This window comes from Hordeum vulgare, chromosome 3H, assembly GCF_904849725.1.
Source record: "Hordeum vulgare subsp. vulgare chromosome 3H, MorexV3_pseudomolecules_assembly, whole genome shotgun sequence".
Classification (NCBI taxonomy): Eukaryota; Viridiplantae; Streptophyta; class Magnoliopsida; order Poales; family Poaceae; genus Hordeum; species Hordeum vulgare.
Window position 1 is genome coordinate 470,355,907 of NC_058520.1, and position 144,179 is coordinate 470,500,085.

The following is a 144,179-nucleotide window of genomic DNA, read 5'->3' on the forward strand; positions in this document are numbered from 1 at the left end:
CTCTTCTTTTCAGTACATGTACTTGTAACGATATCCATTCTTGCAAACGACGAGATGCGCTTCTATCCCTGACGAGGCCCTCGTGCCAAATTGAGGATAGGATCGCATCTTGGGCGTGACAAGTTGGTATCAGAGCAATACCGACCTAGGAGCCCCCTTGATTGATCAAACTTGGCCGAGTCGAGTCTATTGAAAAAATTATTTGAGTCTTAGTGATATATCGGAGAGTAGGATTCTTTTTTCTCCTCTTCTATGCTGTGGTGAGGAATCTTGACGTACTAATTTAATTCTGCTCCTCTTCTCACTCAAATTTTTTTAGGATCATGCGGATATTTTTGGAATTTATATGATGCCGATGTGACGGAGTTCTGTCTTGGTGCCTCCTGTCTGACTTGATTTCTTCCGGGGAGTTGAGCTCCAGGGGATTCTCGAGCACATCGTTATCATTCAGGTTTCTTAGTATCTCAGGACGAAGGATGTTCGTAATTGCTTCAATACTATTAGTGGCGAGATAACCTCGATGTCCCCAGTAATGGTGCAGATTGTTCGGGAGTACTGCCATACTGTGTATCGTTGTGATCACAAGGGTCTGTAGTAGATGAAGGTCCGAGATTCTGGTTGTGTGTTGACGGATGTGATACACTGGACGGGTTAGTATAGGAGTTGAGTGATATATTACTCCTTGTATCCGTGTACCAGATTGCATGACCAGAAATTTCGGGAATTCCTAGGTGGGAATTCAAGTAGTTACTTATAGGACAATCTTCCAACAAATGCATGATGTTAGGTTGGGGTTCGACATCTAGTGGATTCGTTTGTTGACGGTCGTCTTACAACGGTTCTCGTTGAGTCTTAAAGAGTCCTTCTAGCTTGCTACGACTCGGGGATGCTTCGTATGTCGTGTGCACTGCCTTCCATTTGATGGCTACTGTAAGATCGAGCCCATGCGATCCTGTCCACGAAAATATCAAACGGAAATCTCTCTCATGAGTTTGTTCTGGCTTGTTTTGTAAGCCACACCCTTTGTTTTGTTGGAATATGGTAATTCAAGTTGCTTCGATGTCAAGTGGTGAATTCATATCCTTCCAAGAGGTGTTCTCATATTTTTATGGGAATGCAAATTCTTTTGCTCAAATCAATTCTGTTGTTAATTCTTGTCAACCGGAGTTGTTGTGTCGATTTTTTTCCAACCGGTGTGCTTCTCTTCAAGTTATTCAATCCTCTCCAATATTTGCAAGATCATTCTCTCATTTCTTCCAGAGCTCATCTCATCTGTGCAAAGTTGTCTTTGTTTTTCCCGCCCTCCCGCCCTTTTTCTTCAGTGATTCATTTTTATCCAAGTGCCTTTCTTTTCATCAGTGCTTCCGTTATCTTTTTTTATCATATCGGGTGATTCTTGTGAAGATTCTCAGGAGCTTCGTGTTCATCGTTATTCAGTATTGTTATTTTTCCGGTGAATTTAATTCAGTTGTCCGTGTTCATCATATCCTTTTCATCCTTGTAAATTCTTTCCCATGTTGAAGATTCTTATCAGCCTATCCTGTTATTCATTCATCTCTTTTCTATCTGGTGTGTTGAAGATATCTCAGAGTTTCTTGTTTCAGATCTTTCATTATTTCAAGGTTCTCAAACTCATCTAGTTTTCCGTATACCGGTGCAATATCTCTCTTTCTAAGAAATCCTTTCAACGGTGGTTTCTTTGAGTGGGCCCATAACCCACAGGTTTTTCCCAGGATTTTATATGTCTTGTCTAATTTTTCGGAAATCTCTAAATCTTTTCAACTATGACGTAAGTATGATTTCCATCAGTCATATTACTTCTTCAAGATCTATTTGAATTAATTCTCATATTTGGCTCAACCTTTCATTCTTCTTTATTCCGGAGTGTCTCATTAATTCTTGGTGGTGTTCTCCTCTTCATTCTCAGCTTGGAAGTCTGAAGGAGTGTTTCTCTCAAATCTTGGTCCATTCTGTTGGAGAGTCGTCATTTTAGCTTTGTGCCATCATCTTAATTGTTGTCAATCATGAGTATCCCTTTCTGGCTATCCCGTGCATTTCTGAGTTGTTTTCATTCTCAATCCTCCGAAGGCCATCATTTCAGAAGATTCTTCGTCCTCAGCTTTCAGGTTTCATCCTCAATTATTCTCAATTGTTGTCTCTTCGTTCGTCTCTCAATTATTCTAGTGTCTTGTTTAAATTTTTCTCTCAGGTGGATCATGATCTCTTCATTCTCATGTCTCTCCATTAATTCTTGGTATTTCCATTCAATTGTGAATTCTTACCAGTGCTTCCTTCAACAATGCTTCATGTCGTGCATATATATATCTCTCTTCAAATTTCTTTCAAGACTAACAAGTCGTATGCTAAATCCTTGCGTGTCATCAATTTAATTCGATGAAGGATGAGCATAACATAATTCTTATTCTTGTTGCATCAAAGTGATCCCAATTCTTCTTCCGGACCGGCTCATCATATCAATTCTTATCCCATGTGCTTATCTTTCTTTTCCGGAGTTCCAAGTTTTCTCAAGTATATCTTCGTGAAGCTTCATCGAAGTCTTTGCAAGGCTTCATTCTTATTCTTTCATCCTTCATATCTTGCATCATCCTTTTGATACCGAGGCTCGTCAGGGTGGTTCTTCAAGGATGTGTTTTTTCTCAAAGTGTTCTTCAAGATTTCTGTTGGAGTACTGATGACCCACAAGTATAGGGGATCAATCGTAGTCCTTTCGATAAATAAGAGTGTCGAACCCAACGAGGAGCAGAAGGATCTGACAAGTGGTTTTCAGCACAGAAAAATCTGCAGGCACTGAAACTGTCGGTAACAAGTGATTGTGTGGTGAGATGAATCGTAGCAGGCAACAAGTAAAAAAAGTAGCAACGGTGCAGCAAAGTGGCCCAATCCCTTTTTTAGCAAGGGACAAGCTTGGACAAAGTCTTATAGGAGGAAAAACGCTCCCGAGGACACACGAGAATTTCTGTCATGCTAGTTTTCATCATGTTCATATGATTCACGTTCGTTACTTTGATAGTTTGATATGTGGGTGGACCGGCGCTTGGTTACTGCCCTTACTTGGGCAAGCATACCACTTATGATTAACCCCTCTCGCAATCATCCTAAACTACGAAAGACGAATTAAGACAAAGTCTAACCATATCATTAAACTAGTGCATCCAAATCAGCCCCTTACGAAGCAACGCATAAACTAGGGTTTAAGCTTCTGTCACTCTAGCAACTCATCATCTACTTACTACTTCCCAATGCCTTCCTCGAGGCCCAAATAATGGTGAAGTGTTATGTAGTCTACGTTCACATAACACCACTAGAGGAAAAACAACATACAACATATCAAAATACCAAACGAATACCAAATTCACATGACTACTATTAGCATGACTTATCCCATGTCCTCAGGAACAGAAGTAACTACTCACAAAGCATAATCATACTCATGATCCGAAGGGTAATGAGTAGCATCAAGGATCTGAACATAAACTGTTCCACCAAATAATCCAACTAGCGTCAACTACAAAGAGTAATCAACACTACTAGGAACCTTACAAGTACCAATCAGAGTGGCGAGACGGAGATTGGTTACAAGAGATGAACTAGGGTTTGGAGATGAGATGGTGCTGATGAAGATGTTGATAGTGAAGAGTCCCATCCGATGAGAGGAGTGTTGGTGATGACGATGGCGACGATTTCCCCCTCCGGGAGGGAAGTTTCCCCGGCCGGATCGTCTTGCCGGAGCTCTAGATTGGTTCTGCTCAAGTTCCGCCTCGTGGCGGCGGCGAAACCACGAAAAAGCTCCTCCTTGATTTTTTCCTGGACGATACCCTCCATATAGCAAAAGAGGGGAGGAAGTGGGCCAGTGGGCTGCCCACAAGCCCTCATGGTGCGGCCTGGGGGGTGGCCGCACCGTGCAGGCTTGTGGGCACCCCCTGGTGCCCCTCTGGCACTTATTCGGCCCAGTATTTTTGATAAATTGGGAAAACAATCCCCGTTGATTTTCACGGTGTTTGGAGTTGCACAGAATAGGTATCTCAACTTTGCTCCACTTTCAGGCCAAAATTCCAGTTGCTGGTATTCTCCCTCTTCATGTAAACCTTGCAAAATAAGAGAGAAAAGGCATAAGAATTGTAGCGTGAAGTGAAATAACAGCCAAAGAAGCGATAAATATCAACATGAAAACATGATGCAAAATGGACGTATCAACTCCCCCAAGCTTAGACCTCGCTTGTCCTCAATCGAAAGCCTAGCTCAAGAAATATGTCCACATGTTTAGGGAGAGATGTGTCGACAAAACAAGATACGAACATGCATGCATCATGATCATGATCAGAACAACAATACCAACATATAATCTCTCATACTAAAGTGATAATTCCTTCACAAAGTAAAGCATGGATCAAGAACTTTACCGAGAAGTAACAACCGATAGCCTTTAGTCATTGAAGCAATTGCAATATATCACGATATCAGAAAGAGTCAAATAAGAGCTTGTAAATAAAATCCACATACTCAATCATTCTTTCGTTCTCTACAATTGCTACAACTCACGTGGTACTCATGATGTCAAAGTTTCAGCTGGTCCCAGAGAAGATAGGGGCTTATAGTTTTGCCTCCCAACTGCTTACCTCAAGGGTAAAGTCAACAATAATAATTCATGAATGCCTACCTCCAAGTTGAAATATGAATATAGATCTTTCCCAAGCATATGACGTTAGCCAAGACAAAGGCAAAATAAGGAATTGGTGAAGATCACCATGACTCTTTCAAGGGTAAAAAGTAAAGGTACAAGACAGGCCCTTCGCAGAGGGAAGCAGAGGTTGGCATGCGCTTTTGAGGTTTGGATGCGTGTCCTCTTAGTGCGGAGGAACGTCACTTTGTATTGCCCCCTGTGATAAAGAACTTTATTATGCAGTCTGTCGCTTTTATGTCTTCCTCGTCACAGGTTTGTACAAAGCTTATTTTCCACACACTAATAGATCATACATATTAGAGAGCAATTTTTATTGCTTGCACCGATGACAACTTACTTGAGGGATCTTATTCAATCCATAGGTAGGTATGGTGGACACTCATGGCAAAACTGGGTTTGAAGGTTTATGGATGCACAAGTAGTATCTCTACTTGGTGCGGGAGTTTTGGCTAATATGAGGTCGAAGCAATCGTCACATCCTAAGACACTCTTTATTATATGGGTCATGAGCAAGAATACATCGGGGGTGACACAAAGAAAAACTCATGACTAAAACACTAAGTCTTTTAAACTACTAGAGAAAAAGAAAACTAAAAAGGAAAACTAAAACAAAGGTAAAGGCAAAAGATGTGATGGTGATACAATACCGGGGCAACTCCCCCAAGCTTGGCCAAAGCCAAGGGGGTTGCCCATACCAATGCTCAGTTATCTTCCTTTGGTGGTGATGGTGGTGTTGTTGCAACATGAGTTTGATCCTCCGTCTTCCAAGGCATAGGAGCTCCATCATGGAAAGATGAACGAATCTCCAGAATCCTCAAATCTGCAGCCAACCGGATTGATTTAAATCTATACTCATACTGACAGTTTTGGTTCTGCAGGTCATAGATCTGGCCCTGGAGTTGATCAATCCTGTCATAGAGCCTGGAGAGATGCTTCCCAATGTCAGTGTCATCAATCCTGTGCTTGTTGGTGAACTCCGTGATCATCATGTGGTTGGCGTTGAGTCCACGCTCCACCATCCCTTGGCACTTGAAGACTTGTTGCTCCATTGCTTCGAGCCTCGTCTCCATGCTTCCGGTCTTCTTAGGCCCCTCAACATCACGGATGTGCAACATCCCCTCACGCATCTCGATAGATTGAGGGTGTTGTAGCACTCCCGTGAGGTAGGGATTGATGACCTTCTCGAAGATCTTGTCCTTCGGAGCATTTGGGGAAGTCATGGCGATCTAGATCTGCAACCGAAACAGGCTCAAAATGAAAAACAGAGGAAATCTGCGTGATGTAGGGGTCACACCAAACGGAAGTATATATAATGATTTTTTTCAGACCAGAAGGAGTCCCCTGCACGAAAATGGAGTCCGGGAGGCGCACGAGGTGGCCACAAGCCCTCACGGTGCGGTCAGGGGGTGGGCCCGCACCGTGCAGGCTTGTCGCCTCCTCGCGCACTTTCTGGACTGCTTCCATTTTCTGTATTTTTTTCAAATATTCCAAAACGGAGAACAAATCCTATTGGGAAAGTTTTGGACTCTGTTTTCTTACTGAATCACATACCTCTTCGTTTTCGGAGTCTCAAACAGGCTGATAAATGTCCCTTAGGTATTCTTCCGGAGTTATGGTATTGATGATATTGCTTTCAACATTTATGGGAGTACCTGAGATATAATGCTTGATTCTTTGCCCATTTACCACTCTCGGACAATTACCTTTCGTGTTGTTGATCTTGATAGCACCGAAACGATATACTTCCTCAACAACATAGGGACCTTCCCGTTTAGAGAGAAGCTTGCCTGCAAAGAATCTTAAACGAGAGTTATATAGCAAGACATAATTACCTACATTGAACTCACACTTTTGTATCCTCTTATCATGCCAGCTCTTAACCTTCTCTTTGAACAACTTGGCATTCTCATATGCTTGAGTTCTCCACTCATCAAGCGAGGTAATATCAAATAACCTCTTCTCACCAGAAAGTTTGAAATCAAAGTTGAGCTCTTTGATTACCCAATAAGCTTTATGCTCTAGATCAAGAGGTAAATGACATGCTTTACCGTAGACCATTTTGTACGGAGACATGCCCATGGGATTCTTATAGGCAGTTCTATAAGCCCACGGTGCATCATCGAGCTTCTTAGACCAATTCTTTCTAGACCTGTTGACAGTCTTTTGCAGAATTAGTTTAATCTCTCTGTTGCTTAGCTCTACTTTACCACTGGACTGAGGATGGTAGGGAGATGCAATTCTAAGGTTGACATCATACTTAGCAAGCGTTTTACGGAAAGCACCATCAATGAAGTGTGAACCACCGTCGGTCATTAGATATCTAGGGACTCTAAATCTTGGGAAGATAACTTCTTTCAGCATCATGATAGCGGTGTTGTGATCAGCACTACTAGTGGGGATAGCTTCTACCCACTTAGTGACGCAATCAACAGCAACTAAGATGTGAGTATACCCATTTGATTTTGGAAAAGGTCCCATATAATCAAAGCCCCAAACATCACATGGTTCAATGACAAGTGAATAGTTCATAGGCATTTCCTGACATTTGCTAATATTACCTATTCTTTTACATTCGTCACAAGACAAGACAAACTTACGGGCATCCTTGAAGAGAATGGGCCAATAGAAACCTGATTGCAATACTTTGTGTGCAGTTCTATCTCCCGCATGGTGTCCTCCGTAGGCCTCGGAGTGACACTTCTGTAGGATCTGTCCCTGTTCATGTTCAGGTACACAACGTCTAATAACACCATCTACTCCTTCCTTATAAAGGTGAGGATCATCCCAAAAGTAGTGTCTCAAGTCAAAGAAGAATTTCTTCTTTTGCTGGTACGTGAAACTAGGTGGTATAAATTTGGCAACGATATAGTTTGCAAAATCAGCATACCACGGTGCACTACGTGAAGCATTGATGCCACTCAATTGCTCATCGAGAAAGCTGTCATCAATAGGTTGTGTGTAATCAAGAACGTTCTCCAACCTAGACAAGTTATCTGCTACTGGGTTATCAGCACCCTTTCTGTCGACAACATGCAAATCAGATTCTTGTAGCAAGAGAACCCATCTAATAAGCCTAGGTTTAGCGTCCTTCTTCTCCATGAGGTACTTAATAGCAGCATGGTCAGTGTGAATTGTGACTTTGGAATCAACTATGTAAGACGTGAACTTTTCACACACAAAGACGACTGCTAAAAATTCCTTCTCCGTAGTAGCATAGTTTCTCTGGGCACTGTCTAGAGTTCTACTAGCGTAGTGAATAACATTCAACTTCTTATCGACTCTTTGCCCTAGAACAACACCAACAGCATAATCACTAGCGTCACACATGATCTCAAAAGGCAAGTTCCAATAAGGTGGTTGAACAATAGGTGCAATTATCAAAGCCCTCTTAAGTATTTCGAAGGCTTCCTCACAATCATCGTCAAAAACAAAAGGAATATCCTTTTGCAAGAGATTGGTAAGAGGCCTACAAATCTTAGAGAAGTTTTTAATGAACCTTCTATAGAAACCAGCATGACCAAGGAAACTTCTTATATCTCTGATATCTGTGGGGTATGGCATTTTCTCGATTGCATCAACCTTAGCTTTATCAACTTCAATACCTCTTTCAGAAATTTTGTGTCCTAAGACGATGCCTTCATTAACCATAAAGTGGCACTTCTCCCAATTCAAGACAAGATTGGTGTCTTTACATCTCTGTAAGACTCGATCAAGGTTGCTGAGGCAATCATCAAAGGAAGACCCGTAAACGGAAAAGTCATCCATGAAAACCTGAACAATCTTTTCACAAAAGTCGAAGAATATAGCCATCATACATCTTTGAAAGGTGGAAGGTGCATTACATAAGCCAAAAGGCATACGTCTACAAGCAAAGGTACCGAAAGGGCAGGTGGAAGTGGTTTTCTCCTGATCAGATTGTGCAACTGGTATTTGGGAGAAACCAGAATAACCGTCTAGAAAGCAGAAGTGTGTGTGTTTGGATAGTCTTTCTAGCATTTGGTCGATAAAAGGCAGAGGGTAATGATCTTTCTTAGTGGCTTTATTCAACTTCCTAAAATCAATCACCATCCTATAGCCAGTAATAATCCTCTGTGGGATTAATTCATCCTTATCATTAGGGACAACGGTAATGCCTCCCTTCTTAGGAACGCAATGCACCAGACTCACCCAATCGCTATGAGCAACACGATAGATAATACCCGCTTCCAGGAGCTTTAGTATTTCTTTTCTTAATACTTCTTTCATCTTAGGGTTTAATCTCCTTTGATGATCAGCAACTAGTTTGAATTCAGGATCATTTTTAATCTTGTGCTGGCATAGGGTAGGACTAATGCCGTTAAGATCATCAAGAGTATATCCAATAGTAGCACGGTGCTTCCTCAGAGTCTTTAGTAACTTCTTTTCTTCATGCTCCGAGAGGCTAGCACTAATTATAACATGATATATCTCCTTTTCATCAAGATAGGCATACTTAAGAGTATCACGCAACTGTTTGAGCTCGAACACAGGAGCACCCTTTAGTGGGGGTGGAACCCCAAGTAGTTCAACAGGCAGATTATTCTTAAGGATAGGATATTGTTCTAAGACAACTCTATCTATCTCATTCCTTTCATCCATATGCATATCATTTTCATGCTCAAGCAAGTATTGGTCTAAGGGATCAGTAGGAGGTACGGCAATATAGGCTAAGGCAATAGTTTCATCCCTACCAGGCAACTCTTTTTCATGAGGTTGTCTACCGAACTTGGAGAAATTGAACTCATGACACCTTCAAAGCCAACAGTGACAGTTTGCTTCTCACAGTCAATATGAGCATTGACGGTATTGAGGAAAGTTCTGCCAAATATGATGGGACAAAAGCTATCTTGTGCAGTAGCAAGAACGAGGAAATCAGCAGGATACTTTGTTTTACCACACAAGACGTCAACATCCCTAAGAATTCCCATTGGGTAGATAGTATCCCTATTGGCAAGCTGAATAGTGACATCAATAGGCTCTATCTCAACAGGTGCAATCCCGTCTTTGATTTCATCGTATAAGGATTGAGGTATTGCACTAACACTAGCACCCACGTCACATAAACGATGATAACAATGATCTCCTATCTTAACAGATACCACATGCATGCCAACAACAGGCCTATGTCTGTCTCTAGCGTGAGGTTTAGAAATTCTAGCAGCATCTTCACAGAAGTGAATATTATGTCCCTCAACTTCTTCAGACAGAAGATCTTTGATGATAGCAATGCTAGGTTCAACTCTAATTTGCTCAGGGGGTGTAGGTGTTCTAATATAGCCTCTACGTATCACAGTTGAAGCTTTAGAATGATCCTTTATCCTAACAGGGAAAGGTGGTTTCTCAATGTAAGCACTGGGAACCACAGGATCATTATAGGCAATGACTTTCTCTTCAACTGGAGTGGGTTTAACTACATTGACTTCTAAAGGAGGATGATATTTAAACCACTTCTCTTTGGGGAGATCAATATGAGCAGCAAAGGATTCACAGAATGAAGCTACTATCTCAGAGTCAAGTCCATACTTAGCGCTAAAGTCACAAAAAGTATTTGTCTCAACAAAGGATTTAACGCAATCAAACATGAAATTCATACCTGACTCCTTACCTTCTTCAAGCTCCCAATCTTCAGAGTTGCATTTAATTCTCTCCAATAAATTCCACTTGAAGTCAATATCTCTCTTCATAAAAGAACCAGTACAAGAAGTGTCAAGCATGGTGCGATCATCATGAGAAAGCCGAGCATAGAAGTTCTGAATGATAATTTCTCTCGAGAGCTCATGATTGGGGCATGAATATAGCATTGATTTAAGCCTCCCCCAAGATTGAGCGATGCTTTCTCTGTCACAAGGCCAAAAATTATAAATATAATTCCGATCACGATGTACTAAATGCATAGGATAAAACTTTTGATGATATTCCAATTTCAACCGATTGTAGTCCCATGATCCAGTATCATCACATAGCCTATACCATGCCAACGCATTATACTTCAAAGATAAAGGAATGACCTTCTTCTTGACCGCATCCTCGGGCACACCAGCAAGCTTAAATAAACCACAAACTTCATCTACATAGATTAGATGCAAGTCTGGATGTGATGTTCCATCTCCTGTAAAAGGATTAGCCAGCAGTTTCTGAAGCATACCCAAAGGAACTTCAAAGCAAATATTTTCAGTAGGTGCAGCAACTTGAGGAGCAACTCTTTGTGCTTCCGTTCGAGGTGAAGATACCCCGAACAAGCCCCTCAAAGGATTAGTATCTATAGTGACAAGTGACAATAAATTTTCGCACACTATATGAATGTTTCCTTACCAAGTTCCACTTACCAAAGGCGCTTCACTCCCCGGCAACGGCTCCAAAAAAGAGTCTTGATGACCCACAAGTATAGGGGATCAATCGTAGTCCTTTCATAAGTAAGAGTGTCGAACCCAACGAGGAGCAAAGGGATCTGACAAGTGGTTTTCAGCAAGGAAAAATCTGCAGGCACTGAAACTGTCGGTAACAAGTGATTGTGTGGTGAGATGAATCATAGCAAGCAACAAGTAACAAAAGTAGCAACGGTGCAGCAAAGTGGCCCAATACCTTTTGTAGCAAGGTACAAGCCTGGACAAAGTCTTATAGGAGGAAAAACGCTCCCGAGGACACACAGGAATTTCTGTCATGCTAGTTTTCATCATGTTCATATGATTCACGTTCGTTACTTTGATAGTTTGATATGTGGGTCGACCGGCGCTTGGGTACTGCCCTTACTTGGACAAGCATACCACTTATGATTAACCCCTCTCGCAAGCATCCGCAACTACGAAAGAAGAATTAAGACGAAGTCTAACCATAGCATTAAACTAGTGGATCCAAATCAGCCCCTTACGAAGCAACGCATAAACTAGGGTTTAAGCTTCTGTCACTCTAGCAACCCATCATCTACTTACTACTTCCCAATGCCTTCCTCTAGGCCCAAATAATGGTGAAGTGCTATGTAGTCGACGTTCACATAACACCACTAGAGGAAAAACAACATACAACATATCAAAATACCGAAGGAATACCAAATTCACATGACTAATATTAGCATGACTTATCCCATGTCCTCAGGAAAAAAAGTAACTACTCACAAAGCATAATTATACTCATGATCAGAGGGGTAATGAGTAGCATCAAGGATCTGAACATAAACTGTTCCACCAAATAATCCAACAAGCGTCAACTACAAAGAGTAATCAACACTACTAGCAACCTTACAAGTACCAATCGGAGTCGCGAGACGGAGATTGGTTACAAGAGATGAACTAGGGTTTGGAGATGAGATGGTGCTGATGAAGATGTTGATGGTGACGAGTCCCCTCCGATGAGAGGAGTGTTGGTGATGACGATGGCGATGATTTCCCCCTCCGGGAGGGAAGTTTCCCCGGGAGGATCGTCCTACCGAAGCTCTGGATTGGTTCTGCTCAAGTTCCGCCTCGTGGCGGCGGCGAAACCACGAAAAAGCTCCTCCTTGATTTTTTCCTGGACGAAACCCTCCATATAGAAAAAGAGGGGAACAAGTGGGCCAGTAGGTCGCCCACAAGCCCTCATGGCGCGGCCTGGGGGTGGCTGCACCGTGCAGGCTTGTGGGCACCCCCTGGTGCCCCTCTGGCACTTCTTCGGCACAATATTTTTTTGTTAAATTGGGAAAAAAAATCCCCGTTGGTTTTCATGGCGTTTGGAGTTGCGCAGAATAGGTATCTCAACTTTGCTCCACTTTCAGGCCAGAATTCCAGTTGCTGGTATTCTCCCCCTTCATGTAAACGTTGCAAAATAAGAGAGAAAAGGCATAAGAATTGTACGATGAAGTGAAATAACAGCCAAAGAAGCGATAAATATCAACATGAAAACATGATGCAAAATGGACGTATCAAGTACCTCAAGTATTCTTTCTCTTGCATTTCCAGTGCGTTTGTTCTTCCTTTATCCTTTGAGGTGGTCTTTGTTGGGTAACGTAGCATTAATTCAAAATTTTCCTACGCATATTCAGATCTTCCTATGGAGAGACCAGCAACGAGAGAGGGGTAAGAGCATCTTCATACCTTTGAAGATCTCTAAGCGGAAGCGTTGCTAGAACGCGGTTGATGGAGTCGTACTCGCATCGATTCCGATCTAGTGCCGAACTACGACACCTCCGCGTTCAACACACGTGCAACCCGGTGATGTCTCCCGCACCTTGATCCAACAAGGAGGAGGGAGAGGTTGGGGAAGAACTCCAGCAGCACGACGACATGGTGTCGATGGAGAGACGAGGTCTCCCGGCAGGGCTTCGCCAATCATCGGCACAGAGGAGGAGGAAGAAGGGCAGGGCTGCGCCGAGAGAGAGGCAAAAGTCTTATCTCCAATGGCCAAAAGTGCCCACTATATATAGGGGGAGGGAGGGGCTGCACCCCCTTGAGGGTTTCCCTCTCCTGAGGGGGGGGGGGCAGCCCTAGATGGGGCTGGTGCGGCGGCCAAGGGGGGGAGGAGGGGTGTGGCGCACCCCTGGTGGGCCTTAGGCCCACCTGGCTTAGGGTTTGCCCCCCTTTTCTCTCCCCCATGCATTGGGCTGAGTGGGGAGGCACACCAGCCCACCTAGGGGCTGGTTCCCTTCCCCACTTGGCCCACCGTACCTCCTGGGGTCGTTGTCCCCCTTCGGTGGACCCCCGGGGCCACCTCCGGTGGTCCCGGTACGTTACCGGTGATGCCCGAAACACTTCCGGTGTCCGAAACCATCCGTCCTATATATCAATCTTTACCTCCGGACCATTCCGGAGCTCCTCGTGACGTCCGGGATCTCATCCGGGACTCCGAACAACTTTCGGTAACCTCGTATAACAATTCCCTATAACCCTAGTGTCACCGAACCTTAAGTGTGTAGACCCTACGGGTTCGGGAGACAGGCACACATGACCGAGACACCTCTCCGGCCAATAACCATCAGCGGGGTCTAGATAGTGGCTCCCACTTGCTCCACGATGATCTCTTCGGATGAACCACAATGTCAAGGATTCAATTAATCCCGTATACGATTCCCTTTGTCTGTCGGTATAGAACTTGCCCGAGATTCGATCGTCGGTATACATATACCTTGTTCAATCTCGTTACCGGTAAGTCTCTTTACTCGTTCTGTAGCACATCATCGTGTGACTAACTCCTTAGTCACATTGAGCTCATGATGATGTTCTACCGAGTGGGCCCAGAGATACCTCTCCGTCACACGGAGTGACAAATCCCGATCTCGATTCGTACCAACCCAACAAACACTTTCGGAGGTACCCGTAGTGCACCTTTATAGTCACCCAGTTACATTGTGACGTTTGATACACCCATAGCACTCCTACGGTATTCGGGAGTTGCACAATCTCACGGTCGAAGGAAAAGATACTTGACATTAGAAAAGCTTTAGCATACGAACAATACGATCTAGTGCTATGCTTAGGATTGGGTCTTGTCCATCACATCATTCTCCCAATGATGTGATCCCGTTATCAATGACATCTAATGCCCATGATCAGGAAACCATGATCATCTATTGACTAACGAGCTAGCCAACTAGAGGCTTGCTAGGGACACATTGTGATCTATTTATTCACACATGTATTACTGTTTCCTGTTAATACAATTATAGCATGAACAATAGACGATTATCATGAACAAGGAAATAAGATAATAACCATTTTATTATTGCCTCTAGGGCATATTTCCAACAGTCTCCCACTTGCACTAGAGTCAATAATCTAGTTACATTGTGATGTATCGAACACCCATAGCATTATGGTGTTGATCATGTTTTGCTCGTGGAAGAGTTTTTGTCAACGGGTCTGCAATATTCAGATCCGTGTGTACTTTACAAGTATCTATCACTCCACTCTGGACATGGTCCTGGATGGAGTTGTAGCGGCGTTTGATGTGCTTCGTCTTCCAGTGAAACCTGGGCTCCTTGGCTATGGCAATGGCCCAGTGTTATCATAGAAGAGTGTCATTGGACCCGACGCGCTTGGAACCACTCCAAGGTCGGTGATGAGCTCCTTCATCCAAATTCCTTCATGAGCTGCTTCTGAAGCAGCTATGTACTCCGCTTCACATGTAGATGCTGCCACGACTTCTTGCTTGCTGCTGCACCAGCTCACTGCCCCACCATTCAACACATATACGTATCCGCTTTGTGACTTAGAGTCATCCGGATCTGTGTCGAAGCTAGCGTCAACGTAACCCTTTACGACGAGCTCTTCGTCACCTCCATAAACGAGAAACATTTCCTTAGTCCTTTTCACGTACTTAAGGATATTCTTGACCGCTATCCAGTGTTCCATACCGGGATCACTTTCGTACCTCCCTACCAAGCTTATGGCAAGGTTTATATCAGGTCTGGTACACAGCACGGCATACATTAGAGAGCCCACGGCTAATGCGTAGGGGACATAACTCATCTTCTCTCTATCTGCTGCCATGGTCGGCGACTGAGTCTTACTCAATCTCACACCTTGCAAAACTGGCAAGAAACCTTTCTTTGAGTTTTCCATATTGAACTTCTTCAATATCTTGTCAAGGTATGTACTTTGCGAAAGACCTATGAGGCGTCTTGATCTATCTCTATAGATCTTGATGCCTAATATGTATGCAGCTTCTCCAAGGTCCTTCATTGAAAAAGTTTTGTTCAAATAGGCCTTTATGCTCTCCAACATCTCCATATTATTCCCATCAATAATATGTCATCCACATACAGTATGAGGAAAGCTATAGAGCTCCCACTCACTTTCTTGTACAGACAGGCTTCTCCGTAAACCTGTATGAACCCAAACGCTTTAATCACCTCATTAAAGCGAATGTTCCAACTCCGAGATGCTTGCACCAACCCATAGATGGAGCGCTGGAGCTTGCACACTTTGTTAGCACCCTTAGGGTCGACAAAACCTTCTGGTTGCATCATATACAACTCTTCCTTAAGGTTCCCGTTCAGGAACGCTGTTTTGACGTCCATTTGCCAAATTTCATAATCATAAAAGGCGGGAATTGCTAACATGATTCGGAATGATTTCAGCTTCGCTACGGGAGAGAAAGTCTCTTCGTAGTCAACTCCTTGAATTTTTCAGAAACCCTTTGCGACAAGTCGAGCTTTGTAAACGGTTACATTACCGTTTGCATCAGTCTTCTTCTTGAAGATTCATTTATTTTCTATGGCTCGCCGGTCATCGGGCAAGTCCACCAAAGTCCATACTTTGTTCTCATACATGGATCCTATCTCGGATTTCATAGCCTCAAGCCATTTGTTGGAATCCGGGCCCGCCATCGCTTCTTCATAGTTCGAAGGTTCACCGTTGTCTAACAACATGATTTCCATCACAGGGTTGCCGTACCACTCTGGTGCGGAGCGTGCCCTTGTGGACCTTCGCGGTTCAGTAGTAACTTGATCCGAAGCTTCATGATCATCTTCATTAACTTCCTCTTCAGTTGGTGTAGGCGCCACAGGAACAACTTCCCGCGCTGCACTACTATCCTGTTCGAGAGGGGGTGTAATTACCTCATCAAGTTCTACCTTCCTCCCACTTACTTCTTTCGAGAGAAACTCTTTCTCTAGAAAGGATCTGTTCTTGGCAACAAAGGTTTTACCTTCGGATCTAAGATAGAAGGTATACCCAATAGTTTCCTTAGGGTACCCTATGAACACGCATTTCTCCGCTTTAGGTTCGAGCTTTTCTGGTTGAAGTTTCTTCACATAAGCATCGCAGCCCCAAACTTTAAGAAACGACAACTTAGGTTTCTTGCCAAACCATAGTTCATATGGTGTCGTCTCAACGAATTTAGACGGTGCCCTATTTAAAGTGAATGCTGCAGTTTCTAATGCGTATCCCCAAAATGATAGCGGTAGGTCGGTAAGAGACATCATAGATCGTACCATATCTAATAAAGTGCGATTATGACGTTCAGACACTCTGTTGCGTTGCGGTGTGCCACGCGGCGTCAGTTGTGAAACGATTCCACACTTCCTTAGGTGTGTGCCAAACTCGTGACTCAAATATTCCCCTCCACGATCAGATCGCAACCATTTAATTTTTCTGTCACGTTGATTCTCAACCTCACTCTGAAATTCCTTGAACTTTTCAAACGTCTCAGATTTGTGCTTCATTAAGTATATATATCCATACCTACTCAAATCATCGGTGAGAGTGAGAACATAACGATAGGCACCGCGAGCTTCAACGTTCATTGGACCACACACATCAGTATGTATTATTTCCAATAAGTTGGTTGCTCTCTCCATTAGTCCTGAGAATGGAGTCTTAGTCATCTTGCCCATGAGGCATGGTTCGCATGTGTCAAATGATTCGAAGTCAAGAGACTCTAATAGTCCATCAGTATGGAGCTTCTTCATGCGCTTAATGCCGATATGACCAAGGCGGCAGTGCCACAAGTATGTGGGACTATCATTATCAACTTTACATCTTTTGGTACTCACACTATGAATATGCGTAACATCACGATCGAGATTCATCAAGAATAAACCATTCACCAGCGGAGCATGACCATAAAACATATCACTCATATAAATAGAACAACCATTATTCTCTGACTTAAACGAGTAGCCGTCTCGCATTAAGCAAGACCCTGATACAATATTCATGCTCAAAGCTGGTACTAAATAAAAATTATTAAGGTTTAAAACTAATCCCGACGGTAGATGTAGAGGTAGCGTGCCGACGGCGATCACATCCACTTTGGAACCATTCCCCACGCGCATCGTCACCTCGTCCTTGGCCAGTCTCCGCTTATTCCGCAGTTCCTGCTTTGAGTTGCAAATGTGAGCAACAACACCGGTATCAAATACCTAGGAGCTACTACGAGCGCTGGTAAGGTACACATCAATAACATGTATATCACATATACCTTTAACGTTGCTGGCCTTCTTGTCCGCTAAGTATTTGGGGTAGTTCTGCTTCCAGTGACCTTTTCCCTTGTAATAGAAGCACTCAGTCTCAGGCTTGGGTCCATTCTTTTTCTTCTTCCCGGCATCTGGCTTACCGGGCGCGGCAACAACTTTGCTGTCTTTCTTGAAGTTCTTCTTACCCTTGCCTTTCTTGAAACTAGTGGTCTTGTTGACCATCAACACTTGATGCTCTTTCTTGATTTCTACTTCCGCAGACTTGAGCATTGAGTACAACTCGGGAATGGTCTTTTCCATCCCTTGCATGTTGTAGTTAAGCACAAAGCCTTTGTAGCTTGGTGGGAGAGACTACAGGATTCTGTCGATTATAGCATCATCCGGAAGTTCGACTCCAAGTGAAGTTAGACGATCGTGTAACCCAGACATTTTGAGTATGTGCTCACTGACAGAACTGTTCTCCTCCATCTTACAGCTAAAGAACTTGTCGGAGACTTCATATCTCTCGACACGGGCATGAGCTTGAAAAACTAGCTTCGGCTCCTGGAACATCTCATATGCTCCGTGTTTCTCAAAACGCCTTCGGAGCCCAGTTTCTAAACTGTATAACGTGCCACACCTAACTAGAGAGTAGTCATCACTCCACGTTTGCCAGACGTTCAGAATTTCCTGGGCTGCTGCGGGAGCGAGAGGGTGACCTAGCGGCGCATCAAGAACCTAGTCCGCATAGTTGCTACCATCATCTTTCAACTTGTTTTTCTCTAGGAATGCGTTGAGATTGAGGTTGACGTTGGCCATCTACAATATTTATAAAGACAACTTTTAGACTAAGTTCATGACAATTAAGTTCATTTAATCAAATTAAGTATGAACTCCCACTTAAATCGACATCCCTCTAGTCATCTAAGTGATACATGATCCATGTTGACTAACCCGTGTCCGATCATCACGTGAGACGGACTAGTCACCATGGTGAGCAACTTCATGCTAATTGTATTCAACCATACGACTCATGTTCGACCTTTCGGTCTCTTGTATTCGAGTTTATGTCTGTACATGCTAAGCTCGTCGAGTCAACCTAGGTGTTTTGCGTGTGTAAATCTGGCTTACACCCGTTGTATGCAAACGTTAGAATCTATCACACCCGATCATCACGTGGTGCTTCGAGACAACGAACCTTCGCAACGGTGCACACTTAGGGGAATACGTCCTCGAAATTTTAAGAGGGATCATCTTATTATGCTACCGTCGTTCTAAGCAATAAGATGTAAAACATGATAAACATCACAATGCAATCATATAGTGACATGATATGGCCATTATCATCTTTGCTCTTTCGATCTCCATCTTTAGGCATCGCATGATCATCATCGTCACCGGCGTGACACCATGATCTCCATCATCATGATCTCCATCATCGTGTCTCCGTGAAGTCGTCACGCCAACTACTACTATCACTACTACTATAGCTAACCGTTAGCAATGAAGTAAAAGTAGTAAGCACATGGCGTTGCATCTCATACAATAAATTAAGACAACTCCTATGGCTCCTGATGGTTGACATACTCATCGACATGCAAGTCGTGAAACCTATTACAATAACATGATCATCTCATACATCATACATGAAACATCACAACTTTGGCCATATCACATCACATGTCAAACCCTGCAAAAACAAGTTAGACGTCCTCTAATTGTTGTTGCAAGTTTTACGTGGCTGATTTGGGTTTCTAGCAAGAACGTCTTCTTACCTACGTGACAACCACAATGATGATATGCCAAAGCTATTTACCCTTCATACGGACCCTTTTCATCAAATCCAATCCGACTAGAGTAGGAGAGACAGACACCCGCTAGACACCTTTATGCACGGTGTGCATGTCTATCGGTGGAACCAGTCTCACGTAAGCGTGTACGTGTAAAGTCGGTCCGGGCCGCTTAATCCCACAATACCGCCGGAAAAGAATAATACGAGTAGCGGCAAGCAAATTGACAAATCATCGCCCACAACTTTTGTGTTCTACTCGTGCATAGAATCTACGCATAGAAAACCTGGCTCGGATGACACTGTTGGGTAACGTAGCATAAATTCAAAATTTTCCTACGCATATTCAGATCGTCCTATCGAGAGACGAGCAACGAGAGAGGGGTAAGAGCATCTTCATACCTTTGAAGATCGCTAAGCGGAAGTGTTGCTAGAACGCGGTTGATGGAGTCGTACTCGCAGCGATTCCGATCTAGTGCCGAACTACGACACCTCCGCGTTCAACACACGTGCAGCCCGGTGACGTCTCCCGCACCTTGATCCAGCAAGGAGGAGGGAGATGTTGGGGAAGAACTCCAGCAGCACGACGGCGTGGTGTCGATGGAGAGACGAGGTCTCCCGGCAGGGCTTCGCCAAGAACCGGCAGAGAGGAGGAGGAAGAAGGTCAGGGCTGCGCCGAGAGAGAGGCAAAAGTCTGATCTCCAATGGCCAAAAGTGCCCACTATATATAGGGGGAGGGAGGGGTTGCGCCCCCTTGAGGGTTTCCCTCTCCTAGGGGGGGGGCAGCCCTAGATGGGGCTGGTGCGGCGGCCAAGGTGGGGAGGAGGGGTGTGGCGCACCCCTAGTGGGCCTTAGGCCCACCTAGCTTAGGGTTTGCCCCCCTTTTCTCTCCCCCACGCATTGGGCTGAGTTGGGAGGCACACCAGCCCACCTAGGGGCTGGTTCCCTTCCCCACTTGGCCCACATTACCTCCCGGGGTCGTTGCCCCCATTCGGTGGACCCCCGGGGCCACCTCCGGTGGTCCCGGTACGTTACTGGTGATGCCCGAAACACTTTCGGTGTCCGAAACCATCCGTCCTATATATCAATCCTTACCTCCAGACCATTCCAGAGCTCCTCGTGACGTCCGGGATCTCATCCGGGACTCCGAACAACTTTTGGTAACCTCGTATAACAATTCCCTATAACCCTAGCGTCACCGAACCTTAAGTGTGTAGACCCTACGGGTTCGGGAGACAGGCAGACATGACCGAGACACCTCTCCGGCCAATTACCATCAGCGGGGTCTTGATACCCATGGTGGCTCCCACTTTCTCCACGATGATCTCATCGGATGAACCACAATGTCAAGGATTTAATTAATCCCGTATACGATTCCCTTTGTCTGTCGGTATAGAACTTGACCGAGATTCGCTCGTCGGTATACCTATACCTTGTTCAATCTCGTTACCGGTAAGTCTCTTTACTCGTTCCGTAGCACGTCATCGTGTGACTAACTCCTTAGTCACACTGAGCTCATGATGATGTTCTACCGAGTGGACCAAGAGATACCTCTCCGTCACACGGAGTGACAAATCCCGATCTCGATTCGTACCAACCCAACAGACACTTTCAGAGGTACCCGTAGTGCACCTTTATAGTCACCCAGTTACGTTGTGACGTTTGATACACCCAAAGCACTCCTACGGTATCCGGGAATTGCACAATCTCACGGTCGAAGGAAAATATACTTGACATTAGAAAAGCTTTAGCATACGAACAATACGATCTAGTGCTATGCTTAGGATTGGGTCGTGTCCATCACATCATTCTCCCAATGATGTGATCCCGTTATCAATGACATCTAATGCCCATGATCAGGAAACCATGATCATCTATTGACTAACGAGCTAGCCAACTAGAGGCTTGCTAGGGACACATTGTGATCTATTTATTCACACATGTATTATTGTTTCCTGTTAATACAATTATAGCATGAACAATAGACGATTATCATGAACAATAGACGATTATCATGAACAAGGAAATATGATAATAACCATTTTATTATTGCCTCTAGGGCATATTTCCAACAGTCTTATAGCATTCTTCTTAGTGTAGGAGCCTCGAAGAGTTTTCCTTTCAAGAACGAGATAATTAAGACCACCTACTCTATGATCATGAGAGGTTTTCAACTCATGATTTCCACATTGGTGCTATCTTGGTTTAGTTTTCACCTAAAGCTTTTCCTATGGAATGTTGCTATTATGGTGATTTTCATCGATCCAAGTTATCAATGTTTCCTCTTGGTGTAAGAAGTTTTGATATCCTTGCTCTCAAACTATCCTTGTTTCTTTTAGTGGTTGGTTGTTGATACGTCTCCATTGTATCTACTTTTCCAAACTCTTTTGCCCTTGTTTTGGACTCTAATTTGCATGATTTGAATGGAACTAACCCAGACTGACGCTGTTTTCAGCAGAATTGCCACGGTGTTATTTTTGTGCAGGAATGAAACTTCTCGGAACGTCCTGAAAATTTACGGAGAATATTTCTAGAAAATATGGAAAATACCTGCGCAAAGATCCACCGGAGAGGATGGGCCAGTGGACCACAAGCCCTGTTGCCGCACCCCCTGGCCGCGGCAACCAAGCTTGTGGGGGCCACGTGGGTCTGCCACCCCCAACTCCAGCTCTATAAATTCACTTTCGTCCAAAAAAAATCAGAAAGAAGATTTCATCGCGTTTGCAATACGGAGGCGGCGCCACATCCTGTTCTTCATCTGGAGGGCAGATCTCGAGTCCGTTTTGGGCTCCGGAGAGGGGAAATCGTCGCCATCATCATCATCAACCTTCTTCTCTCTCCAATTCCATGAAGATCTTCATCGTTCGTGAGTAATCTATTCGTAGGCTCGCTGGGCGGTGATGAGTAGGATGAGATCTATCATGTAATCAAGTTAGTTTTGACGGAGATTGATCCCTAGTATCCACTATGTTCTGAGATTGATGTTGCTACTACTTTGCCATGCTTAATGCTTGTCACTAGGGCCTGAGTGCCATGATTTTAGATCTGAAATTATTATGTTGTCACCAATATATGTGTGTTTTAGATCCGATCTTGCAAGTTGTAGTTACCTACTATGTGTTATGACCCGGCAACCCCGGAGTGACAATAACCGGAACCACTCCCGGTGATGACCATAGTTTGAGGAGTTCATGTGTTCACCAAGTGCTAATGCGTTGTTCGGGTTCTCTATGAAAAGGAGAACCTTAATATCCCATAGTATCCTTTTGGACCCCGCTGCCACGGGAGGGATGGACAATAGATGTCATGCAAGTTCTTTTCCCTAAGCATGTAAGACGACACACGGAATGCATGCCTATATCACATTGACGAACGAGATCTAGCCACATATCTCTCCGTGTTATAACTGTTGCATGATGAATGTCATCCAAACGAATCACCGAACCATTGCCTACGAGTTAGTCCCACTTCTGTTACTTGTTATGCTCTACTGCTGTTACTACTGTTGTTGCTGCTGTTACTTGTTTTGCTCTGCTGCTGTTACTACTGTTGCTGCTGTTGTTACTTGTTTTGCTCTGCTGCTATTACTACTGTTGCTGCTGTTGTTACTTGCTCTGCTCTGCTGCTACTTGCTAGTGCTGTTACTTGCTACCGCTGCTACCTGCTACAATACTTTTTCTCTCGACGTTGATGGGAAAGAATATTTCCCGTCCATGGTCAACTTCTGGCGCCATTGATACGACAGTTAGGAATAGTCTGCCTTGTCAACAGATCGTTTTTGACACCATTGTTATCATACTACTTTGCTACTGATACTTTGCTTGCAGATACTAATCTTTCAGGTGTTGTTGAATCTGACACATTCAGCTGCTAATACTTGAGAATATTCTTTCACTTCCCGACGGGCGAACCAACAAATTTGGGTTGAATACTGTACCCTCGAAAACTGTCGCGAACCCACGTGCTGGTGGGCCATTGCAAGACAATTGCTAATTGTTGAGCAACTGGGAGCAGTTCTGGCTCTGTTACCACGGAGGCATCAAGTCAGGAACACGTCAAGAACATTTTTCTAGTGTCATTGCCGGGGACTGCTAGTAGCACTTTTCTAGCGCTGTTGCCGGGGAAGGATAGCTATATTCTCTGAGTCACTTGGGATTTATATCTGCTGATCACTATGAAGAATCTGAAAGATCCAAGAACCAAAGTCTTGCCCTCAACTACGCGGGCAGGTAAGGAACTGCCATCTAGCTCTGCACTTGATTCACCTTCAGTTATGAGTAAGTTTGCGACACCACCTCCTGCTAGAAATCTTGATATGTCGCATGTGCTTGATGATGCTTATTATGCTACTATGCCTGATACTGCTAGAGATGCTATGCTTGATACTGCTTTGCCTGATAATGCTAGAGATGCTATTTTGCCTGATGATGCTATGCTTGATACTGCTTTGCCCGATGATGCTAGAGATGCTATTTTGCCTGATGATGATATGCTTGATACAGCTAGAGATACTACTTTGCCTGATATGCCACTAGGGGTATTCCTTGATGCTCATATTGCTAGAGTTACTGCCAATGCTCATGATGCTTCTGAAACTGCCGATACTATTGAGATAGAACCTGCTTTTGCTCCTGCTAGATCCAGCTCTCCTAGATATGAATTGCCTGATATACCTGAGGGTCATGTTATGGAGGGAGAGATAGCTGAGGATTTTCTTGCGTGTAAGGATGCCTATGACGCTGAGAAATTACTTCTCAAGTGGAAGGAAAAATCTCTGAAAGCTAGGATGAAATACGACCCAAAGTTTGCCACTTCACCTATCTTTATCACCGATAAGGATTATGAATTCTCTGTTGATCCTGAGATAATCTCTATAGTCGAATCTGATCCTTTCCACGGTTATGAGTCTGAGACGGTCGTAGCCCATCTTACCAAACTACACGATATAGCCACCCTTTTCACTAGTGAGGAGAAGATCCGCTACTACTATATCCTTAAGCTGTTTCCTTTCTCTCTAAAGGATGACGTTAAAGCCTGGTTCACTTCTCTTGCTCCTGGATGTGTGAGTAGTCCCCAGGATATGGTCTATTACTTCTGTGAGAAATATTTCCCTGCCCATAAGAAACAAGCTGCCTTGCAGGAAATATACAACTTTGCTCAACTCAAAGAAGAGAATCTCCCACAAGCTTGGGGGAGGCTCATCCAGCTACAGAATGCTTTGCCTGATCACCCTCTTAAGAAGAACGAGATACTTGATATCTTCTATAACGGACTTACCGATGCTTCTAGAGACCACCTAGATAGTTGTGCCGGTTGTGTTTTTAGGGAACGAACTATAAAACAAGCTGAGACTCTACTGAATAACATCTTGATCAACGATAATGCTTGGACTATTCCCGAACCGGTATTCTATTCCTCAGTCCCGAAGATATGCAGGAAGCCAAGAAATCTATGCAAGAGAAAGGCATTAGATATGAAGATGTCAAAAATCTACCACCTATCGAAGAGATCCATGGTCTCGATAACCCGATACAGGTAGTAGAAGTAAATTCTCTGCGTAGGTTTGATGAGAGTGATATTCCTTTTGACAAACCTGCTAGTTATGCTTTGATGAATTTGACAACTTTGTTGCCAAACAATAGAGTTTCAATGATTATGTTAGCAGACATTTGGAACAAAGTACTCGTATGCTTAGTCATTTAAGTGCTTGTGTAGACAGAAATGTCAATGATCTGAAGCTTCTGAGTAAACATGCCTCTATGATTACTACTCAGGTAGAACAAGTACTTAAAGCTCAGAATGACTTGCTTAATGAATTAAATGACAACTCTGTCAGAGTCGTTACTAGAGGAGGCAAAATGACTCAGGAACCTTTGTATCCTGAAGGCCATCCTAAGAGAATTGATCAAGATTCTCAAGGAATTAATGTAGATACACCCAGTCATCCTAAGGAGAAGAAGAAGGATGATAGAAACCTACATGTTAGTTCACCAAATACTGTCACACCTGAAGAACCAAATGATATTTTTGCGTGTGATGCAGAAACACAATCTGGTGATGAACATGAACCTGGTGACAATATGGACAACGATGTTCATAATGATGCTCAACCTAGCAATGATAAGGATGTGGAGATTGAACCTACGGTTAACCCTGATAACCCACAACCTAAGAGATACGATAAGAATGACTTCACTGCTAGGAAGCATGGTAAAGAAAGGGAGCCATGGGTTCAGAGACCTATGCCCTTTCCTCCTAAGCCATCCAAGAAAAAGGATGATGAGGATTTTGAGCGCTTTATTGAAATGATAAGACCCGTATTTCTGCAGATGCGGTTAGTTGATATGCTCAAAATGTCTCCATATGCCAAGTACATGAAAGATATCGTGACCAATAAACGGAAGATACCAGATATTGAGATCTCCACCATGCTTGCCAATTACACTTTCAAAGGTGGAACTCCTAAGAAACTTGGTGATCCCGGAGTGCCCACTATACCTTGCTCCATTAAAGGAAACTACGTAAGAACTGCCTTATGTGACCTTGGAGCCGATGTTAGTGTTATGCCACTATCTCTTTATCGTAGACTTGAACTGGATAAGTTGACACCCACTGAAATCTCTCTGCAAATGGCCGACAAATCAATTTCTTACCCTGTCGGCATTTGCGAGGATGTGCCTGTTGTGGTTGCTAACACCACTATCTTAACACACTTTGTTATCTTGGATATTCCTAAGGACGATGCCATGGCTGTCATCCTCGGAAGACCCTTTTTAAACACTGCAGGGGCTGTTATAGATTGCAACAAAGGCAATGTCACTTTCCATGTCAACGATAATGAGCATACCGTGCACTTTCCGAAGAAACGATATAAAGTACATTGCATCAATGCTATCGAGAAAACTTCATCAATTCTTATTGGGAGCTTTGAATGCCCTATTCCTCGTGTCAAGATGAAGTATGATTTGCTTGTTGGGGAGATGCATATCCCCATTGAGGTGACTTAGTGGCTATTCGATAATTCTCCGTTCTCTTTTGCGATTCGGAAAAGTTTTGTCATGAGGATTTGATCAACCCCATTGACAGATTTCTTTCGATGACCATGAAATGGATGAACCAAAGAGTCACATACCTCTGTTTTAAGCTTTCACTTTCTCTTGCTTAGAAGAAAAATGATAGATTTAGTTTAGTTTTTCCTGTTTTCTGTTTTAGCGTCCCAGAGAAAAGTACCCCGTAAATAGAAGTTCTCCGATGGTCCTGAAAATCTAATATGATTTTTTCTGGAATATTTGAAAAATCCTGGGACTGAGCTGGCCTAGGGGCCACACCAGTGGGCCACAAGCCCTGTCACCGCGGCCACCCACCCTGGCCGCGGCAAGCAAGCTTGTGGGGCCCACAGGGACCCCCTCCACTCATTCCAGCTCCCATCCTCTTCTTCTTCCTCCAGAAAAAATCGTTTCGCAGATCAAAACCGTGTTCTTGCTCATTTGGCTGTGATTTCCGATCTGCTTGCTCAAAGTACCATTCTTCGAACCGTTTTGGGGAAATTACTCCTTGGTAAGTGACTCCTCCATTGGTCCAATTAGTTTTTTCTCTAGCGCTTTATCCTTCGCGTATTCTTGCTACCTTGGTGACCTTGAAATGTTGATTTTAGTTGGTCCCAAGTAGTTTGAGCGCGTGATACGGTCTCTAGGCACTAGTAGGAGTAGTTGCTACAAGTTGGGTTAATCTTTATTCACTTTTCTTTCAAAGTCTCTAAAAATTTCAGAATTTTTCAGAGCTAGAAAAGGAAAAAGATGAGGAGGTTCTTGAGAGGCTCTTCAAGCCGTAACCCCAAGGAGGATGAGAAGAACCACCCCAAGTACGTGGTTCCTCGAGTCACAGAAGTTCGAGCGTGCGAGTGGCCAAGTGATGAATTTTTGCGTGCCGCCGGGCTTTATGAAGACTTTTATTACTTGGTGGAGAACGCAGGTCTTACCGCGTTCGTTGAAGATAAGTGCTCACAATACCTCCTCCTCACCAATATTTTCGTTCAAAGCTTGAACTTTTATCCGAGGAAGAATCCTCCATGGTTGAGTTCATGTTGAACGATATCCCCCGGTGCATGACACTACAGGATTTTTGCAATGCATGCAAATTACCTTATGTTGGGGATATTCATGATCCTCGTCCACGGGACTTGGAAGATTTCATAGGTACTATTGCTGTTGGAGAGGAGAGAGGAGTGTCTCGCGCTAGAATTGCTAGAATACATTATCATGTGCTTCGGTACTTCTCATTATTTGTGGGAAAATGTTTGATTGGCCGTGGGGAGGCTGGATCACTTAGCTCTCCAGACCTTGCGGTTTTGCGCGAAGGCCTTTATAGCACTAAGACTTATAGCTTAGGTGCTATAGTAGCTCAACGGTTAAACACAAACCGTTCCAAAGGTGTCGTCTATGGAGGTATCTATGCTACTCGTCTTGCTAGACACTTTGAGATACCTATTAGACTTCGCGAGGAAGAAGAGATGCTTCTTCATGAGAAATATCTGGATTATGACAACATGGTTCGCCATGATTTTCTGGATAGAGATGCCAGTAGACGGATGATTTATAACCTAGTATTTAGTCATGGTACTTGAGAGACTATTACTTTGCTTGCTCCTTCTTTGTTCGATCTTCATGTAGGCAGGTACACTATTATGACCTCGGACATCTACGCAAATTGGGGCTTAGCCCAACCACAGGTGCCCGTGCCCGAGCCGCCAGTCGAGTACGAAACGCCAGTTTATCAATGGGTGCCAGAGGAGCTCACACAGCAGTGGCATCCACAGTCCGCTCCGGAGTATCCCGGAGCTGGTTATTTCCCGCCTTGGGAGTAGACCAAGCTAGGCCAAAAGCCTAAGCTTGGGGGAGTACGTGTTCTCACCGACCTTACATTCATGCTTATGCTTTCACTTTGTTAGTCGGTGTTTACACTTTGCCATTGTATTGTCCATGCTAGTTTATTCTTGTTTTCTTGTTTTCTTGTTTTGTGTCCTTTTGATAAAACCCAAAAATATTTTCCTTTCTTCTTTTGCTTGTTGGGAGCTTTCCCGTGTAAATAGTTTTCTTTTCCTCTTGATCAAGGTAGAAGATATTGGTTACAATGTTTAGTGGCTCTTGCATGCATACCTGTTTAGCTTTCAAAAAGCCATATTACTTTGTCTTCTCCTTTGTGTTTGCCTGCAGATTCAGCTTAGTCCAATGCTCGAGCACTCTTATTATTGTTCACATCATTCGATCGTGCAAGTGAAAGACAATAATAATGATATATGATGAAGTGACTGAGACTGGAAAAGCTGGTATGAACTCTATCTATTTTGTTTTTGTAAATATGACTAGCTTGTCATCCCAGATTCAGCCTTGTTGTGAGAGAACCATGTTTGCAATGACAACTTAGAGATCATAGTTTCTGATGCCATGCTTATTTATCTAGGAGCTTATAATGGTTTGTCTTGAATGCCAACATAGATTTTGAGATGACTATGATGTAGTATGATAGGATGGTATCCTCCTTTGAATGATTCAAGTGGCTTGAGTTGGCGCATGTTCATGCATGTAGTTGAAACAAAATCAACATAGCCTCTATGATGTTCGTGTTCATGGTGATTTATATCCTTTTCATGCTTGCACTCCATGTTAGTCAAACTCATTGCATCTTGATGACTATTGTCGCTCTCTAGTTGGTCGTTTCCAAGTCTTTTGCTAGCCTTCACTTGTACTAAGCGGAATACTTCTTGTGCATCCACTTCCATAAACCCAATTTTTTTTCCATGAGAGTCCACCATACCTACCTATTTGCGGTATCTACCTGCCGTTCCAAGTAAATTTGCATGTGCCATTCTCTAAACCTTCAAGAAATAATCTGTTTTGCATGCCCGAACCGCTCATGTGGTGACAGGGGGCTATTGGTATCTTCCATGTTAGGCGTGTTATCCTCGACATGTGTTTATTCACTGTCATTCACGAGAAAGGGGCTGGTAATTGGAATACCCAGTTCCATGCTTAAATCGAAAACATAACTGTAAAACAAGACTCCCCCGGATTGATGTTAGTATGGACGGTACCCGAGGATTCGGCTAGCCGTGGAGTGTGATTGATTGATGGTGGGGGAGTTAAAACTTTACTTTTCTGTTTGGGAACTGCCTATAGAATGAGTAGCATGGAAGATATTGAGAACTCTTGGTCATTGCATTGACAATGAAAGCGTGCCACCCAAAACTATTATCTCTGTTTTCAAAGCTTGAGCTCTGGCACCTCTGCAAATCAATGCTTCCCTCTGCGAAGGGCCTGTCTATTTATTTTCCTATTGAGTCATCCTCTTCTTATATAAGCACCAATTAGAGAGCACCTCTGTCATTTTTATGCTTTGCTTTTGATTGATATTGAGTATGACTATGACTGGATCTTCGTTGCTATGAATTACAATGTTTAGTTAGCCCTTGATCTTTGAAAGTGCTCTGCATTTATGTTTTGCGGTCTCAGAAAGAGCTAGCGAGATACCACCTATTTGTATTGCTTCATGCTTGTTTTGATTGAATTGTTGGTATCTGAAACTCATTATTATTTGCTCGCTAGCTGACTATGCCATTGATATTAGTTTATCGTGAGACCTATGTGTCACTTGCTTATGCGTCTGACTTGTGATCTTGTTGAAATTTTGGTTACGAGTTAGACATAGTTGCAACAACAAGATCAAACAGAGTTGCTTGAGGACAAGCAAGGTTTTAATCTTGAGGGAGTTGATACGTCTCTTACAGTTTCTCAACTGAGTTGCTTGAGGACAAGCAAGGTTTTAAGATTGGGGGAGTTGATACGTCTCCATCGTATCTACTTTTCCAAACTCTTTTGCCCTTGTTTTCGACTCTAATTTGCATGATTTGAATGGAACTAACCCGGACTGACGCTATTTTCAGTAGAATTGCCATGGTCTTGTTTTTGTGTAGAAATGAAATTTCTCGGAACGTCCTGCAAATTTATGGAGAATATTTCTGGAAAATATGAAAAATACCTACGCAAAGATCCACCGGAGGGGATGGGCCAGTGGGCCACATGCCGTGTTGCCACGGCCTCCCCCCTGGCCGCGGCAACCAAGCTTGTGGGGCCCATGTGGGTCTGCTGTGCCCAACTCCAGCTCTATAAATTCACTTTCGTCCAGAAAAAAATCAGAAGAGAAGATTTCATCGCGTTTGCAATACGGAGGCGCCGCCACATCCTGTTCTTCATCTGGAGGACAGATCTGGAGTCCGTTTTGGGCTCCAGAGAGGGGAAATCGTCACCATCGTTATCATCAACCTTCTTCCCTCTCCAATTCCATGAAGCTCTTCATCGTTCGTGAGTAATCTATTTGTAGGCTCGTTGGGCGGTGATGAGTAGGATGAGATCTATCATGTAATCGAGTTAGTTTTGACGGGGATTGTTCCCTAGTATCCACTATGTTCTGAGATTGATGTTGCTACTACTTTGCCATGCTTAATGCTTGTCACTAGGGCCCGAGTGCCATGATTTCAGATCTGAAATTATTATGTTGTCACCAATATATGTGTGTTTTAGATCCGATCTTGCATGTTGTAGTTACCTACTATGTGTTATGACCCGGCAACCCCGGAGTGACAATAACCGGAACCACTCGCGGTGATAACCATAGTTTGAGGAGTTCATGTGTTCACTAAGTGCTAATGCGTTGTTCCGGTTCTTTATTAAAAGGAGAACCTTAATATCCCGTAGTATCCTTTTGGACCCCGCTGCCACAGGAGGGATGGACAATAGATGTCATGCAAGTTCTTTTCTCTAAGCACGTATGTGGACACACGGAATGCATGGCTACATCACATTGACGAACGGGAGCTAGCCACATATCTCTCCGTGTTATAACTGTTGCATGATGAATGTCATCCAAACGAATCACCGACCCGTTGCCTACGAGTTTGTCCCACTGTTGTTACTTGTTTCGCTCTGCTACTGTTACTACTGTTGCTGCTCCTGTTACTTGTTTTGCTCTGCTGCTGTTACTACTGTTGCTGCTACTGTTACTTGCTCTGCTCTGCTACTACTTGCTACTGTTGTTACTTGCTACTGCTGCTACCTGCTAGAATACTTTTTCTCTCGACGTTGACGGGAAAGAATATTTCCCGTCCACGGTCAACTTCTGGCGCCATTGATACGACAGTTAGGAATAGTCTGCCTTGTCAAGAGATCGTTTCTGACACCATTGTTATCATACTACTTTGCTACTAATACTTTGCTTGCAGATACTAATCTTTCAAGTGTGGTTGAATCTGACACATTCAACTGCTAATACTTGAGAATATTCTTTCACTTCCTGACGGGTGAACCAACAAATTTGGGTTGAATACTCTACCCTCGAAAACTGCCACGAACCCACGCGTTGGTGGGCCATTGCAAGACAATTGCTAATTGTTGAGCAACTGGGAGCAGTTCTGGCTCTGTTGCCATGGAGTAATCAAGTCAGGAACACGTCAACAACATTTTTCTAGTGTCGTTGCCGGGGACTGCTAGCAGTTGTCACCTCATAAATGTGTAGATGATTTTCACAAGTCTACTACAAGCTTGTTCTTTTTGTTGCTTTTTCCAACAATTACGTCAATTCTTCTTGTCCGGAGGCTCTTCAATTCTATTGTGATAGTAGTTTTCATTCTCTTATTCATTCTTTGATCCCCAATGATCTAGTTTTATTCCCTTGTTTCGGAGGCATTGTGATGTTGCTCTTTTGCGTCAATCATGTTGTTCTATCAAGATCATGGTGTTCCAGTGTTATATTTAGTTGTTTGTTATGAATCTTGTCTAATTCTCCCATCTTATCAAATTTTTGGCCCCTTTTCCTACCGAAGTGCTGCCGAAATTTTCCGCGAATTCTTGCTTGTTTCTCATATCATTCCTCACCGCTTTGCACCTTCAAGGATCGTTGGTTTCACTCGTTTGTCTAAGAAGCAACTAAGTTTTACCTTTTGCTTTCTCTTCCTCTTCCCCTTTCATTCTTGGATCTCGGGTCAAGATCCTCTTATAGTATAGGAGAGTTGTGACAGCCCGATTTCGACGTTCCAGAAGATCCCCCCTTTATTCCGTTTCCGTCGTGTGATTATTTTTATTCTTTGCATCATTCACATTGCATAGTCACTCCAGTAACGTCATTATTTTTTGTCGAACTTGCATCCGTCCGTAGTTGTCATTTCTTCTTGTTATCTCCGTTGACCGTTTCGAGATCAAGACCTTCATTTTTTATGGTTGGCTCATGACTTGCATGCTACATGAGGTGTGCTTTATTTTATATTTTATTTTGCATTATGCATCATCTCCATCATCTTGTGTTTTTTCCCTTTTCGTTGAAGTCGTGGTGCACCAACTTCCTCTCTTTGTTTTAAACTCTAGTTGTGTCTATTTAATAAATACAATAGGAAAACCTATCTAAGATTTGAGAGAGAGGCCCACCCAGCAAGGAGTCCAAGCCCACCGCCACGTTTCTCCTTCCTCATGTCACCTCCTTGTACGAACCCATGGAGAACCGTATGATCACCTAGGGAGCCCGTGCAACCCTAGCCTCCTCCATTCCTTCCTCGCGCCGCCATCTCTCTTCCTGGCCCTCTGGTTCTTCTCCTTCCTCAAGAAAATAGAGACTGAGAGAAACAGTCGGTGTCCATTGTCGGTCCCACGCCCGGGGGTCATCTTCGGCGCCTTCTGCACGGAGCCTCAGTCATCGACCCATTCTGGGTGGGAACCAGACAGCCCCGCCTCCACGTCGACGATCCCGTCTTCATCTTCCTCGTGGACCCGGAGCTGCATCCGTCGTCTTCTTCCTCGGGTTTTTGCCGCCACTGGTGGCCAGCGCCTCGCTTCTTCCTCTCTGACGGCTCCCATGGAGCTCCCTGCAGCCTGGCGCGCTATCTGAAGCCGGACCCCAGTGGAGAATCCCCAGACCTCTGCCTCGATCCCGTCAGACCCTGCCGATGCAGCTTATTCAGTTTGTCAGGAACGACCGACACACGCTCGCCCACGTTGACCGCAAGCAGGAGCCGGCTCCGGATCGTTTCGCCAAGGCATCTCCAGAGTCCTCCTCTAGCCTCGACTCTTCTTCCTTCCCTCTCCATTCTTCCTTCTCTTCTCCGTATCTGTGTAATCCCCCTGCCTCTCTCTGTATCTCAGCAGGGTGCCCGCCATGATGCCTGAAGGAACTCCACCGCCCATGGCCTCGTCCTCGGTCGGGAGCCAAACCGGACCGAGCCCCACGTCAAGATCCGTGCCTGCTCAAGGTCAGCTCGGCCCTCCTCTGCTCCTTCTCGCCGTGGCCACGACCTACGATTCCCCTCTGTTACAGCCCCTCCGATCTGAAGTTCGTGCATTCTTTTCCCTAGATCCGTTCTGGAGTAACGTTACTACTTAGCAGGCATACCTGCTAGCATTTCAAATTAGCAAGCACAGCCGAGCTGGCTAGCACCACCCGGTTCCATCCCAGAGATCTGGGGTTCGAATCCCAGCTTGCCCATGTATTTTTATGCTACTTTCTGTTGACCTGCACAATGGCGTAATTCATCTAGTCTAAAACACTGAATTATATCAGGCTCAGTGTGTAGCCGAGCTGGCTAGTGCACTTAGTCTCCACCCAAGGGATCCTGGATTGAAGTCCCACGTAGACTTTTTTTTCTCTTTTTTTTGCACTCACACACACACTTAGATTCCTCGGCAGCTGCACTATATTGCAATTCGACCTATGTTCCCTTTTTTCCTCCTGAGATTTCATCTTTAGCCTAGACATGCATGTTTGTATGAGTTGTGATGTTGTCCGTTTTGTAGATGCCACGCTTGTTGCACGTTGTCCCTCTTTCGTCGTGCCCTCGAGACATGGGAACCAGGTAACTGGGATCACCCCATCACCATTTGGCATGACCCGCACGCGCTCCCTATTTGTTGGCACCGGTATCTCCTTGAGTCTTCAGGACCGGAACGTTGTCGTGGCATCGTTTCCGTTTTGCCGCCATGGTTCCCTTTCGTTCGCCATGGCGACACATGCTTCTTTTTCTTCTTGCCAGTGATGTTATTACTCGCATGCATGAAGCATTCATGGCATAATTTCCTGTGTTGCATGTCTCTTGTAACCGTAGCTCCGTTCTATGTTCCCTGAGTTAATCGGCTAGGATGACATGTAGAATCACCTGCTTCACCCCTTGCCATTCTAACAACAATTTCATATTGCGTGTAGATAAACGAGAGTGAACTAAATAATTAAACGTGGAGTTTCGTCGATATGCAACTCGTTGAATATCGAGCTTCACTTAATTTGTAGTGTTTGTGTGAGGTGAATTGTCATGCCATGCCTTGCATTATTGATCTGGACATGCATCATATTAGGGTGTGCATCATGTCGTGCATTTGCCATGGTGAATATTTGTGTTGATGCTTGTTTCCGGTTTCCTCCGTCTCGATAGAGTTCTGCAAGCGTGTTGGATTGTGAGGACCTGTTCGACTACGTTGGTTTGCCGACTTCACGGAGTTGTTCTTCTTCCAAGCGGGATCTCAGGCAAGATGACCATTTCCCCAGATACCATTACTATCATTGCCATGCTAGCTTTATCGCTTCTATCGATTATGTCTAGTTGCCTACCACCTGTTAAATATTACCCTCTCAACAATGGCATGAAAACCTTCAACCTATTCACAACCTAGCAAACCACTAATTGGCTATGTTACCGCTTGCTTTACCATGTGTTAGCGTTGCTAGTTGCAGGTGCAGTTGCTTCCATGTGATAACACGGGTTCCTTGTTATATCACCCTATTATATGCTATTTAACTTAATGCACCTATATACTTGGTAAAAGGTGAAAGGCTCGGCCTTTCTAGCCTGGTGTTTTGTTCCCCCTTTGCCCGCTTAGTTTCGGCTACCGGTGTTATGTTCCATAATTGAGCGCTCCTAACACGATCGGGGTTGTTATGGGGACCCCCTTGATAATTCATTTTAGATTAAAACTGGTGTGGCAAGGCCCAACTTTGGTTTTACATTTGCCTAATAACCTAATAAAATTGCATAGGGACCCGCCAGCACCCGTGGATAATTAATCAACCCCCCGGGCCAGTGCTCCGCATGAGTGTTGGTCCAAAACAGTCTGCCTACGGGGCCACCGCGAGGAAACTCGAGGTTTGGCACTCGTAGCTAGTTCGATCCATCGTGTCCTGAGAACGAGATACACGGATCCTATCGGGATCGTCGGCACGTCGGGCGGCCTTGCTGGATTTGTTTTACCTTTGATGAAATATCTTGTGCATCGGGATTCCGGTGATGCTTTGGGTAATCTCAGAGTTGAGGTTTTCCACTAAGGAATCCGACGAGATCGCGAGTGTCGTGATCGAGGATTTCTATGCGGCTTGTGGTAATTTGTGATGGACTAGTTGGAGCACCCCTGCAGGGTTAAATCTTTTGGAAAGCCATGCCCGCGGTTATGTGGCAACGTGGAAAGTTTGTCTAACCCTAGTTCTAGATAACTTGAAGTTAACTTAATTAAAATGTGCCAACTGTGTGCGTAACCGTAACTGTCTCTTTTGTGAGTTCCTTCTCCGATCGAGGACACGGTGGGGTTATGCCTGACGTAGGTAGGTGTTCAGGATCATTCATTTGATCATCAGTAGTCATGTCCGCTATGCGTAGATCTCCCCCCTCTTATTTCTTGTACTCGTAAGTTTAGCCACGAAATATATGCTTAGCCGCTGCTCCAACCTCACCACTTAATCTTACCTCACCCAATAAGCTTTGCTAGTCTTGATACCTTTGGAAATGAGATTGCTGAGTCCCCTGTGGCTCACAGATTACTACAACACTAGTTGCAGGTACATGTATAGGTTATTTGACGCGAGTGCGTTGATTGTTCATTTGGAGTTGCTTCTTCTTCTTCATCGATCTAGGATGGGTTCCAGGCTGGCAGCCTGGGATAGCAAGGATGGACGTCGTTCTTCTTTTCTCATTTTTTTTCGTCCGTAGTCGAACCCTGCTCTTCTTCATGATGTTTATGTATTGTACTAATGTGACTCTGATGTAGCTTGTGGTGAGTGTAAGTCAATTCTATATATCTCTTCTTTTTACTACATGTACTTGTAACGATATCCATTCTTGCGAAACGACGAGATGCGCTTCTATCTCTGACGAGGCCCTCGTGCCATATTGAGGTTAGGATCGCATCTTGGGCGTGAAAATTTTGTTGTGAGTAGTCCAAAGAGTCCACATCATGGTTGCGAAGACCAGCGAGAACAGTCGACGTTTACGGCCGACCGGGGTGGCCCGTACCTGCAGAAAATCTGCAAGGTCATGGGCCTCCCACTCCGGTCCCAGAGCCTCACGTACAAAACACCAAAGGGCCTGTGTCGCGACGCAGGAGAACAGAATGTGAGCTCCAGTCTCTGGGACATGGCACAAGGGACAAATGCCGTTACCCGAACCATGGCGTTTCAGCACCTCAGTCCGTGAAGGCAAATGGTCTCGAAGTAGCTGCCAAGCGAGAATCTTAATCTTCAGGGGCAACGGTGCCTTCCAAAGTGGGGAAATCCACGGAAGGACCGGCATCTGCACAGAGCCAGATAGGCCGAACTAACGGAGAATTCTCCCGAGGGAGAGAGACTCCAGGAAACACTATCTCTGACCGACGAGGCCGGGAGGGGAACCACTGCGTGCAGTAATTCCCAGTCCTGGACCACGGCTGGACTGAGGGGACGGCGGAACGCAACCTGCCATCCGTCCTCCAAAGCAGACGCAGAGACAAGGACAACAGGGTCGTCGGAAATAGCAAATAGCCTCGGAAAACGAAGGCGTAAAGGCTCTCCATCCATCCAAGGGTCCCACCAAAAGTGGGTCTCACACCCACTGCCCACCGAGACCCACAGACTCAACCTAATATCGTTCTTGATGCTCTGGATAGATTTCCAGAACTGCGACCCATGCGCGAGCGAGCAGGCCGAGAGGGGTCTGCCACACAGGTACTTGGCCTCAATTAGTTGAAGCCACAAACCCCCGTCTCCCTGTAGGATCCGCCACACACAACGAAGCATCAGGGCAACGTTCATGCGGCGGGACGCAGGGATGCCACATGCCCCCTCTGTCTTTTGGCAAGCAAATATCAACCCATTTCACCATGTGATATTTGGGTCTACCATCCCCTGCCTGCCAGAAGAACCTAGCCAGCTCCTTGTCAAAGGCGTTGTGCACACCTTCGGGCAAGATATACATCCCCATCATATACATGGGGAGGCTCGCAAGGTTTGAGCTAATAAGGACGGACTTGCTTCCCTTATACGTGCATCTGCCGCAGCAGGGCTCCGCACAGGACGCTACTCGTCCCACAAGCGGATCAAACCCGCTAACCAAGATCCTGGACTCAGCCAGGGGCATCCCCAAGTAAGAGATGGGGAAGACAGCCAGCTTGCAGTTAAGGTTGTCCGTGATCCTGTGCTGCTCAGCCTCGGAGTAGCCCAGGACCACAACCTCACTCTTATCAAAGTTAATCTTAAGTCCAGACATTTCCTCGAAGAAGAGCAAAAGGAACTTAAGATTAACAATGTCCGAGTCGGATCCTGTGACCATGATCATGGTGTCAACCGCATATTGGAGGTGGGACACACCACCACCCGAGATGAGGTGGCCAACCACCGCCTGAATATGACCGGCTAGCTTTGCCTTATCCAGGATGCCAGCGAGGGCGTCGACAGCGAGATTAAAAATCACGGGAGAAATAGGGTCACCTTGCTTTACCCCCTGGAAGCCTAGAAAAAGGGGCCTACTACCCCATTGATATTGATCGTGGTGCTACCGGATGTAACCAGTTGCATGATCCAGGAACACCACCTCTCATCAAATCCGCGACGTTGCATCACCATCCTCAAATAGGACCAATCAAGACGGTCATACGCCTTCTGGAAGTCCAATTTGAGGAAGACCCCCTTGAGTCCCTTGGACGCCACCTCGTGGACAATCTCGTGGAGGGCAAGAATCCCATCATGAATCCGCCTGCCCTTCAAGAATGCGGACTGGAGGGGGTGAGCAATTCGTTCGACCACAGGGGACAGACGAGTGGCGCAGACTTTTTCAAAAACTTCGCGCCAACACGTTAATCACCGTGATGAGATGGAATTGTCGAATATCCGAGGCCCCAACTAGTTTGGGGATGAGAGCAATGATGCCAAAGTTAATCCTGCCCATGTCCAGGGTACCTATATAAAATTCATGGAACATGGTCATGATGACCGGGCGCACTGTCTCCCAGAATCTCTGGAAGAAAACAACCAGGAGGCCATCCGGCCCCGGGGCCGAGCAGGCCTTCATAGAGGCAACCGCCTGACCTACCTCCTCCGGGGAGAACGGGAGAGTGAGTTCCGCATTCTCCACGTTGGACACCTGATCAGCTAGCGGACAAAAGTCCTCACAAAGGGAGGAACCTCCACGCAGCTCAGCCGAGAATAGCTCCTTATAGAAGGAGTATATATGGGATGAGATGTCCTCTAGGTTTTCCAGAAGAGCATCCCCATCCCAGAGGAAAGAGATGACACATTTCCGCCTACGTCCATTAGCAATGGCCTGAAAGTAGGTGGTGTTTGCATCACCCTTCAGGAGCCAGTTCTGGCCTCCTCGACGCTGTCAGAACAATTCCTGGCTCTTGAAGATGTCCATGAGCGCGACATCGAGGGAGTATCTCCGGGTCGAGTCATCCGGGGATAGACCCGACCCGTCTGCCAAGTCATCTAGGGCCTTAATCTGACCCAGCAGGTCCCCTTTACGGGCCCGGAGGTCAGCACCCAATTTCACACCCCAGCCCTTCATGGCTTGTCGAGCCAGCTTAGCACAGTGATGCCAAATATCCACCGCACAGAAGACATGCGGCGGGGAAACGGCCGCAAGGCGCCAGCGGTCGCGGACCAACTCGCGGAAACCAGGCTGCTCCAGCCAAAATGTCTCAAAGCGGAAGCGACGGGATCTAGGGGGGACCCATCCCTTAACGAGAAGATCAGAGGCCTATGGTCGGAGCCAATCTGCATGACCGCCTTAAGGCCACAGAGGGGGAACATCACTTCCCATTGGGGCGACACAATGACCCGATCCAAAACACTCCGGATGGGGTCCGCCTGTTTATTCGACCACGTGAACCTAGCCCCTACATGGGCTATCTCACGTAGCACAGCGGACGGCAGTCCCCAACAACGAAACTAGAAGAATGTTGTTGACGTGTTCCTGACTTGATGTCTTTGCAACAACAGAGCCAGAACTGCTACCAATTGCTCAACAATTAGCAATTGTCTTGCAATGGCCCACCAGCGCATGGGTTCGCGGCAGTTTTCGAGGGTAGAGTATTCGACCCAAATTTGTTGGTTCGCCAGACGGGAAGTCAAAGGATACTCTCAAGTATTAGCAGCTGAATGTGTCGGATTCAACCGCACGTGAAAGATTAGTATCTGCAAGCAAAGAATCCGTAGCAAAGTAGTATGATAGCAACGATGCGAGAAACGATCTGTTGACGGCAGACTATTCCTAACTGTTGTATCAATGGCGCCAGTAAGTTGCCCGTGGACGGGAAATATTCTTTCTCGTAAACGTCATGCGAAAAAGTATTGTAGCAGATAGCAGCAGCGTAACGAGTAACAGCAGTGGCAAGGAACAACAGTAGTGATAGCAGTAGCAAGTAGCAACAGTAGTAACAACACCATAGCAAAACAAGTAATAATAGCAGTGGGACAAACTCGTAGGCAATGAGTCAGTGGTTCGTTTGGCTGACATTCATCATGCAACAGTTATAACACGGAGAGATACGTGGCTATCTCCCGTTCGTCAATGTGATGTAGGCATGCATTCCGTGTGTAGTCATACATGCTTAGGGAAAAGAACTTGCATGACATCTATTGTCCATCCCTCCCATGGCAGCGGGGTCCAAAAGGATACTACGGGATATTAAGGTTCTCCTTTTAATAAAGAACCGGAACAACGCATTAGCATTTGGTGAACACATGAACTCCTCAAACTATGGTCATCACCGGAAGTGGTTCCAGTTATTGTCACTCCGGGGTTGCCGGGTCATAACACATAGTAGGTAACTACAACTTGCAACATCAGATCTAAAACACACATATATTGGTGAGAACATAATAATTTCAGATCTGAAATCATGGCACTCAGGCCCTAGTGACAAGCATTAAGCATGGCAAAGTAGTAGCAACATCAATCTCAGAACATAGTGGATACTAGGGATCAATCCCCGTCAAAACTAACTCGATTACATGATAGATCTCATCCTACTCATCACCGCCCAGCGAGCCTACGAATAGATTACTCACGAACGATGAAGAGCTTCATGGAATTGGAGAGGGAAGAAGGTTGATGATGACGATGGCGACGATTTCCCCTCACCGGAGCCCAAAACGGACTCCATATCTGTCCTCCAGATGAAGAACAAGATGTGGCAGCACCTCCGTATCGCAAACGTGATGAAATCTTCTCTTCTAATTTTTTCTGGATGAAAGTGAATTTATAGAGCTGGAGTTGGGGGCGGCAGACCCACGTGGGCCCCACAATCTTGGTTGTCGCGGCCAGCGGGGAGGCCGCGGCAACAGGGCTTGTGACCCACTGGCCCATCCCCTCCGGTGGATCTTTGCGCAGGTATTTTTCATTTTTTCCAGAAATAATCTCCGTAAATTTTCAGGACGTTCCGAGAACTTTCTTTTTTGCACAAAAACAACACCATGGCAATTCTGCTGAAAAGAGCGTCAGTCCGGGTTAGTTCCATTCAAATCATGCAAATTAGAATCCAAAACAAGGGCAAAAGAGTTTGGAAAAGTAGATACGATGGAGACGTATCAAGCGCCATGTCCGCGATGCAGTCATTGAAGAGACGCATTCGGGACCGATCCACATTTGGAGAGCTTTTATGAGAATCCCACCTAATGAGGTTAAAGTCGCCGGCCACCACCGCCAGAGTGGTGCATCTCTCCACCTTGTTTTTCAACTCGGCAAGGAACTCGGCCGAGCGGCCATCGTCCGCCGGACCATAGACAATAATCACCTCCCAACTGAGGTGAACACGTCGATCTGTGAGGGCCATGCTCACGAAGAACTCCCCCCGGTCCATGTCTTCAACCGAGAACGCATCCTCCCTAACACCGAGAAGGATTCCCACAGAGTGGCCCACCGCAGGGAGCCACTGCCAGGCAAACTGGTGACGGGAGAGCCTCTGGAGCTCGTGCATGCTAAAGTCCTGGCGAATCGTTTCTTGCAGACCCAACAAGTCAATCTCTTCCTGACGCAAATACTCAACGAGCTGTCGTCGCTGGCTAGTGAGGCCGAAGCCCCTGATGTTCCAACATAGGAGCTTCATTTAATAACCTCGTCTGGATTCCTAGGCCCCGCAAGCGGGGCTGAGCTAGCACACCCATCAACCGCGGGGCGGGGAAGAGCCTTAGGCGGCTGACCCCGGCGTCCCCGAGAAGAGGGGGCACCGGAGGTCACCGGGCCGGGGGAGGCTGATTTGGGGCCCGACCCACACACCTCACGGCGGGTCTCGGTGGGGTTGAGACGGCTTGGGGGCGCCCCCTGTGCTCCCGGACAGAAGGGAGCCCAACCATGGGCGTCACGATCCCATCTGCTACTGGGGGTGCACTACCGTCCCTGGTCTCTCTATGACCAGGTACAGAGTGGACCGAGGGGGGAGGGGATCTGCCCGTGCAGCGAGTACACGGGCTTCCGCCAGTGCCCCCTCAGGCCTCTCTTTCGCACACAAGGTGGAGATCTGATCAAGAGGGGGACCTTTCTCCCCTCGAAACACAATACCACAATCCGCAGCCACTTCAGCCAAATGGGGCACCATATCGCTAGTAAGCACACAAAACCAAAATCCAGAATGATAGGGAGGGAGAGAGGAGGACGTACCCGGAAACAGATCACGGGCCGCAGCACGGCGGGCCTCCGGCTCAGGGATCGTCGGGATGCAGCCATCGTGAAGGACACGGGACTGGCTGATCCGCGCGCTCTGTCGCGCTGCCACCACGGGGGAGGCACCCTCACGTGGCCTAGAGAGGGGCACGGGAGGAGTCTCACACACCCAGCTGGCGTCGACGGCCGTAGGGGGCCTGGGTCCGGGGACCCCAAGGTTGGGGAAGGAGGGGACCCCGGAGAACGCGAGTAGCAGACCACCCTGGGCGAGCGCGGGGACGAGGCAGGGCACACCTCCATACCCACACTCACCTCCTCCTCGGCGGCGACCACTGGGCCAACAGAGATAGGGAGAGGCAGCCTAGTGCCTACTGCCGCCACCGGCATCAGTGCCACCACTGGGGTACCCCCTGCGGGCCCCGACGGTCTAGCGGCCGAAGTGTCGGGGTTGCGCCGACCATCAGACGATTCAGGCAGAGCCCCTCCAGCATCATCATCTCCCTCAGAAGACGAACCCTCCTCCGAAGAGCCCCCCTCGTCGCCAAGCCCCCCGTCACCAGGCTCTGGACCAGCCGGGCCCGGATCCAGCGGGTCCACTGGAGCCAGGGACTCGACCGGGACAAAACAATCGGGACTAAAGGCCCAAATCTTTAGTTCCGCTTGGCTTACGAACCACACTCAAAGGAGCTCCACGTGGCCGCTGCGGGGCGCCTAGGCAGGAGGACCTTTAGTCCCGGTTGGTAGCACCAACCGGAACCAAAAGGCAACCACGCGTCAGCAGCTCGCAGACGTTGGATTTTTTTGTTGAAAGGGGGGTGGTTAGGGGTTCTGGAGGGTTTTATTAGGGGTTTCATATTGTGTTAGCTAGCTACTACATATAGAAAGAAGTGACATCTTTTTCTCCGTGCTTGGTCGACGGTAGCTACTACGTATAGAGAGAACTCGACTGTAGCTAGTAAGAAAATGAAGAAACCATTAAGTACACAACATCGTGATCATGAATATATATAGTGAGAAGTGACATCTCTTTCTCCATGCTTGGTCGAACAACAAGTTTTCGTATATCTATCCGACGCTACTACACATATACAATATAACATCCCTGACATCATCAAGCGCCAAACTCCCATTGAATTTCTGTATGGTATTCTCCCTTTTCATTTATGACATGGTCAAGATAGAATCCCGCCAATTCCTCTTCAGTTGCTCATAAGCGATCATGTGGTAGGAGTTCATCCCGCATCTGCCAGATCTGGAGGTACATACATATATATGAATGAAACTCAACACAATTGATGGTAATAAAATTAAATTATGAATATTGTTTACGTACTGCTAATTGTTCTGGAGTTATGCCCCGCTGAGTGGTCGAGTTGCGAATGAACTCGCAAATGTAGTATCCACATAAATTATTTCAAGAGGCCTACCACAACCACTTTACGAGAAAAGAGTTCAATCAAACTGATAATCAAGCATGATAATGGTATTGAAACTAGAATCAATGAGACATGCGCGGAACTAACTAGTACTACTTACTTTGGGGTGTGTAAATCGCAGCTCGTTCTTCAGACCCAGAACCATTTCGGTGAACTTTTTCCAAACCCTGCCACGCAAAGAAAATGATTACTTGATATCAGGAAATGAACGAAAGTTGCCGATATGGTCCCGGTATCGATTGAACTTACTTCTGGAGCATTGAAGTCATGTCCGTATAATCCTTGGGATCTTTACGTATCGAGTCTAAGACAGTTACTACTCCCCCGTCAAGCTTAATGCATATCAGAATAAAGTGGAACATGCGCACACATAGCTCATCAATTACAGTACTTAACCTCGAGTAAGCGATACCGAATATGCACAAGACAATAACACTCACTTGAAGTTGTAAGGAAGAGTATTTCCCTTTTGTTTTGATGTCGAAGGAACGCTTTTAGCAAGTTTTCCTCGGTATCTTTAACTCTTCTTTGTACTGACCATTCATTTACGGTATTTGGGCTAATGAATCCAATATCATAGATTTGTCCTTCTTTGCATTCGGGGATCTTCAATCTGCATAATATAGTGAGGATATTTATATATACATGCAATGAACGAGCTGAGCTAGAGACTTAATTACACAAGTAATACTTACAAACAATAACAAGTCAGGAATTGGTTGTCGAGGGCCTTTTGATTGAATAACTGAAATAATTCCACATATTCAACATGCATCAGGTCGACTTCAATGAAGTCGTGCTCCTCTTTAATGTTCACCATCAAACTATCTTTCCCAGACTTCCTGCAGTTTCCCAAGTAATATTGATGCAATCTTTGCGTCATGGTTGTTAGACGAGGGAGTTGATCAGGTTTGATGGGAGGCTTCTCGTTCTCGCATCTAAAGGTATCTACTAACTCAGCCGACTCAAACTGTACTTCGTCGCCCACGTAATCACCTAGAGTGGTACCGGGCAGTAGCGCCGGATGATTAGCAATATCGCGAGACACCTTAAGCGGGGAGCACAATTGCTTCTCCTGTTCGCTGAGCTGGGGAATATTTTTCGCATTGCTTAGTTCTGCTAATCTTGCATCACTGGTAGTATTTCCCGACCGTCGCGCTTCAGCATATGTATTTTTAATCCAACGATCATAGTTGGAAATAGGCGAAGGTGGAGGTGGTCGCTAAAGGGCATCCAAAGTGCGGTTCACTTTCACCGGATCTATTGTTTCCTTCAGAGGTGGATGTTTCGGTGCAAAATGGGCCTTATTATAGGTAGCTATGATTTTTGCGTTTTACTCGACAGTCATCTCATATGGTAACTTTGGAGGAGCCTTGAGCCATGGACTATATTTGAATTTCTTCCCGCCTCCTGTATTGCTAGCCGTCGGAGCAGCGGCATCTCTCTTCCGCATTTGCTAACGCGTTGGAGGAGGCAGAGGCGGAGGAGGCGGAGTGCACTCACGCGCCAGAGGAGGAAGAGTGAGCTCACATGTCTGAGGAAGCGGAGTGCGCTCATGTGCCGGAGGAGGCGAAGTGCGCTCACGTGCCAGAGAAGGCGAAGGAGGGGGAGGTGGAGTCTGCTAAGGCGTCTAGTTTGGAAGCTTGATGTACTCCTTTCTCCGTATACATGTAGACCTTAAAGCATTTTGCACATGAATCTCCCCTTGACCTGTAGGGTTGTCAAGTTCCAACTCCTCAAATCCCTTCGTTATTTCATCCACCATCACAATAGCATAGCCATGTGGAATCGGACGGCAATGGAAAGTTCCCTCAGCTCGAGGAGGTAGAACAGAGCCAAGCGCCGCCTTCAAGGTCAGGTTCTCGCATTTCTCCATTAGCACACAATGTTCAGCCGCCGTGATACTATCCACGGGGTAGCGAGGAGCCGTGAAATCGGGCTGAACGAGCTCCGTAAAAGCCACACTACTTCTTCGCTGAGATGGTGGGGTAGCTTCTATGGCAGCGTCCAAGGAAGGATCTTCGTGCCGCTGAGATGGGTGGCCGGTAGCTCGCTCGCTCACAGGTTCCTCTAGTTTTTCTAATCTTGCACTGAGGTTTTGCATTTCGGTTGCTTCCTTTTTTCTTTCTCTGCGGACTTCCATAACCATCGTTGTCGGAAACCCATGCACCCATGGAACGGAGCCTGATGTGCCTCAAGTTCGTCCAGGGTGTTCAGGATTCCCGAGGGCCTCTCTCAGCTCGTCCTTATCTTTGTCGGGAATGGATGTTCCTTCCTGCACTGCCTTGATTGCCTCGTCAATCTTGGTAATGGGTATTGCAAGTTGTTCATTCGTCCAAACACACTTCCTTGATTCTGGGTCCAAAGTTCCCCCAACCCCAAAGCACCAAGTCCTTGACCGATTGGACCCCTTTAGCAAGGAGGTCTTGCTCAGCTTTGTCCCACAACGGTCGGGATTTGCTATAGCCACCTGACCCCGTGGTATTGTGATACTTCTTCAGTGCAACATTTCGCTTTTTTATCTCTGACCTTTGCTTACCCTTGTTCGATTTCTTGTAGGCTACAAATGCGGGACAGTGATCTCTGATCTTCTCATACTGACCGATGAACTCTGGAGTCTCGTCTTTCTCAACAAACTTTGTGTTCAAATGTTTCCTCCGGTTCTTCAATAGTTCTGCCATCTTCTTAAGAGCAAACGCCTTGACCTTTCACACTATAACTGGGTTATTCGGATCCTCCTCTGGAGGTAGGCTGAAATTTATCATCAGCGAGGTCCAAAGATCATTCTTTAGTCTATCATGGACATAAGAAACTTAAGGGTCCTTCTTCTTATTCCATTCGTGGATTGTGATCGAGACGCTATACCTAACAACAACTCCGCATTGATGTGCAAATGCGTTCTTGGTACGCGTGGGAGCAATCGGTTGGCCATTTTCCACGACTTTTCTGATCCTGAACCTTTCATCCTGGCGCAACCTTTTCTTTGGGCCTCATCTCGGTACGGAAGATCGGCTCGATCCGGAGGGCTAAAAGAAGAAAGAAGCGTTAATATACGTACATACTAAAACAATTAATGCATCAAGTTAGCACATGCTTAATATATATATATATACCTCGCCGGACTTTGCAATAGTTAAGGCTCCCTCCTCCGTTCGGTGACCGCAGACATCATCATGATCTCCTTCCTCTGCCATTCGGTCACTGGAGCCGTCATGACCTCATTCCTCCTCTATTGTTGGATCACCAAAGCCATCATCCTCTCCTTCTTGACCATCGGTGTCGTTGAGAAACGACAAGGGATCATGTCTGTCGCGGATTATATCCCCCAACAAATCTTCTTGTTCCCAGTCTCTGTCCATGGTTTCTGCAAATATTACAACATGGCAATATACAAACATGAGAGATGGATTAGAGTTGCAAACATGGACTTAATATTACAAGAAGGAATCATATGCATATGAGCAATGGATTAGTGGCAAACATCATCGAGGACTCCTCTCCCTCATGTCTGACGAGTCGTCCTATATATCTTTCGAGAGAGGATACTTTGCGGAGCGCCTCTCTCATGCATGTCCGATGTCCCACTCATGTCGATGTTATCGGGGAGGGGGAAGATCGACAACGACACTCTTTCTTCTAGGGTTTGGGTGGCCTCGATAGTTGGTCGGGCGAGCGGGCCGCCTCTATCTCATGCATGTCTGACGTCCCCCCTCATGTCGAAGTTATTGGGAACGGGGTAGATCGACAGCGATGCTCTTTCTTCTAGGGTTTAGGTGGCCTCGACAGTTGGTCGGGCGAGCGGACCACCTCTCTCTCATGCATGTCCGACGTTCCCCTCATGTCAAAGTTATCGGGGATGGGGTAGATCGACAGTGACACTCTTTCTTCTAGGGTTTGGGTGACCTCGATAGTTGTTCGGGCGAGCGGACCGCCTCTCTCTCATGCATGTCCGATGCCCCCCTCATGTCAAAGTTATCGGGGAGGGGGTAAATTTTAACTTAGTGAGTCTTCTAATTAACTCATATTGAATATATGAACATTTCAACTTAGTAACTTAGTAACTTGGTAAATTTTAACTAATTTCTATGAACAAAAAAAATTATATGAACAAAAAAATTCATATGATCATTTTCTATATATACATCCATCCATCCATCCATACATACATACATACATACACATACATATATACGTAGACCAAAAAATTCTATGAACAAAAAATATTCTATAAACAAAAAAATCATCATATGAACAAAAAACATCGTCGGGGACTCCCCGGACGATCATCGGCCGGGACTCGTGAATTGAGTGTATTTTTTGTATATCATAGCAGCAACTTTGACCGAGAAAAAAATACTAGCATGATCAAACAACAATAAAATTCTAGTGCTTGCATACAAATTCATCATTTTTACAGCAAGTATAAACTTAGAACATGACCAAACACTAGGGGATGAACACAAATTATCTAAGTAAGCATGTAACTAATTACAGTTAGCATCCCCTCTACTAAGTATTATCTAAGTAAGCATGTAACTAGGGCGGAAATTCCAAGTGCATGATATTGTAAAGAAGCAAAAAACTAGAGGGGGATGCTAACTGCAAGAGACGGCGTTGCGGGGTCGCCGGACGGTGGCGTGCGTTGGTCTGTGAACGTCGAGGGCGCGGGAGGCACTACGGGGTCACCGGAGATGCGCTCGGATGTCGAGGCCAGGCGCGGAGGGTGTGGGAATGCCAGAGATGCATGCGGACGTCGAGGACGACAGTGGAGGGCGCGGGAACACCGGAGACGTGCGAGGGCATGGGCGAACGTCGATGTCAAGAGCGTGCGTGGGGCAGCCTAGCGTCGTCATCGAGCGGGCGTGAGATGGGAATGATTTGGCGAGGAAGAAGGGGACTTTAAATAGGGAGGCACCTTTAGTCCCGGTTGATGACACAAACTGGGACTAAATGTCCTTTGGTCCCAGTTCCAGCAACCAGCTGGGACTAAATGTGTGATGCCTGGCCCACTGGTAGTAACCTTTAGTCCCGGTTAGTGCCTTTGGCCTGTGCTTCCCGCCAAAGGTCTGTGCTTCCCGCCCTTTGGCCTGGTGAAAATAGACCTTTAGTCCCGATTGGTGGTCTCAACCGGGACTAAAGGGGGGCCTTTAGTCCCGGTTGAGGTCACCAACCAGGAGTAAAGGCATGCGGCTCGCACGGCAACGAGCGGGCGGATGTTTGGTCCCACCTCGCTATGTGAGAGGATACGAGAGTGGTTTATAAGCGAGGCTGCGCCAACCCTCTCAAGCTCCTCTCTTATGCAGGCCTACGGGCCTAAACACACTTTCTCTGCCTCTGGGCCTACTGGGACTACTATGGGCTTGCATCGTGGCCCAAATAGCGTGTAGCGTTTCTAGTCGTATGCATGCCGTGGTGGCCCAATAGGCGGCATTTTTTTATTTTTTTTCCTTTCTCATATTTTAGTTTGCTATTAAAGATTTTAACAAAAAACTTTATGAAAATTATGTTTAGTTGATATTCTTTTTATTATTTTTAGTTAATGTTTTACATGATTCTTTTTAGTTCATTCTTTTTAACAAATAAATACTTTGAAAATTTTAGTTAATATTTTAGTTGATTTTTTGAACTTATTTCAACTCTAAACTTTTTGTTTATTCAACATGCACCATTCAAAGCCACGTCATCAATTTTCAACCCATTGTGACTTGATTTGATATTTTTCATGCGTTTACTGATTTTTGAGCTAAATGACCCTCAAATTGAAAAGCACTACAGATGAACTCTGAAAAGGTTGAAAGTTGGCATGGTATCATCATTTCACCCACATAGCATGTGCTAAAAAGTTGAGAGGGTTACGACAAAAACTGGATGCACTTCGTATACAAAATGGACAATCTCTTTCGAAGTATCACGGTTTCGAACGAAAACTCATCTACTACAAAGGGATTTCATTTCTATGAACTTATTTCAACTCTAGACTTTTTGTGCGTTCAACATGCACCATTCAAAGCCACATCATAAATTGTTAACCCTTTCTGACTTCATTTGGTATTTTTCATGCATTTACTGAGTTTTTTTAGCTAAATGACCATGAAATTGAAAAGCACTGCAAATACACTCTGAAAAGGTTGAAGGTTGGCATGGTATCATCATTTCACCCACATAGCATGTGCTAAAAAGTTGAGAGGGTTACGAAAAAAACTGGATGCACTTCGTGTACAAAATGAACAATCTCGTTCCAAATATCACGGTTTCGGACGAAAACTTATTTGTTACAAAGGGATTTTTTTTGAACTTATTTCAACTCCAGATTTTTTTGTGCGTTCAACAAGCACCATTCAAAGCCACATCATCAATTTTTAACCCTTTCTAACTTCATTTGGTATTTTTCATGCATTTACCGATTTTTAGCTAAATGACTGTGAAATTGAAAAGCATTACAAATGAACTCTGAAAATGTTGAAAGTTGGCATGGTATCATCATTTCACCCACATAGCATGTGCTAAAAAGTTGAGAGGGTTACGGCAAAAAATGTATGCACTTCGTGTACAAAATGGACAATCTCTTTCAAAGTACATCACGATTTCGGACGAGAACTCATCTACTACAAAGGGATTTCATTATTTGAAGTTATTTAAACTCCAGACTGTTTCTGCGTTCAACATGCACCATTCAAAGCCACATCAGATATTTTTAACCCTTTCTGACTTCATTTGGTATTTTCATGCATTTACTGATTTTTTTGAGCTAAATGACCCTAAAATTGAAAAGCACTACAAATCAACTCTAAAAAAGTTGAAAGTTGGCATGGTATCATCATTTTGCCCACATAGCATGTGCTAAAAAGTTGAGAGAGTTACAGCAAAAACTGGATGCACTTTGTGTACAAAATGGACAATCTCTTTTGAGTATCATGGTTTCACACGAAAACTCATCTACTACAAAGGGATTTCATTTCTTCGCATAATCAAATCCATCATCAAAGCAATCATCAGAATAGTTGTGGAGATAAAGTCTTCACATTTTCTTCGTGTGTGTTCCTTGCTTATTGCGTCGTAACCATGGGTAATCTTCATCGCTTAACATGTTGCTTGGGTCAGCCTTCACTTTGAAGGAAGAGATTTAATGAAACTTTTCATAATCTTCAGACATGTGTGTCTTGCCCTCTACTACCACAATGTCTCTTTTCCCTGAAAGAACTATGTGGCACTTCGGCTCATCGTATGATGTATTCGCTTCCTTATCTTTTTTTTCTCGGTTTGGTAGACATGTCCTTCACATAGAAAACCTGCGCCACATCATTGGCTAGGACGAATGGTTCGTGCGTGTACCCAAGATTGTTCAGATCCACTTTTGTCATTCCATATTGTGGGTCTACCTGTACCCCATGTTAGGGCATATTTATCCATAAGTGATTTTGGTGATTGATGACAGTACCTCAATGGACTAATCGTGTGCATTGAGCATTTCAGATAATACATGACAAAGGCACAAGACGTTTTGGCTCCCCTCCGTGGATTAGAAGCACGATGGCTTCTACGGTTCTCTTTGGTGGTTTTGAGTCGTAGGAATGTGGTACTATTAAGACGGGATCCGTGTCGGAAAGGTTGGGTGGAATCAAACTCTCACACGCACATTTTATCTCCACCGCTTTTCCCTTGCTGCTATGGAGCTTCCCCCCTTGTTCTTTCTGCCTCTATTGGCAAAAAGGCTCTAGCGGTAGTACGGCTAGAGGTGAGCGGTAGTACTGCTAGCATAGCGGTAGTACCACTAGTAAGCGGTAGCACCGCCCCCCGGCTAGCGGTAGTACCGCTCCAAGACTGTAGTACCGCTCTCGTAGTGGTTGTGCTACGTCACACTTTTTGCGAAGACTTTCTCAGCGGAGGTAGGTCCGGTAGTAGCTCTCGCACTACCTTGGGTAAAGCGGTAGTACTGCTCTAGTCCTAGCGGTAGTACCGCTGGGGCTTGCGGTAGTACCGCTACCCCTGAGCGGTAGTACCGCTCTGCTCATGCAGTAAGTGGAGGTAATGGTTGGTTTTGTTCCCCCACTATATAAAGGGTTCTTCCACTTCGTGAACCCTACCTTTGACCCTCCAAAACTCCATTGTTGCTCCCTAAGCTCATATGTGCCCGATCTCTCTCCCTAGCCAATCAAACTTGTTGATTTCCTAGGGATTGGTTGAGACGGCCAAGATCTACACTTCTACCAAGAGAAAATTGATTCCCCCATTAATCCCTTGCGGATCTTGTTACTCTTGGGTGTTTGAGCACCCTAGACGGTTGAGGTCACCTTGGAGCCACATTCCATTATGGTGAAGCTCCGTGGTCTTGTTGGGAGCCTCCAAGCTTTGTGTGGAGATAGCCCCAACCTTGTTTGTAAAGGTTCGGTCGCCGCCTTCAAGGGCACTGCTGCCTGTTGAGCTTGCGTTGGTTTTTCCCTTGAAGAGGAAAGGGTGATGCAGCACAGGAGCAGTAAGTATTTCCCTTAGTTTGAGAACCAAGGTATCAATCCAGTAGGGGAATCGTGCCAAGTCCAGAGTACCTGCGCAAACACAAAAGAACTTGCACCCAACGGTATAAAGGGGTTGTCAATCCCTTCAAGATTGATTGCAAAGTGAGATCTGAAGGCGGAAAGTGTAACGAAGTAAAAAGTGTAAGGCTGAAAATATGGTGTGAACTAGACCCGGGGGCCATAGTGTTCACTAGAGGCTTCTCTCAAAATAGCAAATAATACGGTGGGTGAACAAATTACTGTCGAGCAATTGATAGAACCGCGCAAAATCATGACGATATCTAAGGCAATGATCATACTTATAGGCATCACGTCCGAGACAAGTAGACCCATACTTTCTGCATCTACTACTATTACTCCACACATCGACCGCTATCCAGCATGCATCTAGTGTATTGAGTTCATGACGAACAGAGTAACGCCTTAAGCAAGATGAAATGATGTAGAGGGATAAACTCAAACCAATGATGAAAACCCCATCTTTTTACCCTTGATGGCAACAACATGATGCGTGCCTCGCTGCCCCTTCTGTCACTGGGAGAGGTCACCGCACGGTATGAACCCAAAACGAAGCACTTCTCCCATTGCAAGAATCATAGATCAAGTTGGCCAAACAAAACCCACAACTCGAAGAGAATTAAAAGGATATGAAATCATGCATATAAGAGATCAGAAGAAACTCAAATAAGATTCATAGATAATCTGATCATAAATCCACAATTCATCGGATCTCTACAAACACACCGCAAAAGAAGATTACATCGGATAGATCTCCATGAAGATCATTGAAAACTTTGTATAGAAGATCTAAGAGAGAGAAGAAGCCATCTAGCTACTAGCTATGGACCCGAAGGTCTATCGTGAACTACTCACACATCATCGGAGAGGTCATGGTGTTGATGAATAAGCCATCTGTATCTTAATCCCCCCTTCGGCAGGGCACCAGAACGTTCCCCAGATGGGATCTTGCGAAGACAGAAGGTTGCGGCGGCGAAAAAGTATTTTCGTGGATCTCTCGCGTAGTATTGGATTTTTTCTGAATTTATAGGCGGAAGAGGTAGGGCAGAGGAGGAACAAGGGGCCCACAAGCCTGCTAGGCGCAGGCCCCCTGGCTGCGCCTAGGGGGCTTGTGGGGTCCCCTGGTGGCCCCTGCCTTGGTTCTCAACTCTCGTCCGTATCTTCTGTTCCGAAAAAAATCTTTTCGGAAGTTTTATTCCATTTGGACATCGTTTAAAATCCTCCTCTGAAAAGGGTCAAAAACACGGAGAAAACAGGAACTGGCACTTAGGAATGAGTTAATAAGTTAGTCCCGAAAAAGATATAAAAGGCATACAAAACATCCAAAGTTTGACAAGATAATAGCATGGAACCATAAAAAATTATAGATACGTTGGAGACGTATCAATCATCCCCAAGCTTAACTCCTGCTCGTCCTCGAGTAGGGAAGTGATAAAGACTGAATATTTGATGTGGAATGCTACCTAGCATAGTTGTCCTTTGCAACTTCTTTCATGTGACATGAATGTTCAGATCCATAAGATTCAAAACAATAGTTTGCTATTGACATGAAAACAATAATACTTCAACTAGCAAGGTAATCATGAACTTTCGAGATAACAAGGCCAAAGAAAGTTATCCCTACAAACTCATATAGTCTGGCTATGCTCCATCATCCTCACACAACTAATTTAAATCATGCAGAACCCCGGTATTGGCCAAGTAATTGTTTTCGCACTCTTACTTTCTCAAACCTTTTTCAACTCTCACGCAATACATGAGCGTGAGCCATGGATATAGCACTATAGGTGGAATAGAGTGTGGTGGTGGTTGTGAGACAAAAAGGAGGAGATGGTCCGATTGACTCGGTGTATTAAAGGGCTATGGAGATGCCCATCAATAGATATCAATGTGACTGAGTAGGGATTGCCATACAAAGGATGCACTAGAGCTATAAGTATGTGAAAGCTCAAAAGGAGAACTAGTGGGTGTGCATCCAACTTGCTTGCTCACGAAGACCTAGGGCAATTTTGAGGAAGCCCATCATTGGAATATACAAGCCAAGTTATAAAATAAAGATTCCCACTAGTATATGGTGGTGACAAAACGAGAGGCTCTCAATCATGAAGAACATGGTGCTATTATGAAGCACAAGTGTGGAAAAGATAGTAGCATTGTCCCTTCTCTCTTTTTCTCTCTTTTTTGTTTGGGTTCTTGGGCCTCTTTTTCTCTTTTTTTTTAATTGTGGGAAACTTTGGCCTCTTTTTTTTCCTCACATGGGACAATGCTCTAATAATGATGATCATCACACTTTTATTTACTCACAGCTCAAAGCTTAGGACGATGAAGACTCTATAGGAAATGCCTCCAGCAGTGTACCGGGATGTGCAACGATCTAGCTTGGCGCATGACATTGAAAAATCTCGCTAGCTATCTTACGATCATGCAATGGCAATATAAGAGTGACGACACAAGTCATGAGACGGAACGGTGGGAGTTGCATGGCAATATATCTCGGAATGGCTATGAAAATGCCATAGTAGGTAGGTATGGTTGCTGTTTTGAGGAAGGCATATGGTGGGTTTGTGCACCGGCGCAAATTGCATGGTACTAGAGAGGCTAGCAATGGTGGAAGGTGAAAGTGCATCTATACCATGGACTCACATTAGTCATGAAGAACTCACATACTTGTTGCAAACGTTTTTATTAGTAATCGAAACAAAGTGCTAAACGCATACTCCTAGGGGAATGGTTGGTAGGTGTTAACCATCGCGCGATCCCGACCGCAACACAAAGGATGACAATCAATAGATCAATTATGCTTCGACTTCCTAACATAGTGGTTCACCATACGTGCATGTTACGGGAATCACTAACTTCAACACAAGTATTTCTAGATTCACAACACCCTACTAACATAACTCTTATTATTACCAAATCCACGTCTCAAAACTAATTGAGAGGAATCAAACTTCTCTTTCTACTCAATGCACACGAAGATGGAAGTTTTTGTATCCTCTTTGGGTACCTATCACCTTTGGGACAACTTTCATTGCACAAACCAACTACCAAGTCACGCGCCGCTGTGCTCTAAAAGATCTAAGTGAAGCACATAGAGCAAAATTATCTAGCTCAAAAGATATAAGTGAAGCACAATGTGCATTCTAGCAAAATCACGATGAGTGCATGTCTCTCTCAAAAGGTGTGCAGCAAGGATGATTGTGACACAACAAAAAGAAAAGACTCCTACGATACAAGATGCTCCAAGCAAGACACATATCATGTGGTGAATAAAAATATAGCTCCAAGTAATGTTACCGATGGATTGAAGACGAAAGAGGGGATGCCTTCCCGGGGCATCCTCAAGATTAGGATTTTTGGTGTTCTTGAATTTGGTTTGGGATGCCTTGCGCATCCCCAAGCTTGAGCTCTTTCCACTCTTTATCCATTTGTCCATGAGAACATCACCCAAAACTTGAAAACTTCACAACACAAAACTTAAACAGAAACTCGTGATATCATTAGTACAAGAAAACAAACTACCACCTCTTTAGGTACTGTAGCAAACTTGATTTCTATTTATATTGGTGTTAGATTACTGTATTCTCACTTTTCCATGGCTAGTACCCCCCGATACTATCCATAGTTTCATCAAATCATGCAACCAACTCAACAAAAACAGAATGTGTCAAAAACTGACCAGTCTATAGCAATCTATATACTTCGTATACTTCTATTACCTCAAAACTTCTAACAAATTACGACTGCCTGGAAAAAAGGCATATCAACCAGCAGAAAAAATAATCAACTCAAAATCTCTTTTTGAATAAAAATTAAAAATAATTTCGTGAGGGAAAGGTTTCTGTCTTTTTCCAGCAGAATCAAACAACCATCACCAAAACTAGTCATAAAGGTTTTGCTTGGCTCAAACACAAAAAGAAACACAAACGACACAATCATAACAGAATTATGATGGTGTGGACGCAACAAAACAGGAAGAAAAAGGTAAATTCATTGGGTTGCCTCCCAACAAACGCTATTGTTTAACGCCCTTAGCTAGGCATAAGGTGATGGAATCACGTATCGTCGTCTTTGGTGCTCAAAGCATAAGTAGCCCTCATCATGGATTCATAAGGCTATCTTATTTTCTTTCTAGGAAAATGCTCCATTTCCTTCCTTAAAGGAAATTGAAATCTAATATTCCCTTCCTTCATATCGAACCGATAATCCTTAGGAAAGGTCTACCAAGAATGATAGGGCATGTATGATTGCAATCAATGTCAAGCACAATGAAATCCACGGGTACATAGTTCCTATTTGCAATAATAAGAACATCATTGATCCTTCCCATGGGTTTACTGATAGTAGAATCCGCAAGATGCAAATTAAGAGAACACTCCTCAATCTCATTAAAACCCAGAACATCACATAAAGACTCTGGAATCGCGGAAACACTAGCACCCAAATCACACAAAGCATTGCATTCATAGTTTTTGGTTTTTATTTTAATGATACGTTCCCACTCATCATGAAGCTTTCTAGGGATGGAAACTTCCAATTCAAGTTTCTCTTCAAGAGATTTTATCATAGCATCGACGATATGATCGGTAAAGGCCTTGTTTTGGCTATAAGCCTGTGGAGAGTTTAGCATGGATTGCATCAAGGAAATGCATTCAATCAAGGAGCAACTATCATAATTGAATTCCTTGAAATCCAAAGTAGTAGTTTCATTACTACTCAAGGTTTTAATATCTTCTACTCCACTTTCAATGCCTTTAGCATCAAGATAGATGGACTCCGAATCATTGGGGCGTTTTTCAACCAAAGTGGATTCATATCCAGACCCATCATCATTAGGTTTCACACAAGAAAACAAAGATTCAATGGGAGTCACACCAAGCACTTTAAGATCTTCGTGATTCTTATCACGATAACACGCCTTTTTAAGCCATTCATGTCTAGCACGAATTTGGGCGGTTCTTTCTTTGCTCTCACTCATGGAAACACGCTTTGCTTTCAATGTTTCATCCATATTGATCATGGGAGGAGCACATCTAACTTTCAAAGCATCAATATCACTAGACATCTTATCAAAGCTCCTAGCCAAATCGTCAATTTTGAGTAGTTTTTCCTCTATGGACGCATTGATAATCTTTTGCGAGTTGATAAACTCTTTGATATTACTGTCAAGATGAGAGTGTAATCTATTGTAATTGCCATGAGTATTGTTGTAGGAGTTGCGAAAGTTATTAGAGGGGTTACTAGGAAAAGGTCTAGGAACATAGTTTCCTATAAAAGCATTGTTGTTGCGAAAATTATTCCTACCAACAAAATTAACGTCCAAGCTAGCGTTGCTACTCTCAATCAAGGAAGACAAGGGCATATCATTAGGATCTAAAGGAGCACTTCTACTAGCAACCAAATTCATTAACTCATCCATCTTAGCACTCAACGAGTTAATTTCTTCTATAGCGTGTACCTTCTTACTAGTAGGTGACCTTTCAGTGTGCCACTGAGAGTAGTTTGTCATGATATTGTCTAGGAATTTTGTGCCTTCTCCTAACGTGATTTCCATGAACGTTCCACCTGAGGCAGAGTCCAAGATATTTCTATAAGCGAAATTCAAGCCAGCGTAGAAGATTCGTATAATCATCCAAAGACTCAAGCCATGAGCGGGACAATTTCTAATCATCAATTTCATTCTCTCCCAAGATTGTGCGACATGTTCATGATCAAGTTGCTTAAAATTCATGATATCATTACGGAGAGAGATAATCTTAGCCGGCGGAAAATACTTGGATATATAAGCATCTTTGCACTTGTTCCAAGAATCAATACTATTTTTGGGCAAAGATGAAAACCCAGTTTTTGCTCGATCTCGCAACAAGAATGGAAAAAGCTTCAATTTAATCACATCATTATCCACATATTTCTGCTTTTGCATATCGCAAAGCTCAATGAAGGTATTAAGATGGGATGTGACATCTTCACTAGGAAGGCTGGAGAATTGATCTTTCATAACAAAATTCAGCAAAGCAGCATTGATTTCTTATGATCCCGCACTAGTGGAGGGAGTAATCGGAGTACTAATAAAATCATTATTATTATTATTATTATTCGAGAAGTCACAAAGTTCGGTGTTTTCAGTCATGGTGACTTCAGCAAGCAAACAAGCACACAAGCGAACAGAAAGCAAGCGAGAAAAGGGCGAACGAAAAAGGCAAATATTTTTGTAATTTTTTTTCATAAGTGGGGGAGATGAAAACGAGAGGCAAAAAAAGTAAATGCAAGAGATGAGTTTGCGACACTTACTTGGATGAGTTCTTGACTTGATCCTCCCCGGCAACGGCGCCAGAAATCCTTCTGCTGCCTCTTGAGCTTGCGTTGGTTTTTCACTTGAAGAGGAAAGGGTGATGCAGCACAGGAGCAGTAAGTAGTTCCCTGAGTTTGAGAACCAAGGTATCAATCTAGTAGGAGAATCGCGCAAAGTTCATAGTACCTGCGCAAACACAAAAGAGCTTGCACCCAATGCTATAAAGGGGTTGTCAATCCCTTCAAGATTGATTGCAAAGTGAGATCTGAAGGCGGAAAGTGCAACGAAGTAAAAAGTGTAAGGCTGAAAATATGGTGTGAAGTAGACCCGGGTGCCATAGTGTTCACTAGAGGCTTCTCTCAAAATAGCAAATAATACGGCGGGTGAAAAAATTACTGTCAAGCAATTGATAGAACCGCGCAAAGTCATGACGATATCTAAGGCAATGATCATACATATAGGCATCATGTCCGAGACAAGTAGACCCATACTTTCTGCATTTACTACTATTACTCCACACATCGACCGCTATCCAGCATGCATCTAGTGTATTGAGTTCAGGACGAACAGAGTAACGCCTTAAGCAAGATGACATGATGTAGAGGGATAAACTCAAACCAATGATGAAAACCCCATCTTTTTACCCTTGATGGCAACAACACGATGCGTGCCTTGCTGCCCCTTCTGTCACTGGGAGAGGTCACCGCACGGTATGAACCAAAAACCAAGCACTTCTCCCATTGCAAGAATCATAGATCAAGTTGGACAAACAAAACCCACAACTCGAAGAGAATTACAAGGATATGAAATCATGCATATAAGAGATCAGAAGAAACGCAAATAACGTTCATAGATAATCTGATCATAAATCCACAATTCATCGGATCTCGACAAACACACCGCAAAAGAAGATTACATCGGATAGATCTCCATGAAGATCATGGAGAACTTTGTATTGAAGATCCAAGAGAGAGAAGAAGCCATCTAGCTACTAGCTATGGACCTGAAGGTCTATGGTGAACTACTCACACATCATCGGAGAGGTCATGGTGTTGATGAAGAAGCCCTCCGTATTTGAATCCCCCCTCCGGCAGGGCACCAAAACGTGCCCCAGATGGGATCTTGCGGAGACAGAAGCTTGCGGCGGCAGAAAAGTATTTTTGTGGATCTCTCGCGTAGTTTTGGAATTTTTCTGAATTTATAGGCGGAAGAGGTAGGGCAGACGAGCCACAGGGGGCCCACAAGCCTGCTAGGCACGCCCCCTGGCCGCGCCTAGGGAGCTTGTGGGGTCCCCTGGTGGCCCCTGACTTGGTTCGCAAGTCTCGTGTGTATCTTCTGTTCCGGAAAAAATCTTTTCGGAAGTTTTATTCCATTTGGACACCGTTTAAAATCCTCCTCTGAAAAGGGTCAAAGAACGGAAAAAAAACAGGAAGTCGCACATGGCAGTGAGTTAATAAGTTAGTCCAAAAAAATATATAAAAGTCATACAAAACATCCAAAGTTTGACAAGATAATAGCATGGAACCATAAAAAATTATAGATACGTTGGAGACGTATCAGGCACCTATAGTGGAATCATGACACCTTGCATTTTGTGAGGGCGTGAGGAGAATACGGTGGCCCTAGTGGCTTATTGGGGAGCATTGTGCCTCCACACCGCTCCAACAGAGACGTACTTCCTGTAAAAGGGAAGTAACTTCGGTAACACATCCTCGTCTTCATCGGTTCCACTTGTGGTTATCTCTAACATTTACATTATGTATGTTATTGTTGTAGAGTATTTCTTACTTGCTTTAGCGGTTATAATTGGTAGCATCATATAGGTTGCTCACCTAGTTATCATTTTAGAGAACCTTTATGTTGCTAACCCTAACTTTTTAAGAATAGCAAAAAATTGGTAGTTGCCTATTCACCCCCCCTCTAGTCAACCATATCGATCCTTTCAATTGCTATCAGAGCCACGTCTCTTTATTAAGGGTTTCACCACCCGAAGAGTATGGACGATGATGAGGGGGAGTCCATGGACCACCAGAGGCCGTGGCCTTGACTTCGATCACAAGGGACGACTTGAATGCGGCTATGGCCTACCTCAGGACGTCCTTGACGTACGAAGTCAAGACCATGCTTAAAGAGTTGATTGAGGGGATTAAAAGTTCTCCCGAACCGACGTTGGTGGCTAAACCCGGCAACACGGATTCAGAGGCCAATTCCTCCAAGGAAGCGGCTATAGGTATGTGACCTTCTTCCCCTCTCGACAATAATGGGTCTAGAATCTATGTCTTAGTTCCACCTCCCCTGGTCTATGGAGGACCGGTTCCTACACCGTGTATTAATCCTGTTTGTCCTCCTCCTAAGCTTGTTAAGGGTGATTTTGCTAACTGGGTGTTTTCCATTAAGTCTCATTTGAATCACAACTCAAAAATTTTATGGAGAATCATTGAGCAAGGCTACTATCCGCATGACCCAAGCAACCTCACTCCAAGAGAAGAAGCGGACAATCAATATAATCACTCCGCATTATTTATTCTCCAGTCCGCAGTGCCTCCTGAAGATCTTCCTCACTTGCGCCCCTTCACTCTGGCTAAGGACTGTTGGGAGCATATTATGGTGTTATACAAGGGAAGCTCAAGCATTCAACGGTCCAACTATGAAGTGGTTCTTGATGAGGCCGATGAGTTTGTGATGAAGGAAGATGAGGACCCTCGAGATCTCTATCGAAGGGTGACTGCTATTGCTGTTGCCCTCAAGAGTCATGGAAGCAAGGATGTGGATGACACATGGATCAAGTGCAAGTTTCTCAAGGCCATCATGCCATTCAACAAAGCCATGTCATCCGTCATTCGCCAATGACCAGATTTCCACTCCTTGTCCTCGAGTGAGGTGTTGGATGAATTCATTGCAATGTCAATCATGAACAAGACCGTTGATAATGCTCTTGCTCACGTTCGGTCAAAGACAGCTTCACCCAACCTTGCCTTAAAAGCAAAGGCTGCTTCTGAAGAAGAAGAAGAGGAGGAGGAAGAGGAAGGCTGCCCTGAAGACACTAAGTTTGCTTATCACGAGCACATGGCTCTTGCATCAAGGCAATTCTGGGGCAACAAGAGAAACTCAAGGACCGATTTCTCCAAGAATAACTCAAGTGGGTTCAAGACCAAGCAACATGTGAGGGCATGCTATAACTGTGGCAATTTGAGTCACTTCGTGGCAGAGTGTCCCTATGAGAAGAGGGAAGACAACGAGGCAAGCTCATTCACAAAGACAAAGCCAAGTCTTTCCCAAACAAGAACAACTTTGTCAAGAAACCCTATCCAAAGGGTATGGTGGCACTTGAAGATTACCCCTCCGATGTTGATGATGGTGATGATATGGTGGCAACGGCTACTATTGCCATTGCCACCCCTTCTCCCAAGGTGTCTCCCTTCGGTGCCCTCAACGATAACCGCATCCCCAAGTGCCTTATGGCCAAAGGTATCAATCAGGTAACACCCAGCATTAAGACCACCATCACTACTGCTCCTTCATTGTTAAACTGTGTTGATGATAGTGATGTTGTGGAACTTAATGAGCTTGATTTTGACAAATTTCTGTGTAAAATCAAAGGAGAATCCAAGAAGCACTTTGTTGCTCTTTTGGAACAACTAGGTGAGGCTAATGACCTCATCGAGTCTCATGAGGAGACTATCTCCGAGCTGCAAGGACATAGTCGTGACTATGCCGATGAGATTGTTGAATTATCTATTGCTCTAGAAAAAGAGCGCAGTCTTCATTTGGCTCTTGAGGAGTCACACAACGATCATTGTGCTAAATTACAAAAGGAGCTAGCTCACGCTATTGTCCTTACACGTGTGCTTAAGTCTGAAAAGGCTGCACTTGAGGTTGACCATGAAGGACTCAAGGAGGAGTTTGATACACTTGACAAGGCTCACAATTTCTTGAAAGGTGCTCATTTCTCCCTGAAAGAGTCTCATGTTCAACTCCAAGCAAAGCTTATCAAGGAGATCTCTACCTGTCCTCCTTTTGTAATTGATAATGCTTGTACAACTAACCCTTGTTGTGAGCATGTACATCTTGTGGAGGAAAATGCTAAGTTGAAGGATCAACTTGAGAAGGGCCTTGTGTCATGCATCCAAGGCGAGAAGAACGTAAATGACCTTTTGAGTAATCAAAAGGGAGTTGTAGGAAAGGAGGGACTTGGACTTACATCCAAGTCAAAAAGGAAGAGGAAGAACAGGAACAAGCGATCTCCTACCCTCATGGACATCTTTGTCAAAGAGGGCAAAGGGAGTCAGAAGGAGAACATGAATAAGGTGGAGGATGGTAGCCTCAAGAAGGGCAAAACCATTCCTACCAACACAGCCGGCAAACTTAATCCATCTTATGTTTTATGTCGTGCTGGTGATGGGCATGTTTATGCCAGATTTGTTGGTTCTTACTATGAGTGCATTGAATGGGCTATTTGGGTTCCTAAGACCCCTATTTCTAACATTAAAGGACCCATTCAAATATGGGTACCTAAAACCAAGCCTTGATCTATTGTAGGAGTTTTCTTCCGGTGGGGTGTCATGGTTGCTCGATAGTGGAGCAACAAATCATATGACCGGAAGCAAGGACTTAGTGGTGGACGTGCATCCTTCCCCATCTATGCCCATCCATGTCCAGTTTGTTGATGCTTTAACGTCCAAGGTATTGGGATTTGGTAAGGTGGTCATCTCTCAAGAGTTATCTATTGAGAAGGTCATGCTTGTTGAGTCCCTTGCTTACAATTTACTTTCCGTTCGTCAACTTGCAATTACGGGCTTTGCCACATTCCTTAATCTTGATACCATGGTCCTTTTATGGAGTAAGACTCTTAGAGTAGCCTATGTTGGATATGTCAAAAATGGTCTATATGTGGTGAACTTTTCACAGCGACCCACTAAGACTGCGACTTGTCTAATGGCTAAAGTTGTTGTGGGCTGGCTTTGGCATCGCCGACTAGCTCATGTCAATATGACATATTTGCAAAGTCTCCTCAAAAGGGACCATGTTCATGGACTAACAAATGTGAGTTTTGGCGGAGATCGTTCCTGCAGTGCCTGTATTGAAGAGAAGATTCACGAAATTGCTCATCATCCAACGACTCTCATTTACACTAAGAGGCCTTTAGAGCTCCTTCATATGGATCTCTTTGGCCCTCCATCATTTGGTAGTCTTGGGGCAGAAAGTACTGCTTGGTAATTGTTGATCATTACTCAAGATACACTTGGGTTTAATTCTTCAAGAGGAAGAGTGAGACTCAACAAACCGTCATCAACTTTGCTAATGAAGCTCAATGTCAACATGAAGCAAAGATTTTGATGATTAGAAGTGACAACGACACCGAGTTCAAGAACTTCACCTTGGATGAGTTTCTTAGTGATGAGGGAATCAAGCATCAATATTCAGCACCATACACCCCTCAACAAAATGGTGTGACGCAGAGGAAGAACCGGACGTTGATGGACGCGACAAGAACGATGATGGCGGAATTCAAATCTCCGTATAACTTTTGGGCCTAAGCCATCAACACAACATGTCATGCATCCAATCGGCTCTATATCTGCAAAGACTTGAACAAGACCCCATATGAGATTCTTACCAGAAACAAACCCAATCTCAAGTACTTCTGGGTATTCAGGTGTAAGTGTTTCATTCTCAAGAAAGGTGCACATTTAGCTAAATTTGATTCTAGAGCTCAAGAGGGCATTTTTGTTGGTTATGCCACAAACTCTCATGCTTATCGTGTCCTCAACAAGTCCACCGGGCTCATTGAGGAAACGTGTAACGTGGAGTTTGATGAAAATAATGGCTCCCAAGTGGAGCACAGTGGTCTTTGTGATGTATGTGATGAAATTCCTCCCCAAACTATAAGAAGAATGGGGATTGGTCAAATACTCCCCATTGAGGAACCCCTTGTGGCCGAAGGAGAAGGACAATGCTCTACTCAAGTGGAGCCATCACCCTCGCAAGCCCCACACGCTTTCAATGAACAAAGAGAAAACCCTCAACCAGCTGAACAAGATCAAGGGAAAGATCAGCCACTCGAAGATGTTGATGCACCACATGATGTCCAAGTGCTTACACAAGGTTCTGAATCTTCTCAAGATCAAGATCAAGTGCAGCTACAAGATCAAGATCAAGTGCAGCCACAAGATCAAGATCAAGAGCAGCTACAAGATCAAGAACAAACCAGCGAGCCTGCTCAAGATGAAAATCAAGTTGACCAGGATGCTGCTTCTCAATTTCCTTCTGCAGCACCTAAGAGGGGTCGCGGTGGCAAGGAAGGATCAAAACTCAAGGCCAAGCAACGCGATCAAGTTGATGCTCCCTAGTTATCAAGCGTACAACTCTTGGAGCATCGCGCCGCCAAGATTCCATCCAAGCTGACAGTCAAATCACATCTTATGAAGAACGTGCTTGGAAGTTTAAAAAGGGGAGTATACACTCGTCAACAAATTTCAAATTATTGTGAGCATCACGCGTTTGTTTCATATTGTGAACCTCAACACGTACAGGAAGCGCTCGATGATGAGGATTGGCTTATGGCCATGCATGAAGAACTCAACAACTTCAAGCGTAATCAAGTCTGGAAATTAGTGCCAAGACCAAAGGAGGAACATAATTTCATCGGGACTAAATGGATCGTCAAAAAGAAGCAAGATGCCAATGGGATTGTGGTTCGAAACAAGGCAAGATTGGTGGCTCAAGGCTACTCCCAAGTTGAGGGTATCGACTACGGTGAAACCTTTGCCCCTGTTGCTCGTCTAGAATCTATTCGCATGCTGCTTGCATTTGCATCTCATCATGATTTCAAATTAGAACAAATGGATGTGAAAAGAGCTTTTCTTAATGGTCCTTTAAATGAGTTGGTGTATGTCAAACAACCCCCGGGATTCGAACATCCCAAGCTCCCCAATCATGTATACAAACTTAATAAGGCACTCTATGGCCTTCAACAAGCCCCACCTATGTGGTATGAGTACCTTACCAAGTTGTTACAAGATCGTGGGTTTGAAATTGGGAAGATTGATCCCACTCTTTTTACTAAGAAGGTCAAAGGGGATTTGTTCATATGCCAACTATATGTTGATGATATCATTTTTGGTTCCCCTAACGAATCTTTCCATGAAGAATTTGTTGCACTAATGACCAAGAAATTTGAGATGTCAATGATGGGTGAGTTGAAGTTCTTCCTCGGGTTCAAGATTAAACAATTTTTAGAAGGGACCTTCATCAAACAAGCCAAGTACACCCAAGACATGCTCAAGAGGTTCGAGCTAGAGAACGTCAAGCCGGTCAAGTTTCCCATGCCAACCAGATGCAAGCTTGACAGTGATCCCAATGGTAAAGCAGTGGATCAAAAGGTATATCGCTCCATGATTGGATTCCTTCTTTACCTTTGTGCATCTAGACCGGATATCATGTTGAGTGTAGGGATTTGTGCACGGTTTCAATCTGCACCAAAGGAAAGCCATTTTATGGCTGTCAAACGAATCTTTCGATATTTGTCTCATACCCCAAACTTTGGCCTATGGTATCCCAAAGGAGCAAACTTCAACCTAGTGGGCTATTCTGACTCAGATTGGGCGGGAGACTGTGTGGAGAGGAAGTCAACTTCTGGAGGATGTCAATTTCTTGGCTGTTCACTGGTAAGTTGGTCTTCAAAGAGGCAGAACTGTGTCTCATTGTCTTCCGCCGAAGCTGAGTATGTTGCAACTACAAGTTGTTGTGCACAGTTGCTATGGATGAGGCAAACTTAAAAGGATGATGGTGTCACTTGTGACAAAGTGCCTCTTCTATGTGACAATCAAAGTGCTATCAAGATTTCCCTCAATCTGGTGCAACATAGCAAGACCAAGCACATTGATATTCGTCATCACTTCATTCGTGAGCATATCAAGCGTGGTGATATTGAGTTTCACTTCATCAACACTAAAGAGTAACTTGCAGATATTTTCACTAAGCCCCTAGATGAAGCAAGGTTCCGGGAGTTAAGGCATGAGCTAAATATCATTGATTCAAGTAATATGGATTGAACCTAGGCACTTTGCACCTCATTCCGCATTATATCTAGTTCTAGGTGTAGGCATGGACATAGGGGGAGTGTTGTTCTCTCAATGAACTTTCCCTCCCCCCATTATGCATAAAGTGATCAAGTCTTTCACATCGGCCATTGTTGATGGCACTTGTGCTTCAAAGATGAGCATTGGTTATGAACCAAAGGATAATTCTTCGTGGTGTCATACCTTTTGTCTCAAACATAGGTGGCTCCGGCCACCACCCCCCTTTTCTCTCCAAGATAAAGGAAGGTTATAATATGGCTAGTCAGTATGTCTTGCTTGTGATTTTATTTCTCCCATACTAACTAGTCGGTGCCCACGATGATTTCGTGTTGTTCTGGCAATTTCTAAAGCTCTTTGTGTTTTCTGGAGCGGTGCTACCATTCAGAGGAAGCGGTACTACCGGCACGGTGAGCGGTACTACCGCCCGGGTAGCGGTACTACCGCTATGACCTGAGCGGTACTGCCGCGATGACCAACATGGTACTACCGCTGGCTAGGGCTAGGTCGGCTTGATTCCGTATTTTTGTCTGGGGGAGCGGTACTACCGCTCATGATGCGAGCGGTACTACAGCCCGCCCAGCGGTACTACCACCAGCCCAGCGGTATTACCGCTCTAGCCCGAGCGGTACTACCGCCCTGCCCGTGACCTAGGGGTATATAAAGGGAGGGGGTCGTTTTCTGTGCCCCATTTTTCTTCTTCTTCGTGGAGCTCTCTCTCTATCCCGAAATCCCCAGATCTCGTCCTCCTCCGCGGAGCTTCTCCTCCCTTTCAAGTTGGAGGTATTGCTCCCCCTCCTCCTTCCTCCTTCGAGTGCTATGGATTCTGGTACAGCTCCTCTCCTTCCTCTCTTGGTTGGTGTTCTTGCTTTTAGAGTTAGGCGCTTGATGTACTAGATTCATTGTTTGGATGTATGCTTAGCCTTTGGTTGGAATGGAGGAGAAATCTTAGGAGATTTTAGGTTTAGATGTGGATCAATTTGACATGCCCTAGAGTTCTACATATTTTAAAAATTTGCTGGTTCTTGTCAAGATTATCATGGATGTGGTTTAGATGTGGATCCTATCTAGAAATCCAGCCCCGCGCGGTACTACCACTCCATCCGGGCGGTACTACCGCTGGGGGCAGTGGTACTACCGCTTGCCTGGCGGTACTACCGCTAGGGGGCTAGCGGTACTACTGTTGGGGGCTAGCGGTACTACCGTTGTGCCATCTATGGTTGTATCTCTTTGATGTCTTGTGCTTCTTCTTATGTGTTCTGGACCTTGCCATGCCTCTTGTTGCCGCCTTTTCTGCGTGTTTATGTTGTGTGTCAAAGGTGGTGGTTCCTGTCATTCTAATCCGGTCTGTGACACCCAGTCGAAGAGGTTCCGCAATCCTGACATCCCAGAAGGTTCAGAAAGTTCCAATCTCAATCCTCCAAAGCGCCATTTCAAGAAGACTGCTTCAAAGGAAAAGGAGGCCAACATTGACTACATCACTATGCCTCCTAAATAGTTTATGCGGCGCCGTGGGAGAAATCCTTATGTCAATGAGAGAGTTCAACTCAGAGGATGTGAGTTGTTCTGGACAAAGCAGCAAGCCCTGATTTATCAAGATGTGATCCTGTCATTCAAGAAGATATATGTCCCTGTGCAGTGGATTGATATCCATCATCTCCAGAGGTATCCTGATTATTCTGGAGAGGCCCTCTCTTTGATTGAGCAACTTGGTATTGAGAATGTCATCACCTTCCGTCATGACTTCGATCCAAAGACTGTGGCCTAATTCTATGTCATTTTCCACTTTTATAGTGATGAGGATCGTACTCAGACTTGGATGACGAATGGCGAGAGAATGTCTGGAACTTGGGTAGAGTTCATGAAGCTTCTGAATGTGCCCGACGAGGGGCCGCGGACTGCTGTTGGCTTGCACCCTCATGCCCAACCTGGTGCCACCCCCAAAAACAAGCTGCAACATCTTTATGTGAGGAAGAATGTGCTTCCCCCACTCTTGGATATCATGCACAGGATCTTCCGCAACACGTTGTTTCCTCATGTTGGCAACAAAGACGAGGTTCATTCCTATTTGGTGGACATGCTTCTGATGGGTGAGGAGGGAAGGACAAAGAACACTGGGCCACTCGACATATCTGATGTGATGTTCAATGAGCTTAAGAGTTCGATCTCTCACCATAAGGTCCCCATCTATGGGCCTTACTTGTTCTTTTTCATCAAGAAAAAGTGGGCAGAGTCCTTTTCGCAAGTGCCCTTTCCTGCTAGCTCTGGGTGTGTCAGCCATGACCCTATCAAGCTGCGCCATAAGGAGAAGTGGGCCAACACCTCAACTTCAAGTTCCGCTCAACGTGACAGGGAGACTGCTGCTGCTGAGGGAGGCCGTGCCTCGCATACCCGCTCCTCTGTTGTGTCATCTTGGGCCGCGAAGCTGAAGGACCAGATGAAGACCCTCATCTGCATGCAGGCCAAGGGACAGTATCAGACTCATGTGGCCCAAAAGGAGAACCGTCACAGGCACAAGCGTGTCTTGAGGATGCTTGATGTGCATATTTCGAGCGGCTCTGAGGACATCATCACTCCAGAGGATGACTGGATTCAGGCACGAGACTACTAGTGGGCTGAGTCCGACGCTGAGGAGGAGGCATATGACGAGGACGCTGAGGAGGAGGAGGATGCAGATGCTACGGAAGAGTCCGGTGCGGATGCCTGAGCTACCACATGTGTCCTAGGTGTCCTCTCTGCCCTTTTTGGTGTCTTGATGCCAAAGGGGGAGAGAGTGTAGGGATTTGGATTTGCTTTGCTTTATCATTTTCTGAGTCTTTCTGTGTTGAACTTGGCTGGTCTTATCGTGTTCGATTACCTTTCATGGTTGTGAGACTTTGTTTTAGACATATGACATCCCAACATTACCTTTATTAATTATCTTCATGCTCACATGCTTTACCTTGCTTCCTCACTTAACATTGTATCAGGTCATTGCAAGGAGTATTAGCATATGATTTCTAGGAGGAGCCTTCTCCTTGGACTGAGTGCACTGTTGTTCATAGCACTAACCTAAATCATGCACTCATCTAGGGGGAGCCAGTCCCTAGACCATAAACTCTGGGTTTGCAGTTGTATTCAGTATACTTTCCTTTTGTGCAAATCCGGTATTGTCATCAATTCACCAAAAAGGGGGAGATTTTTAGGGCATATTTATCCATAAGTGATTTTGGTGATTGATGGCAGTACCTCACCGGACTAATCATGTGCATTGAGCATTTCAGATAATACATGACAAAGGCACAAGACATTTCGGCTCCCCTCCGTGGATTAGAAGCACGGTGGCTTCTACGGTTCTCTTTTGTGGTTTTGAGTCGTAGGAACGTCGTACTATTAAGAGGGGATCCGTGTCGGAAAGGTTGGGTGGAATCAAACTCTCACGCACACATTTTATCTCCGTCGCTTTTCCCTTGCTGCTATGGAGCTTCCCCCCTTGTTCTTTCTCTCTCTCTTGGAAAAAAGACTCTAGCGGTAGTACCGCTAGAGGTGAGCGGTAGTACCGCTAGAGGTGAGCGGTAGTACCGCTAGTAAGCGGTAGTACCGCCCCATGGCTAGCAGTAGTACCGCTCCAAGACTGTAGTACCACACTTGTAGTAGTTGTGCCACGTCAGTTTTTTTGCGAAGACTTTCTTGGCGGTGGTAGGCCCGGTAGTAGCTCTCGCACTACCTTGGATAAAGCGGTAGTACCGCTCTAGTCCTAGCGGTAGTACCGCTGGGGCTTGCGGTAGTACCGCTGGGGTCAGCGGTAGTACTGCTGGAGGCAGCGGTAGTACCGCTACCCCTGAGCGGTAGTACCGCTCTGCTCGTGCAGTAAGTGGAGGTAATAGTTGGTTTTGTTCCCCCACTATATAAAGGGTTCTTCCACTCCGTGAACCCTACCTTTGACCCTCCAAGACTCCATTGTTGCTCCCTAAGCTCATATGTGCCCGATCTCTCTCCTTAGCCAATCAAACTTGTTGATTTACTAGGGATTGGTTGAGAAGGCCAAGATCTACACTTCCACCAAGAGAAAATTGATTCCCCCCACTAATCCCTTGCGGATCTTGTTACTCTTGGGTGTTTGAGCACCCTAGACGGTTGAGGTAACCTCGGAGCCACATTTCATTGTGGTGAAGCTCCGTGGTCTTGTTGGGACCCTCCAAGCTTTGTGTGGAGATAGCCCCAACCTTGTTTGTAAAGCTTCGGTCGCCGCCTTCAAGGGCACCTATAGTGGAATCACGGCACCTTGCATTGTGTGAGGGCGTGAGGAGAATACGGTGGCCCTAGTGGCTTATTGGGGAGCATTGTGCCTCCACACCGCTCCAACGGAGACGTACTTCCTGTCAAAGGGAAGGAACTTCGGTAACACATCCTCGTCTTCATCGGTTCCAGTTGTGGTTATCTCTAACCTTTACATTGTGTATGTTATTGTTCTAGAGTATTTCTTACTTGCTTTAGCGATTATAGTTGGTAGCATCATATAGGTTTCTCACCTAGTTATCATTTTAGAGAACCTTTATGTTGCTAACCCTAACTTGTTAAGAATAGCTAAAAATTGGTAGTTGCCTATTCACCCCCCTCTAGTCAACCATATCGATCCTTTCACCTCGCCTCCTGACAGATTGACCCATTTGCACCTAAACAAAGGGACCTTAAAATCATGTCCATAGTCAAGTTCCCATATGTCCACTATGTAACCACGATATGTGTCATTTCCCCTCTTGGTTGCTGCATCAAAGCGGACACCACTATTTTGGTTGGTGCTCTTTTGATCTTGGGCAATCGTGTAAAATGTATTCCCATTTATCTCATACCCTTTGTAAGTCAATACAGTCGAAGATGCTCCCCTGGCCAACGAGTACCATACACCTTCAACAGTGTTGTCACCCATGAGATGTGTTTGCAACCAACTATCGAAAGTCCTGATGTGTTCACATGTAATCCAGTCGTCACACTGCTCCGGGTGTTTGGAGCGCAGAATATTCTTGTGTTCATTGACATACGGGGTCACCAAGGTAGAATTTTGTAGAACTGTGTAGTGTGCTTGAGCCCAAGAATGCCCGTCCCTACATATTATTGAGTCTGCCGCTAGCGTGCCTTTTCTAGTGAGTCTCCCCTCATAACTTGATTGAGGGAGACCAATCTTCTTAAGATGAGGAATGAAGTCAACACAAAACCGAGCGACCTCCTTTATTTGATGGCCCGTGGAGATGCTTCCTTCTGGCATAGCACGGTTACGAACATATTTCTTAAGACTCCCATGAACCTCTCAAAGGGGAACATATTGTGTAGAAATACAGGGCCCAGAATGCCAATCTCGTCAACTAGATGAACTAGGACGTGTGTCATGATACTAAAGAAGATTGGTGGGAAAACAAGCTCGAAACTGACAAGACATTGCACCAAACCACTCTTTAACCTTGGTATGATTTCTGGATTGATTTCCTTCTGAGAGATTGCATTAAGGAATGCACATAGCTTCACTATGGCTAATCAAACATTTTCCGGTAGAAGCCCCCTCAATGCAACCGGAAGCAGTTGCGTCATAATCACGTGGCAGTCATGAGACTTTAGGTTTTGGAACTTTTTCTCTGCCATATTTATTATTCCTTTTATATTGGACGAGAAGCCAGACGAAGCCTTCATACTGAGCCGGCATTCAAAGAAGCTTTCCTTCTCTTCTTTGGTAAGAGTATAGCTGGTAGGACCTTCATACTGCTTTGAATGCATGTCGTCTTTTTCGTGCACACGTAGTTGGTCCTCCCGCGCCTCCGGTGTATCTTTTTTCTTCCCATACATGGCCAAGAAGCCTAGCAAGTTCACGCAAACATTCTTCTCACATGCATCACGTCGATTACAGAGCCGGCCTCTAGGTCTTTCCAATAGGGTAGGTACCTAAATATAGATTTCTTCTTTCACATGGGTGCGCGTCCCTCAGCGTCATTCGGAATAGATTGTCCGCCAGGACCCTTTCCAAAGTTAACTTGTAAATCATTGACCATATCAAGTATGTGATCACCAGTATGGAGGGCGGGATTCTTCCGGTGATCTGCCTCACCTTCGAAATGCTTGCCTTTCTTTCTACATTGATGGTTGGCCGGAAGAAATCGACGATGTCCCAGGTACACATTCTTCCTGCATTTGTCCAAATATATACTTTAGGTGCCATCTAAACAGTGCGTGCATGCGTGGTATCCCTTGTTTGTGTGTCCTGAAAGGTTATTGAGAGTAGGCAAATCATTTATGGTTACAAGCAACAACGCATGTAGGTCAAATTCATGTTGTTTGTGCTCATCCCACACACGTACACCTTTTCCATTCCAAACTATAAATGTTCTTCAACTAATGGCCTTAGATACACATCAATGTCATTTCTGGGCTGCTTAGGGCCTTGGATGAGCACTGGCATCATAATGGACTTCCGCTTCATTCACAACCAAGGAGGAAGGTTATAGATACATAGAGTCACGGGCTAGGTGCTATGATTGCTGCTCTGGTCACCAAAAAGATTAATGCCATCTGCATTTAAACCAAAACATACGTTCCTGGTGTCACGCATAAAGTCCCCCCACCTTCTCGAATTTTCTCCACTGCGACCCATCAGCGGGTGCTCTCAACTTCTCGGCTTTCTTACGGTCTTCCTTGTGCCATCACATCAACTTGGCATGCTCTTTATTTCTAAACAAACGCTTCAATCGTGGTATTATAGGAGCATACCACATCACCTTTTTAGGATCCCTCTTCCTGGGGCGCTCGCCCTCAACATCACTAGTTTCATCCCGTCTGATCTTATACCGCAATGCACAGCATACCGGGCATGCGTTCAAATCCCCGTACTCACTGCGGTAGAAGATGCAGTCATTAGGGCATGCATGTATCTTCTGCACCTCCAATTCTATAGGGTAGAGAACAGTCTTTGCTTCACACGTACTGTCAGGCAATTCATTATCCTTTGGAAGCTTCTTCTTCATTATTTTCAGTAGCTTCCCAAATCCCTTGTCAGATAAACCATTATGTGCCTTCCATTGCAGCAATTCCAGTGTGGTACCGAGCTTTGTGTTGTCATCTTCGGAATTTGGGTACAACCCTTTTTTTGTGATCCTCTAACATGCGCTCGAACTTCAAGTTCTCCCATTCACTTTCGCATTCTCGCTATGCATCGACAGTGACCCGACGAAGATCATAATCGGGCACATCGTCTGGTGCCTCTTGATCTTTAGCTTGCCCTGTTGCAGTATCACCGTATTCAGGGAACATAGGATCTGGATAGTTGTTATCATGCTCTTCTTCTTCATTGTCTTCCATCATAACCCCTCTTTCTTCGTGCTTGGTCCAAACATAATAGTGGGGCATGAAACCCTTCTCAAGTAGGTGGACGTGAAGGGTTTTCAGGGAAGAGTAATCCTTCGTATTCTCGTAGTTAACAAATGGATAGTACATAAAACCATTATGCTTGGTTGCCTCGACCACACCGAGAAAATTACGCAGGTCCGTAATGTACTCTGAAGTGCGTCGGTCACCGTACATCCGTTGGCGGTTCATTTGTATTATGAAATTAAGTATATCAAAAACTATTGTAGAACATCATGAATAGAGAAATGACAAAATTAATACACGTTCATCATCACACTAAAACCAAAGTACAGTAGTGATCAAATGTTATTACTGCAAAAATAAATACATAAATTTCATATATAGTTCTCATAAAACAATATATAGCTATGTAAAACATTTAAATGCAGCAACAAATGTGATCAAAATCGCAACTAAGGTAACAATTGACCCAACAACATAATGATAACAAGCCTCTTTATCAATGGCATATTTTCTAATATTCCTAATCGTCAAGCGCATTGCATCCATCTTCAAGCGCATTGCATCCATCTTCAACCGCATTGCATCCATCTTGATTTTGTGATCATCGACGACATCGGCAACATTCAACTCCAATTCCATTTCCTATCCTCAATTAATGTCAATTTTTTATTCAAGTAATTGTTTTCTTTTTCAACTAAATTTAACCACTCAACAAGAGGATCGGTTGGAATTTCCAGTTCACATACCTCCTAGATAAAAACATCCATGTCACGTTGGTCGGCATAATTGTTATAAACACTAAATGAAACAAATAGTTATAAAAGAAATTATACCACGTCCGAATCATAGGACGAACGGGCACATAAAAGAAGGCAGTTGCGAAGGCGAGCAAGGTATTTTTAAATTTCCTCAAATCAATGAATCAATGAAGTGGTTGAATTGAAGTAAATGTGCCTACGAAAGAAGAGAAGGCTGATAATTTTTGTAGTAGTCGTGACCAACAACCATCAGCAGTCGGCTCGTCCGACGTGGGCGGATACCAAAACTATCGCACTATATAATAACAAACAATAATAAAAGTAAGAAATTTATGCAAGTATCTATCTACATCATTGAAGTAATATTTTTTTCTTTTAAAAAGAAGATAAGAACAAGAGGCTCACCGTGGTCGTGCCGACGACAAGATCGGCGCGGGCGATCAACGAAGGTGAGGACGGGGACGGGACAACACCCTACACATGTGCAGACTATAACAAGTTAATTTGGGCTCAAATTGTGCATCTAAATCAAAAGAACTCCCACATACACCCCTACACTGAAACCCACAAACCACTCTACTTCTAGAGCATTTGAAATGAGCTAAACTAGGAGTGATAGATGAAAGGATGAAGTACCTAACCTTTTAGAACACTTGTGTAGTTGGTGCACCGCCAAACCTAGACAAATCTTGAGAAAAATGGAGCTTGGAGAGGTAGAGCTTGGAGACACGAAAGCTTAAGTGTGGCTCGGGCATTTCATCGAGCACCTCATGTGCATGCATAGCACGGTGGCAAGAGCAGTGCATGCACACCTCCCACACGGCCAAAAAAACAGAGGAGAGGGTGGGAAGGGGCGAGGGTATATATAGGCATCTATTTGGTCCCGATTGGTGGCAAGAACCAGGACACAAGACTGACCTTTAGTCCCGGTTCCACCCACCAACCGGGACTGAAGGTGCTGCCTGAGGAGCGAGGACCATTGGTCCCGATTCGTGTCTAGAACCGGGGCCAAAGGGGTCAGACGAACCGGGACCATGGCCCGGCCGGCGCCCTAGCCTCACGAACAAGGGCCGATGCACCGACCAGTCCCGGTTCTAAATAGAACCGGGATTAAAGCTCTTTTATCGCGTGGACCAAAGCCATGTTTTATACTAGTGCATAAGATTCTTGATCCTTGGAATGTTCTCAATCTTGTAATTACCAAGACCAGAAACAAGATTGAAATCTCGAAGTCAAGAATAAATGATTGCATAGCAATGGTTATATCGGGAATCCTGTGAGGAGAAGGGAGGGGGTGTTTACAGTTATTGCATAACAAATATCTACACTCCAAAATTTTAGCACAAGTTACGGCTCAACCAAATGATTCATCCTTTTTAAAGGGTTTGATTAGAACTAAGGTCGCTTTCTTTAATAGAAGTACTACTAGATTATAGGATGATACTTGGTCAGAGAAGACGCCTCTAGCTTTATAGTATCCAATGTTTTATAATATCATATAACGTAAAGAGGTATTTGTGAGTACAATATTATGTCCAGCTCCCCTAAACATTCAGTTCAGGAGGTTAGTAGTTGGGAATGATGGGATAGATGTATGCATTTAGTGCATTGGTTGATGGAGGCCTACTTGTCTAATGAGCCATATGTATTTCGTTGGAAACTTGCAGTTTCAAGCGTGTTCTTAGACAAATCTTTGCATATGTTTTTGATTATCAGTGGACCGATCCCTTGATCTACTCATACATAGAAAATGAAGCTGGGTTTAAAAATTGAGATTTTTATGTGATTTGTGCATGAGGAGATGATTTTGACTAAGGAAAATTTGACAGAACATAGGTGGAAAGGGGGTAAACGGTGTTGTTTTGCGATCAGGAGGAAATGATTCAACATCTATTTCTTACATGCTCACTAACCAAGTTAGGACATCTCCAACACTGACCCAAAAATTCCTTCGCTATATGTCTGTTTTTGTGTCCGGACGTGGTCCACGGACATGATATGGAAGGGAGCCATCCAACGCTAACTACAAAGTATCCGACTAGAAGGAGAAAAGGAAGGTGGGGACCATGCATATGATCGTGATATTTGTGGTTTAGAGTCCGGTTGGGAGGAGGGGGCCATGCATGTGCGTATGGGAGGAGAGAAAGAAGAGACGGACATGCATGTGATTGGTCAAGTGCATGTCCGGACTCTGCAAAACTCCCCCAGGTTTCTCTTTACTTTGCCAGAATCCAAACGTCGGACTGCTAAGTGGATGTATACAAGTCTGTGTTGGATGGCAAAAGTGAATAAAAGTGTCCTATCAGACATATGCTCGAGATTTGCATGTCTCCCTTAGAGGTGCCCTGATTGTAGAGAATAATACATGTGCCTTTAACATTTTCCCACCTAATAGTATCTCCAGTATGTTTGGTAATTAGTTAGGTGGGGTTGATCCTAATATAGTGGCACAAATTCAAGTGGGGGTTTGTGCATTATTTGGAACTATTTGAAACCGTCAGAATGATGTTGTATTTAACATGACAAGTATAAAAAAATACAGGTTATCTGTTGGAAATATGCCCTAGAGGCAATAATAAAATAGTTATTATTATACTTCCTTGTTCAAGATAATCATTTATTATCCATGCTAGAATTGTATTGAATGGAAACTCACATACATGTGTGGATACATAGACAACACGGTGTCCCTAGTAAGCCTCTAGTGGACTAGCTCGTTGATCAAAGATGGTCAAGGTTTCCTGGCCATAGACAAGGGTTGTAACTTGATAACGGGATCACATCATTAGAAGAATGATGTGATGGACAAGACCCAAACTATGAACACAACATGTGATCGTTTCATTTTATGGCTATTGTTTTTCTGCATTTCAAGTATATGTTCCTATGACCATGAGATCATGTAACTCAGTGACACCGGAAGAATACCTTGTGTGTGTCGCAACATAACTGGGTGAATATAAAGGTGCTCCACAGGTATCTCCGAAGGTGTCTGTTGAGTTAGCATTGATCAAGACTAGGATTTTTCACTCCGTGTGACGGAGTGGTATCTCGGGGCCCACTCGGTAATACAACATCACAACAAGCCTTGCAAGCAATGTGACTAAAGAGTTAGCCACGAGATTTTGTATTACAGAACGAGTAAAGAGACTTGTTGGTTACGATGTCAAGGATTCAATCAATCCCGCATAGTGTTCACTTTGTCCATCGGTATGTTACTTGCCCGAGATTCGATCGTCGGTATCTGCATACCATTTCAATCTTGTTACCGGCAAGTCTCTTTACTTGTTACGTAATACAAGATCATGTGAATAACTCCTTAGTCACATTGCTTGCAAGCTTCTTGTGATGTTGTATTACCAAGTGGGCCCTAGAGATACCTCTCCGTCATACCGAGTGACAAATCCCAGTCTCAATCCATGCCAACCCAACAGACACCCTCCGAGACACCTGTAGAGCTCCTTTATAGTCACCCAGTTATGTTGTGACGTTTGATACACACAAGGTATTCCTCCGGTGTCTGGGAGTTGCATGATCTCATGGTCATAGGAACATATACTTGAGATGGATAAAACAATAGCAATAAACTAACACGATCATATGCTACATTTACAACTTGGGTCTTGTCCATCACATCATTCTCCTAATGATGTGATCCCGTCATCAAATGAAAACTCATATCTATGGCTAGGAAACCTTGACCATCTTTGATCAACGAGCTAGTCCTTTAGAGGCTCACTAGGGATAGTGTGTTGTCTATGTATCCACACATGTATTTTGTTTCCAATCAATACAATTCTAGCATGGATAATAAACGATTATCATGAACAAGAAAATATAGTAATAACCACTTTATTATTGCCTCTACGACATATTTCCAATAGTGTCCCACTTGCACTAGAGTCAATAATCTAGCTCAGATAACTATGTGATTTACATTGTAATGAATCTAACACCCATACAGTTCTGGTGTTGATCATGTTTTGCTCGTGGAAGATGCATAGTCAACGGGTTGCAACATTCAGATCCATGTGCACTTTGCAAATACTTATGTCCTCCTCCTTGATGAAATCGCAGATGGAATTGAAGCGTCGCTTTATGTATCTGGTCCTCTTGTGAAATCTTGGTTCCTTGGCTAGAGCAATGGCACCAGTGTTGTCACAGAATAGAGTCACTGGATCCAGTGCACTAGGCACAACTCCAAGATCTGTCATGAACTCCTTCATCCAGACACCTTCTTTAGCCACCTCTGAGGCGGCTATTTACTCCGCTTCGCATGTAGAATCAACTATCATGCTTTGCTTGGAACTGCACCACCTTACTGCACCCCCATTGAGAATAAATATGTATCCGGTTTGAGACTTGGAGTCATCCAGATCAGTGTTAAAACATAGAACGACGAAACCCTTTACGACAAGATCTTGATCACCTCCATACACGAGAAATATTTATTTAGCCTTTTCGTGTACTTCAGACTATTCTTGACCATTGTCCGGTGGTCCATTCCTGGATCACTTTGAAACCTTCCCGCATACTTATGGCAAGGCTGACATCAGATCTCGTGCACACATTGCATACATGATAGAGCCTATGGATAAAGCATAGGGGACGACACTCATCTTTTCTCTATCTTGTGTAACCACTGGGCATTGAGTCGTACTCAACTTCACACCTTGCAATACATGCAAGAACACTTTCTTTGGCTGATCCATTTTGAACTTCTTCAAAACTTTGTCAAGGTATGTGGTGTGTGAAAGTACTATTAAGCGTCTTGATCTATCTCTATAGATCTTGATGCCTAATATGTAAGGAGCTTCTCCTAGGTCCTTAATTGAAAAACTCTTATTCAAAAAATCCTTTATGCTTCCCAAAAATTGTATATTGTTTCCAATCAGCAAAATGTCATCCACATATAATGTTAGAAACGCTATAGAGATCCCACTCATTGTCTTGTAAATACAAGCTTCTCCATAAACTTGTATAAACACAAACACCTTGATCACCTCATCAAAGCGCTGATTCCAACTTCGAGATGCTTGCACAAGTCCATAAATGGATCGCTGGAACTTGCACACTTTGTCAGGATTAACTGTATCGATAAAACCTTTAGGTTACATCATGTACAACTCTTCCTTAAGGAAACCGTTAAGGAATGTTGTTTTGACATCCATCTGCCAAATTTCATAATCGAAAAATGCAGCTATTGCTAACATGATTCTGATGGACTTAAGCATCGCTACAGGTGAGAAAGTATCATCGTAGTCAACTCCTTGAACTTGTGAAAACCCTTTGCCACAAGTTGAGCTTTATAAATGATGACATTACTGTCGGTGTTCGTCTTCTTCTTAAAGATCCATTTATTGTGAATGGCCTTTCGCCCTTCACATAATACTTACAAACTCCACACTTTATTTTCATACATGGATCATATCTCAGATTTCATGGCCTCTAACCATTTGTTGGAATCTAGGGCCACCATTGATTCTCGATAACTCGTAGGTTTATTGTTGTCCAACAACATGACTGTTAAGACAAGGTTACCATACCACTGAGGATCAGTACGTGCCCTTGTCAACCTATGAGGTTTGCTAGCAACTTGATCCGAAGCTTCATGATCATCATCATTGGGCTCCTCTTCAACTCGCGCAGACTTCAAAGAAACATCTTTCTGTGCTGTGCTACTCTTTGGTTGAAGTAAAGGTTCTATACTTCATCAAGTTCTTTCTTCCTCCCACTCAATTATTTCTAGAGAAACTCTTTCTCAATAAATGTTCCGTTTTAGCGACAAACACTTCGCTTTCAGATGTGAGATAGAAGGTATACCCAACAGTATATTTTGGGTATCCTATGAAGACACATTTCTTCTCTTTGGGTTCCATCTTTGTAGGCTGAAGCTTTTTGACATAAGCATCACATCCCCAAACTTTAAGAAACAACAACTTTGGTCTCTTGCCAAACCATAGTTCATATGGCGTCGTCTCAACATATTTAGATGGTGCCCTATTTAAAGTGAATGCAGTTGTCTCCAATGCATAACCCCAAAATGATAGTGGCAAATTGGCAAGAGACATGATAGAACACACCATATCTAATAAAGTACGATTACGACGTTCAGACACACCATTGCGTTGTGGTGTTCCAGGCGGTGTCAACTGTGAAACAATTCCACATTGTCTTAGGTGAGTACCAAACTCATAAGTCATATATTCTCCTCCTCGATCAGATCGTAGGAATTTGATCTTCTTGTTATGATGATTCTCCACTTCACTCTGAAATTGCTTGAACTTTTCAAACATTTCAGACTTGTGTTTCATTAAGTAAATATAACCATATCTACTTAAGTCATCGATGAAGGTGAGAAAATAACTATATCCATCGCGTGCATCAATGCTCATTGGACTCCACACATCAGTATGTATGATTTCCAATAAGACACTTGCTCGCTCCATCGTTCCAGACAACACAGTTTTGACCATCTTGCCCATGAGACATGGTTCACATGTGTCAAGTGATTCAAAATCAAGTGACTCCAAAAGTCCATAAACATGGAGTTTCTTCATACTTCTACACAAATATGACCTAAGCGGCAGGGCCACAAGAAAGTGGTATTATCATTATCAACTCTACATCTTTTGGCATCAATGTTATGAACATGTGTGTCATTACTATCGAGATTCAATAAGAACAAACCCCTCACATTGGGTGCATGACCATAAAATATATTACTCATATAAATAGAACAACCATTAGTCTCTGATTTAAATGAGTAATTGTCTCGCATTAAACAAGATCCAAATATAATGTTCATGCTCAACGCGGGCACTAAATAACACTTATTCAGGTTCATCACTAATCCCAATGGTAATCGAAGAGAGAGTGTGCCGACGGCGATCACATCAACCTTGGAACCATTTGCAACGTGCATCGTCACTTCGTCCTTCGCCAACCTTCGTCTATTCTGTAGTTCGTGCTCTGAGTTGCAAATGTGAGCAACCGAACTGGTATCAAATACCCAGGCACTACAATGATAGTTGGTGAGGTACACATCAATAACATGTATATCATATATACCTTGTTTGGTGTTGGCCGCCTTCTTGTCGGCGAGATACTTGGGGAAATTCCGCTTCCAGTGACCAGTGCCCTTGGAATGAAAGCACTCAGTTTCTGGCTTGGGCCCAGCCTTGGGTTTCTTCACGGGAGGGGCAACTGCTTTGCCACTCTTCTTAGAGTTATCCTTCTTACTCTTGCCATTTTTCTTGAAACTAGTGGTTTTATTGACCATGAACACTTGATGCTCGTTCTGAATTTCTGACTCAGCGACCTTCAGCATCGCAAATAGCTCGGGGACTGATTTATTCATCCCTTGCGTATTATAGTTGAACACAAAGCATTTATATCTAGGTGGCAATGATTGAAGAACTCTATCAGTGATTGCCTCTCATGAGAGAACAATTCCCAATTCAGCCAGATGGTTGGAATGCCCATACATTCTGAGTATCTGTTCACTAACAGACCCGTTCTCCTCCATCTTGCAAGCATAGAACTTATCGGAGGACTCATACCTCTCGATCCGGGCATTCTTTTCAAACATGAACTTCAACTCGTGGAACATCTCATATGATCCATGATGTTCAAAACATCTTTGAAGTCCCGGTTCTAAGCCATACAAAATTGCACATTGAACTACTGAGTAGTCATCCAAACGTGACTGCCACATGTTCGTAATGTCTTCAGTTGCTGGAAGGGGGGCGCATCACCAAGCCGTGCATCAAGGACATAATCCTTTTGGGAAACCGTGAGGACAATCCGCAGATTACGGGCCCAGTCTACAAAGTTACTTCCATCATCTTTCAACTTGGCTTTCTCGAGTAACGCATTAAAATTCAGGGGTTCTACTGCGTGAGCCATTGATCTACAACATAAATTTGCAAATATTACTTAGACTATTGTTCAAAATAATGAGTTTAGTTAACCATATTACTAAAAATTCCCACTCAAATTGACATCCCTCTAGTCATTCGAGTGAAACATGATCCAAATCCACCAACCCAAGTCTGATCATCACATGAGATGAGCTCGTTTCAATGGTGAACATCTTCATGTTGATCATATCTACTATATGACTCATGTTCGACCTTTCGGTCTCTTGTGTTTCGAGGCCATGTTTTTACATGCTAGGCTCGTCAAGTTTAACCTGAGCGTTCCGCATGTGCAAAATTGTCTTGCCCCGTTGTATGTGAACGTAGAGTCTATCACACCCGATCATCACGTGGTGTCTCGAAACGACGAACTTTCGCAACGGTGCACACCCGGGGAGAACACAATTTTATCTCGAAATTTTAGTGAGGGGTCACCTTGTAATGCTACCGTCATCTTAATCAAAACAAGGTATATAAAAAGAATTAACATCACATGCAAATCATAAGTGACATGATATGGCCATGATCTTGTGTTTTTGATCTCCATCGTCACCGGCACAACACCATGATTCCATCATCATGATCTCCATCATCGTGTTTCCACCAAGGTTGTCGCGCCAACCATGATTGTACTACTATTGCTACCGTTTAGCGGTGGTGGTGAGTAGCTCTCCCGACACGGCTTCGCCGAGCTGTACCGAGAAAACTAGAGGTGGAGACGATCTAGAGGAAGAGGGAGAGGTTGCATCATGTCACAGGTGTGTTGCAGCCCTCCCTCTCCCCACTTATATATAGGAGGAGGGTGGAGGCCGGCGGGCCCTAGGGTTTCCCCTAGGGCTTGGGGTGGCGGCCAAGGTGGCTTGCCACCCAAGGAAAGGGTGGCGCCACCCTTGGGCCTACCCTCCTTGCTGCCTTCGGCCGCATGGGCCTTAGTGGGAGGAGCGTCAAGCCCACCATGGACTGGTGCGCCTCCTCTCACAGCCCATGGGGACCTCCGTGGAAGGTGGACCCTCCCGATGGACCCCCGGAACACTTCCGACACTCCCGTCACAAAACCGGTATTACCCTGGAACTTTTTTGGAGCTTGAATACCAACTTCATATATATCAATATTTACCTCTGGTCCATTTTGGAGCTCCTCGTGATGTTCGGAATCTCATCTGAGACTCCAAACAACTTTCGGTTATCACCACACATAACTCATTAATACCAAATAGCACCTAACCTTAAGTGTGCAGACCCGACGGGTTCGAGAACTATACACACATGACCGAGCCACTCTCCGGTAAATAACCAATAGCATGACCTCGATGTCCATATTGGTTCCTACATGTTTATCAGTCGATCCATGATGTCAATGATTCAATCAATCCGGTATATTGTTCCGTTTGTCCATCGGTATGTTACTTGCCCGAGATTCGATCGTCGGTATCTGCATACCTAGTTTAATCTCGTTACCCACAAGTCGCTTTACTCTTTACATAATACAAGATCTCGTTACTAACTCCTTGGTCACATTGCTTGCAAGCTTCTTGTGTTGTATTACCGAGTGGGCCCTAGATATACCTCTCTGTCATACGGAGTGAGAAATCCCAGGCTCAGTCCATGCCAACCCAACATACACCCTCGGAGATAACTGTAGAGCACATTTATAGTTAGCGAGTTACGTTGTGACGTTTGATACATACAAGGTATTCCTCCGGTGTGCGGAACTTCCATGATCTCATGGTTATAGGAACATATACTTGACATACGGAAAACAATATCAATAAACTCACATGATCATATGCTACATTTATAGTTTGGGTATTGTCCATCACATCATTCTCCTAATGATGTGATCCCGTTATAAAATGACAAATCATGTCTATGGCTAGGAAACCTTGACCATCCTTGATTAACGAGCTAGTCCTTTAGAGGCTCACTAGGGACAGTGTGTTGTCTATGCATCCACACATGTATTTAGTTTCCAATCAATACAATTCTTGCATGGATACTAAACGATTATCATGAACAAGGAAATATAATATTAACCACTTTATTATTGTCTCTAGGACATATTTCCAACAATAGGATTGAAAGTATCTCTAGAGGGGGTGATTAGACTACTTGACAAGATACAAAATTAGCCTTTTCCCAGTTCTAGTTGTGGGCCAATTTTAGCAATTATGACTAGTCAAATTCGCCCTACACATGCACATCTCAGAGTATAGCAGCAGAAAGTAAAGACATGCAAATGTAATGTAGAGGATAAGGTAAGAAGATCAAATTCAAAGGTTGATACGACGATTTTTGGCATGGTTCTGATAGGTGTTGTTATCATATGTCTATGTTAGTGGCGACTTCAACCCACAGAGGGTAACCGCTGCAAGAGTCCACAGATGGCTCCACCCACAAGGGGTCCACGAAGAATCTGTTGGAATTATGCCCTAGAGGCAATAATAAATGTATAGTTATTATTATAATTCCTGTATCAAGATAATAGTTTATTATCCATGCTATAATTGTATTGAATGAAGACTCATTTACATGTGTGGATACATAGACAAAACACCGTCCCTAGCATGCCTCTAGTTGGCTTGCCAGTTGATCGATGATAGTCAGTGTCTTCTCATTATGAACAAGGTGTTGTTGCTTGATAACTGGATCACGTCATTGGGAGAATCACGTGATGGACTAGACCCAAACTAATAGACGTAGCATGTTGATCGTGTCATTTTGTTGCTACTGTTTTCTGCGTGTCAAGTATTTATTCCTATGACCATGAGATCATATAACTCACTGACACCGGAGGAATGCTTTGTGTGTATCAAACGTCGCAACGTAACTGGGTGACTATAAAGATGCTCTACAGGTATCTCCGAAGGTGTTAGTTGAGTTAGTATGGATCAAGACTGGGATTTGTCACTCCGTGTGACGGAGAGGTATCTCGGGGCCCACTCGGTAATACAACAACACACACAAGCCTTGCAAGCAATGTAACTTAGTGTAAGTTGCGGGATCTTGTATTACGTAACGAGTAAAGAGACTTGCCGGTAAACGAGATTGAAATAGGTATGCGGATACTGACGATCGAATCTCGGGCAAGTAACATACCGAAGGACAAAGGGAATGACATACGGGATTATACGAATCCTTGGCACTGAGGTTCAAACGATAAGATCTTCGTAGAATATGTAGGATCCAATATGGGCATCCAGGTCCCGCTATTGGATATTGACTGAGGAGTTTCTCGGGTCATGTCTACATAGTTCTCGAACCCGCAGGGTCTGCACACTTAAGGTTCGACGTTGTTTTATGCGTATTTGAGTTATATGGTTGGTTACCGAATGTTGTTCGGAGTCCCGGATGAGATCACAGACGTCACGAGGGTTTCCGGAATGGTCCGCAAATGAAGATTGATATATAGGATGACCTCATTTGATTATCGGAAGGTTTTCGGAGTTACCGGGAATGTACCGGGAATGACGAATGGGTTCCGGGAGTTCACCCGGGGGGGGGGGCAACCCACCCCGGGGAAGCCCATAGGCTTTGGGGAGACACACCAGCCCTTAGTGGGCTGGTGGGACAGCCCCAAGGGGGCCTATGCGCCAAGAGAAGGAAATCAAAGGAAAAGAAAAAAAAAGAGGGAAGAAGTGGGAAGGGAGGGGGACTCCTCCCACCAAACCAAGTCCAACTCGGTTTGGGGGGGAGTCCTCCCCCCCTTGGCTCGGCCGACCCCTTGAGGGTCCCTTGAACCCCAAGGCAAGGTCCCCCTCCCTCCTCCTATTTATATGGGGCTTTTAGGGCAGATTTGAGACGACTTTCTCACGGCTGCCCGACCACATACCTCCATAGTTTTTCCTCTAGATCGCGTTTCTGCGGAGCTCGGGCGGAGCCCTGCTGAGACAAGATCATCACCAACCTCCAGAGCGCCGTCACGCTGCCGGAGAACTCTTCTACCTCTCCGTCTCTCTTGCTGGATCAAGAAGGCCGAGATCATTGTCGAGCTGTACGTGTGCTGAACGCGGAGGTGCCGTCCGTTCGGTACTAGATCGTGGGACTGATCGCGGGATTGTTCGCGGGGCGGATCGAGGGACGTGAGGACGTTGCACTACATCAACCGCGTTCTCTAACGCTTCTGCTGTACGATCTACAAGGGTACGTAGATCACTCATCCCCTCTCGTAGATGGACATCACCATGACAGGTCTTCGTGCGCGTAGGAAAATTTTTGTTTCCCATGCGACGTTCCCCAAAAGTGGCATCATGAGCTAGGTTCATGCGTAGATGTCTTCTCGAGTAGAACACAAAAGGTTTTGTGGGCGGTGATGTGCGTTTTTCTGCCCTCCTTAGTCTTCTCTTGATTCCACGGTATTGTTGGATTGAAGCGGCTTGGACCGACATTACTCGTACGCTTATGAGAGACTGGTTTCATCGTTACGAGTAACCCCCTTTGCTCAAAGATGACTGGCAAGTGACGGTTTCTCCAACTTTAGTTGAATCGGATTTGACCGAGGAGGTCCTTGGATGAGGTTAAATAGCAACTCATATATCTCCGTTGTGGTGTTTGCGTAAGTAAGATGCGATCCTACTAGATACCCTTGGTCACCACGTAAAACATGCAACAACAAAATTAGAGGACGTCTAACTTGTTTTTGCAGGGTATGATTGTGATGTGATATGGCCAATGATGTGATGTGATATATTGGATGTATGAGATGATCATGTTGTAATAGAAATATCGACTTGCACGCCGATGGTACGGCAACCGGCAGGAGCCATAGGGTTGTCTTTATACTAACGTTTGTGCTTGCAGATGCGTTTACTATTTTGCTAAGATGTAGTTTTAGTAGTAATAGCATAAGTAGCACGGCAACCCCGATGGCAACACGTTGATGGATGATCATGGTGTGGCGCCAGTGACAAGAAGATCGTGCCGGTGCTTTGGTGATGGAGATCAAGAAGCACGTGATGATGGCCATATCATGTCACTTATGAATTGCATGTGATGTTAATCCTTTTTGCACCTTATTTTGCTTAGAACGACGGTAGCATTATGAGGTGATCTCTCACTAAAATTTCAAGACGAAATTGTGTTCTCCCCGACTGTGCACCGTTGTTGCAGTTCGTCGTTTCGAGACACCACGTGATGATCGGGTGTGATAGACTCAACGTTCACATACAACGGGTGCAAAACAGTTGCGCACGCGGAACACTCGGGTTAAGCTTGACGAGCCTAGCATGTGCAGACATGGCCTCGGAACACATGAGACCGAAAGGTCGATCATGAATCATATAGTTGATATGATTAGCATAGGGATGCTTACCACTGAAACTATACTCAACTCACGTGATGATCGGACTTGGGATAGTGTAAGTGGATCATGAACCACTCAAATGACTAGAGAGATGTACTTTTTGAGTGGGAGTTTAGCATATAATTTGATTAAGTTGAACTCTAATTATCTTGAACATAGTCTAAGTCCACTTTGAAAATATTTGTGTTGTAGATCATGGCTCACGCAAGTGTCATCCTGAATTTTAATACGTTCCTAGAGAAAGCTAAGTTGAAAGATGATGGAAGCAACTTTGTAGACTGGGCTCGTAATCTTAAGCTAATCTTATAAGCTGGAAAGAAGGATTATGTCCTTAATGCTGCGCTAGGAGATGAACCACCCGCTACGGCTGATCAGGATGTTAAGAACGCTTGGTTAGCGCGTAAGGAGGACTACTCAATAGTTCAATGTGCAGTCTTGTATGGCTTAGAACCGGGAATTCAACGTCGCTTTGAGCGTCATGGAGCATTTGAGATGTTCCAGGAGTTGAAGTTTATCTTTCAGAAGAACGCCCGGATCGAGAGGTATGAGACCTCCGATAAATTCTATGCTTGCAAGATGGAGGAAAACTCGTCTGTCAGTGAACATGTGCTCAAAATGTCTGGGTACTCAAATCGTCTAGCTGAACTGGGGATTGAACTCCCGCAAGAAGCTATCACTGATAGAATCCTTCAATCACTGCCGCCAAGCTACAAAGGCTTTGTGTTGAACTACAACATGCAAGGGATGAACAAGTCTCCCGGCGAGTTGTTTGCGATGCTGAAAGTCGCAGAGTCTAAACTCCGTAAAGAGCATCAAGTGTTGATGGTGAGCAAGACCACTAGTTTCAAGAGAAACGGCAAAGGCAAGAAGGGCAATTCAAAGAAGAGCGGCAAGCCTGTTTCCAATCCGCCGAAGAAACCCAAAGCTGGACCTAAGCCTGAAACGGAGTGCTTATATTGCAAGGGTATGGGTCACTGGAAGCGCAATTGCCCCAAGTATCTGGCAGATAAGAAGGCGAGCAAAGAAAAATCAGGTATATTTGATATACATGTTATTGATGTGTACTTAACCGGCTCTCGTAGTAGTGCCTGGGTATTCGATACCGGTTCTGTTGCTCACATTTGCAACTCGAAGCAGGAACTGCGGAATAGACGAAGGCTGGCGAAAGACGAAGTGACGATGCGCGTAGGAAACGGTTCCAAGGTTGATGCAATCGCCGTTGGCATAGTGTCACTTCAACTACCATCGGTATTAGTGATGAACTTCAATCATTGTTATTTAGCGCCTGCGTTGAGCATGAACATTATATCTGGATCTTGTTTATTGCGAGACGGTTACTCTTTTAAGTCAGAGAATAATGGTTGTTCTATTTCTATGAGTAACATCTTTTATGGTCATGCACCGAATGTGAGAGGATTGTTCATATTGAATCTTGATAGCGATACGCATATACATAACATTGATACCAAAAGAGTTAGAGTAAACAATGATAGCGCCATATTTTTGTGGCACTTCCGCTTGGGTCATATTGGTGTAAAGCGCATGAAGAAACTCCATGCTGATGGACTTTTGGAGTCACTTGACTTTGATTCACTTGACACGTGCGAACCATGCCTCATGGGCAAGATGACTAAGACTCCGTTCTCCGGAACAATGGAGCGTGCAAGTGACTTGTTGGAAATCATACATACCGATGTGTGTGGTCCAATGAGCGTGGAGGCACGCGGCGGATATCGTTATTTTCTAACCTTCACTGACGACTTAAGTAGATATGGTTATGTCTACTTGATGAAGCACAAGTCTGAAACATTTGAAAAGTTCAAGCAATTTCAGAGTGAAGTGGAAAATCATCGTAACAAGAAGATCAAGTTCCTACGGTCTGATCGTGGGGGTGAATATCTGAGTTTCGAGTTTGGTACTCACTTAAGACAATGTGGAATTGTTTCGCAGTTAACACCGCCTGGAACACCACAGCGTAATGGTGTGTCCGAACGTCGTAATCGTACTTTGTTAGAGATGGTGCGATCTATGATGTCTCTTACTGATTTGCCGTTATCATTTTGGGGTTATGCATTAGAAACAGCTGCATTCACTTTAAATAGGGCACCATCGAAATCCGTTGAGACGACACCATACGAACTGTGGTATGGCAAAAGGCCAAAGTTGTCGTTTCTTAAAGTTTGGGGATGTGATGATTATGTCAAAAAGCTTCAGCCTGAAAAGATGGAACCCAAAGCGGAAAAATACGTCTTCATAGGTTACCCAAAAGAGACAGTTGGGTACACCTTCTATCTCAAATCCGAGGGCAAAGTGTTTGTTGCTAAGAACGGAACTTTTCTCGAGAAGGAGTTTCTCTCGAGAGAATTGAGTGGGAGGAAGATAGAACTTGACGAGGTTGTCGAACCTCTTATCCCTCTGGATGGTGGCGCAGGGCAAGGGGAAACCTCTGTCGTTGCGACGCCGGTTGAGGAGGAAGTTAATGATGATGATCATGAAACTCCAGTTCAAGTTTCTGTTGAACCACGCAGGTCGACGAGATCACGCGCTGCTCCAGAGTGGTACGGTAATCCCGTCTTATCAATCATGTTGTTAGACAACAATGAACCTCCAAATTATGAAGAAGCAATGGTGGGCCCAGATTCCAACAAATGGCTAGAAGCCATGAAATCCGAGATAGGATCCATGTATGAGAACAAAGTGTGGACTTTGGAGATACTACCTGAGGGCCGCAAGGCTATTCAGAACAAATGAATCTTTAAGAAGAAGACGGACGCTGACGGTAATGTGACCGTTTATAAAGCTCGACTTGTGGCAAAGGGTTTTTCACAAGTTCCAGGAGTTGACTACGATGAGACCTTCTCACCCGTAGCGATGCTTAAGTCCGTCAGAATCATGTTAGCAATAGCTGCATTTTTCGATTATGAAATCTGGCAGATGGATGTCAAAACGGCGTTCCTTAACGGTTTCCTCAAGGAAGAGTTGTATATGATGCAACCCGAAGGTTTTGTCGATCCTAAAAATGCTGACAAGGTGTGCAAGCTCGAGCGATCCATTTATGGACTGGTGCAAGCATCTCGGAGTTGGAACAAACGCTTTGATGAGGTGATCAAAGCATTTGGGTTTATACAAGTGGTTGGAGAATCTTGTATTTACAAGAAAGTGAGTGGGAGCTCTATGGCGTTTCTAATATTATATGTGGATGACATATTACTGATTGGAAACAACGTAGAGCTTTTGGAGAGCATAAAAGGTTACTTGAATAAAAGTTTCTCCATGAAGGACCTAGGAGAAGCTGCTTACATTCTTGACATTAAGATCTATAGGGATAGATCAAAGCGCCTGATAGGACTTTCACAAAGCACATACCTTGATAAAGTTTTGAAGAGGTTCAAAATGGAACAGTCCAAGAAGGGTTCTTGCCAGTGTTACAAGGTACGAGATTGAGTAAGACTCAGTGCCCAGCAACTGACGAAGACAGAGAGCATATGCGCTCCGTCCCCTATGCTTCAGCCATAGGCTCTATCATGTATGCAATGCTGTGCACTAGACCGGATGTTAGCCTGGCCATAAGTATGGCAGGTAGGTTCCAGAGTAATCCAGGAGTGGATCACTGGACAGCGGTCAAGAATATCCTGAAGTACCTGAAAAGGACTAAGGAGATGTTTCTCATGTATGGAGGTGACGAAGAGCTCGCCGTAAAAGGTTACGTCGATGCAAGCTTTGACACAGATCCGGACGACTCTAAGTTGCAGACCTGATACGTATTTATTCTTAATGGGGGTGCAGTAAGCTGGTGTAGTTCCAAGCAAAGCGTCGTAGCAGATTCTACATGTGAAGCAGACTACATGGCTGCCTCGGAGGCGGCTAAGGAGGGTGTCTGGATGAAGCAGTTCATGACGGATCTTAGAGTGGTGCCAAGTGCACTGGATCCAATAACCTTGTTCTGTGACAACACTGGTGCCATTGCCCTGGCAAAGGAACCAAGGTTTCACAAGAAGACCAGACACATCAAACGACGCTTCAACCTCATCCGCGACTACGTCGAGGAGGAGGACGTAAATATATGCAAAGTGCACACGGATCTGAATGTAGCAGACCCGCTGACTAAACCTCTTCCACGGCCAAAACATGATTGACACCAGAACTGTATGGGTGTTAGATTTATTACAATGTAATTCACATGGTGATGTGAGGGCTAGATTATTGACTCTAGTGCAAGTGGGAGATTGTTGGAATTATGCCCTAGAGGCAATAATAAATGTATAGTTATTATTATAATTCCTGTATCAAGATAATAGTTTATTATCCATGCTATAATTGTATTGAATGAAGACTCATTTACATGTGTGGATACATAGACAAAACACCATCCCTAGCATGCCTCTAGTTGGCTAGCCAGTTGATCGATGATAGTCAGTGTCTTCTGATTATGAACAAGGTGTTGTTGCTTGATAACTGGATCACGTCATTGGGAGAATCACGTGATGGACTAGACCCAAACTAATAGACGTAGCATGTTGATCGTGTCATTTTGTTGCTACTGTTTTCTGCGTGTCAAGTATTTATTCCTATGACCATGAGATCATATAACTCACTGACACCGGAGGAATGCTTTGTGTGTATCAAACGTCGCAACGTAACTGGGTGACTATAAAGATGCTCTACAGGTATCTCCGAAGGTGTTAGTTGAGTTAGTATGGATCAAGACTGGGATTTGTCACTCCGTGTGACGGAGAGGTATCTCGGGGCCCACTCGGTAATACAACATCACACACAAGCCTTGCAAGCAATGTAACTTAGTGTAAGTTGCGGGATCTTGTATTACGGAACGAGTAGAGAGACTTGCCGGTAAACGAGATTGAAATAGGTATGCGGATACTGACGATCGAATCTCGGGCAAGTAACATACCGAAGGACAAAGGGAATGACATACGGGATTATACGAATCCTTGGCACTGAGGTTCAAACGATAAGATCTTCGTAGAATATGTAGGATCCAATATGGGCATCCAGGTCCCGCTATTGGATATTGACCGAGGAGTCTCTCGGGTCATGTCTACATAGTTCTCGAACCCGCAGGGTCTGCACACTTAAGGTTCGACGTTGTTTTATGCGTATTTGAGTTATATGGTTGGTTACCGAATGTTGTTCGGAGTCCCGGATGAGATCACGGATGTCACGAGGGTTTCCAGAATGGTCCGGAAATGAAGATTGATATATAGGATGACCTCATTTGATTACCGGAAGGTTTTCGGAGTTACCGGGAATGTACCGGGAATTACGAATGGGTTTCGGGAGTTCACCGGGGGGGGGGGGCAACCCACCCCGGGGAAGCCCATAGGCTTTGGGGAGACACACCAGCCCTTAGTGGGCTGGTGGGACAGCCCCAAGGGGGCCTATGCGCCAAGAGAAGGAAATCAAAGGAAAAGAAAAAAAAAAGAGGGAAGAAGTGGGAAGGGAGGGGGACTCCTCCCACCAAACCAAGTCCAACTCGGTTTGGGGGGGAGTCCTCCCCCCCTTGGCTCGGCCGACCCCTTGAGGGTCCCTTGGACCCCAAGGCAAGGTCCCCCTCCCTCCTCCTATATATATGGGGCTTTTAGGGCAGATTTGAGACGACTTTCTCACGGCTGCGCGACCACATACCTCCATAGTTTTTCCTCTAGATCGCGTTTCTGCGGAGCTCGGGCGGAGCCCTGCTGAGACAAGATCATCACCAACCTCCGGAGCGCCGTCACGCTGCCGGAGAACTCTTCTACCTCTCCGTCTCTCTTGCTGGATCAAGAAGGCCGAGATCATCGTCGAGCTGTACGTGTGCTGGACGCGGAGGTGCCGTCCGTTCGGTACTAGATCGTGGGACTGATCGCGGGATTGTTCGCGGGGCGGATCGAGGGACGTGAGGACGTTCCACTACATCAACCGCGTTCTCTAACGCTTCTGCTGTACGATCTACAAGGGTACGTAGATCACTCATCCCCTCTCGTAGATGGACATCACCATGATAGGTCTTCGTGCGCGTAGGAAATTTTTTGTTTCCCATGCGACGTTCCCCAACAGAATCGACATTGTCTATTCCACCATGGCTTCCCTCCACACAGTACTAGCCTCACTTACGGTATATCTTCACAAAGTTGGGGATCTCCGTGCCGTGACAAACTTCTTGGTTCAACTCCACAACACAAAGACGGAGGCTGCCAAGTGACAACTAACCAATCTAGGAGGCACCACCCTCCAAAAGGTAATAGATGCGGTAGAACGATGAACTCCTTGCTCTTGTGCTGAAAAAGATAGTCTCCTCAACACTCAATCACTCTCTCTCTGACTTGGTATGGGTAGGAGAGATTGATCTTGTGGAAAGCAACTTGGGGAGGCTAGAAATCAAGGTTCAAATGGTTGGATTGGAATATCTTGATCTCAACACACGAGTTGGTGGCCCTCTCTCAAAAAAAGGATCTCACAAGTGCAAGTGTGTTCTGGGTGCTTCATGTGCAAATCGGAGGAGGTGGATGGGGTATATATTGGCATCTCCCAAAATCCAACCGTTACAACATTATTTCCCAACTCGATGACACCAAAATGAATCTCGGTGTTACCGAGTTGCACTAAACGTGGTAACTTTTGAATTCTCGGTCAGACCGATATATGAATCTCGGTGGTACTGATACGATGACCTAGACCAGTTTCCAAATCTCGGTGAGACTGATTCCAAACTCAGAAATTTAGAATCTTGAAGTTTTCTCAACAGAAAGTTGGTCAGTGAATCTCGGAGGCACCGATGTGAAAGTTGGTGGTACCGAGATGGTAGGGTTTGGCATAGGATCTCTCACATGGAAAACCGGTAGGGCCGAGTGGAAAAATTTGTCGGCATCGATTTTGCTGGAATAGCTTTGGATAGAGATATTTTGTGGGAGAATGGCCGAGTATTTTTGGTGGCTACCTCTAAGGACTTGAGTAACCAATTCATCATAATACCTCACCCCCTTTTAATAGTATTGGCTTTCCTATGGACACAAGGTGATTTATCACAAATATAAAATATAGTCTTCTTGCTTGAAGCTTGAGCCAATCATATTCCTTTCCTTGCATCAAGTACTTTCTCCTCACAATCCTATAGCCAAGGCATCTTTGAACTTTTCTGAAATATACTTGGATAAGATCATTAGTCTAATGATGCATATGTTGTGATCAATTATCAAAACCACCTTAGCGAGCAATTATTCTTTTAATATCCCCCTTTTTGGTAATTGATGACAAGATATAGATCAAAGCTTCGATAAAATATATAATTAATGATTTGCATCATGCTTTGAGAAGTATGTCAAAAGCAAGAGCTCCCCCTAAATTTATGCATTATTTAAATTTGCGTTTGAATGCAAATGCACAATCAATTAGGATCATGGGTGTTAGAGCATATATCTCCATATGTGGTTTTGGTAATTGATTACAATTCTTATGGACTAATGGTCGCCTTAAGTTATATTTATAAGATTTGTCCATAGGAACTTCTTGAAGTCCATCTGTTGGGTTCAAGGAGTTTATATGATGACAAAGATGGTATTCAAGGTATTATCCAAAGAATGGTCATAGAGACACAAGGTTGATCAAGATCACAGAGAAAGAGTAAATCAAGATGATCAACACACAAAGAGTACAAGATGTACCGAGAGGGATCAAGTGATCCCATGGTATGGTAAGCATTGTCCATTACGTGTTTGTGTACTAACCCATGGTCTTCGTGAGAGTTCTGTGTGGGGTTAGGTGTGTCTCCATGGGCTTGCGTCTAGAGGAAGATCTCATACAACCCATGAAGGATGACGTCAAGTGGTGATCGTCATCAAGATTGTGGTGTGCAAGTTCAAGTGGATCAGCACGAAGATATCATGCTTGAAGCCTGTCGTCCATTGTGGTGGCAATGGACTTGTGAAGATATACTGAAGAGCGGCTCACCCATGTTGTGTATGGGCGAGCAATCAACTAGTCTTCATCAAGCCAACACAATCAAGAAGGTGGTCCATCTTGAGGAAGCCAAGATCTTCATCATCTAGCTCAAGAGGACGAGGTGCAAGGTATAGGTTTGCCCTTGATAGGTTTTCTGTTTTAGGATAGATTGTTGTACTGTCAAGGGGGGCTCTCATGTGAGTAGCTTCGTCGTATCGTTCGTTGAGAGCTCAAACCATTTGCATCCTTGCATCATACTTCTTGGTTCTTATTTGGTGTTTCTATTTGTGAGTTTTAGAGCTTATGGTCATCTTCATGACAAGCTCGAGTTCATCGAAATCGGAGTCCATTTGCATCTACTATGATGTTTTCGATGTTGGAGTTTTGTCTGTTCTTCATTCATAGAGGTCTCACATCTCTATATCATTGGCATTTTCATATCTTCATTCATAGAGCTGTTTGGATAGCTCTTGTTGTCTTGAATCCAACAAGCTTGGGTTTGCTCGATTCGGAGCTTGTATGCGATAGTTATGGTTGTTTCACTGACTAGCGGTAGTACCGCTGGCCCTAGCGGTAGTACCGCTAGAGCTGGCTGTAGTACCGTCGGCCTAGCGGTAGTATCGCCCCTGGTCAGCGGTAGTACCGCTCCAGGACTTTAGTACCGTCATCCTTGTGGTTGTATTACGTCGGACTTTTTGAGAAGACTTTCTTGGCGGTGGTTGGCCCGGTAGTATCTTTGCGCTACCAAGGGCTCATCGGTAGTACCGCTGGAGGGTCAGCGGTCGTACCGCTGCAGCCAGCGGTAGTACCGCTGGAAGGTTAGCGGTAGTACTGCTGGGCTCGAGCTGTAAGTGGGGGTAACGGTCTGATTCCTTCCCCCACTATATAAAGGAGGTCTTCTTCCCCCTTGGTCTTAACTATTTGTTGAGCTCATGTTCTTCCCCCATTGTTGACCTTATTAGAGCTGGCTAACTCTCAATCCCTCCAATGATTCTTGCTAGTTCTTGAGGGAAAAGAGAGAGGAGATCTAGATCCACATATCCACCAATCACTTTCTCCTCTATGTGAGGGGAACCCCTTGGATTTAGATCTTAGAGTTCTTTGTGAGCTCCTTGTTCTTCCTCTCTAATTTCTCCATAGCTTTTGTTGTTGTGGAGGGATTTGAGTGTGAGGGACTTGACCACTTTGTGTGTTCTTGCCATTGCATGAGTTGCATCGGTTTGAGTTCTCCACGGTGATACGTGGAAGTGATGTTTGAGAAACCATATTACCTTTTGGTACTTAGTACCCTAGAGATTGTTCGTCGTGGATGCTTTGGCGTCCTAGAAGCTTGGTGGTGTCTTGGAGCTCAATCATTGTGGTGTAAAGCTTCGGGCAAGCGTCCGGGTCTCCAATTAGGTTATGGAGATTGCCCCATGCAATTTGTACGTGTACCGGTAACCGCCCCCAAGGGTTGCCATTTGTACGGGTTCGGTGACCGCCGTCAAGGGTCCCTTAGTGGAATCACGCCTTCTTTCATTGTGCGAGGGCGTGAGGAGATTACGGTGGCCTTAGTGGCATCTTGGGGAGCATTGTGCCTCCACACCACTCCAACGGAGATTAGCATCCGCAAGGGTGTGAACTTCGGGATACATCATCGTCTCCGCGTGCCTCGGTTATCTCTTACCCGAACCCTTTACTTATGCATTTTACTTTGTGATAGCCATATTGTTTATTGTCATATATCTCACTATCACTTAGTTATTTATCTTGCTTAGCATAAGGAGTTGGTGTACATAGGTGAGCCTAGTTGTTTTAGGTTTTGTGCTTGACTAATTAAACATTAGTTTTCTTCCGCATTTGTTCAAGCCTAAATCGTAATTATTTTAAAGCGCCTATTCACCCCCCCTCTAGGCGACATCCACGTCCTTTTAATGGGTCACTGTTCCATGTTACATACAACTTGGTGGTGCGTATGAATGATATGAATGAATAGTAATGCACATAACACCAAACAAGAAAGTGAATGATCACCAAATAGATAGCTCAAAGGTAATGACGTGGTAGCATTAAACAATCAAAGCGCATGATCAAACACTTCTCCAAAACGGATAAAGTTATTCAAAAGATCAAAAGTTTTGAAAAACCAAATGATAGAAAATAAAATGCAAAGCTCTCCCACTCGAAGTCTATTTGATCCCTACACTTCTCCCCCTTTGGCAACAAGTTACCATAAAGTTCAAAGGTATAGAACTAATCGTATTTGTGGGCTCGATCTTCTCCGGTAGCTCATGATGGAGTGGACAGGAGAGCATCGACAAAGGCTTCTGTAGATGCCCCTGGAGGTGAAGGTGTAGACACTGGAGGTGCAAGAGCAGGAGTTGAAGGTGCGGAATCTTGAGCTGATGAAGATCGTCTTGCTTCCGGAATTGGCACAGGTGTTGACCTAGTCTGGGTCGTGAAGTGAGTAGTAGTAGGAAGAGGCAACTCTTCATAATCACTGTTGGAGCGGGATATATGCACGGAATCAACTTCATGCTGGAGCTGCTCAATAGTGGTACTCAAGTCCGTTACCTTAACATCCATGTCATGGAATTTTGTCTCCACAATCCTCTCAAGGATCTTCTAGTTCAGCAAGATCTCAGAAATTTTCTTCTCCATCCCTTGGATGGTGCTCACCAAGAATGACATCTGCTCGTTTGTGGTTGTGAGCTGTGGGGTTGGAGCTGGAGCATTTCTAGCAGCCTCTGCCTTTGCTGCCTCTGCTGCCTCTCAAGCAGTAGCTGGGCTAGGATGGCTTGAGTCCATCACAACTTCATTGTCTTCAAATTCTGGCTGAAGTGGCATGTGGGGAGGATCAAGCAGTATGCATACATGCCGATCTTGGCATTGATGAGCATCTGAATATATGAAGCATATCCACAAGATCTCTTTTGATCTGCAGCAGTCTGATACGTCTCAAACGTATCTTTAATTTTTGATGGTTTCACGCTGTTATCTTATCATCTTTGGATGTTTTGTTTACCTTTTATATCTTTTTTGGGACTAACTTATTAATTTAGTGCCAAGCGCTAGTTCCTGTTTTTTCTGTGTTTTTGACTCTTTTCAGATCTGATTTTGGAACGGAGTCCAAACGGAATAAAATCCCTGAAATAAATTTTTCCAGAACGGAAGAAGATCGGGAGACTTGAGGGCCAAGGCAGTGGGCTCTTAGGGAGCCCACAAGCCATGTTGCCGCGACCACGGGGGGAGGCCGCGGCAACCAAGCTTGTGGCCCCCCTGGCGCTCCTCTGCACTAGGTCTTTGGTCTATAAATTCCCTAAAAATCCAGAAAAAATCAGGGCATCCACGAAAACACTTTTCCGCCACCGCAAGCTTCCGTTTCCGCGAGATCTCATCTGGAGACCTGTTGGGGATATTATCTGCGGTGTGACCCGCCCTAGTTGGGCCGGGTCACCAAGTGGGCGACTCATCCTTTGGTGATTCAAGATTTGGCCCAGTAGGCCCAGGAGTTGGATGGCGGTTCAAGATCCACGTGGAGAACCAATTACAGGGGAATTCTCTAGTCTTGGAAAGCACGGCAATTTAGAGATAGAAAGAATCATGACTTGCGTTATGGTAAGGACTCTTGTAAACCCTAAGGGCTTGACCTCGTATATAAAGGCAAGTCCCTGGGAAGGAGAGGGTAGGTTAGAATACATCGAGAGCTAGGTCAGGCGAGTTACGCCCTCCTTGTAATCGAAACATCATCAATACAACACAAAGCAGGACGTTGGCTTTTACCTCCTCATGAGGGGCCAAACCTGGGTAAAATCTGAGTCCCGCTCCCGTTCAACCCCTTTGAGTCGCCACCAAGGTGCGATGACTCCATCATTAAGTCCTTTCACTAGGACATCTGCCGTGACGAAACCACGGAGTTGGCGCCCACCGTGGGGCCTACGCACGGTGGAGTTCAGTTCTCGAAGCGAGTCCTACCAGGGTCAGGGAGCTACACGGCTGGGCTCATTACCCGGAGCCGTCGCGGAAAGTACTACATCAACAACTCGATGTGGGGACCCAAGGCTGATTTAATCGAATCCGGCTACAGAGTCCCCTTCGGCAAGGTCAACATCTTCATCGGCATGGTCGGTGAACCCATGCCTGAGCTGGACATCTACACCGACACCGTCGAGCCGGCCAGGTATGTCCGTCCTGTTGCGCTGCCAAGCCTGACGTGCCCAGTCTTCGTCGGCTTCACGCAGGGATCTGATGAACCAGAGCGATCGGCGACTCAGGAGACTACGCCGGTAAACACTGACGACGAGTCGTCCATGGGCGACCCAGATTCAATCCAGTCCCTGCACGAAGGCTGCCTCGGAGATCTGTCGCTGGCAATGGATCTCGAAGTCCTCGACCGGACCCGCCGTCAGATCACCGTATACATGGCGGGGGCAACACAATCCCAGCAAAACCCTGCAATCAACAACGAGGCTGGCGAACCATCCAAAAGCCTAGCTGCGGTCCTGGTGGACCTGCAAGCAACAACGAGGATGGCGAAGGCCCAGCGAGATGCATAAGCGGAAGCCGCCAGGATTGAGACTCGGCAAGCTCAGATCACCATGGAGACGACCCGTTTGAACACCGAGAATTGGTGACTTGAAAGCCATCAGTGCGCGTCCGACGCTGTCCATCAGAGGAGGCACCAGGGGCGTTTACCCCCTGATTTGAACCCTACCCGCCTTTTCGACACTCTGCGCACCCCCGGGGCAGGAACTGTTCCAGGGGGAGGGCCGGCTCAGCCACCAAACCCGCCGCCTCAGCCAGCAGATGATCGTGTTCCCTGTTTCCAAACGCCTCAGGGCCACTTTTCCAACCCCATGGACAACGTGCTCGCCGCGACTCGCCACTTAGAATCCCACCCGATTTATGGCAACACCCCAGCTGATATAGAAGCAAGAAACATAATTGACATGTTGAAAACGGCGGTGGTCCAGAACGCGCAATTCTCACACAGCCTCGATCGGCTGCACTCCACCCCCCAGGCGAGCCGCACCAGAAGCCGACCGGAGGACCAACCCGCCATAACCAGCGGACCGCGACACCTACCTCAAGGTAACCCGCCTGACCATCGGGACCCTCTTGCCCGCAACGCCTTTGGTGCAACAGGCTAGGATCAACAGGGCAACATCCAACCCCACCCAACACCACTTAGCGGAGGCGGCAGGCAAGTCGGGGTGCCATGCTTGACCCCTGCCTTGCGCAACGAGCGAATACCGAAGGACTTTAAAGGACCAAGGAAGGTGTCCAACTACACCCCGGACCTTGAGCCGACATCATGGGTTGAGAGTTACGAACTCACAATGGACATGCTCGACGTGAGCGAAGTAGTCTGTGCCAGGTACTTTACAATGATGCTCGAAGGGACGGCGCGCACTTGGTTGAAAAACCTGCCACCCAACTCCATCCAGACTTGGGAGGAACTGAAGGAACGTTTCATCTAAAAACTTTTGAGAAACTTGCAAACGCCCAATGACGATCGTCGACTTACAGCATTACGTTCAGCGTCCCGATGAGTCGGCCCACCATTGGACACGGCACGTCGCGGAAATCATCCACTCGTCAGACGGCATCACGGCGGCTCAGGCCATGCTGATCCTGGAGCAAAATGTCACTATGAGCCCTTGGTAAAGAACCTAGGGCAACTGAATCGCAATGTCCAGGATATGGGCAAATTGATGGACACCCTCACTCGGTACACCGAAGCAGACGATACCAAAGATCTAGGAGATGATGGCAGCAAGGCCAACTCGCCAAGGAAAGGCGATCATCCAAGAATCACTCCCGGTTTCAGGGACGCGCCCACCATAATCATGGTGGAAATGGCAAGAGAACGCAGCAGAAAGGATCCACGGACTTCGTTGCCAACACCAATGCTAACAATGGCAACCAGCGCCAGAAGAAGAGGGGTTGCAGTGGCAAGAAGCCGCGAAACTATAACGAGATACTTAAGGGCCCCTGCCTGCATCACGCCACGGCGGAAGGACCAGTGACCCACTCTTGGGAAGATTGCTACGTAATGCGGGAATTTCGGGCGGAGGCACCTAAGAAAGGCCAAACCGGTGACCAGAGCCAATGACAGGAACAGTTCGGTGCACCTAATTGACGCCAGAACCCGTTCGGCGGTTTTCCCAAACCAGGGGCCCAGGGCGGCTCGCAACCAAGCAGTGGCCAGTACCCCGTGCATAACCAGCAGTGGTATAACGCGCCCGGAGTGTTTCAGCAGCCACCCCCGGAGGGGGCTCCCCAGGGGCAAGATGATAATGGCGGATTCCGCAGCAATCCCAAACAATTAAACAACGGACAATACCATGTGTTCACCACCAGTGCCTGTAAGCGAGACAAGAAAGTGAAGCACATGACGTATAGCGTGTCCGAGCCGGCGCTCCCCAGGTACCTCCATTGGTCTGAGCAGACTATTTCTTGGAGTAGGGAGGACCACCCACCCAGAATCGACAACCCCGGCGACTTAGCATTGGTTCTTATGGATGGAGGTAGCAGCGTCAACATACTATATTTTGACACCTTTCGAAGGATGAACCTCTTGGAAAAAGACCTAATGCCGTCAACCACGGTATTCCATGGCATCGTCCCGGGTAAGTTGGCATATCCAATTGGGCGGGTCAAACTTAATGTGGCTTTTGGTACATCATCCAATTACAGGAGTGAGTCGTTCATATTTGAGGTGGTCAAGTTAAAGAGCCCTTACCATGTATTGTTCGGGTGGTTGGCTTATGCCCAGTTCATGGCTCGCCCCTGCTATGTCTATCTTAAACTCAAGATGCCTGGCCCTAAGGAACCCATCACGGTCGATGGTGACAGGAGGATAGCAAAGGACTATGAGGAAGGAGATGCGGCTTACGCAGAAATCGCCTGCGCTGCAGAAGAACTCAAGTATCACCAAGCCAAAGTTGACCCGACGGACATGTCGCCCCTCAAGAAGCCAACAACTGATGCCGAGCCGCTCCTCAAGTTTAAGCCAACCGGTGACACTGAGATGGTGGACTTTACTCCTGGCGATTCATCCAAGCAGTTCACTATCGGGGCGGGTCTGGAACCCAAATAGGAAAGCGCGCTCATCGAATTCATCCATGAGAATCGGAACATCTTCGCATGGAAACCTTCTGACATGTCTGGTGTACCGAGAGAATTCGCTGAGCACCATCTTAATGTTGACCCTAAAGCAAAGCCGATTCAGCAATATCTTCGCAGGTTTAATGAGGAGCGACGCAAGGCGATCGGAGAAGAAGCCCGTCTTTTGGCCGCCGGATTTATCGTTGAGGTCTTCCACCCTAAATGGTTGGCTAACACGGTCCTGGTGCTCAAGAAGAACGACACTTTCCGCATGTCCATCGACTACACCGACCTCAACAGAGCTTGCCCAAAGGATCCTTTCGTCCTTCCCCACATTGATCAAATCATTGAGTCGGTTGCGGGCTGCGAGCGTTTGTGTTTCTTGGACGCCTACTCCGGATATCACCAAATCAAAATGGTTGTGGAAGATCAGGAGAAGACATCTTTCATAACCCCGTTTGGGGCTTTTTGCTATGTATCCATGCCGTTCGGGCTCAAGAGCGCTAGGGCGACTTACCAGCGTTGTATCCAAAACTGTCTCCGCGGCAAAATCAGTTGCAACGTCCACGCTTACGTCGATGACATCGTGGTTAAATCTCGCAAGAAGGAGACGCTCTTGGAGGATCTCAAGGAAACCTTTGACAATCTGCGGGTGTATCAGATGAAGCTTAATCTCATCCAGTGTGTCTTTGGCGTTCCTGCAGGAAAGCTTTTGCGTTTTCTCGTGTCCGAACGCGGCATTGAGGCCAACCCGGACAAAATCGAAGCAATTACTTCGCTCGGGAAACCAACGAATATCAATCAAGTTCAACGCATGGCGGGTCGTATTGCGGCCTTGAGTCGCTTTATAAGCCGCCTGGGGGAGAAAGCCATTCCCCTCTATCAGTTGCTTAAGAAAGGTGATCGTTTTGTTTGGACGGACGAGGCCAATGAAGCTTTTGAAGCTGTGAAGCAGCAGCTGGTCAACCCGCCGGTTCTGGCCGCCCCGACTGAAAAAGAGCCTATGCTTTTACACATCGCGGTGAATACCAAGGTAGTGAGCGTGGCAGTGGTTGTGAACGAAAGGAAGAAGGAAAGGAACACCCGGTACAGCGCCCGGTGTATTTTATCAGCGAGGTGCTAACCCTCTCCAAACAACGTTATCCGCATTGGGCGAAGTTGGTTTATGGGGTCTTTATGGCGAGTCAGAAGCTAAAACATTACTTCCAAGAACATGCTATCACGGTGGTTAGCTCCGCCCCTCTTGGGGACATCATCCAGAACCGAGAAGCAACGGGGCGAATCGCCAAATGGGCGATTGAGCTTGGGCCGCACCACGTGCGGTATGCGCCTCGCACGGCTATCAAGTCCCAGGCATTGGTCGACTTCATCAATGATTGGACCGAGTTGCAGATTCCGGAAGACAGGCCTGATCTCACATACTGGACTATTTATTTTGACGGGTCTAGGCAATTGGAAGACTCGGGGGCTGGCGTCGTCTTGATTTCACCCCAGGGAGACAAGTTTTGTTATGTTCTCCGACTCATGTTCCCGTGTACCAATAACGTTGCGGAGTATGAAGCCCTGTTGCATGGTTTGCGACTCGCCAAAGAGATGAAACCCACACGCGTCAAATGTTTTGGCGACTCCGATCTGGTGGCTCAACAAGTTTCAGGTACATGGGATTCCCGGGACCCCCTGATGGCGGCTTACAGAAGGGTTGAGTCTGATGTGACGGGTCATTTCCATGGTTATCAAGTCGATCATATCGACCGGCGAATTAACGAAGCAGCTGATGCCCTCTCGCGTATCGGCTCGCAACATACGCCGGTTCCTCCTAATGTCTTTCTGGATATTCTGCATAATCCTTCCATGAGGTTGCCTTCGGAAGAAGAGTTGGCGATACCAGATCCTGAGTCCCAGTTTGTGGCGGCTCTCCGTGTTACGCCGGAATGGGTTCTTCCTTACTTGGCGTACCTCACACGAGGCGAGTTGCCTTCGGATGAGGTGTTGGCCCGTCAAATCATTCGTCAGAGAAAATCCATGGTCATCATCAACGGCGAGTTATATAAGCGAAGTACTTCTCGGGTATTTGAAAGATGCGTTTCTTCTAATAAAGGGTGCGTAATTCTGAACGAGATCCATGCCGGGGATTGCGGGCATCATGTCGGGTCCCGTTCCCTAGTTTCCAAGGCGTTCCGACACGGATTCTTTTGGTTCACGACTCATGCGGATGCAGAAGAGATAGTTCGCCGATGTGATGGCTGTCAATGTTTTGGACGACAGGCTCAAGTGCCAGCTCAAGAACTAAGGATGATCCCTATCACTTGGCCTTTCACGGTCTGGGGGTTAGATATGGTTGGCCCTTTTAAGATGTCATCCAATAAAAAAACTCATCTACTGGTGGCGGTTGATAAATTCACCAAGTGGGTCGAAGCAGAGCCTGTTGGCAGCTATGATGCAGAAACGGCCGTCAAATTCTTGAAAAAGTTGATATTCCGGTTTGGATACCCACACAACATTATCACTGATAATGGCACCAATTTATCACAAGGGGCGATGTACGAGTTTTGCAACCGGGAGCACATCCGGCTTGATGTGTCTGCGGTTGCTCATCCCCAATCTAATGGGCAGGCAGAACGGACGAATCAGGAAGTACTAGGAGGAATCAAGCCCCGACTTATGGTTCCCCTGGAGCGCACCCCAGGGTGTTGGGTTGAGGAGTTGCCTTCGGTATTGTGGAGCATTCGAACAACCCCGAATCGTTCTACAGGTTTTACTCCTTTCTTCCTGGTGTACGGAGCAGAAGCCGTTCTTCCCAGTGACATTAGGCATGACTCGCCAAGAGTCGCCGCTTATGTGGAACAGGATAATGAGTTGGCACGTCAGGATTCTTTGGATGCTTTGGAGGAAGCACGCGATTTAGTTGCCTCCCGATCGGCTATCTATCAGCAAGATTTGCGGTGTTATCATAGCCGTCGGGTCAAGAACCGAGCTTTTCAGGAGGGCGACTTAGTGCTCCGTTTGATCCAAGATTGCACTGGCATGCATAAGTTGTCACCACCATGGGAACGACCGTTTGTTATCAGCAAAAACCTTCGCAACGGGTCATACTATTTGGTGGATCTTCGACCTGATCGGCCAACCACGGAGGATGAGTCAACTCGCTCCTGGAACATAGCCCATCTGCGGCCTTACTACCCTTGAGCTATTGGCTCCGTTTTTTCCTTTCTCTCCCATCTTTGAAGATTGTAAGTCTCTCATTTATATAAAGCAATAAAGTTGATACCCACGAATTCTGGGTTTTCCTGCCACTTCATCTTCTTGAAAGCATGGATCTTTATTGTTCGTCGATAAGTCGCCCAAACATGGACGCTATCAATACCAGAGAGCATAAGTCGCCATGTTGCACTTATTACAACACTGGGTATCGATAAGCCAAAGAGGATCAAGTCGCTACACGCGCACGATTCAAAAATGGGTGCCTTATATGATTATGAGGATTAGGCCGGCTTACTTGGGGGCTATCGGCCCCAAGTCGTTTTGTGGTAAGAGCGTATACGCTTCTACAATCCTATGACCGGTCTTTCCCCTAATCATAGGTCACTTGGGGTTCCCTCTCACTGAGGTTAGCCTAATTACCCATTTGGCTAGCGAAAAATTACCGCACTACAAATGGTTATACTGGACTGTGTGTTGGCCAAATCGCCACATGGACCCATGAACTCTTGGCGAGTCAATCCACTATTCGGACCCTGAACTCACCTTGGTTAAAACATGCATGGTACCGACTAGCGCCCCACATGGAAAATAGAGAAACCATTGGTTCATTGAACCTGCTTCACTGAAGCTTGACTCGCGCCTCATGAGCCGGTCTAAATACTTGAGGTTTTTTATACAAAAAGTCTCCCTTGGGTAGCACTTGAGTTTGTCTAACTCGTCCGATCCTGTCGCGCCTTGAACGAGCCGACGAAATTCTTACTCTCACCTTCCTAGCACCGCCACAAGGTTTCACAGATTTATAAGACTCGCCGGATCTTGTTGAGCCGGGTTTTCATCATATAATTCGCCAGAACACCTTGAGTCGGTTATTATTTATTATCATCCATTACTCATTGAGCTGGTTTGATGTATGTTTTTGCTAGCCCAATAGGTTGGTGATCAAAATCTTTACTGACACGGCGGGTCAAGCATCATAGGGGCCCCAAGGGCGGCATGAGGTTTTTTAAGGATCACAGAAGAGTTCTGTAACAGGCATAAGCAAGGGATTGTTTTCTACAATAACCTATTACATGGCTCGGATGGCCAAATCAGTAAGATCTATTCTACTGGTGCCTCCAGGTCAACTTGCCCTGAGCTCTGGCCGACTTCAAGTTGTAAATAGCCTAGTACCCAATTACACTTGGATAGAGCGGCAAATTCGTCTTCGTCATTCAAAAATACCGAGAGATCCGCCTCCAAATCAAAATGGTTTTTGGGCCGACGAGGAGTCAAGCTGGTTGTCACAAAGGTTGGCGGGTTTACTTTCTTGTTCTTGTCGTCATAAGCGCCTAGGTACTTTGATAAATCCAAGCTTGCTGCTAGCTGAGTCGCCGCCAAGCATGATACCCTGACGACACGCTGATAATCATCTTGAGTAAACTCTGACTCGTCGTCCTTGAGTTCTGAGAAGCCTGCTGCTACTTCTTCCGGTTTCAGTTCTGGAGCATTCGCCAAACATCGTCTCAACGTAGTCAGCGCCCCTTTCCGGGCGGCAGATCGTGTTAGCTCACCTATCTGAGGCGGAAGGGTAGATAAGCAGCCAAGCATCTTTTTGATTGATGTGATTGGTTCCTTGGCGCCCATCACTGCCTTCATAGTGAGCACGTTCCTAGTGTACAGCTGCTTAGTTAGTGTGTAAATCGCCTTTAACTTCAAGATACAGTCGTCCTGAAGGTTGGCGGCTCTCGGGCCTGCATGAGGGACAATAATGGTTAGTACTTTTTTCACACTAATTGTTTCTTTTAAAAGATACAAAACCAGGGATTTCCTTCTTACCAAAGATGGCATGTGTCATGTTGGAGATATGTTTCTTTAAACCGGCCAGGTCTTGTTGCACGGCTTCCAGTTTTGTTTCAACCATTTCCGCTCGCTTTAGCGCGGTGGCCTGATCAGCTTGAGACTTCTTGTTGGCGGCTTTCAGCTTTTCCACATCAGCTAAGATCGCCTGGTATTTTTCTTCTGCTTTAGCCCGCGCGTCTTGCTCGTCGGCTAAACTTTTCTTTAAGTCGCCCAACGTCGACTCAGCTTGGGCGAGAGATTCCTGTCAACATATTATCAAGGGACAAGTCTCAGATTTATTGCAAGTAACATCCCTGACACTTGGGGGCTAATGTATAAATTTTTAGACAAAATTATACCACAATCAAGACCCGGCTCATCTTTCAAAAGATAACCCGGCCCTTGGGGGTTACAGGTCGAAAAGTGTCTACATCGAGACCCGGCTCATATATTAAAAGATGACACGACCCTTGGGGGTTACAGGTCGAAAGTTTTTTCTACATCGAGACCCGGATCATCTTTCAAAAGATGACCCGGCGCTTGGGGGTTACAGGTCGAAAGTTTTTCCACATCAAGACCCGACTCATCTTTCAAAAGATGACCCGGCCCTTGGGGGTTACAGGTCGAAAGTTTTTCGACATCAAGACTCGATCATCTTTCAAAAGATGACCCGACCCTTGGGGGTTACAGGTCGAAAGTTTTCCACATCAAGACCTGGCTCATCTTTCAAAAGATGACCCGGCCCTTGGGGGTTACAGGTTGAAAGTTTTTCCACATCAAGACCCGGCTCATCTTTCAAAAGATGACCCGGCCCTTGGGGGTTACAGGTCGAAATTTTTTCCACATCAAGACTCGGCTCATCTTTCAAAAGATGACCCGGCCCTTGGGGGTTACAGGTCGAAAGGTTTTCCACATCAAGACCCGGCTCATCTTTCAAAAGATGACCCGGCCCTTGGGGGTTATAGGTCGAAAGTTTTTCCTACATCAAGACCCGGTTCATCTTTCAAAAGTTGACCCGACCCTTGGGGGCTAATGAGGAGGGTATGCATTAAGGCGTACCTCATGTTTACTCTTCATCATATGGAGCAGGTTCTTCTCCATTTCATAACTTGTTTCCAGGCGACTTGTGAAGCCAGAGCGGAGCTCATCAAACTCAAGTTTTTCATATTGGGAAAGGTTGGCCTTGGAAATCTCATGTTTGCTGGAAGGATGGGACAACGTTGATACATGCTTCGATAAGATTGCCGAAGCCGGCTTAGAGAAGCCAGTACCAGTAATGACCACAGCGTCAGGATCTTCAGTCGCCTTCAACGGATTTGGCGGGTTGGGCGCTTCCATGCCTTCCTTGGGAGAACTTGGAAGGTCAACTCGGTCATCAGATATATCTTTCGCCGGGTCAGCACGAGCCGGTGTTGGGTTTTCTTTAAGTTCTGGAGCCGGAGTGGAAGTTGAGCCGCCAGTTTTCTCTTCTTCGCTTGCGCTCTAAGGAGAAGCGGGTCATGCTTAAAGAAAGCATCATTATCATCAGGAAAGACATAAGTATTATAAGGACTTACCCTTGTACGCGAATCATTGGCGGAAGGGCCGACATCACTGAGTCGCCCGGCGAAGGGGGAGAAGTCTGTAAAAGTAATATCTCAAAATGTGAGCGAGTTACAAGTGTGATCCAAAAGAAAACGAAGGTGGACATTGATAGAGGGTACCTCATTTTGCAGTTTCTTGGTAGGGGTTTTTACTGGTAACCCGGACACCAAATCTCCTGAGTGGCTTCGAGTCTTTTGAAAGGAAGCGTGTTGCGCCTTCTTCAAGAGGAAATTAGGGTCGAGACAAGCATTCGGGTGAGACATGGGAACTTTCCCGCAAACCCGCCTGTCCGGCTTAGGCGAAGGAGAAGATGAGTCGGAAGAAATAGAAAGTACCTCTGCGGCGTCATCCTCGCTTTCGTTATCATCATTCTAGTACATAGAAATGCAGAGATATAAGCACAAATTAGAGCAAAGGGCGTCAAGACAAAGAAGATAAAATTTTACCTCTGAAGACGCCTCGCCGACTTGGGATTCGTCCACATCAGACGATTCGGCGATGGCGGTTTTCTTTTTACCCTTGGTTTTCTTCTTTGGAGGCGGCATGGCGTGATTCAAGGCAATCTTTTTCGGCCTTCTTGACCAGAATTGGTCACCTTCTGAGGTGGAATTGTTATTATGCAAGTCAGAATCTGAGTAAGTCGGAAAGAATGAACCAAGGGCAGGTTAAATTATTTACCTTAGGAGCCGGGTTAATCTTGCAGAATGGCTTAAGCCCTATCTGGCTGCACTTTGCCAAAGGCTCGTCGGTTAGCTTCTTGATGATGCTCACAATGTCTTCCTCTGTGAGTGCTGTATGGAAGTGGCATTGGGGATGGTCCAAAGTATCATCAAACTCGGACATCAACCCGTCTCGGCGACTTAAGGGAAGGATGCGCCATTCCACCCAGCAGCGGATTAGATCAACTCCAGTAAGACCGTTGTTTGTTAAAGATCGCAACTCGGATAGCACTGGAATGAAATCCGACTCTTCTTCTTCGGTGAGCTTGTCTAGAAGTTTGAAGTTTATGGGCAGACGTTCCTTCCTGTAGCCGAGGAGTTTGTTTTCACCAGGAGGGGAAGTGTCCCGGCAATAGAAACAAGACTCTCCCCAGCCTTTGGGGTGGCTAGGCATGGCGAGTGATGGGAATGAGCTATCCCAGCGTCGTTGAACGTTAACACCACCAAGTTCTAAGCTAGGTCCGTTGGAGAACTCGGTCTGGCGATTAAGATGGAAGAAGTACCAAAACGAAGGGACTGATGGTTCCATTCGCACGTAAGCTTCACAGAATACTTGAAACTGGCACATGTTGTTGATCGAGTTGGGGCCCACGTCTTGGAGACGGACGTTGATGAAGGCCATAGCGTCTCTAAGGATCTTTGATCCTGGCGTCTTAAACCCCCGTTCGAGGTGTTCAGCAAAAACAACTATCTCCCCTTCCTTCGGGTTGGGAATTTCGTCGCCTAGTCCAGATCGCCATCCGATGACTTCCTTCGGATCAAGGTTCCCAGTTTGCACACAGTCCTCGAGGAAGGCGTCATCAACTTTGGTCAGGAGTCGGTCGACCATGAAAATGGCACCCATAGCTATAGAGGAAAGGGTCATGGGTAAGTTAACCCACCTAATACTTGTTGAATGGTTAAGAAAATCCTTCAACTCGCCAAACACTTGTTGGGTGGCTAAGAGAATCTCTCAACTCGCCAAACACTTGCCGAGTGGCAAAGGGAATCTATTAACTCGCCAGTAGGGGACCAGATTTGGGCACAAGGGCGATTTGGGAATTTCCTATTACTTAGAGAAGGCATCTCAGGGCATCAAAGACGTGGTAAAATGATGAAGTCTGAATCTACAAACAGTTTTCTACATGGTAAGCAGTACAATGCGGATCTACGAAGCAAGATAAAATGACAGAAAAAGGCTTGGACGAAACAAAACGGGCTGTGACTGGAAATGAATATGGCAGAGATGATTTGGCCGAAGTTTTTTTCGGTTTTCCAATAGGAAACTATTTAATCAAGGATGCGGCTAACGCTATTACATCAGCTACTACCATTAACCTATCAACACGCAAAGGAAAGCTCGAAGTGTTCTAAGAACATGGCAGGTGGCGGATATCGATAGATCTGGATCTGATTGCAACTGAAGAAGAACTGACCTGCTAATGGCGTCCGGAAGCGGTTGTACGGGTCCACGGTGAGGACGGCTTTCTCGCTAGCTTGAGGGTACGTCGGACGTAGTGGGCGGCGATAGAATCCCTCGAGCGGCGACCGAACTTCGCAGGCGGTGGTGGAGTTCTTCGGGCAGTGACGGATCTCTTCGAGGAGATGTTGGTTGTCTTTGTTTGGTCGCAAGGAAGAAGAAACCGATGGGATGAGTAGGTGAAGATTCCCTCCGCTCCTGCTCTCGAGCCTATTTATTAGGTCGGGTGCGGGGATCGAGGCGCCTCGCGCGGGAACAAAAAGGGCAGACTAAAGGTTTGCACTTATGGCGCCAAGATTTTCAGGATATTTGCGCCACGAGATCCGCTGGAGATTGCGTCATCATTTTCTCAGGATAAAGGGATAAGTTGATGTCTTCAAGAAACGGTTCGGCGACTTGGATATTTCCATGGAGGATGGCGGCTTAAGCGTATGATGCATGAAAGGAGTGGAGTGAGTCGCCCTTAAACTAGGTGAGAGTATTGGCGTGAACAGGTTCAAGTCAATCTGGGGCCTAATGTTGGGGATATTACCTGCGATGTGACCCGCCCTAGTTGGGCCGGGTCACCAAGTGGGCGACTCATCCTTTGGCAATTCAAGCTTTGGCCCCGTAGGCTGAGGAGCTGGATGGCGGTTCAAGATCCACGTGGAGAACCAATTACAGGGGAATTCTCCAGTCTTGGAAAGCACGGCGGTTTAGAGATAGAAAGAATCATGACTTGCGTTATGGTAAGACCTCTTGTAAACCTTAAGGGCTCGACCTGTATATAAACGCGAGTCCCTGGGAAGGAGAGGGTAGGTTAGAAATCATTGAGAGCTAGGTCAGGCGAGTTACGCCCTCCTTGTAATCGAAACATCATCAATACAACACAAAGCAGGACGTAGGCTTTTACCTCCTCACGAGGGGCCGAACCTGGGTAAAATCTGAGTACCACTCCCGTTCAACCCCTTTGAGTCGCCACCAAGGTATGATGGCTCCATCATTAAGCCCTTTAACTAGGACATCTACCGTGACAAAACCACGACAAGACCCTTCCCGGTGCCCTGTCGGAGGGGACTTTGGAGTTGGAGGGCTTCTACATCAACATCATCGCCTCTCCAATGACTCGTGAGTAGTCCACTTCAGACCTACGGGTCCGTAGTTAGTAGCTAGATGGCTTATTCTCTCTCTTGGATCTTCAATACAAAGTTCTCCATGATCTTCATGGAGATCTATCCGATGTAATCCTCTTTGGCGGTGTGTTTGTCGAGATCCAATGAATTGTGGATTTGTGATCAGATTATCTATGAACTATATTTGAGTCTTTGCTGATTTCTTATATGCATGATTTGATATCCTTGTAAGTCTCTCCGAGTCTTGGGTTTTGTTTGGCCAGCTAGATCTATGATTCTTGCAATGGGAGAAGTGCTTGGTTTTGGGTTCATACCGTGTGGTGACCTTTCCCAGTGACACAAGGGGTAGCAAGGCACGCGTCATGTTGTTGCCATCAAGGGTAACAAGATGGGCTTTTATCGTAGATATGAGATTGTCCATCTACATCATGTCATCTTGCTTAAGGCGTTACTCTGTTCTTTTGGACTTAATACACTAGATGCATGCTGGATAGCGGTCGACGTGTGGAGTAATAGTAGTAGATGCAGAAAGTATCGGTCTACTTGTTTTGGACGTGATGCCTATAGATATAATCATTGCCTTAGATAACGTCACGACTTTGCGTGGTTATATCAATTGCTCGACAGTAATTCGTTCACCCACCGTCCAGTTGCTTTCACGAGATAAGCCACTAGTGAACACTACGCCCCCGGGTCTATTCACAACTATCGTTTCCACTTTCACTTTTACTTTGCTTGTTTACTTTGTTGCTTTTAGTTCTCACTTTGCAAACAATCTATAAGGGATTGACAACCCCTTCATAGCGTTGGGTGCAAGCTCTTTGTGTTTGTGCAGACACTTGAGATTTGACGAGATCTTCCATTGGTTCGATACCTTGGTTCTCAAAACTGAGGGAAATACTTACCGCCGCTGTGCTACATCACCCTTTACTCTTCAAGGGAACACCAACGCAGGGCTCCAAGGCCGCGGGGAGATCCTTTGCATATTTTCCAAGGAAGTCCCTAAAGGCGTAGCCGTAGCAGCAGGAGTCCTGGCGCCGTACCAAGGAAGGTCTGTTGTCGTAGTAGCAGAAGGATTTCTGGCGCCGTTGCCAGGGAGATCAAGTTAAGAATAGTCTCTCTTCAACATGCTGATTTCTGGCGCAAGGAGGTGAGATCAAGTCATCTATCCAAGTAGGTGTCACAAACTCATCTCTTGCATTTACTTTTTTGCCAGTTGCCTCTCGTTTTCCTCTTCCCCACTTCAGATTTGCCGTTTTCACTTGCCTTTCTCCTTTGCCTTTTTCTTTTGCCTTTTTGCCGTTTTCCTTTGCCGCTTTCTTTTACCCTTTGCCGTTTTCCTTTGCCGGTTTTCTTGCTTGCTTGTGTGCTTGTTTGTTTGTTGAAGTCATCATCGCCGAAAACACCAAACTTTGCGACTTCTCGAGTACCAATAATAATGATTTTATTAGTACTCCGATTGCTCCCGCCACTTGTGCGGAATCGTATGAAATCAACCAAGCTTTGTTGAATCTTGTTATGAAAGAGCAATTCTCTGGCCTTCCTAGTGAAGATGCCGCATCCCATCTGAATACCTTCATTGAGCTTTGCGATATGCAAAAGAAAAGAGATGTGGATAATGACGTGATTAAGTTGAAGCTTTTTCCTTTCTCGTTGCGAGATCGCGCAAAAACTTGGTTTTCTTATTTGCCTAAAAATAGTATCGATTCTTGGGATAAGTGCAAAGATGCTTACATATCCAAGTATTTTCCATCGGCTAAGATTATCTCCTTACGTAATGATATCATGAATTTCAAGCAACTTGATCATGAACATGTTGCACAATCTTGGGAGAGGATGAAGTTAATGATTAGAAATTGTCCCGCTCATGGCTTGAGTCTGTGGATGATTATACAATCTTTTACGCTGGTTTGAATTTCGCTTCTCGCAATATCTTGGACTCCGCCTCAGGTGGAACATACATGGAAATCACGTTAGGAGACGCTACAAAACTCCTAGACAATATCATGACCAACTACTCTCACTGGCACACTGAAAGGTCACCTGCTAGCAAAAAGGTACACGCTATAGATGAAATTAACTCGCTTAGTGCTAAGATGCACGAGTTGATGAATTTGGTTGCTAGTAGAAATGTTCCTTTAGATCCTAATGACATGCCACTATCTTCCGTGATTGAGAGTAGCAACGCTAGTTTGGACGTTAATTTTGTTGGTAGGAACAATTTTGGCAACAACAATGCTTTTAGAGGAAACTGTGTTCCTAGGCCTTTTCCTAGTAACTCCTCTAACAATTATGGCAATTCCTACAACAACACTTATGGAAATCACAACAAATTACCCTCTGATTTAGAGAGTAATATCAAAGAGTTCATCAACTCTCAAAAGATTTTCAATGCGTCCATAGAGGAAAAACTACTCAAAATTGACGATTTGGCTAAGAGCGTTGATAGGATGTCTTGTGATATTGATGCTTTAAAAGTTAGATGTGCTCCTCCCAAGGTCAACTTGGATGAAACTTTGAAAGCTATGCGTGTCTCCATGATTGAGAGCAAAGAAAGAACCGCCCAAATTCGCGCTATGCATGAATGGTTTAAAAGGGTGCGTTCTAGTGATGCAAATCACGAAGATCTTAAAGTGCTTGGTGTTACTCCTCTTGAATCATTGTTTTCGTGTGTCAAACCTATTGATGAAGGGGCTGGATATGAATCCACTTTGGTTGAAAAACACCCCAATGATTCGGAGCCCGCCTATCTTGATGATAAAGGTGTGGAGAGTGGAGTAGAAGAAATCAAAATTTTGGGTAGTAATGAAACTCCCACTTTGGATTTCAAGGAATTCAATTATGATAGGTTCTCCTTGTTTGAATGCATTTCCTTGATGCAATCCATTGCAAACTCTCCACATGCTTATAGCCAAAGCAAAGCCTTTACCGCAGATATCGTAGATGCTATGATGAAATCTCTTGAAGAGAAGCTCGAATTAGAAGTCTCTATACCTAGAAAACTTCATGATGAGTGGGAACCTACTATCAAAATCAAGATCAAAAACTATGAATGTAATGCTTTGTGTGATTTGGGTGCTAGTTTTTCCGCGATTCCAGAGTCTTTATGTGATATTCTTGGTTTTCATGAGATTGAAGAGTGTTCTCTTAATTTGCATCTTGCGGATTCGACTGTCAAGAAACCCATGGGAAGGATCGATGATGTTCTTATTGTTGCAAATAAGAACTATGTACCCGTGGATTTCATTGTACTTGACATAGATTGCAATCCTTCATGCCCCATTATTCTTGGTAGACCTTTCGTGAGGACTATTGGTGCTATCATCGATATGAAGGAAGGGAATATTAGATTTCAACTTCCCCTAAAGAAGGGCATGGAGCATTTTCCTAGAAATAAAATAAGATTGCCTTATGAATCTATGATGAGGGCTACTTATGGTTTGAGCACCAAGGATGACTATGCGTGATTCCATCACCTTTTGCCTAGCTAAGGGCGTTAAACAATAGCGTTTGTTGGGAGGCAACCCAACGAATCTATCCTTTTTCTTTCTGTTTTGTGTTTTCCACACTTTCATAATTCTGTTATGATTGTGTTTTTTGTGTTTCTTTTTTGCGTTTGTGTCAAGAAAAACTGTTATGATTAGTCTTGGGGATGATCGTTTGGTCATGCTAGAAAAGACAAAAACTTTTTGCAAACCAAAATAATTTTCATTTTTCTTCTGTAAGATATTTTGAGTTGATTCTTTTTGCTGCTGATTTCTACACAAATTCTTCAGACTGTCGTAATTTTTCAGAATTTTTGAAGGACCAGAAGTATACGAAGTATACACATTGCTACAGACTGGTCTGCTGTTAACAGATTCTGTTTTTGTTGAGTTGGTTGCTTATTTTGATGAAACTATGGATAGTATCGGGGGGTATTAGCCATGGAAGATTGAAAATACAGTAACCCAACATCAACATAAGTAGAATTTAAGTTTGCTACAGTACCTAAGGAAGTGGTGGTTTGCTTTCTTATACGAATGTTATCACGAGTTTCTGTTTAAGTTTCGTGTTGTGAAGTTTTCAAGTTTTGGGTGAAGTTCTTATGGACAAAAAGATAAAGAGTGGCAAGAGCTCAAGCTTGGGGATGCCCAAGGCACCCCAAGATGATTCAAGGATGCCGTAAAAGCCTAAGCTTGGGGATGCCCCGGGAAGGGATCCCCTCTTTCGTCTTCAATCCATCAGTAACGTTACTTGGGGCTATATTTTTATTCACCACATGTTATGTGTTTTGCTTGGAGCATCTTGTATCGTAGGAGTCTTTTATTTTTGTTGTGTCACAATCATCCTTGCTGCACACATAGAGAGAGACACATGCACTCACCGTGATTTTGTCGAGCTTCACTTATATCCTTTGGTTAGACAATTCAGCTCACATGTGCTTCACTTATATCTTTTGAGCTAGTTGCTTTTGCTCTATGTGCTTCACTTTTATCTTTTAGAGCCCGGCGGTGCGTGGCTTGGTAGTTGATCTATGCTATGAAAGTAGTCTCAAAAGGGGTGGTTATCCAAAGGGATATGAAAACTTCCACCTTCATGTGCACTGAATAGTTAGAGAAGTTTGATTCATCTCAATTAGTTTTGAGTTGTGGTTGGGGTAATACTGAAGTTATATTAGTAAGGTGTTGTGGATCTAGAAATACTTGTGTTGAAGTTAGTGATTCCCGTAGCATGCACGTATGGTGAACCGCTATGTGATGAAGTCTGAGCATGATTAGTCTATTCATTGTCATCCTTTGCGTGGCGGTCGGGATCGCACGATGGTTTATACCTACCAACCCTTCCCCTAGGAATATGCGTTGAATGCTTTTTTTCGATTGCTACTAAAAATTTTACAACAAGTATATGAGTTCTTCATGACTAATGTTGAGTCCATGGTTCAGATGCACTTTCACCTTCCACCATCACTATCTTCTTTAGTGTCGTGCAATTTTCGCCGGTGCACGAAACCGACCATGAGCCTCCCTCAAAACAGCCACCATACCTACCTACTATGGCTTTTTCAAAGCCATTCCGAGATATATTGCCATGCAACTACCACCATGACATATGCCACCACGTCTAAATTGCCTTTGCATGATCGTAAGAATGCTAGCATGATGTTTCCATTGATGTCTACGCCATGCTAGATCATTGTCACGGTACACTACCGAAGGCATTCCATATAGAGTCACCATTGTTCTAAGTTTTGAGTTGTAAGTGTGATGATCATCATTGATGGAGCATTGTACCATGTGAGGAAATAAAAGAGGCCAAAGATGCCCACCAAAAAAAGAAGAGGCCAAAGAGCCCACCAAAAAAAATGAGAGAAAAAGAGAGAAGGGACAATGCTACCACCTTTCCACACTTGTGCATATTAAGCACCATGATCTTCATGATTAAGAGTCTCTCGTTTTGTCACCATCATATAGCTAGTGGGAAATTTTCATTATATCACTTGGCTTGTATATTCCAATGATAGGCTTCCTCAAAATTTCCTTAGGTCTTCATGAGCAAGCAAGTTGGATGCGCACCCACTAGTTTTCTTTAAGAGCTTTGACATACTCTTAGCTCTAGTGCATCATTTATATGGCAATCCCTACTCATTCACGTTGATATCTATTGATGAGCATCTCCATAGCTCATTAATATGCCTAGTCAATGTGACCATCTTCTCCTTGTTTGTCTTGCAGCCTCACCACACTCCACACCACTTATAGTGCTAAAACCATGGCTCACGCTCATGTATTGCGTGAGAGTTGAAAAAGTTTGAGGAAGTAAAGGTGTGAAAACAATTACTTGGCCAATAACAGGGTTGTGCATGATTTATATTCATTGTGCAATGATGATAGAGCATAGCCAGAATATATGATTTTGTAGGGATAACTTTATTTTGGCCTTGTTGTTTAGAAAGTTCATGATTACCTCGCTAGTTTGCTTGAATTATTATTGTCTCTTCTTCAATAGAAAACTATTGCTTTGAATCTAATGGATCTGAACTTTCACGTCACATAAGAGGAGTTACGAAGGACATCTATGCTAGGTAGCATGAAAGCATCAAAAATTCATTCTTTATCACTTCCCTACTCGAGGACAAGTAGGAGTTAAGCTTGGGGATGCTTGATACGTCTCAAACGTATCTATAATTTTTGATGGTTTCACTGTTGGGGAACGCGCATGGGAAACAAAAAAATTCCTACGCGCACGAAGACCTATCATGGTGATGTTCATCTATGAGAGGGGATTTCTGATCTACGTACCCTTGTAGATCGAACAGTAGAAGCGTTAGTGAACGCGGTTGATGTAGTGAACGTCCTCACGTCCCTCGATCCGCCCCGCGAACCGTCCCACGAACCATCCGGCGATCCGTCCCACGATCTAGTGCCGAACGGACGGCACCTCCGCGTTCAGCACACGTACAGCTCGACGATGATCTCGGCCTTCTTGATCCAGCAAGAGACACGGAGAGGTAGATGAGTTCTCCGGCAGCGTGACGGCGCTCCGGAGGTTGGTGATGATCTTATCTCGGCAGGCCTCCGCCCGAGCTCCGCAGAAACGCGATCTAGAGGTAAAACCGTGGAGGTATGTTGTCGGGCTGCCTTGGAAAAGTTGTCTCAAATCAGCCCTAATTGCTCCATATATATAGGAGGAGGGAGGGGAGGCTTGCCTTGAGGCTCAAGGAGCCCCAAGGGCTGCGCCACCAAGGGAGGAGGAGTCCTCCTCCAATCCTAGTCCAACTAGGATTGGAAAGTGGAGTCCTTCTCTCCTTTCCCACCTCCTTTTTTTTCTTTCTCTTTGATTTTCTATCCTTAGCGCATAGGGCCCTCTTGGGCTGTCCCACCAGCCCACCAAGGGCTGGTGCACCACTCCCAAGGCCTATGGGCTTCCCCTGGGTGGGTTGCCCCCCCCCCCCCCGGTGAACACCCGGAACCCATTCGTCATTCCCGGTACATTCCCGGTAACTCCGAAAACCTTCCGGTAATCAAATGAGGTCATCCTATATATCAATCTTTGTTTCCGGACCATTCCGGAAACCCTCGTGATGTCGGTGATCTCATCCAGGACACCTAACAACATTCGGTAACCAACCATATAACTCAAATACGCATAAAACAACGTCGAACCTTAAGTGTGCAGACCCTGCGGGTTCGAGAACTATGTAGACATGACCCGAGTGACTCCTCGGTCAATACCCAATCGCGGGACCTGGATGCCCTTATTGGATCCCACATATTCTACGAAGATCTTATTGTTTGAACCTCAGTGCCAATGATTCATATAATCCCGTATGTCATTCCCTTTGTCCTTCGGTATGTTACTTGCCCGAGATTCGATCGTCAGTATCCGCATACCTATTTCAATCTCGTTTACCGACAAGTCTCTTTACTCGTTCCGTAATACAAGATCCCGCAACTTACACTAAGTCACATTGCTTGCAAGGCTTGTGTGTGATGTTGTATTACCGAGTGGGACCCGAGATACCTCTCCATCACACGGAGTGACAAATCCCAGTCTCGATCCATACTAACTCAACGAATACCTTCTGAGATACCTGTAGAGCATCTTTATAGTCACCCAGTTACGTTGCGACGTTTGATACACACAAAGCATTCCTCCGGTGTCAGTGAGTTATATGATCTCATGGTCATAGGAACAAATACTTGACACGCAAAAAACAGTAGCAACAAAATGACACGATCAACATGCTACGTCTATTAGTTTGGGTCTAGTCCATCACGTGATTCTTCTAATGACGTGATCCAGTTATCAAGCAACAACACCTTGTACATAATCGGAAGACCCTGACTATCTTTGATCAACTGGCTAGCCAACTAGAGGCTTGCTAGGGACATTGTTTTGTCTATGTATCCACACATGTATATAAGTCTTCATTCAATGCAATTATAGCATGGATAATAAACGATTATCTTGATACAGGATTTATAATAATAACTATATTTATTATTGCCTCTAGGGCATAATTCCAACAGTCTCCCACTTGCACTAGAGTCAATAATCTAGCCCTCAAATCATCATGCGAATTACATTGTAATAAATCTAACACCCATACAGTTCTGGTGTTGATCATGCTTTGCCCGTGGAAGAGGTTTAATCAGCGGGTCTGCCACATTCAGATCCGTGTGCACTTTGCATATATTTACGTCCTCCCCTTCGACGTGGTCGCGGATGAGGTTGAAGCGTCGTTTGATGTGTCTGGTCTTCTTGTGAAACCGTGGTTCCTTTGCTAAGGCAATGGCACCCGTGTTGTCACAGAACAAGGTTATTGGATTCAGTGCGCTTGGCACCACTCCAAGATCCGTCATGAACTGCTTCATCCAGACACCCTCCTTAGCCGCCTCTGAGGCAGCCATGTACTCCGCTTCACATGTAGAATCTGCTACGATGCTTTGCTTGAAACTGCACCAGCTTACCGCACCCCCATTAAGAATAAATACATATCCGGTTTGTGACTTAGAGTCGTCCGGATTTGTGTCAAAGCTTGCATCGACGTAACCCTTTACGGCGAGCTCTTCGTCACCTCCATACACGAGAAACATCTCCTTAGTCCTTTTCAGGTACTTCGGGATATTCTTGACCGCCGTCCAGTGATCCACTCCTGGATTACTCTGGAACCTGCCTGCCATACTTATGGCCAGGCTAACGTCCGGTCTAGTGCACAACATTGCATACATGATAGATCGTATGGCTGAAGCATAGGGGACGGTGCTCATATGCTCTCTATCTTTATCAGTTGCTGGGCACTGAGTCTTACTCAATCTCGTACCTTGTAAAACTGGCAAGAACCCTTTCTTGGACTATTCCATTTTGAACCTTTTGAAAACTTTATCAAGGTATGTGCTTTGTGAAAGTCCTATCAGGCGTTTCGATCTATCCCTGTAGATCTTAATGCCTAGAATGTAAGCAGCTTCTCCTAGGTCCTTCATAGAGAAACTTTTATTCAAGTAATCCTTTATGCTCTCCAAAAACTCTACATTGTTTCCAATCAGCAATATGTCATCTACATATAATATTAGAAACGCCACAGAGCTCCCACTCACTTTCTTGTAAATACAAGATTCTCGGACCACTTGTATAAACCCAAATGCTTTCATCACCTCATCAAAACATTTGTCCCAACTCCGAGGTGCTTGCACCAGTCCATAAATGGATCGCTGGAGCTTGCACACCTTGTTAGCATTCTTAGGATCGACAAAACCTTCGGGTTGCATCATATACAACTCTTCCTTAAGGAAACCGTTAAGGAACGTCGTTTTGACATCCATCTACCAAATTTCATAATTGAAAAATGCAGCTATTGCTAACATGATTCTGACGGACTTAAGCATCGCTACGGGTGAGAATGTCTCATCGTAGTCAACTCCTTGAACTTGTGAAAAACCTTTTGCCACAAGTCGAGCTTTATAAACGGTCACATTGCCATCAGCGTTCGTCTTCTTCTTAAAGATCCATTTGTTCTGAATAGCCTTGCGGCCCTCAGGTAGTACTTCCAAAGTCCACACTTTGTTTTCATACATGGATCCTATCTCGAACTTCATGGCCTCTAGCCATTTGTTGGAATCTGGGCCCACCATTGCTTCTTCATAATTTGCAGGTTCATTGTTGTCTAACAACATGATTGACAAAACGGGATTACCGTACCACTCTGGAGCAGCACGTGGTCTCGTCGACCTGCGTGGTTCGATAGGAACTTGAACCGGAGTTTCATGATCATCATCATTAACTTCCTCCTCAACTGGCGTCGCAACGACAGGGGTTTCCCCTTGCCCTGCGCCACCATCCAGAGGGATGAGAGGTTCGACAACCTCATCAAGTTCTATCTTCCTCCCACTCATTTCTCTCGAGAAAAACTCCTTCTCGAGAAAATCTCCGTTTTTAGCAACAAACACTTTGCCCTCGGATTTGAGATAGAAGGTGTACCCAACTGTCTCTTTTGGGTAACCTATGAAGATGCACTTTTCCGCTTTGGGTTCCAGCTTTTCAGGCTGAAGCTTTTTGACATAAGCATCACATCCCCAAACTTTAAGAAACGACAACTTTGGCATTTTGCCATACCATAGTTCGTATGGTGTCGTCTCAACGGATTTTGATGGTGCCCTATTTAAAGTGAATGCAGCCGTGTCTAATGCATAACCCCAAAACGATAACGGCAAATCAGTAAGAGACATCATAGATCGCACCATCTCTAATAAAGTACGATTACGACGTTCGGACACACCATTACGCTGTGGTGTTCCAGGCGGTGTCAACTGTGAAACAATTCCACATTGTCTTAAGTGAGCACCAAACTCGAAACTCAGATATTCACCCCCACGATCAGACCGTAGGAACTTGATCTTCTTGTTACGATGATTTTCAACTTCACTCTGAAATTGCTTGAATTTTTCAAATGTTTCAGACTTGTGCTTCATTAAGTAGACATAACCATATCTACTCAAATCGCCAGTGAAGGTCAGAAAATAACGATATCCGCCGCGTGCCTCCACGCTCATCGGACCGCACACATCGGTATGTATGATTTCCAATAAGTCACTGGCACGCTCCATTGTTCCGGAGAAAGGAGTTTTAGTCATCTTACCCATGAGGCATGGTTCGCACGTGTCAAGTGAATCAAAGTCAAGTGACTCCAAAAGTCCATCGGTATGGAGTTTCTTCATGCGCTTTACACCAATATGACCTAAGCGGCAGTGCCACAAAAACATGGCGCTATCATTGTTAACTCTAATTCTTTTGGTCTCAATGTTATGTATATGTGTATCACTATCAAGATTCAATATGAACAATCCACTCACATTGGGTGCATGACCATAAAAGATGTTACTCATAGAAATAGAATAACCATTATTCTCTGACTTAAAAGAGTAACTGTCTCGCAATAAACAAGATCCAGATATAATGTTCATGCTCAACGCAGGCACTAAATAACAATTATTCAAGTTCATAACTAATCCCGATGGTAACTGAAGTGAAACTGTGCCGACGACGATTGCATCAACCTTGGAACCATTTCCTACGCGCATCGTCACTTCATCTTTCGCCAGCCTTCACCTATTCCACAGTTCCTATTTCGAGTTGCGAATATGAGCAACAGAATCGGTATCGAATACCCAGGCACTACTACGAGAGCCGGTTAAGTACACATCAATAACATGTATATCAAATATACCTGATTTTTCTTTGGCCGCCTTCTTATCAGCTAGATACTTGGGGCAGTTGCGCTTCCAGTGACCCATACCCTTGCAATAGTAGCACTCTGTTTCAGGCTTAGGTCCAGCTTTGGGTTTCTTCGTTGGATTGGCAACAGGCTTGCCGCTCTTCTTTGAATTGCCCTTCTTGCCTTTGTCATTTCTCTTGAAACTAGTGGTCTTATTCACCATCAACACTTGATGCTCTTTATGGAGTTCAGACTCTACGACTTTCAGCATCGCAAACCACTCGCCGGGTGACTTGTTCATCCCTTGCATGTTGTAGTTCAACACAAAGCCCTTATAGCTTGGCGGCAGTGATTCAAGAATTCTGTCAGTGATAGCCTCTTGCGGGAGTTCAATCCCCAGCTCAGCTAGACGGTTTGAGTACCCAGACATTTTTGAGCACATGTTCATTGACAGACGAATTCTCCTCCATCTTGCAAGCATAGAATTTATCGGAGGTCTCATACCTCTCGATCTGGGCGTTCTTCTGAAAGATAAACTTCAACTCCTGGAACATCCCATATGCTCCATGACGCTCAAAGCGACGTTGAAGTCCCGGTTCTAAGCCATACAAGACTGCACATTGAACTACTGAGTAGTCCTCCTTACGTGTTAACCAAGCGTTCTTAGCATCCCGGTCAGCCGTAGCGGGTGGTTCATCTCCTAGCGCAGCATTAAGGACATAATCCTTCTTCCAAGCATGTAGGATCAACTTAAGATTACGAGCCCAGTCTACAAAGTTGCTTCCATCATCTTTCAACTTAGCTTTCTCTAGGAACGTATTAAAATTCAGGGTGACTATCGCGTGAGCCATGATCTACAACACAAATATATTCAAAGTGGACTTAGACTATGTTCAAGATAATTAGAGTTTAACTTAATCAAATTACTTGCTAAACTCCCACTCCAAAAGTACATCTCTCTAGTCATTTGAGTGGTTCATGACCCACTTACACTAGCTCAAGTCCGATCATCACGTGAGTTGAGTATAGTTTCAGTGGTAAGCATCCCTATGCTAATCATATCAACTATATGATTCATGATCGATCTTTCAGTCTCATGTGTTCCGAGGCCATGTCTGCACATGCTAGGCTCGTCAAGCTTAACCCGAGTGTTCCGCATGTGCAACTGTTTTGCACCTGTTGTATGTGAATGTTGAGTCTATCACACCCGATCATCACGTGGTGTCTCGAAACGACGAACTGTAGCAACGGTGCACAGTCGGGGAGAACACAATTTCGTCATGAAATTTTAGTGAGAGATCACCTCATAATGCTACCGTCGTTCTAGGAAAAATAAGGTGCATAAAAGGATTAACTTCACATCCAATTCATAAGTGACATGATATGGCCATCATCACGTGCTCCTTGATCTCCATCACCAAAGCACCGGCACGATCTTCTTGTCACCAGCGCCACACCATGATCTCCATCAACGTGTCGCCATCGGGGTTGTCGTGCTACTCATGCTATTACTACTAAAGCTACATCCTAGCAAAATAGTAAACGCATCTGCAAGCACAAACGTTAGTTTAAAGACAACCCTATGGCTCCTGCCGGTTGTCGTACCATCTACATGCAAGTCGATATTATCTATTACAACATATCACATCACATCGTTACCCTACAAAAACAAGTTAGACGTCCTCTAATTTTGTTGTTGCATGTTTTACGTGGTGACCATGGGTATCTAGTAGGATCGCATCTCACTTACGCAAACACCACAACGGAGATATATGAATTGCTATTTAACCTTATACAAGGACCTCCTCGGTCAAATCCGATTCAACTAAAGTTGGAGAAACCAACACTTGCCAGTCATCTCTGAGCAAGGGGGTTACTCGTAGCGATGAAACCAGTCTCTCGTAAGCGTACGAGTAATGTCGGTCCAAGCCGCTTCAATCCAACAATACCGTGGAATCAAGAAAAGACTAAGGAGGGCAGCAAAATGCACATGACCGCCCACAAAAACTTTTGTGTTCTACTCGAGAAGACATCTACGCATGAACCTAGCTCATGATGCCACTGTTGGGGAACATCGCATGGGAAACAAAAAATTTCCTACGCGCACGAAGACCTATCATGGTGATGTAGTGGAACGTCCTCACGTCCCTCGATCCGCCCCGCGAACCGTCCCACGAACCGTCCGGCGATCCGTCCCACGATCTAGTGCCGAACGGACGGCACCTCCGCGTTCAGCACATGTACAGCTCGACGATGATCTCGGCCTTCTTGATCCAGCAAGAGAGACGGAGAAGTCGATGAGTTCTCCGGCAGCGTGACGGCACTCCAGAGGTTGGTAATGATTTTATCTCGGCAGGGCTCCGCCCGAGCTCCGCAGAAACGCGATCTAGAGGTAAAACCATGGAGGTATGTTGTCGGGCTGCCTTGGAAAAGTTGTCTCAAATCAGCCCTAATTTCTCCATATATATAGGAGGAGGGAGGGGAGGCTTGCCTTGAGGCTCAAGGAGCCCCAAGGGCTGCGCCACCAAGGGCGGAGGAGTCCTCCTCCAATCCTAGTCCAACTAGGATTGGAAAGGGGAGTCCTTCTCTCCTTTCCCACCTCCTTTTTTTCTTTCTCTTTGATTTTCTATCCTTGGCGCATAGGGCCCTCTTGGGCTGTCCCACCAGCCCACCAAGGGCTGGTGCGCCACCCCTGGGTGGGTTGCCCCCCCCCCGGTGAACACCCGGAACCCATTCGTCATTCCCTTGGGTGGGTTGCCCCCCCCCCGGTGAACACCCGGAACCCATTCGTCATTCCCGGTACATTCCCGGTAACTCCGAAAACCTTCCGGTAATCAAATGAGGTCATCCTATATATCAATCTTCGTTTCCGGACCATTCCGGAAACCCTCATGACGTCGGTGATCTCATCCGGGACTCCGAACAACATTCGGTAACCAACCATATAACTCAAATACGCATAAAACAACGTCGAACCTTAAGTGTGCAGACCCTGCGGGTTCGAGAACTATGTAGACATGACCCGAGTGACTCCTCGGTCAATACCCAATAGCGGGACCTGGATGCCCATATTGGATCCCACATATTGTACGAAGATCTTATCGTTTGAACCTCAGTGCCAAGGATTCATATAATCCCATATGTCATTCCCTTTATCCTTCGGTATGTTACTTGCCCGAGATTCGATCGTCAGTATCCGCATACCTATTTCAATCTCGTTTACCGGCAAGTCTCTTTACTCGTTCCGTAATACAAGATCCAGCAACTTACACTAAGTCACATTGCTTGCAAGGCTTGTGTGTGATGTTGTATTACCGAGTGGGCCCCGACATACCTCTCCGTCACACGGAGTGACAAATCCCAGTCTCGATCCATACTAACTCAACGAACACCTTCGGAGATACCTGTAGAGCATCTTTATAGTCACCCAGTTACGTTGCGACCTTTGATACACACAAAGCATTCCTCCGGTGTCAGTGAGTTATATGATCTCATGGTCATAGGAACAAATACTTGACACGCAGAAAACAGTAGCAACAAAATGACACGATCAACATGCTACGTCTATTAGTTTGGGTCTAGTCCATCATGTGATTCTTCTAATGACGTGATCCAGTTATCAAGCAACAACACCTTGTACATAATCAGAAGACCGTGACTATCTTTGATCAACTGGCTAGCCAACTAGAGGCTTGCTAGGGACAGTGTTTTGTCTATGTATCCACACATGTATATAAGTCTTCATTCAATACAATTATGGCATGGATAATAAACGATTATCTTGATACAGGATTTATAATAATAACTAAATTTATTATTGCCTCTAGGGCATAATTCCAACATTCACGCTGTTATCTTGTCATCTTTGGATGTTTTGTTTACCTTCTATATCTTTTTTGGGACTAACTTATTAATTCAGTGCCAAGCGCTAGTTCCTGTTTTTTCTGTGTTTTTGACTCTTTTCAGATCTGATTTTGGAACGGAGTCCAAACGGAATAAAATCCCCGGAATAAATTTTTCCAGAACGGAAGAAGTCCGGGAGACTTGAGGGCCAAGGCAGTGGGCTCTCATGGAGCCCACAAGCCCTGTTGCCGCGGACGGGGGGGGGGGGGGGGGGGGGGGGGGGGAGGCCGCAGCAACCAAGCTTGTGGCCCCCCTGTTGCTCCCCTGCCCTAGGTCGTTGGCCTATAAATTCCCTAAAAATCCAGAAAAAATCAGGGCATCCACGAAAACACTTTTCCGCCGCCGCAAGCCTCCGTTTCCGCGAGATCTCATCTGGTGACCCTTCCCGGTGCCCTGTCGGAGGGGACTTTGGAGTTGGAGGGCTTCTACATCAACATCATCGCCTCTCTAATGACTCGTGAGTAGTCCACTTCAGACATACGGGTCCGTAGTTAGTAGCTACATGGCTTCTTCTCTCTCTTGGATCTTCAATACAAAGTTCTCCATGATCTTCATGGAGATCTATCCGATGTAATCCACTTTGGTGGTGTGTTTGTCGAGATCCGATGAATTGTGGATTTGTGATCAGATTATCTATGAATTATATTTGAGTCTTTTCTGATTTCTTATATGCATGATTTGATATCCTTGTAAGCCTCTCCGAGTCTTGGGTTTTGTTCGGCCAACTAGATCTATGATTCTTGCAATGGGAGAAGTGCTTGGTTTTGGGTTCATACCGTGTGGTGACCTTTCCCACTGACAAAAGGGGCAGCAAGGCACGCATCATGTTGTTGCCATCAAGGGTAACAAGATGGGCTTTTATCGTAGATATGAGATTGTCCATCTACATCATGTCATCTTGCTTAAGGCGTTACTCTGTTCTTTTGGACTTAATACACTAGATGCATGCTGGATAGCGGTCGACGTGTGGAGTAATAGTAGTAGATGCAGAAAGTATCGGTCTACTTGTTTTGGACGTGATGCCTATAGATATAATCATTGCCTTAGATAACGTCACGACTTTGCGCGGTTCTATCAATTTCTCGACAGTAATTTGTTCACCCACCGTCTAATTGCTTTCATGAGACAAGCCACTAGTGAACACTACGACTTTTACTTTGCTTGTTTACTTTGTTGCTTTCAGTTCTCATTTTTCAAACAATCTATAAGGGATTGACAACGCCTTCATAGTGTTGGGCGCAAGCTCTTTGTGTTTGTGCAGGTACTTGAGACTTGACGAGATCTTCCATTGGTTCGATACCTTGGTTCTCAAAACTGAGGGAAATACTTACCGCCGCTGTGCTACATCACCCTTTCCTATTTAAGGGAACACCAACGCAAGGCTCCAAGGCCGCGGGGAGATCCTTTGCATATTTTCCAATGAAGTCCCTAAAGGCGTAGCCGTCGCGGCAGGATTCCTGGCGCCGTACCAGGGAAGGTCTGTTTTCGCAGTAGCACAGTCCTCTTGGCAGTCTCAACTATCAAGTACATCACTCTAAACCGGGTGTGTGTGTCTTAATGATGCAGCATATTGATGGAATAACCTCTAATCATCTTATCATCTCCTGATTTGGTCATCAGGTTGTATCTCATAATGGTGTTTGTAGTGGGTATCCCTGCTTGCAAGAAATAGACAGAGCCAAACCTATCTGTGTGCACATACTTATGGGGCATTGGCTTGTACATGTTGGCCATGGGGTTGTGACATAGCCAAATATCCTTCTTGTACCTTTGGGGCACCAATGATAGTGGCCCACTCATCAATTGTAAACTCATACTGGTGACCTTCAGTCATCCATACAATCCTTCCACCAGAATAGAAATGAGCGGTGGAATACAATTACATGATCATCTCATCATTCCAAGCAGTCATCTCTATGCCAAAAAAATCTTCATTATCAACCATCCTGAAGTTTTCTCTCACATTGGTAAATAATGTTCATTGGCCTTGATGTATTCCCAATCGACATATTTCATGTCGCAGACGGCAGGACTCTTATCAAGCAACACGATCTCGTAGAAATCTTGTTGCTCCTTTGTGTGAAAACAGGGATCAATTGTAGTTCTCCTTCTCACAACATATGGATCAACAGATCTCCACTTCCTTGGTCCTTGATCTCTTCTCTTTTTCATGTCCTCAGCATCTGGATGAGTAGCATCATGAGATGGCAGATGAGCTCTCAGCTTCATTAGCATAGGGGCATGCTCTTCTTCCTCTACAACAAATTCTCTAGATGCACAGCCTTTGTTCTTATGTGTTGCAGGAATGTCCTTTGTAGTCATCTTGGGAGATACAGACTTCTTAGCCTTAGGTGTTGAAGGCTTGGGGGCAGTCTTCTTAGGAATAGCATCAACCATCAGCATTTTCTTCTTAAGAGGAGGGACCTCGGCTGGAATTTCTTCCTCCTCCTCATCAGCAGCTTCTACTAGAGCTTCATACATTTAGGTTTGCCTACCAACAGCATGAACAATTCTCTTTCTGGCTCTCTTCTGACATGGCTTCGTTGCAATCCTAGCTTCTGGAGCTTTTATGTCAGTAGGTCTTGCAAATTCCTTCCTCACAGTCTTTCTGACTATGGTCTTCTGTTTCTACTTGTGAGGAACATAGTCCTCTAGGATAAAGTCAACACCTTCTTCATCAGAATTGATCTTCCTTCTGGACCTAGTAGCTTCCTTGGGCAAGCCATGGGAGCTAGGTGTTCCTGGGTCAGATGGTGTCCTCTCAAGATGTGACAGCCCGAGACCGACGCCCCAGAGGATTCCCCTCTTTTCCGGTGGTGACGTATGATTATTTTATTTGTCGCATCATGCATGTCGTCATTTCTCTTGCGTGCTTGTCTTGGTGTCTAGTTGCACCTTGGTGATTGTGAGTGTGAGTGCTTTGTGAGTGTACCATTGTGATTGTTGTATGATTGGGTGCCTCAAGGATTCTTCTCAAAACCCATTGTTGCACCAAAGCTCCAAAAAACCCCTTCTTCCAATTTATTTAGTGGTTGAGTTTAAAGTCTCTATTTGGGGCCTAATAAAATGTTCCTCCTCTTTTAAAAACATTCTTATTATTTTTTTGGGGCAACCCTCTGGTTTTTATTTTTATATTCTCCTTTTGTTTTATTTCATAAACAAATTCTTTGTCTTTAAAAGGCATTCAATTTTTACTCTTACAAAATGCCTAGTTTATTCTTTATAAAAAATGGGACATGATTTTAAAAGCCCCAAAACATTTTATTTTTATTTTTACAAACTATTTTTCTTTTAGCCTGTAGCAAACTTTGTTCAGACCAGTCTCTTTTTTCCTTTCTTTAGAAGGCCATGTTTGCTCTGTTTTTGTTGTGAGATAGAGTGTCGGCCCACTTGGGCTCTCCTCGTCGTCGCAGCCCAGTGACCCCTCCCCCCGCGAGCTGGCTCTTTCCAGCGTGGCTCCCGTCGGGCCCAGCGTCAGCCTCCTCCTTCCTCTCTATTTTCTTCCTCCTTTCCACGTCCCTCTCAAAACGTCGATGCAGACAACACCGAGCACATGACCACCGTGGCAGCCACGACGACCAGCACTCGGGCTATAAGCCCCGGAGTCCGTGCCCCTCCCCCTAGGGTTTCACTCTCCTCCTTGTCCGCCGCCACCTCCACTCCTTCTTCCTCCCTTCTCTGTTTCTCTATGAAGGACGCCGCAGGTAAGGGTCAGAGACACGGGAGGCGTCGTTGTCGTCGCATCTCCGTCGACGCTCGCAGATCGAGTCCCTCCTCGATCTTGTTTCACGGAACGCGGGGAGCTCTCGTTTCCCGTTCCTGCCGCTAGGGTGGCCGGAGGGCCACCACTCCGGCAACCCCATGTCCGGCTCCGTCGGGAGCCTGAAGAGAGTATGCAGCGCCAGCGTCCATTCACTTCTCCGCCCCGATCTCCTCTCCTAATTCCTCGGTGAGCATCTCCCCTTCCCCGTGCGTGCATACCTTGTGTAGCCTTGCTGTAGCCGTCCGCGTCCCTGGCCAGGAGCGGGCAGTGCTCGAGCTCGACGACTCCGCCGTGCCCAGCTCCTTAGAGCCTCGTAGCCCCGGGAATGGAACCCCGTAGGGTTCCGGCACCCCCGTCGGTAGTACCTCGCCGCCGTTGTTGCCTCACCGCTCGCCGGCGTCGAACCTTCTTCTCCTCTGTACTGACAGTCTGGAGGTAGAAGAAGGGTGCCCGTGTTGTTAGCTTATTCTGTGCAGATCCTGTTTCAGTTCAGAATCCCCCACATAGTCCGACTGGTTTGAGCGCCGTGCAGAGACTGCGAGGTCTCGCGTTCGAGACCCGAGCGCCCCATTTTTTATCTCTGTGATTTTTGTTCTCCTGTGCTAGCTGCATACGTGCATTTCTTTCCCTGTTCTAGCAGTAGCAGTTCACCATTGTAGTGGCAACCGAGCCACTGCAGCGCCAGTAGGTCGAGGGTTCGAGCCCTCGCGCGCCCCTTTTTATTGTGTTTTCTTTCAACCTGTTGCACTGCCGCATAGATAGCTTAGGTAGTTTACTCCCCCTCTCAGGGCAGGGAACCGAGCCTAGCTGAGTGGTGTTTGCCCTGACTTGTTGCAAATAGGTAGTGGGTTCGAGTCCCCTACTCCCAGGTTATTTTTTTCCTTGTGTTTTTAGTTGCTTGCTGCAGTGTGCCACTGTCAGTGGGCCCAGAGCCCACATGCCATACTAGGGGCCCTGGTGTGTATGACCAGTGGGACCCCTGAGGATTAAATTAATTTTTGTTTGTTTAGTTTTGTGTTGTATATCCAAATCTAGAATATTCCAGAAGAGGAATATACCAAATCTGGCATATCAAGAACATCCTCTGTTCTTGTTATTAACGGAGATTGATCATGTGTAGTTTTTCCGTTGTTGTTCCTGGTGTTTTCTGTATGCATATATAGCAGTGTAATATATGGATTTGGGGTAGAAGAACCCAGTAAATCCAATGGAGGTAGTAGTTTCCAATTTTGGGCAGTCCTGCTGAAGTGTCAACTCATGATGAGGTGGCACTTGTTTACCGATGTAGGATGGTTTAAGTGCATCATTAGGTGTTGGGCATCCATGCATCATATTGGGTAGTGCATCCGGTTGTGCATGTGTTGTGGTGAATATTGTGTGTTGATTCTTGTTTCCATTTGCTTCGTCTCGTTAGAGTTCCGCAAGCGTGTCGGAAAAGTGAGGATCAGTTCGACTACGTCGGTTCGTCTGCTTCACGGAGGCATTCTTCTGCTAATCGGGATCTCAGGCAAGATGATCATTTCCCTAGATACCATTACTATCATAGCCTTGCTAGTTTAACGCTTCTATCGATTATGTCTCGTTGCCTACCACTTGTTAAATATCAGCCTCTCAACAATGCCATGATTACTTCAACCTGTTCGACCTAGCAAACCACTGATTGGCTATGTTACCGCTTGCTTAACCCTGTTGTTAGCGTTGCTAGTTGCAGGTGCAGTTGCTTCCATGTGATAACATGGGTTCCTTGTTATATCACCATATTAAATGCTATTTAATTTAATGCACCTATATACTTGGTAAAAGGTGGAAGGCTCGGCCTTTCTAGCCTGGTGTTTTGTTCCACCTTTGCCCCCTTAGTTTCGGCTACCGGTGTTATGTTCCATAAACGAGCGCTCCTAACACGATCGGGGTTGTTATGGGGACCCCCTTGATAATTCGTTTTAGATTAAAGCTGGTCTGGCAAGGCCCAACATTGGTTCTACATTTGCCCAACATAATAATTCTGTTAATATTGAAATGCATAGGGCGTCATGAACCCGAGGAGTAATTTTACATAAACAGGGGGGCCAGTGCTGATGGTGTTGGTCCCAAACGGTCTGCCTGCAGGGCCACCACGAGGAAACTTGAGGTTTGGCACTCGTAGCTAGTTACATCCGTCGTGTCCTGAGAACGAGATACGCGGCTCCTATCGGGATCGTCGACACGTCGGGCGGCCTTGTTTGATTAGATTTACCTTTGACGAGATATCTTGTGCGTCGGGATTCCGGTGATGCTTTGGGTAATCTCATAGTTGAGGTTTTCCACTAGGGAATCCGACGAGATCGCGAGCTTCGTGATTGAGGATTTCTATGCGGCTTGTGGTAATTTGTGATGGACTAGTTGGAGCACCCCTGCAGGGTTAAATCTTTCGGAAAGCCGTGCCCGCGGTTATGTGGCAACGTGGATACTTTGTTTAACACTGGTTCTAGATAACTTGAAGTTAACTTAATTAAAACTTGCCAACTGTGTGCGTAACCGTGGCTGTCTCTTTCGTGAGTTCCTTCTCCGATCGAGGACATGGTGGGGTTATGTCTGACGTAGGTAGGTGTTCAGGATCATTCATTTGATCATCTGTAGTTCACGTAAGCTATGCGTAGATCTTCCCCCTCTTACTTCTTGTACTCGTAAGTTAGCCACCAAATATATGCTTAGCCGCTGCTGCAACCTCACCACTTAACCATGCCTCACCCATTAAGCTTTGCTAGTATTGATACCGTTGGAAATGAGATTGCTGATTCCCCGTGGCTCATAGATTACTACAACACCAGTTGCAGGTACATGTAAAGGTTGCTTGACACGAGCGCGTTGATTGTTCATTTGGAGTTGCTTCTTCTTCTTCTTCTTCATCGATCTAGGATGGGTTCCAGGCCGGCAGCCTGGGATAGCAAGGATGGACGTCGTTCTTCTTTTGTCGTTTGTTTTCGTCCATAGTCGGACCCTGCTCTTACTGTTGATGATTATGTAATGTACTGATGTGACTCTAATGTAGCTTGTGGCGAGTGTAAGCCAACTCTTTATATATCTCATTTTTTCAGTACATGTACTTGCAACGATATCCATTCTTGCGACATGACGAGATGTGCTTCTATCCCTGACGAGGCCCCCGTGCCAAATTGAGGATAGGGTCGCATCTTGGGCGTGACACAAGACTAGTGCGCGAGTCCATGTCACCACACGACTCATTGAAGTTGTTCAAACTATCCTCTGATCCTGATATCCTGACAAACAGCTAAGTAGACAAGCTGACAAGCACTCAAGCAGACCATGTGAAAATATATAGAAGAGCTGGAAGGGATGAGCATCACAAAAATCAGAAGTTTTGAAAAGTTTGAACTATGAAAAAATAGGTTTAATATTAAGCAAAAGGGGATTTCAGTTCCACCGAGTCAAAAAATTCGGAGCCACCGAGACTGACATTCTCATTAACAGAAACTTGGCATCCTTTTTAGTTTCACCAAAAAGGAGAACTTCGTTCCACCAAGAATGTTCTCAGTAACCCTAAAACCAAATTGGTAAGACCGACTTTTATGAACCCGTATCACCGAGATTCAATTTTGCACACTACTAACCCTAAAATTTCAGTTGTTCTCTAAACTACGGGAACTTTCTTCTGGGTAGAATTAGTGCAAAAGTGGACAGAAATCATCAAGACCTATTTGCGCGAGAATTAGAATTGGGAGCACAAAGAGGGGGCACATTCATAACCTAACTTGGTGGTGAATCTGCTACAACGACTACGACAGTGAAGAATCCCGTCGACGATGAAGACACCGGTGGCGAGGGCGCACATGAGATGGCAAAGTCCAGGGGACTAGGGCGCGACAGTGAGGAGATGCGGAAGGGGATGTTTTAAGAGTCATTTCAACCGCCGGATCCATGGGATATTTGTACCCCCTGGCTGTCGGTGACACCGGGATGGAGTTTTCGGTCCCACCAAGTTCCTTAACTGTTAGTTGAGAGAGAAACTCGGTGAGGCCGAAAAGAACAACTCGGTGGTACCGAGATAGGAAAACCTGATCAACTGAGATTTTGAGTTTGGTCACAGCGAGATGCACTTTGGGATGTTTTGCAATTTAACCCTTGTCGAGACATATCTCCGAGTGCTCCTCACACAGAGTGTCCCTAAAGTGCTTGCTCAAATTTTGTGATGTAGAATGAATAGAATTTGAGACGAGAAAGCATAAATAGCTAGACAGAGGTACTTAGGCATTCTTCTAAATCCAATTATTTAAAGGAAATAGAAAGCCAAATAAGAACAATTGGATATCCTCGAATGAACAAAACATGCATACCAACATGCTCACACAATAATATGTCAAATAAAACATGATGAAGACGCAAAAGCATTCTAGCATCTATCAAGCACTTTGGCGATGACAAAGTCATCTATATATGAGTATATTGACATAAGAGTCAAGTAAGAATACTTGATCATAGGTCATACTCATTGATTAAGCATAAGTGGGGTTACCACTTTTACTTAAAGCATTAATGTGTTCACACCATTTACGAGACGCTTATACTCAAGTCCTAGAATAAAGCTCCCCCTAGATGTGACATCCCCCCTAAAAGGGATAAACTAACTTTGGGTTTTGTCGTAGAAGACTTCAAGTATGTGTAGTAGTGGTGGATGCTCATTGTTGATGAATATCATCTTGGGTTGGGAGCAATCCTTGTTGTTTCTTACTCTTCTCACCTACATGGGTTAGTGAAAGTGCGTTATATCGACTATAGGGGGTGAATAGGAGATTTTTAGAATTTCATCACTGAGGAAATTCCTTTTGAGGAAATTCCTCACTGATGACTAACTTACAGCGGAAACAGTAAAGGATCAGACGTGCAAACGTTCACAACAGCAGTATTTCAGAGTGAAGAATGTGAAAACAGATTGCATAGTAAGCAGGCATGCAGAAAACAGATGAGGAACAACTAACGTGTAGAAATTGGGGTTGAGGAAATTCGAAGAAAGTCTTCAGCAAATACTTCAAACAGTCACAGTGAAAGTCATCAACACATAATATGGGAAAATAAAGAGTTGAGGAATTAGAACCCGTTTCTTAGTGAAGACAGTCATTGATGACCCAGTTCCAACTGTTGTGACACTCGTACATCTGGTTTGGAGCGGCTTGGTATTGAAACCAAAGGACACCCAGTCCCGGGACACACAGTCCCTACCTTATTCTCCTTGAGCTAAGGCACACAGTCCTCGCCCAACACTCGTGGTAAGTCTTCAGGGCAGACTTCCAAACCCTCACAAACTTGGTCACCCGGCGATCCACAATTGACTGCTTGATTGCTCTAGACCATGACGCCTAACCGTCTGGAGGATGCACAGTCCTCAAAGGTAAAAGGCTTCAGTCCCACACAGGAACAACTTCTTCAGTGATGCTCAATCACTAGGTTTGGTTTGTGGTTTCGGTGGGTGGTGTATTTCCTCACGAATGATTTACTCTCGAAGGCTCTGAAGAATTTGGGTTGCTCTTATGACAAGTGTCAGTTTCTAATGGAGCAGCCAACCAGCTAGTGGTTGTGGGGGGTGGCTATTTAAAGCCTGGGAGCATCCCGACATGATTTGACACTAATGCCCTTAAATAATATGACCGTTGGAGTGAATAAGACCAATGACTTGGCATGGTTATCGAAACGGTCGGAACCCTCAACTGTGAGAGTCCTCATATCACTCATATTCCTCACTTGAGGCTTTTGATAGGATTAGGCTTGGGTTGAGCATCATGAGGAAATTCATTCCATAGTGTAACTTCGACCCCCTTTAACAGTATGGTGTTCCTATTACTCAAATGCGAAGAAAGTAAAACAGAAAGTGTAAATCTTCATGCTTCAAATTCTTCAGAATGATTTTCTTCAGGAACCACCGGACTTCTCAATATCAGTATCTTCATGAGGAATATCAATTTCATCGCAGATTCCTCGCGATTCATTTCTTCACCTTCAGACCAATTTCTTCAACTGAAGACATATATTTTTAGGGGTCGATATTCTTCAAATATCTCAACCTCTTCAATGACTTATAGATCCTGTGTACACTCACAAACACATTAGATACTTAACCTATAATTCTTCAAACCACCAAAATCACTAAGGGGCACTAGATGCACTTACAATCTCCCCCTTTTTGGTGGTTGATGACAATTAGGTTAAGTCTTCAACAGGGAATAAAAATATGAAGTGTAAATACTCATTTGAGGAATTTTAAAACAAGATTCAGAGAGACTCCCCCTGAAGATGTGCATATCTTGAGGATTTTGCTTTTCACAGCAAATGCACATTGATGATTTATATCATGGAGATCTCCCCCTGATTCTTGTAAATCATGCATACATATAACATATCATATGAAGAAAATGAAGATGCATGATGGCAAATGGTATCTGACGAATTTCAGCATGCGTGCATTAAAACTTGAGGAATAAGCATGCGAAGAAAAACGTTCAAAAGCGTCAGAGTACCATCGGGCTTAAGTTACAACTCATTACATAAAAACTTCAGAAGAGCCAAGAGTTTGTAACTTAAATATAGTTTATAAGCCCCAAAAATATCTCGCTTGAAGACTAACTCTCGAGTTTCTCCCCCTTTGTCATCAAGTGACAGAAAGGGACAAACTGAGGACTAACGCCCGTGAAGACTTCATTTCTTGGCGGTCGAGGAAGAGCCGTGATGCTTCTTGGGAGTAGTCTTCTTCCTGGGGCCGGTTGCAGTGTCGAGCTGTTCTTCATCAGATTCAGCAGTGCGGAATGAAGAAAAGGAGTTGTCTTCAAGGTCTGGTACTGGAATGGGCCTGAACTTCTTCTTGGGAGGCCACGACCAGTCAAAGTCTCGCTCAAAGCCCATTTCTTCAAGCTCAGTCTGAGTCTTCAGATGTGCAAGTGTAGCCCAGGTGCGATCGAAAACCTCATGCAGATAGTGATGGTTAATCTTCACAGAGTTCTGTGTTTCAGTGAGGGTTCTCACAATGGCACCAAACTGGCGTTTGATCCATTTGTGGTTGCGATCCACCTTCTGGTGAAGACTAAGGAGGAGCTCTCTGGTATTCAGCATGCGAGGAGGAACTGGGCTTGCTGGACGAGTCTCAGTATCGTCCCATGAAGAATATGCTTTTGGCTCTCTGAACTGGCCATCAAGGGGTCTGCTGCCTTCTTCAATCACAAATTTTCCTTTTCCTTCAATGGGCTCGAAAGTCTTCTTGTTTACCCGAATAGGAGGCATATAACCAACATGGTTTTGACAATCCGCGTGAAAGTTGATGCCTGTCCTTGTCCTGATGAATCTCATGATCCACGGGGCATATATCTTGTGATCAAAGGGACTCATGGCATTGTCGGCCAAAGTCCTCAAGAAGAAATCATGGATATTGATAGGAATACCGTGAATGATGTTGAAGAGGATATTCTTCATGAGGCCTACAACATCTTCTTCATCGTAATGGCCTTTGATCAATGCTAGTACACTGCAGAGGATTCTGTATACAGACCGGGGTGTGTACTTGAGCTCGTGGACGAGGAAGGTTGTTCTTGAAGATTTGCCTGCAGCCGAAGGCTTCATGAGGACTTCCATCATTCCATTTGGCAGCTCACGCTCACCATAAAGCTTCACTGCCGCATCTGAGGGAATTGGTACGGGCATTTCTCTGAGGAGTTCATAAGCAGGAGCCTTGTAGTGAGTGTTTTGGGTCATCCAATCAAACACCCATGTGTTAATGTCCTCAGGGTTGCGAGATATGTGAAGAGTGGCATAGAACTGAAGAATAAGCTCGTTGTTCCAGTCTGATATGTCTGAGCACATTGGGAGCAAACCTGCATCGTGGAGTACACTGAGGACTGGCTCTAGGCAAGGTATTGCTTCAAGCTCAACATGTGGAATATGCCTGTGCTGGAAAATCTTGTTGCGTCCACAGAGCACAGAGGCATAGTAGTTCATCTGGGTCCTTGTCCGAAACTTCAGATGCCTCATTTGAGGCTTATCATAAGGGTTCTCTCTGATGAAGTACATGCGTTCCTCAAAGAAATTTTCTTTCTGAAACTTTGGATGCTTGGATAAGGGCTGATGCTGAACTGGCTGAAGATTTTGCTGATGAATAGGGGGGAAACAACAATAGCAGTCTCTGGGTTGAGCACAACGAGTGCATTGTCTTGGGCGGGTGCATTTTCTTCAGCATTTTCCTCAATGTGAGGAATTTCATCAGCTGGTACTTCATGCTGAGGATATGGTGCTTTCTCTGACTGAGCTTCAGGCTGAGGAATTTCTGCTTCTTTCTCAGTTGGACGAGTCTGATCAGCCTGTTCCTCATCTTGAGGATTTTACTCAGAGTTTTGGATTTCTTCAGCTTGAGGATTTTTAGCTTGTTTTTCCTCAGCTGGTTCTGTGGCAGAAGCAGTTTCATCAGCTGGTGGAGCTGATGCTTGAGAAGTTTCTATCTAAGGAATATGAGGTTTAGGACTGTCGTCAATCTGAATTTCCTCATCAGTGTGTTCCTCAGGAGCGACATCCTTCATTTCCTCATCTGCCTTCGTAGCTGGGTCATCAATGACGACCATCTCATAGGAAGGGGCGACATTGAGAGGCACCGGGTCCAGAGGAGAAGTTTCTTCAATTTCTTTGAGGCGCTTTGCCTCTGTTTCATCTACTGCTGAGGAAGCTTTTCTCTTCTTGGCTTCCTTTTCAGCAGCCCTTGTTTTCTTTACGTCTGATGCAGACGGAATTATCTTCTTCACCTTTGAAGCTTTTGGTGAAGGTGTTCTCTCTTCAGTTTCTTCAGCTGGTATTGAGGAACCAGCTGGAACAGAGTCATCAGCCTGCTTTGATGAAGCAGCTGGATCAGTAGCAGTCTCATCAGTGGCGGCAAGTCCATCAGTTGGAGTTTCCATGATGAGTTCTTCAATGGCCGGTTCATCAATACGGCGCTCTTGGTGTACTTCCTCAGCTTGAGGAGTTTCCTCCTCCTGAGGAGATTCATCTTTTAAGTGCACCTAGTGCCCCTTAGTGATTTTGGTGGTTTGAAGACTTATAGGTTAAGTATCTAATTTTTTTGTGAGTATACACGGGATCTATAAGTTATTGAGGAGTTTGAGATATTTGAAGAATATCGACCCCTAAAAATATATGTCTTCCGTTGAAGAAATTGGTCTGAAGCTGAAGAAATGAATCACGAGGAATCTGCGATGAAATTGATATTCCTCATGAAGATACTGATATTGAGAAGACCGGTGGTTCCTGAAGAAAATCATTCTGAAGAAATTGAAGCGTGAAGATTTACGTTTTCTGTTTTACTTTCTTCGCATTTGTTGAATAGGAACACCGTACTGTAAAAGGGGGTCAAAGTAACACTACGGAATGGATTTCCTCATGATGCTCAACCTAAGCCTAATCCTACCAAAATCCTCAAGTGTGGAATATGAGTGACATGAGGACTCTCACAGTTGAGGGTTCCGACTGTTTCGATAACCATGCCAAGTCATTGGTCTTATCCACTCCAACGGTCATATTATTTAAGGGCATTAGTGTCAAATCATGTCGGGATGCTCCCAGGCTATAAATAGCCACCCCCCCACAACCAATAGCTTGTTGGTTGCTCCGTTAGAAACTGACACTTGTCATAAGAGCAACCCAAATTCCTCACAGCTTTCTAGAGTAATTCATCAGTGAGGAAATACCCCATACACCGAAACCACAAACCAAACCTAGTGATTGAGCATCACTGAAGAAGTTGTTCCTGTGTGGGACTGAAGCCTTTTACCTTTGAGGACTGTGCATCCTCCAGACGGTTAGGCGTCATGGTCTAGAGCAATCAAGCAGTCAATTGTGGATCGCCGGGTGACCAAGTTTGTGAGGGTTTGGAAGTCTGCCCTGAAGACTTACCACGAGTGTTGGGCAAGGACTGTGTGTCTTTAGCTCAAGGAGAATACGGTAGGCACTGTGTGTCCCGGGACTGGGTGTCCTTTGTTTTCAATACCCAGCCGCTCCAAACCAGATGTACAACTGTCACAGCAGTTGGAACTGGTTCATCAACAACAGTCTTCACTAAGAATCGGGTTCTAATTCCTCAACTCTTTACTTTCTCTGTATTACGTGTTGATGACTTTCACTGTAACTGTTTGAAGAATTTGCTGAAGACTTTCTCTGAATTTCCTCAACCCCAAATTCTTCACAATAGTTAATCATCATTGTTATTCTGCGGGCCTGCTTACTGTGCAATCTGTTTTCACATTCTTCACTCTGTAATACTGCTGTTGTGAAAGTTTGCACGTCTGATCCTTTACTGTTTCCGTTGTAAGTTAGTCATTAGTGAGGAATTTCCTCAAAAGGAATTTCCTCAATGATGAAATTCTAAAAATCTCCTATTCACCCCCCTCTCGTCGATATAACACACTTTCAATTGGTATCAGAGCAAGGTACTCCCTTGTTCTGTGTGATTTTGGTTTAACCACCTGGAGTTTTAGTTATGTCGACTGCAGGCATGTTTAAGGTGACTGCAGCATGTCCTACCTACGAAGGAAAGAACTTTCCCTTCTGGAAGAACAAAATGCAAATGCATTTACAAGCTATTGATAATGATCTCTGGTATATTGTGGAAAATGGAGTCCCCATCATCTCTGCCAGTGTCACTGCGGCTGATGTGAAGAAATTCAAGCAACTCGATTCTCAAGCGAAGAACATCATCTGTGGTCATCTGAGCCCTGGCCAGTTTGGAAGAGTAAGTGCCTTGGGCTCTGCAACACTGATCTGGGAGAGACTATGCAAGGTAAATGAAGGAGTATCAACCCAACGTGACTCTCATGTTGATATTCTTCGCAATCTCTTCAATCGATTCAAGAGACATGACAATGAAAGCTGCCAAGACACCTTTGATCGCCTCACTGACATATCAAATGAACTGCAAGCATTGGGAGCTCGAGACATCACTGATCACGAAGTTGTGAAGAAACTGCTGAGATCTTTGGATTCTTCATTTGATACTTTAGTTCTGATGATTCAAGAAAGACCAGATTACAAGATGCTTGATCCACCTGATATACTAGAAAGGCTAAATACTCATGAATTCCAGCTAGAAGAAAAGAGAGATCTATATGGACCAAGCTATTCCAGACCACGTGCACTGAAGGCTAGAGCAATTTCCTCATCTGAAGACGAAGACACAGACGACAGCATTTGTGATCCTGAAGAATTTGGACAGGAGCTTGCAATGCTTGTGAGGAAATTTCAGAGATTTACACGACGAGGCCAATTCGGTAAATCTTCAAGAAGAGACATGAGGAAATCAGAATCTGCATCTGAGGACTACAAGAAACGAACCTGTCACAAGTGCAAGAAATCAGGTCATTACATTGCTGATTGTCCCCGTTGGGGAAAGGAATCAAAGAAGAAGAAATACAAGGATGACAGTTCTGATGACTCGAAGAAGAAGAAGAAATCTTCAAAATCCTCATCTTCAAAGCCCTCATCGCACAAGAAGACCAGTTTCAAAAACGCTCAGGCACTTATTGGCAAGGAAATGGACTCCGAGGCAGAATCAGAAGAATGTGATGAAGAAGAGGGTTCTGATGAAGATTCATAATCCGGACAGGCTAGTCTTGCACTAGCAACCACCTTCGTCAGCAAGTCAATCTTCAATCTTGAAGAAAAATATTGCATCATCCATACTGATGACTAAGTTGATGACATCGCTCCAACCTATTGCCTCATGGCAAAATGTTCAAAGGTATCAAATAATGCCTCCTCCTCTGATTCAAGTGACTGTGACCATAATGATTATAAGAAACCCAGTTACAGTAAACTTGCTATTATTGCCACTAAACAACAAACTGCTCTTGAAAAGCTTCAGAAACTGCTAGACAAAACTGGTGATCTATTGAATGATGAAATGAACCTTACCCAAATCCTCACTCATGACATGAAAAGTCTTCAGTCTAGATTTGACAGTCTTGAGGATCGTTTTGATACACTCCTCACTGATCATGAGAAGCTTTCCTATGAATTTCTTCAAAGGAAGCTTGATCTTGAGAAGCTGAGGATGTCTCATGATGATCTTCGTATGGAAAATGATTCATTACTAGCTCAACAGATCAGCTCTAGTCAAGTTGAATTTATTCCTCCATGTCTTAAATGCATTGAACGCGAAACTGCTGATTCTTCACCAGAATCCTCAAATGCTTCCATTGCTACAAATTCTTCAACTGCACCTATTGTGTCTATTTCCTCACTTGAGGAAAACACAAATGTCACTGATGAAAATGCAGGGTTGAAGGAATTGTACATGACAGGCATGTACAAAAGCCTCAAAGGACATCAAATCCTTTGTGATGTGCTCAAAAAGCAGATCTTGAACAGGAACCCGAGGAAAGAAGGAATTGCCTTTGAGAGGAAACTAAATGCTGATGGATCTTATTGGAAACCTGAGCA